At 33.9% G+C, this 144,179-nt stretch overlaps 7 protein-coding genes across 7 annotated transcripts; 4 read left to right on the forward strand and 3 right to left on the reverse strand.

The window, feature by feature from the left end:
* Positions 1–7,638: 7,638 nt before the first annotated feature.
* Positions 7,639–39,646, forward strand: LOC132732172 (mitogen-activated protein kinase 1-like). The gene is made up of 9 exons (XM_060718542.1): positions 7,639–7,798; positions 10,722–10,848; positions 19,331–19,386; positions 28,911–29,100; positions 31,420–31,624; positions 31,937–32,095; positions 32,904–33,013; positions 33,751–33,865; positions 34,796–39,646. Exons 1-9 carry the CDS (start codon positions 7,683–7,685, stop codon positions 34,807–34,809), a joined length of 1,092 nt encoding a protein of 363 aa, XP_060574525.1. The 5' UTR covers positions 7,639–7,682; the 3' UTR covers positions 34,810–39,646.
* Positions 39,647–50,924: 11,278 nt separating this feature from the next.
* Positions 50,925–71,726, forward strand: LOC132732166 (mediator of RNA polymerase II transcription subunit 24-like). The gene is made up of 21 exons (XM_060718534.1): positions 50,925–51,319; positions 53,961–54,043; positions 55,496–55,608; positions 56,023–56,243; positions 58,460–58,580; positions 59,087–59,246; positions 60,103–60,222; positions 62,445–62,572; positions 63,377–63,463; positions 63,775–63,868; positions 64,653–64,795; positions 65,042–65,162; positions 65,642–65,811; positions 66,225–66,324; positions 66,604–66,779; positions 67,364–67,595; positions 67,942–68,176; positions 68,544–68,687; positions 69,241–69,315; positions 70,440–70,582; positions 71,230–71,726. The coding sequence occupies exons 1-21, from the start codon at positions 51,148–51,150 to the stop codon at positions 71,365–71,367; spliced, it is 2,976 nt and encodes a 991-aa protein (XP_060574517.1). The 5' UTR covers positions 50,925–51,147; the 3' UTR covers positions 71,368–71,726.
* A 10,642-nt stretch (positions 71,727–82,368) lies between these two features.
* LOC132732165 (uncharacterized) lies at positions 82,369–94,072 on the forward strand. Its single transcript, XM_060718533.1, has 3 exons — positions 82,369–82,812; positions 85,348–85,545; positions 92,024–94,072. Exons 1-3 carry the CDS (start codon positions 82,422–82,424, stop codon positions 92,632–92,634), a joined length of 1,200 nt encoding a protein of 399 aa, XP_060574516.1. The 5' UTR covers positions 82,369–82,421; the 3' UTR covers positions 92,635–94,072.
* A 2,020-nt stretch (positions 94,073–96,092) lies between these two features.
* LOC132732171 (monocarboxylate transporter 9-like) lies at positions 96,093–106,808 on the reverse strand. The gene is made up of 5 exons (XM_060718541.1): positions 106,628–106,808; positions 99,559–99,688; positions 98,733–98,876; positions 97,736–98,461; positions 96,093–96,741 (listed from the first exon to the last, which is right to left on the reverse strand). Exons 1-5 carry the CDS (start codon positions 106,697–106,699, stop codon positions 96,572–96,574), a joined length of 1,242 nt encoding a protein of 413 aa, XP_060574524.1. The 5' UTR covers positions 106,700–106,808; the 3' UTR covers positions 96,093–96,571.
* A 4,931-nt stretch (positions 106,809–111,739) lies between these two features.
* LOC132732170 (uncharacterized) lies at positions 111,740–115,517 on the forward strand. The gene is made up of 2 exons (XM_060718540.1): positions 111,740–112,089; positions 112,519–115,517. Exon 2 carries the CDS (start codon positions 112,561–112,563, stop codon positions 114,619–114,621), a length of 2,061 nt encoding a protein of 686 aa, XP_060574523.1. The 5' UTR covers positions 111,740–112,089; positions 112,519–112,560; the 3' UTR covers positions 114,622–115,517.
* Positions 115,518–117,027: 1,510 nt separating this feature from the next.
* Positions 117,028–125,382, reverse strand: LOC132732167 (heat shock 70 kDa protein 12B-like). The gene is made up of 6 exons (XM_060718535.1): positions 125,291–125,382; positions 121,153–121,296; positions 120,768–121,013; positions 120,020–120,232; positions 119,059–119,203; positions 117,028–118,856 (listed from the first exon to the last, which is right to left on the reverse strand). Exons 1-6 carry the CDS (start codon positions 125,297–125,299, stop codon positions 117,757–117,759), a joined length of 1,857 nt encoding a protein of 618 aa, XP_060574518.1. The 5' UTR covers positions 125,300–125,382; the 3' UTR covers positions 117,028–117,756.
* Positions 125,383–134,069: 8,687 nt separating this feature from the next.
* LOC132732169 (heat shock 70 kDa protein 12B-like) lies at positions 134,070–137,176 on the reverse strand. The gene is made up of 3 exons (XM_060718539.1): positions 137,015–137,176; positions 136,074–136,218; positions 134,070–135,870 (listed from the first exon to the last, which is right to left on the reverse strand). Exons 1-3 carry the CDS (start codon positions 137,168–137,170, stop codon positions 134,798–134,800), a joined length of 1,374 nt encoding a protein of 457 aa, XP_060574522.1. The 5' UTR covers positions 137,171–137,176; the 3' UTR covers positions 134,070–134,797.
* Positions 137,177–144,179: the final 7,003 nt, after the last annotated feature.

A 144,179-nucleotide genomic window follows, 5' to 3' on the forward strand; every position in this document is an offset into this window, starting at 1 on the left:
GTTATAGATACGTGCAATGGTATCTATATATAGATAAGGATGTCTTTTCCTTTTCGAACTTCTCACTTCCCCTCGGAGCGTGCACGTCGTTGAGAAAGCACAGGACATCGGCAGATGATGGAAGATTCATGCGGCGTTTCGTTAAGTTAGCTGCCGGTGTCCTGACTAATGCCGAGGGGAGTGGCCCTACGAAGTAGGCTGAGACGACGAGGATGGTGTACTAGGGTGCGTGAGCCCCTAGTACAGATAGACGGCTTGTAAGGCAGGCCTATAGCTGGCACCAACAGCCCTTTTCAGGGCTAAACACCGTTCCTATTGTCACAGGTTACTGTACATTTAGGTTATCATTGACCGTTGTACAGTGACCTACTTTTGGCTCAAAATTCATATCTTTGGCTAAACTCCGTAGAAATTGCATGGAGGTAAATTATCACCATTTTGTGCTTCAAAATTAACTCTTTAAGGACATGACTGGTGACATGTCCGGGGTCCGTACTCGACAGCGCAAGCTGGATTTTGTGCCCGAAAGGGCGGATGGACCCTCATTAAGCTTTAACTACATACATACATTCCTTTTCGAACTTATTCAAACTGATAAACCCCACATGTAAGATTGAAGTTCTTGGCAGACTATACCATCTAACAACATCGAGAAAAAAAAGGAATGAAATATTTTTAATGGGAATTTCTTATTGCATACTAATTTGATAAAGTTGCAAAAGTCATAACATAAATTTTCATGGTGTAGTTTTTGCAGGAACCCGGGCAATATTTCCATAATCTCTTCAGTCATGGTCTCCAATGTGCTTTTATTAAACAATCTTTTGCGAAAGTTTGACTTCATATTCTTTTTTTAATGTGGTGCGTTAAGCATATCGTCCTGAAATACAGGGAGGCGCTGATCCATTGGCGTACTGCTGATATCAGAAGACTAAGTTGGGCGCTCTCCAGTTGCTGCAGTATCTTCTGGAAGTATATGCAGCTTTGCAAATTTCGCACGTTGCTTTGGCTTGTTCAGACATAGGTTTGAACGTCTTCTTTTTCTGAAAGCAAACATTAATATCAAAAGTAAACGGTGCTAAAAAAACAGAAAAATGCGGTGATTTTAAGGAGGAAGAATGCGGTGCCCTAATCTTATGATTGACAAAGTTGTGCGGTGCCTTAAAATACACACGTGGAAACATCAAAATCGTACCAAATATACAAAAAAACGGGTTATTTATGTATTGTAACTTGTTCATACGACAACAATGTACATATTTATATTGTATTTTGGCCAGTTATATGAACTGAACGGACTAGAAATACGTTATATTTCGTAATCAAAGCAAGATTTTTTTCAGTATGCCCTAAATGTTTTCACTATCCTGACTTAATTAATGAAGCATTTTGCATGTAGTAAGGATAAATAAGTTTCAAATTAAATGGCACATTCGATGAAAAAGAAAAAATGATGATTTTACCTTGTTTTGAGCAAATTATCTGCTGTTTTCGTCTCGGTTACAGACTTGCTGTCCATTTTGTACCACAGAAATATACGGTGTCTCGGACAGAAGTATGATATTTTGACGTTGCGCGGAAAAGTTGTGGTAATCGCCCTATCACCGTGAAATAGTGAAATATTAGCAAATTTCTTTTACAATGTTTACTTAACGAATTTCCAGGTTTTTATATACCATCCATGTATTTGAAGGGCTCCAATGTCCAAAAGCTTAGGAAAATCTTACATTGATCAACTGGGGCACGTAAAACGAAAACATTTGAGTCGCGTCATGACAAAACCAACGTAATGCGTTTGCGACCAGCATGGATCCAGACCAGCCTGCACATCCGCGCAGTCTGATCAGGATCCATGCTGTTAAAAAAACTGATAGCGAACAGATGGATCCTGATCAGACTGCGCGGATCCGGAGTCTGGGCTGGATCCATGCTGGTCGCAAACGCATTACGTTGGTTTTGTCATGACGCGGCTCATATGAAAAAGTTAAATAAAACGAAGAAATATATTCAATATTAAGTTGAAAATCGGTATTTAGCGCTATTCTTAGCCCAGTTTTAGTCGCTTTTACAATAATGTGAGGTTATTATACAGTACGGTTGAGTACAATACAGAATTCTATTGGACGAGTACACAGCTGTCTAACATAATTATATTGGACGAGTCACTAGCCGAATCTGATATGATTCTACAGCTGTGTACGAGTCCAATAGAATCAGTATTGTTCTTAACAATGTATATACCTCTTTATTTCACTTTTTTGGCAGAACTTTGTTTAATTACCTCTAGTACAATGAGTATTGATCTGATTGTTCACCCTGAAAATGAAAATGAGGCTGGAAGGAGTAGGATATGCATTTTTTATAGATAGTTTGGCTATGAAAACAAGGTTATATTGGATCGATATGTTTGATATAGATATTTTGGACTGGGATATATAAACAAGGCTATTTTTCACTCAAGAAACGAGCTAAATCCGACAATGATTTCTATTGGAACATCACTCGGGTCAAATGCTGAAAGTTTATTGGTTATAATGTGTAAGGTCTGAAATAAAACAACTTATTTAGTATGAATGCCTACACAATGTATGTTGTAAATAGGGATGTGTGGCGAAGACACCTATCAGGGTCTTAGACAATGCCCCTAACAAAATGGTATGTTTGTTACACAAGAAATATTTTATGTCTGTCAAGAGCTAATAAATCCGACTAACAGGGAAGTTTAGAGATAATTATATTTCCACGCGTTAAGTCTTTATTTTCTTCCTTTCCATTCCATTTGATATTCATGTTACACTGTTACTCGTGAATGAATAGACTGATAAGGGAGAAAACCAGTAATGGTAATTACTATTATACACTCTGGGGGTTATCTCGCTTCTCTTCGAATTCTTCTTATTCATCTACATATTCGGCCGTGGGTATCGACAAAGGGTATATATAAACATACATATAGATAATTCCGCCAATATTTTAGCTCCATGCCAGGACATAGACCTATTTGATGTTAACATGAGTCGATAAAATTAATTTATAATAGGCCATGTATGTTAATAACTATCGCCTCACAATGATGTCATCTAATAATACTCCAATATGGACATTCAAAGTTATGTGATAAACATCAAAATGCCGCTAATTAATGCTTTCAAAATAACTAAAGTTTGTTCTTATAGTATAGTATATACGACAATTGATTAACATGTAATCAAGATAAATGTTAATGTATACCATATGTTGGTCCAATGGATAACCTGTATAATTTCCCTGAAAAATGTATTTAACAACGTAAGTCAAAATTTAAAAAAAAAAAAACTCTTAATATATAAAGAAAATCTAAATTCGTTTTAAAAAGTCTTTACTACATGACCATCTTATGATATATTTAGCAGTATATACGTACAATGTTGCCCTGTCGTATATTGTGAAATTAGGCCTTTTTTAATTTTTATACCAAAACTTAATAGATTGATTATAATCTCGGGTGAGTAATTGAATACTCAATATCCTTCGTAATATACATGTTTCTTGTGTTTGTTTTGGTAAAGGTTTAGTATGTTCGTAGATTTATTTGTAAACACCCCTTTTAGGGGTCAACAGAGCTAAAAATAGAAAAACTTTTAAACATCTTCTACTACAGAACTAATTGGTGGATACTAGTAATCACCAAACTTTGTCTGTAGCATTCTTGGGTAGTCTTTTATCAAATTTGCTCATATTAATTTGATTGGCCCCTTTTAGGGGTCTCTAGGACTAAAAATAGAAAAACCTTTAGACATCTTCTTCTACAGAACTAATGGATGGATGATCACCAAACTTTGTCTGTAGCATTCTTGGGTAGTCTTTTATCAAATTTGCTCATATTAATTTGATTGGCCCCTTTTAGGGGTCTCTAGGACTAAAAATAGAAAAACCTTTAGACATCTTCTTCTACAGAACTAATGGATGGATGATCACCAAACTTTGTCTGTAGCATTCTTGAGTAGTCTTTTATCAAGTTTGCTCATATTAATTTGATTGGCCCCTTTTAGGGGCCGCTAAAGCTAAAAATAGAAATACCTTTAAACATCTATATGTAGAGAACTAATGGATGGATGATCACTAAACTTTGTCGGGTAGTCTTTTTATCAAATTTGCTCATATTAATTTGATTGGCCCAGGTCATGGCATTTCTTCAAATTATTGTTTAAACTTATTCAATGCTCAAATTAAATATCAGAAAATATTGACAATGGATAATTTCCAACTCTGAAAAGCAGTTGTTTCTGGTGAGCGACTCAGAGCCATCATGGCCCTCTTGTTTTGTTATCGTTAACTTTAACTTCACCTTCACGGGGGAGGAAGTGTTACACGAAGGATGGAGTTCTTATGATAACTTGTTTGGAGTTCTTATGATAACTGTCACGGAGTTCCTGGAAAACGTTACGGATTTCTGTGGAAAACTTTTCTATATACTTGGAGAACTCATGTAAAAAATGATCATTTTTACTTTTAAATGGGGAGTTTGAGGTGCTAAATTAAACTTTGATAATTAAGCTTGCTCTACATATTGTATAATATTTCAGAAAAACCTTTTAGTCCATTTTTCATCGCCTTTTTAAAAAAAAAATCTGGTAGTTTTGAGTAAAATGTCCAAATTACTTCTCATTCGTACATATTGACCTTTTCATTTGTGATCTTCTTCGTTGCTATACATAAATATACATAATTGTAAACATAAAGCCCAAGCTAATAAATTTATACCCGATTTTTCAAATGTCACGAAGTTCTTGTGATAACTCAAAATATGTCCTGGAGTTCTTATGATAACTTTTGTTACTGCCAGTGTGTTTCTTGTGCTTAATTAAGGCACATTTAAGCGTAGTTTATTAGTCAATAAGTGTGTAAGTCATTAGGAAGCATAGTACGCGTATCATTTGCACACACATTTGGTTATATAACGTTATTTTGAGCGTATTTCAGTTCAAGAGATATTTTTCTTACCACCGTTTCGTGTGGGTTTTTTGTGTTTCTTTGTTTTTTTTCTTCATTTTATTGGAATGACTGAAAACATACTTGATGAAGAGCATTTACTTACAGGATAAAATACGCTTTGCATTTAATATTTAAGCATGATTTCTTCATGTATACATTATTCCTGGCAGTTTTAGAGAACATTAAGTAATTATGCTATCGGTTTGCCGAAACAAATTACATGTAAATGGTTTGCAGCACAATAGGAAGTAGTACGTAGTCTACTACCTTTATCTAAATTTAAAGAGGGGGTGGCATCTTTAGGTATTCAATGGATATCTTAATTTCTAAAAGGTATCAATTTTGTCATAGAAACGTATAAAGTTCTATGAAAATGATATGACAATAGAAAGTAAGTTTTTTGTGTTTGTTTTGGGTTTTACGTCACATCGACACAGTATAGGTCATATCGCGACGTTCCAGCTTTACTGGCGGAGGAAGACCTCAGGTGCCCTTCCGTGCATTATTTCAGGCACGAACGGGTACCTGAGTAGAACCACCGACGTTCCGTAAGCTAGCTGGATAGCTTCCTCACATTAAAGAATCCAAAGTCCCTGTCGGGATTCGAACCCACAGCGGTAAGAAAGTAAGTCTTTAATAATATATGTGAGTCACCATAAGGTTCATGCCGTTTCTTTCTCTATTATATCCAATGAAGCATCATTTGACGTTCAGAAATCTCAATATTGCGAAAAATTATTGCATACATTTTTCTTATCAAAGTTGGGAGTCCTTCGGGCATTCCCCCTAAATAATCCTAGTTGTGGAAACTTTTTCTGTAATTGACAACAAAAATATATTGTCGAACTTCTTTCGCTCTCACCCGTAGGGCACGTGCAAATATGTTGAAGAGATCGATAGTAATCGGTTGATTTTTTATGTTTAAAAAGATCATACATTTCGGGTGCATGGGTGTGAAGGGTATCCCAGATATTTACTTGTTGTTTATGGTATAAATTGATACAAATTACTTAGCCGCTTCTTGAGGACAGCCCAACTATATATTGTCTGCTTAAGAAAGGCGATTGCTTAAACATGTAACTGAGAAAAAAGTTAAATTTTTTTAACATTTTTTGCCTGGAGGGTTAAGCCATGTTTCTGCTGAATACAGGTGACCGCTGGTTCAGGTTTTCCTGAAGATAGCCCATAATTCACATGTTTATCCTTTGTAGACTGTTTCATGTTCAATCTTTTCTTAAAAAATTTTGGGTTTTCTGACAGCCGAATCCTGAAAAAAATGACAGTTACCTAAAATTTACGTGCACACCAAGCTATATACATGTACCGCATATTAACTTTACTTTGTCATCATAATAACGATATGCATGTCTATTATGCGACTTATATATTTCTCTGTAGTTGCTGTAAAATTCAGCGTTAACATTTCAAAGGAAACTTATGACATAAAACTTTATATACTCGTACACAGAAACATTTAGTGCATTCGTTCGGTTTTATAATGTAAATATGAATTCGCACAAATTTTTATTAGAAAAATATCTTTTTAACTAAAACACGCTCAAAACCAACATTATATATTACCTATTTTGTGTTAGGCTGGGAGTATAAAGTTTCTTGATAATTTAAACACTTATTAAATAATAAAAATACGCGTAAACGGTACCGTAATTAAGCACAAGAAACACACTGGCAGTAACAAAAGTTATTCATAAGAACTCCAGGACATATTTTGGGTTATCACAAGAACTCCGTGACATTTGAAAAAGCGGGTATAAATTTATTAGCCTGGGCTTTATGTTTACAACTTTCCATTATCATTAGGTAATTAAGTATAGCAACGAAGGAGATCACAAATGAAAAGGTCAGTATGTACGAATGAGCAAATAATTTGGAAATTTTATTCAAAAACTACCAGATTTTTTTAAAAAGGCGATGAAAAATGGACTAAAAGGTTTTTCTGAAACATAATATAATACGTAGGGCAAGCTTAATTATCAAAGTTTAATTTAGCACCTCAAACTCCCCATTTAATGGTAAAAATGATCATTTTTTACGTGAGTTCTCAAAGTATATAGAAAAGTTTTCCACAGAAATCCGTAACGTTTTCCAGGAACTCCGTGACAGTTATCATAAGAACTCCAAACAAGTTATCATAAGAACTCCATCCTTCGTGTAACACTTCCTCCCCCGTGACCTTTAAAAGTAAAGAAACAACAGCTATAGTTAGTCAGTCAGTCGGTCGGTCGGTTGTTTCGCTAAGTCCTGGGGCTTAAAATACTAGTTATTAATTAGATCTAATTAATAGTCCGATCTTTCGATCGACCTGCGGCATCAATGATTTTGTTATAGAATTAAGCATTTTTCTTCTTTCTTGTTGTTTCATAACCATTTACCGTTTGTACATACATTTCATTTACCATTCCCATATCTAAAATAGCTAGAGTTTTTGGTACATGTATCGTGTAGATCTATAATTATATACAGATCTAAAGTTCATGAAATCAAAGCTTCATTATGAAATATAACAAAATATTTTATGGCGTATTAGTATATAATATTTCATTCTTTTTAATTCATAAACCATAATTTATGCAGATTCGTGAACATCGTTCGGATGCCGTATCAGAAAATCCGCTAATAATAGAATTTCTAGCTGACGTGACGTATGTCTGGAGTCACGTGACCAAACTTGACTATCAACAAGCAAGATGGCGGCTGAAGTTAGGAATCCTAACCAGGAGCTGGTGAAAGATAATATATTTGAAATAGGACCACGTTATACCAATTTACAGTATGTTGGAGAGGGTGCTTATGGAATGGTTGTGTAAGTGCTGTTTGTAATAAGTTTTGTTTTAGATGCATTTTCACGCAATTTACCTAAAAATCAAGTGCCATATTTTGTCAGGATTTTTTCGTGCAAAACATGTGAGATAACCTACTTATTTTGTCTTTGTAATTTGAATAAACATTACGAAGACATGCAAATAAACTACTAGCCTGATCAAATTATGTACATTTATAAATGACTGCTAAGTATTTACGGTCTTTGAAATCTTTATGCAGCTTGAATTTCAAACAGGTTTAAATGTGGTGGGTGGGGTAATTCACTAATTCAGTAATTGTACTTTAAAATTTGCATGTTGTGCACATTTATATAACAATACTTGATACCTTTGTTACTATAAAGATAATGTATTATTCATGATGTAAAAATGTTGACGGATATTCATCTGTGACTCTAAAATGTTAGGGAGAAGTGACTACTCCTTCAGGTTCAACAGTAGTCCAACAGGTTTTAGACGTTACAGGCTTGTTATAGATTTTGTCAGTCAAGCCTGCTTTGCCCAAAAGCAAAAATATCTCAAAGAGACGTCATATTGATAGGACTAGTTCATCAGTTTCTTACTCTAACTCTGTTTTCCTACTGGCCGATGTAATACTGTATTAAAATCTAAACATTTGAAAGAAAACAAAAAATTAGTTTCCATCAGTGTCCTGATGAACTTTACCTTTGTGCAAGTTGCTACAGCACAGGTAATGCTTAAATGCTCTAATCCTTGTCCTTATGTATCATATTGAATGACACTTTCACATGCCACTGACTGACTGAGGCAGCTAACTGAGATTTAATGTATTTTAAAGAAAATTTGTGTAATATAAATTTTAAATGCACAGCTGTCATGAACTACAGGTAAAAATGTATAGCAGGCTTCCCGAAAGTTTAAAAAAGTGTCAGACATTAGGTCTGACAAACCATGAAAATCTGTCAGACCGAATACAATTAATCAAAATCAAATGAAATCTTGTGTTTGTATTTCTAAGACACTTAACAGTTTATTTTTTCGCCATAAAAATCGGCACAGTCCATACAGCGCATTTTTACCTCTTTCCTGTCATACACCAATGATTCACGGTCCTTCCATTTTTCATTAAATTTTCTCTCAGGTCTATTGTTTTCATATTTTTACTGCTGTTCTGCGCGCTCCTCTGACATAGATTTTCGTTTTTCCCCAGGTTTGGCACCTTTAGTGACGCCATTTTGTATACATGTGACTTGGATAAAAGCCGGACAGTCGGACCGATCCAGAATAAAAAATGGTCTGACCTAATCAAAATTTATTGGACATGTCCATCGGACCGACATATTTCGGGAAGTCTGGTATAGCAGATCATTTGGTCATTATAACAGAGCTTTGATTGATCAGTCGTTCTGCAGTTACTATAATGTGCCTGCAGTCCAAAGAAAATTTAGTATTTCAGTTCTATATATTAAATATTAAATTTGTGCTTCTTGTGCCCAGCAATCTTTTGATTACTAGTTCAACATGTTAACCATCTAGACGATGCTGTCTTATACAGATGAAGAAAAACTTCCTCAGTTCCTGTTATTCAGGGGTCTTTGTAGATTATAATGTAAATGATCTAAATGTGGATGAACATTACATAGGTGGTGAAAAATTCTCTGTAATAGATCTTTGATGATAAGCATTATACAGTTGGTGGTCACACTTACAGAACATGGGGTGTGAAGAAAAACCATTTTGTCCACACAAACCCCAAGGGTGGGATTTGTTTGGCTAAGTTTTGTCCTATAAATATTTTTTCTACGAAAGACATGGAAGCAGTTAGCCTGGGGAAATGTGATTTACGATCGAAGGCCCACCTAGTATACACCCAGAAAATTAGGGGTGTTATTTAAAGAGCTATAACTCATGCAACGACAAACTAGTTTCTAAAAATAGAAAAGGAATTTCCACAAAGTGGTCCGAAGCTCAACAAACAGTTACGGAGCCTTGCTTTCAAAACACCATTACCAATTAAAAACTAACACTCGTTGACAAAGTTTATTGCATAATGAGTGAATTCGATAAACAGGTTTGATTAGTTAAATTAGATAAAGTTTGTGAGCATCAGAGAATTGTGCTGGAGGCAATTTATAATAGTAAATGGCGTCAAATTTTCAACATTCATCATCTTCGCCTCGATTTCGATTTAGTCATGTATTTGTTGGTCACGTGCTAATCGGTCTATTAATAGGATTATCATTAGTCGATAATTACATGGGAAACCCCGCAGGTTTCCCCAGGCGTTGATACTATCAAAACCAGGGATGTTGTGTTATCTATGACGATCGAGTATGAAATAGCGCGCATGTTATGAATAAGCAAAAAATATCGACACCTGAATCCCAGGCTACGAAGCAGTCATTGAAAATTGTTATTTTTCCCAAAATAATTATTCAGAATAGCCAAGTAATAAATTAATGTATATTTTTACTAGTTTGAAAATTTCCAAATTTAGCTGGCACAAACATGCTCCTAAAAGGATGAGAGAGTAACAAGTGAGAGATAAAATAATTCTATAGTCTTAGAGGCAATGTATTCAGTCATACTCATATTCCCAATTGAAAATAGTATATTATTTTCCCAATCCGCTGGACAAAAATTCCCAAATAAAATTATTGAATAACAAAATCTAAAATATTTGAAATTATGGGCTTCTTTACTGTTATCATGTTTAAATGTTTGAAGATGCCATCCTAGCATGTGATTCTTTGCATCCATTTAATCACTGCAAAATTTAACTAATGCATTTTTTCCCCTCTTTGTAACAAAACACCACTGAAATTCCCAATTCCATCGGTATGGGTCATGTTCCCAAAATCCTAGGAAAAAACCTGTTATAAATGATATTCATTAAAAATACTGCTGAACTGTTTTAATTATAAGATATTTCTAAATTTTCAGTTCGGCTATTGACAATGTAACAAAGCAAAAAGTTGCTGTGAAAAAGATATCACCATTTGAACATCAAACCTACTGCCAGCGAACACTGAGAGAGATTAAGATTCTCACAAGATTCAAACATGAAAATGTAAGTTTATATTGTTATATTTATTATATTATAATAAGACATGTTAAACATTTGAAACAACAGCTTGTTTATGCCACCCTTGTAACGGTGGTACTTCTATGTACTATACTACACCATGTATTCAATATGCCAAATGATGAGTTACTTTCTATTTTTAATACATCTACAGATAAATAATGTTCAGGGCTCATCAAGATTGAGTTTGTACATATTTTCTGCATCATATCCCCAGATCAAAGGAAAATCAACTTTACCAAAACTGTATTATGTCACAAGCAATTATTGCACGGTGATGCTGTATGGAGGGTTGTAAACACCCATTTTCCATTTTTGTTTTGGAATAAACCAATTAGAATTGATAAAATCCATGACTAGGCCTGTTCTGAAAAGTATGCAAAAGACACTCTGATAGTTGAGAACTTTAGATGTTGATTAGTGAAACATGTTTGTTTACTAAATTATCATGCTATATACTAAGTATAGAATATCACGATTGCTGTAATTAGCTAGTAATGTTACTATTGTACAGTATATTAAATATATTTTGTTAGTAATAAAGCTATTAAAAATGTATGGATATTAAATTTTCATATCATTTTATAGTTATATATAAATGCTTTAAGAGATGATACAAGATGATTCATAAGAATTGTAATCATACTAATGTCATCTTATAAACTAAGGTCATTGTCATTTAGACCCAAGTGTTCCCAGTAACAATATTTGTACCATCAGCATTTTCAGCTGTTACACACTTACAGCTTCTATAAATTGTACAATATTACATTGATCACAAAATTGTATTGACATATATTTTAAAAATACATGTATAAAGTATTGTACTACTTAACTACTTTAATATTCTTGGCTTAATAAAAGCTCATGAACAAAATATGTCCTTTTAAATGCTATAATATAAAATATATATAGACAGAAAAATCACAAGTCGCAGCCAGGTCTCCAGTATGCTATACAGGGTTCTCGGGGACGCTTATTTCGGCGTCCTGGTACGCATGTTTATTACAGCTGGACGCAAATATTTCAGAGCAAGGATTCCGTGTACGCTTAATTTTGCCTGGGGACGCATTAATATTACCGATTGTTTACAACCATAAATACACAAATACGTCAGCGCGTGTCAGTCTATAGGTAGGCGGTCCTATGCACATGGACCAGTGAAGCGATTAGTCAATCAGCGATAAGGCTTTCGATCATTATCATGCGATAGAGATCAGACTAATGCATTATAACACGCACTTTACATGTAATTACCAGATATAACAATAGGTGATAATTCTTTTATCTTTGATCAACAGTTGATTGGAAATTAGCAAATTTTACCAACAAAAGAATTAACTATTGACTATTTACGCCGCAAGTTTTAAAACTGTTTTCTCACATTACAAATGAGTGTAATTTTGAATTATTGTCGAATACAATTATGTACACCCATTACTACTTAGTACATATATATTTATATAGTATATAAATATATATGTACTAAGTAGTAATGGGTGTACATAATAAGTCATTGTATTCAGCAATAAACCTTGGTTTCACATGGTTTCAAATTAGAACAATCATTTATTTTTACTTTTTTAGATTAATTATAGTAATATGGCATATTTCTTACAATCCATTTATTGTATATTTGTTTAGATCACGATTTTGCTGTCTGTTGTAATATGGCTACCAGATCAATAAAAGCTCATTTACTTTGATTAATGAAGAGTTGACTTAATTATTGAATAATAAATATTATATTTAATAACCTTTACCACCAACACTAGCATTTCAGTGTAAGTTGTACTTTGTACAAATGTATTTGTTCTTTTCAAATATACAAATTTGAAAAATGATTGTTTTAACATTGGTTTTTTGTGGAATCATATAAAATCATAAGGAAAATTAGCATGTACAATATAGGTGGCAACGATGCCATTGGAAGTCTGGAAAAATTTAACGCTTGAAAAATTCCCGTGAGTTTGGTTGAGTGTTTTGTTATGGTAGACATTGACTGTTTAGATGGCAGTGATTTGTCCCATGTTGATACTTGCTATTGATTTATCTATCCCCCCCCACTCTCCTCCCTCCTTGCGTTATAAAGCTTGCTCTGTCTCACTGGCAGGAAATTGCCTGAGATCTTATACCTTTTTGATTGTATTGTAAGGTCAGTGTATGACACTTGAAATAAATGTACAATAAGGAAAATAAATGTCAGAAATATTTGTAGAACTGTTCCGAGTTGTTCTGCCTTGTTGGGTGTGTATAATGTTCGAATGTCACATGCAGACATTCTGTTGTAATATTATTAATTTACCGATGCTGTGTGCATGGTCCCCACCATCCCTTGAGCGTACAAGAAAGTTATTTCTGTAAATATGTGATAATCAAGTGAGTTTATTTTGTTAAGTTTGCAATATTTCATGTACTTTGTAGGATTGATCATCTAATATTATCAGTTGCTATATAAGGACATAATTACCATGCAGAAGCTACAGATTCAGGGCACCTTTATTCTAAATATTTATAATGATAGATATACATGAAAAACAGAGACCAGGGCTTGCAAACTATGATTTTCGCTTACTTTTGCCCATTTTAATCTGAAGCATTTCTTTACTTGTCCATAATATTATAATATTTATATAGTAAATTTTTTAACTTTTCCACATGTCCGTACAGGCTGTTGGATAACCTGATGGCCACTGACATTTGATTTTTTTTCTCTGCTTTTTTTAACAAGGACTAAAAATAGCTTAAATTGTGATTGTTATTATATATAGTAACATTATAAAACATGTGCTAATTTATTAATATCTAGTGCTGAACAATTTTCCATCCTTTAATTCACTATTTGGGAATTATTTTGAGTAATGCTTACATACTAGTTATCAGATATTGTATAGGGGAACGGTTGTTATTTAGTGAATGTGTGAGAAACATTGGAATAGAGGAAAGGTTTTCATCAATGTAAAATACACTTCTAGTTACTTCAATTATACTGGTAACCATGAGCTCCTGCATATTGCAGCCCTATCTATAATCTTATAAATATGAACATATTTATTATCTTTTGGAACAACTTGTAGACTTAATGCCAGAATTGGCAATCAGATACATTCAGTGCTTAGAAAAGAAAAAAAACTAAAGTAGGAAACAAATGTATTTGCTAATCCCTATAAATATTTTCCTGATATAATATTACAACAGAATAAAGCTGTAGGTAAATAAATCCCCCTCCCCCCTCCATTCCCCTGCGGCTGAGTGGTTGCCTTTAAGGGTTGAGGTATCAAAATTGCAGCTGCTTGTTCGTAAGAGAACTAAATGGGGTCAATTTACTGGAGTCTATGTATCTTTTAGCTCCTGGTGAGGTGGTTTTGACCCCTAGTGTTGCTTCAAGTTTGTAACACCTGAGGTCAGCCAAAATCTTTCATGGCTTGGCGCCATACAACCTAAATTGTGTTGGTGCACCATAAAACCAAACAAAAAAGTTGTTTTAAAATTTAGACCGTTATAATTAGTGATATTATTAATCATTGTAAATTAAAATATAGAGATTGCTTTGGAATGTCTATGAAACTTAATTTAATTAAGTCCAACCAAATTATTAGGTTTACCTTAAAAATTATTTTTTTTGGTTGGTTGAATGATACAGTGTCTTCTCCTATTATATGCAGCACTCATAAAAATGCAACAGTTGCATAGAATTTTAAAAAATATTGAATTTCTCAATTGACTGTTGAATCTTGGTTTTTTTTTCTTTGAACTACTAGAGTCTGTATTCTCTACAGTTTGATATTCAGTGCTCTCCCTAGTGGGTGGAGCAGGTTCACATAAATAATTGAGCCACGTCATGACAAAACCAACATAATGGCTTTGAGACCAGCATGGATCCAGATCAGCCTGCCCATCCACGCAGTCTGTTCAGGATCCATGCTGTTCGCTATCAGTTTCTCTACTTGTAATAGAGTTTGTAGGCGAACAGCATGGATCCTGATCAGACTGTGCGGATGTGCAGGCTGGTCTGGATCCATGCTGGTCTCAAACGCACTATGTTGGTTTTGTTGTGACGCGGCTCAATTTTAAATTAAAAAAGTGTGATACAAACTATGCAAGCAGTAAACTTATAGAATGAAAATAGAATATAGTCCTTCTTTTCATTTACATTATGTTTTTGACTGTAATTTCTAGTTATAAAGTTTTAGAAGAATTGTTTTGTTTAAGTGTAGATATTCAATGGAATGTCACTGAATATTTAAAGCATTGGTGTTTTATGTAAAGCACTTATCTATGTAAGATTATATGTGTATGAATGGATAATTATTATGTTTTTATCCTTGACCCAAATGTTGATTTTATAAACATTGGCCTAAAAGGACAGATGATGATGTTATGTTATTAATAAATTATTGATGTACTATTGTCAATACCAACATGAATGTCTGTAATTTATTTCTTGTTTATCAACCTGTTATTTCTAGGCATTTTTTTATTATGGTCAAATATTACTATAAACCTGATTGTTATTGTTAATGATGGAAATCGGATGAAATTTGTCCCAATCGATCATCGGTTCAGTCGGATGGGACATAATCGATAACTTTCGAATAAAGTCGCGTTAAAAGAAATAGGAAAGTAACATTTCTTACCAAGGCACTTGATTATATTTAGTAACACGAACTTCATTTAGCACTTTTCAACACAGTTTTAACCTTATATAGTCATAATTTTACGAAATAGATTTTATTTTTTCAATGGTTGTCAAATAATACCATTCATATCACATTATATTACTATTGTTTACATCATTTATTGATCCTGTTCAACTCTAAGATGTCTCTGAGTGATTTTTTTGCGATCGGCGAGATGTTCCTAAAAGAAAATAACCGTCAGAATTTATTCCCTTTGATACTTTAAACATTTTCGACGACGTCGCGGAACAAATTTTTGTGAAACGATTATTGTCGTTTTACATAACAGTAACTGATTATCAGGGACTTGCGACAATCGGAACATCACTAGTTATTGTAAACTCTTTTACCCTGGTATTGTCAAATCCCAACTTGTTTGCTTACATTTCTTAATGTTTTACCAATGAAGTCCTCAACAGAATGAATCTGACTGTTGAAATGTTTTAATACCATTGTCAAATCTGATCAACCTCTTCAACCAAGTATTAGTACACAACACAAGGTGCTTTGACTTTTAAATACATAATTATACATGTATCTTATACAATGTACCTAAATCCTGGAGGGGTGTCAGTGGCCTAGTGGTTAAGGTTGTTGACTTTTAACTACTAATGCCCCTTACTGCTATGGGTTCGAATCTCGACAGGAACTTTAGATTCTTTCATATGAGGAAGCTTTTCTTAGTGGTTCTACTCAAGTGTCTGTTCATGCCTGAAATATTGCATCCCTCATGAAAACATCTGTCTGAATCTGTCTGATTTTTTCTGAGTTTGTCTGAATTCATACTGAATATTTCTGAACGAAAATCTCTTAGAAGGGTATCTGAGGTTTTCCTCCACAAGTGAAGTTGGAAAGTCAATCTGAAACCATTATTGTGTTGGTCACATGCAACAAAAAAAGACTTAATTCTTGACGAAATTTTATTTATCTTTAATTGGGAAACGAGAAATTATTAAGAAAGAAGAAACTTGTATTATATATTGATCATACAGATGACTTGAGAAATGACAATAGACACTTGGCAGGCTGTAAGGCAACTTGTCCCCTGACAGATATTCACATTTGATTACATAAAACCCATTTCCATGCATAGTACGTGATGTGACAAACATTTTGTGAGTTGAAAGGATTTCAACATTTTCTGAGAGAGGTATTAGTGGAGAGTATTTACATGTCATTAGTTTGGTTTGGTTTGAGGAAAAGAAATAAGGCAAATGAGGTGGTGGAATAGGCATTTTGTGCCGTTTGTAATTTACTAGAATTTATTTCTCTTCAATTCTTGATGGGATTTTTTCTTATCTTGTTTTTGTCAGAATGAAGATCAATAAATTACTAAACCTAAAGCTGGATATACATGTACATTGATCAGTAAAGATATCATGAAGAAATATGAAATAAGATCCCATTACTATTGAGCCTTTTAAGTTTCTAAATGAATTAAAACTTTACAATATTTTTAAGCATAAGAACCGTTTTTTTTTACTTTTCATGAAGATTTATCTTATATTATATATATATAATATATTATTTTCCCAAACCTGGACATAATGCAGATATTGGGATAGTCTTTATTTGGCCAAGTGTTAATACATAAAATGAGGATATAAATACATGTACAAATTGCACTTTAAAGGCATGTTATAATTTGCTTTATAACTGTTTGAGATTGTAGTTTCACCTAATCTACTCTGATAAAACATGTAATACATCATGTTTGTCAATAAAGAACTAACTTAAGGAACTTAATTCCTTTCATATATTAATATCATTCCTGTAATAACAAATAAAAGTGATGTCTCAATCTTTGGTTGCCTTATATGCACTGAATTTACCTTTTCCATATTGAGCTTGAATAAAAATTAAATTAACCCTGCAGATTTTGTTTAATAGATTTAATTTTGCCCAAGCCCTATTTTAATTTGGAACAGTCCATACCTAGTTGAAGGGGTTTCAGTATCAGAACACAAAACCTTTGCAGACTGGCTAGTCTCTGCAAAGGCTTATATACAGTTATATATCAATTTTAGACTTCATATAGGATTGTCAATTGATTACCTTTTATGGAATTATAAAACTAAATTGCTGATATTTGTATCCTGCCAAGTTTATTAATTCTACTGCAGTATTCAAACTAGAGCTCCACTATATACAATGTCCTATCTCCTTCCTAGATTTCTATCCAGCTAGTCTACTGAAAGCTGTAGGGCCTTATTCAGGTACCCACTCATGCCTGAAATAATGTGAGCTTTAACCTTTACCATGCTAGAAATCTAAAATGGACAAGTAAAATGGGCTTGTCCGTATTTGTACAATCTAGATAAAACCACTGATGCAATATTACATAGAGGAGTCCGTGGCCGAGCGGTTAAGGTCGTTGACTTCAAACCACTTGCCCCTCACCGCTGTGGGTTCAAATCCCTACAGGGACTTTGGATTCTTTCATGTGAGGAAGCTATCCAGCTAGCTTAGTCGGAACGTCGGTGGTTCTACTTAGGTGCCCGTTCGTGCCTGAAATAATGCATGGAAGGGCACCTGAGGTCTTCCTCGGCACCAGTAAAGCTGGAACGTCGCGATATGACCTATACTATGTCGATGTGACGTAAAACCCAAAACAAACAAAACAAAAACAAAGCAATATTACATGAATCTAGGCACAATTTTAACATACTATCATGGCCTGCTTGCTCATAATATTTGAGCACGTAATTATGGGATCTCTTCTAGGATCGAAGGCAAGAAGATTCAATCCCTTATTAATAACATTTGTGACCCAACATTTGCTCTTGTCTAAGAATGGAATGCTATTCCAAATTATGTTAAGGTCGATGTGGTTGAGAATCATTGCTTTGAATCATAGGAAGAGGTGCACATAATCAGTTTTGAAGAAATTGAAACACATATTAATAGTAAAAAATATCAAGACATTTACAGAAAAATTGACAATTTAAAAAATGCAAATTTCAATTCTGATCCCTGTTGTGTTTATGAAAAAATAAACAGTGGTGTATATCATTGATTATGACAGGAAACTTTGCGTCTTGTTGGCGGATAAAAACCCCATATTTTTACAAGAAAAGCCATAAAAAATTAGTAAAACCCTAATGCATAGTTTCATTTTAGCGTCAGTATATAACTGATAATGATATCCAGTATGCTAGACATAGGAACCATATTGATAATACTGCATGTATATCGATGTGACAGTGATAATTTTACACAAAATATACAATGTGAATGAACATGGGTCAGTATGCATTTGGATATATCAGCTGTTTTAAATGGTTGATAGTATATAGGCTGGCTTTCTAATTTGTCTTCAGTGTTTAATATGAGAAATGATGAGAAAAAATTGTTTGCTGCTGGTTCAAAGCCTGCCAGAGACTATAGATTCTTTCATGTGAGAAATCTTATTATGCAGCCAGTTAATGCTGTACTGATGTGCTTGCTTATGTCTGAAATAATGCAGAGGTCTTCATCCATTAGTTAAATTCTGCCGGCTGTTAGCTCAATAGGGAGAGCTTCACTGGGTTCACTGGTTGGATCCTCAAGGGAGGTGAAATATTTCAGTGGTAATTGATCTTGGACATTATGTCTAAAGGTCGTTTGTCTGTGATTAGTAGTCTGTCACAAGTTGAAGAATTGGTAATTAACTGTAAGCTATCCTGGGAAGCTGAGTGTGCGACATAAATTGCAAAAATATTAAGCAATCATGTAATATAGATATAACTCTTTACAATAGAAAATGTACTGCATTATTTAATCATAATTGTATTTTTGTCTATTTTCAGATTATCAACATTCAAGATATTATTAAAGCCAATTCTTTAGAAGAAATGAAAGATGTGTATCCTTTTACAAATACATGCACAATTTATATTCTTTGTTAAATGATAACACTGTATTAATTGCTCAATCTGACAATTTTTTATTAACGCTGAGTTACATGATGTAATGCTCAATGGTTCTGACAATGTCAGCTTGTTCAAGTTGCAACATTTCACCAACAGCGTTACATTTCACTATTGGAGTTGCTACATTTTATGTAGTACATTTGCATTGAAGTTGCCATATTTTACCACCAGGGTTGCCACATTTCACTGAATCAGAATTGTTACATTTCACTGTCAGTGTTAACCACATTGAACTATGATATTGGATTTACTATATTACCACCAGATTTGTCACTTTTCATTATCACTGAAGCCACAATATTTTACCAGCATAATTACCACATTTCATTACTCCAGAGGCTATCTTTAACCGGCAGAGTTGGCAGATTTTACCATCAGAGTTGCCACATTTCATTATTATTCCAAGGCAACAATATTTCACCATCATATACTAAGTTGCTATATTTCATTATTTTAGAAGCTACATTTCACTATCAACTTTATAGCATTAAACTAGTGGAGTAAGAGTTGCCACATATCAACAATAGAGTTGTCACAGTTTTCACAATTGGTGTTACCAAATTTCATTATTCTGCTGAGAAAATACCTCACAATAAGGAATAATTTCACCAAATTATTAGTGCATAGAATTCCTTTATTTGAAGGTTTGTGTTCAGCTTGACTATTTAAAGAATAAAAAGAGCTATTGTACTTACCAAGGTGTCTGTGATGCTGATGGGTTTAAACGCTTTTCAATTTTCTGTCATTTTTCACAATTTGAATAATTATCCTGGATAAACCCCAAGAGCAAATGATCTAAAATTTTGCACACAAGTTACTTATCAAGACCTACATCAAACTGAGCAATAATCTCGAAAAATTATTTCCAATCTCGTCATGTCAAAAAAGGCAGTCCAGTCCCTTTAATTTAAGGACAACACTTATATAATAATGTTTTAAATGTGAATAATTTTCTATTTTGGGTAATTGAGTGGTTATGGTAAACTGACTGCTCACCAACCTGTTATGATTATTGGTGGTGGGTTGGAATCCTTCCAGTCATGCTGGAAGTTGTCTTATGGAATGAGAAGTCAGTGTGGTTTGAGACCCAACCAAATTAAATGTACAAATGAACAGCTTTGCTGAATAATATTAGTGAGCTGTATTAAAACTGTTTAATGTGTGGAGACAAATGGCAAAAGAAAATTTGCAATAACTGCAAATTTGTTTTGATGAAAGTACAAATTTTCTTTTCTTCGATGATAATTGTAAAAATACAGAAATCAGGAGGAACTGTAAATGTCATTCTGTCAAAGTTATACCATTGTTTTGTTACTTGTGATATTGATACTTATTAGGGCAGTAAAAGGGAAATTGCTGGAGAAATTGACTCCTACCATCAAATAAAGGAATATTTCTAGTTTAATAACCTCCCACTCGTATCATTTGTTAGTGATATGTACTCTATATATAGCAGGCTGTTTCAGAAATCAATGAGTTTATGTAATATACTCTTATATTTTGCAATATGAAAAAGAAAAAAAACACTTTGTTTTCCCTAGAAATTTGTTTTGACTCACTCTATTAATGTTACATTATAGACAGATTTTAATCACACTATGCATGTTTTATTCAGAGCAGCAGAATATCAAGGTCTTATTAGGTTGTCAAGCTTTGTTGGAAGCCAGGCATATTTGTTCATGTGAGGAAGCTATGTAAATAGCTAGGTCCTCAAATCTGTAAGGTGTCTGCCTTAATTGTATCTAAAATAATAAAAGGAAGGAGCATCTCAGGTCAACTTTAACCAGTAAACTGTTGTATGGTCTTTATATAAATATGACTGTAAAACTCATTGCAGTAATAAATCATATTTTGAACATAAAGTAAGATTTACATGTTAAAACTTGCATACATATCATGATGGCATAATGGTCAAACCGCTTGCCCCTCACTGCTGTGGGTTCGAATCCTGACAGGGACTTTGGATTCTTTCATGTGAGGAAGCTATCCAGCTAGCTTACAGAATGTGGGTGGTTCTACTCAGGTGCCCTTTTGTGCCTGAAATAATGCATGGAAGGGCACCTGAGGTATTCTTCCACCTGGCAGTAAAGCTGTTATGTACGTGGCCATATGACCTATACTGTGTCGGTGTGATATAAAACCCAAACAAACAAACATAATTGTCAATGGCAGATAAGTTATGTAACATGTAGACTTAAAGGGACTCAATTAAGGTGTTTTTTTTTTTTTACTAGATGGATCCGGAGATAATTTTTCAAGGTTAATATTTCATTTGATGTAGGTCTACACCAATAACTTGTGGGTAAAAATTCAGATCATTAGTTCACGAATGATTAATCTAATTGTGTAAAAATGACACAAAATTGTAATTCAAAGTTCAAATCGGCTAAGAATAGCACAAAGTACAATTTTTCAATATATTTTTGGGTTTATTGAACCTTTTGGATATCTTTCTGTTTTAGTGTTCCTGATTATCTCTGTATCATACAGTATGAATATAAAATTTTATGTTTTGAGGGTTTTGAACCTCAGTGGAGTTCCTTTAATGCTATAGAATAGTGTCAGATAATACAAGCTTGATCTAAGGATTCTTATGTAATAAAAAACACAATTATTATTACTTAACAAAATAGAGTTGCAATATTGTGCATGTTGCTCAGACAGCATCACAGTTACAAAAACTCTTTAAAGTTCTCTCCATTATTATCATTATGTACATTTTTGAAATCATTGCTGCATTAACTTTGAAAATTATTCTAAAATTTTCCTTTCGTTTAAACTGAAATAGTATAAGTTGATATGTCTGTTTAATGATAATTTACATAATGATATAATTATAATAGCGGCTAGGAGATTTTACTTGCCCTTGAACAGAATACTGTATTATACACAAACTTTGAGACTTTTATTTCCTGATAGCAATGATAAATATATTATAGAAATGAGCTAGAAGATCAGTCTGTAACATCAATTTGTTTTAAGTGTAACATAAGAGACAAGATTTGGAGGAATATTATTCAGACAGAATGTCTGCTAGCTATAGAATAGGATAAATTGAAAGTGCCTGTTGAATGTGTGTCTTCTACAAAATTGTCGTAACTCTATGAAGTCATTGAGTTATTGCAGTTTGTTTACTTTTTATATGCCCGAAAGAATTTCGGACATATTATGTTATACCCCCTGGCGTCCGTCCGTCCGTCTGTCTGTCCGTCCGTCCGTCCGTCTGTCTGTCCGTCCGTTAGCAATTTGGTTTCCGGAGCATAACTTAAGTTCCATTTGGCCCACAATATTCAAACTTCATAGGATGATTGTCCATATTGAGTAGAAGACCTCTATTGATTTTGGGGTCATAAGGTCAAAGGTCAAGGTCACTATGACCTTAAAACTGAAAACGTTAGCAATTTGGTTTCCGGAGCATAACTTAAGTTCCATTTGGCCCACAATATTCAAACTTCATAGGATGATTGTCCATATTGGGTAGAAGACCCCTATTGATTTTGGGGTCATAAGGTCAAAGGTCAAGGTCACTATGACCTTAAAACTGAAAACAGTTTCCGGAGCATAACTTAAGTTCCATTTGGCCCACAGTGTTCAAACATCATAGGATGAGTGTCCATATTTGGTAGAATACCCCTATTGATTTTGGGGTCACAAGGTCAAAGGTCAAGGTCACTATGACCTTAAAACTGAAAACAGTTTCCGGAGCATAACTTAACTTCCATTTGTCCTACAGTGTTCAAACTTCATAGGATGATTGTCCAGATTTGGTAGAAGACCCCTTTAGATTTTGGGGTCAAAGGTCAAGGTCACTATGACCTTAAAACTGAAAACAGTTTCGGGAGCATAACTTAAGTTCCATTTGGCACACAGTGTTCAAACTTCATAGGATGATTGTCGATATTGGGTAGAAGACCCCTATTGATTTTGGGTTCACAAGGTCAAAGGTCAAGGTCACTATTACCTTAGAACTGAAAACAGTTTCCGGAGCATAACTTAAGTTCTATTTGGCCCACAGTGTTCAAACTTCATAGGATTATTGTCCATATTGGGTAGAAAACCCCTATTGATTTTGGGGTCACAAGGTCAAAGGTCAAGGTCACTATTACTTAGAAATTGAAAACAGTTTCTTGAGCATAACTTTAGTTCCATTTAGCCCACAATATTCAAACTTCATAGGATGATTGTCCATATTGGGTAGAAGACCCCTATTGATTTTGGGGTCACAAGGTCAAGGCCACTATTACCTTAAAACTGAAAACAGTTTTCGGAATATAACTTAAGTATCATTTGGCCTACTGTGTTTAAACTTCATAGTATGATTGTCCATATTGGGTTAAAGACCCCTCATGATTTTGGGGTCACAAGGTCAAAGGTCAAGGTCACTTTTACCTTAGAATTGAAAACAGTTTCTGGGACATAACTTAAAAGTTCCATTTGGACCACAATATTGAAACTGTAAAGGAGGATTGTTATTTGAAGGAGGTAATACTTTATTTTAGTCCCATGTCTTACAAATGCTTCATCTTTACTAAAAAAAAAAACCACTTTAGGGCATATAATGCTCCGCCTAGCGGTGCTCTTGTTGGTCAATGTGTTACTTTGAGATCTTTAACTTATTGAGTAGAATGAGTTATTTTTTTGTGGTTATCGAGCGACTATTAAGCTCACCTGACCTAGCTCAGGGTGAGCTTTAAGTACTGTTGAATGTTTGTTGTCCATCGTCCTTCTATATTTGTTGGTTAACACTCTAGTGGTCACATTTTCGCCTCAATCATCATCAAACTTTGTCAGGATGCTTGTCTAGGTAATTGCTCGAATTAGTTCTAACATGGGTCATTTCGGATGAAAAACAGGAGCTGAAAATAGAAAAATCTTGTTAACACTAGTGGCTACTGTTTTGATCCAAATATCCTGGATTTTGGTCTGCAAGTTTGTTTTGATGATTTCTAGGTCATTTCGAATATGGGTCACCTGGGGTCAAAAACTAGGTCAAATATGGAAAAAACCTTGTTAACACTAGTGGTCACATTTTTGACTCAATTGTCAGGATGCATGTCTAAGTAATTGCTCAGATGAGTTTGATGGCTCAGGTGAGCGGTCTAGGGCCATCTTGTTATTTATTGTGTTGCTTTAAGGAGTAGATTATCAAGTTATTTTGTTTTCTAGAGCTACTTTTAGGCCATTGCGCTACTTTGAGGTCATTGAATCATGAGTAGATTATTGAATTATTTTGTTTTCATTGGGGTACTTTTTGGTTATTGCGTTTCTTTTAGGTCATTGAACCATTGAGTAGATTATTGAGTTATTTTGTGGTCATTGAGCTACTTTGAGGTCATTGTGCTAAAGTAATATAGCTAATAGTCATTGAGCAACCTGTGGTCAATAATTTTTAAGTCATTTACTTACTTTGGGGTTGTTATGTCTTGGAACCCTGATTTTTTTCATGTCATATTTGCTGCTGTAAATGAAAAATATAAAAATTTAATGTCTTTGCAAGAAACTGTAGGACTAAAAAATAATGTATTCTGTGTCTCAATTAATATAAATTGGTTCTTTATACTGCTTGGTGCTGTGGAAAATCCAATATAGTTTATTTTTAGACAAAAAAAAACTGTGAAGGAAATACAGTAAAAACCCGCTTTACGACCACCCCGTTTTCGAGACCAACCCGCTAATACGAACGATTTTTCAAAGACCCGATTTTTTTATTCTTTATTTTAATGGTCGCTAACCCCGATTTTGAGACCACCCCATTATTCCGTAATACGACCAGTAAATTCACTCCCATTTCGTTAATTCTGTACATTTGGAAACCCATAAATACGACCGCGGGCACTTTCTCACCTTGATATTGACATGCATGTATATTGCTGAAATCTTTTTGACACGTAGTGTAAACAACAGATGTCCTAGTTTTACGACATTTAACGACATCCAATTTACGGCAGAGGTCAAGGTTACTTTGTATCAAACCCGGAAATGATCAATAATATTGTCGATAAGTTCTTAATTTCACACCTTTAATGTCATAACTGGAGGATTAAAACAACAAAATATTGAATAAGTTTTTTAGAGGTGTTGCTGCTATCAATATCTCTTTCGTTTCATAATTTCAAACAAACATAAACATGATACGATTAGGTTTTTGAAGTTGTTATCGGCGATGAAAACTGTGAAAATAATTAAAGGTTAATTGGTCGATGTGCTTTGTAGTAAAATGGTGATTTAATTGAGTAAGTCATGTCATTCTTTTAACAAGAATGTAAAAATATGTTTGTGTTTAAAGACATTCATAATACATTTTGTACCTCTAAAGAAGTTAAAAAATTTTATAATGTTAAAAAGTAAAAGAAAATAAATGAAAATAAAAAAATAATAGTGTATGCTTAATATATTCTCATTTGAAATAGGTTAGCCCAGAATTAAACATGTGTACAGTACATGGTATCCCTTAATATATTGCCTGGTTTTCTGTTTGACCAAACTCATTAATGAGACCAACCCGCTATTAAGACCAGATTTGTAAAGTCCCTTCATTGGTCTCATTAGCGAGTTTTTACTGTATTTAAATATGGTAACATTACTGGGAAACATGATAGCATTTCTGACTGAAGCCTTGCTACCACAGGTGTGTTATTGCATATGTGTTTTATATGATTTCTACCTTACAAATATAGCTCTGTCATGCAACTAACTATAATCACCATGTTCTGTAACCAAAATAGCAAGCATTTAGAAAAATGAGTCTGCTTCCAAAATAATGTATGATTATTAACAAAAAAATTCTGAATTCAATAATTTGATGATATTCAAGCATATAATTGTCTCCTACAGTTATTTATGGAATTTACATCAATAGGTAAAAACAGGTCAAGGTCAATTTGAGAACAGAAAATTCTAGATTTTTCATTTAAGGAGATGAGTAAAAGATAGACATAGGTAAATGGCTAGGTTGAATTAAGTCATATACAGTAAACTGTTGTTAATTTTTAACCATTATTAACCAGGTTTTCCGAAGGAAAAAACTGGTTATTAGATTGAGGTATGTCGGCGGGCGGGCGGATGGGCGGACGGGCGGGCGTAAACAATTTCTTCTGTGCGCAACTCCTCCTACATTTTTCAACGGATTTGGACCAAACTTTCACAGAAGCTTTGTCATCAAGTGACCTGGCGCATATTGTCAGGGTTTTGTGATTGGATAATATTTGACCTAATTATGGCCCTTTGTTTTTTCCTTATATAGAATATAATTATAGTGAAAAATTTCTTCTGTGCCCAACTGTTCCTACATTTCTCAATGGATTTTGACCGAACTTTCACAGAGGCTTTGTACTCAAGTGCCCTGGCACATATTGTCGGGGTTTTGTGATTGGATAATATTTGACCTAATTATGGCCCTTTGTTTTTTTTCCCAATATAGGATATAATTATAGTGAACAATTTTCTGTGCGCAACTCCTCCTACATTTCTCAACGGAATTAAACCAAACTTTCACAGAGGCTTTGTCATCAAGTGCCTTGGGGCATATTGTCAGGGTTTTGTGATTGTATAATATTTGACCTAATTATGGCCCTTTGTTTTTTTTTCGTATACAGATCATATAGTGAACAATTTTTACCATGCGCAACTTCTCCTACATTTCTCAACAGATTTTAACCAAACTTTCACAGAAGCTTTTGTTATCAAGTGCCCTGGGGCACATTATCGGTGTTTTATGATTGGATAATATTTGACCTAATTATGGCCCTTTGTTTTTTTTCCTTATACAGAATATATAGTGAAAAAATTCTTCTGTGCTGAACTCCTACATTTCTCAACGGATTTTGTTCAAACTTTCACAGTAGCTTTGTCATCCAGTGCCCTGACGCATATTGTCGGGGTTTTGTGATTGAATAATTTTTTATTTAATTATGGCCCTTTGTTTTTTTTCCTTATACAGAATATAATTATAGTGAACACTTCCTCTGCAGTCTTCGAAATAAACGCCAGTCCGAGGCCCGAGGCCACTAAATTTAGCATCGGTCTGGTGATTATTGCAAGGCTGGTGGTCCGACGGGCCAGCAGATTTTTGGCCATGAAAAAATATTATAAGAAAAATTCATCAAAATAATTAAGTAGGGTTCTCTAAAAGATTGATCTTTTTGCCTTTTTTGCAAATGAAATCCATCAATTCTGTCCTAAATGTTCATAACACAGCGAAAGATGTCTGAATTGTATTGAGTAATGGAGGCCGCCATTTTTTTTCTTGGATATTTTCCGTACCGCACCGTACACTTAAGAAATTAAACCATTGTTTATTATTTAGCTATGATTTTGTGATTATTGAGTTAAGTAAATATTTTGTGTTAAAGTGATTTGTTTGAAGCAAAGTGCTTTGTTCATGTTCAATTCTAGTCAATTTTGTCTAAACATTTGGTCCTTTAAATTTTTCAAAGCTGTCAACATATGGCCCAGAATACAAGAAGTATTATGCTTCTTTCAAAATTATCAAGGGAAGCATGATAAAGTGTTTTCGTTTACCCATCAATTTATTACCTATATCTATGTATTTGGTCCGGCTAAAAATCAACAGGTCCAGTAAGATTTGAAATTTTACTGGCCCGAATGGCCTGTGCTTTTAAAAGTTTTTCGTGAAGACTGCCTCTGTGGCAATTCCTCCTACATTATACATGTTTTACATTGCACATAGTTACATTGTTTGTTGCTTGTATTTGTATTTCAAATACAACATATTTATCTACAATGGTGATAATTGAAAACCTGGTTTCATGGCATTGCCATGTTTCTTGTTATTGGTTATAAATGCTTTAAATATAATTATGTTGACATCTTAGTTATAATCTATAACTCCCTAGCAATGCAATTTGCTCCTCCTTTCCCTGTCAAGCTGCTTTAATGTCAACATAACTTTCAACATCATTACAGTCTCAATGATAATAACAACCCAGCAAAATCATTCCAAAAATACCAGCAAAGACCAACATTCTCCATGCATCTACAAATATTATACAAAATTCTTTATAGTACCAAGGATGCATCCTCCAATACATATATATAACAAAGCCAGCTCCTTGCATCCACAAAAAAACCTGTAACTGCAAGAACCAATATGCTAAATGCTTCGGCCAAAATTATACAAGAACAAGACTTAGTGTAACAGTTGGCAAGAATGAATATTCTCCATGATGCACACAAAATAATACAAAAACAAGACTTAGTTCTAGCATAATTATAACAGTATTATGTACACTTTCATCAAAAGTTTCAAATTTCCATCTCACCATTTGTTGTATCTGCAAAACTTGCATGCTCAATGACATGAGAAGAAAAAGGAAAAAGTAAAATATTCATGAAAAAACATTGATACAGTAATAGTGTTCTGTTGCCTTTGTATATTGTATAATTTTTACATTTTCAATTTTGACTATATATTACCACACCTTAACTCGTTATTTAGATATATTGTACAATGTTTGATGGAGACGGACATGTACAAACTGTTGAAGACACAAAAACTTAGTAATGACCATGTTTGCTATTTTCTGTACCAGATTCTTCGAGGGCTCAAATACATTCACTCTGCTAACGTTCTACACAGAGATCTCAAGCCCAGTAATTTACTTCTCAACACGACTTGCGATCTCAAGGTCAGTAACGCTCTTTTTCTCCTAATGGTCAGTTAGTCAAGATATTTAACATTTTCTCAGTGCTAGTTTGTAATATTTAACTCTTTTTTGTAATGTAAGGTTTTATGGGAAGAACGTGACATAGTGGTTAAGGTGTCTGCATCTCAACACAGGTTGTTTGGATGAGAGCCCTTCTCAGACCTCGATCATGTTTTCTCATATGAGACCACCACTGGAAAACTTAAGAGGCATTCAAATAAGCTGTGCATTAACTTTCATCAAGATTAAGCTAAAAATTATTTAATCCTTTGTGTTCTAATAGTGTCTGAACTTACCCATGCCACCAGTGCTGTCCAAAGTTCAGCCAGCACATCTGTGCCATTTGATCAGGTCTGCACTATCGGTTAATAAGTTAGTACATATGTTTTTAGTTTTACCTAAAACTGATGAATGGTTTTGTCCAGATTAAAAGAAACACAAGTCCATTTAAGATATTTAGTCTGGTGAGAGGGTTTTACTAATAAGTATGAAATTTCTATATCAGAATGTTGAAGATTAATACATTGCCAGGGGTTTATTTGTTGTATATCTTAAAAAAGTTCAAAATATTTCATTCCTAGTTAAATTTTTCCTGGTTAAGGTGTTTTTCATTACCAAAGTTGTATTTTGGAAATTGGAAAATTCAAACTGATCTGCACTGTTGATTATAGGTATTTACTGCTATAGTATCAATATCTAAAAATAAAACCCATGTATTTTATAGAAAGAAAGTTATGTAACTTCTGTTTGTAAACATCCAAAGTGCATTAATCAACATAGAAAATAACTTACTTAATGAAATATGTATGATTAAAGATTTATTGCTGTAAAGTGAAAAGTCAATTACATTTCACTGTTGTTGGTAATGAAAAAAAAATCTTTTTATTCTAACAAATGATTATAACGTCTGTTTATGAATCACAATAGTGCACTATCAGGGGAGTTAATCTCTAAAGTGCATAAGCAGGGGAGCTAATCTCTAAAGTGCATAAGCAGGGGAGCTAATCTCTAAAGAGCATAAGCAGGGGAGCTAATCTCTGAAGTGCATTATCAGGGGAGCTAATCTCAATATTAATTATCAGGGGAGTTAGGATGTGAAATAGTTATCATAATAAACAAATTGAAAATATGTGTATTTCTAAATTGTGATTAAGAAAGTCTAGCATGTTATCTTTTTTTGTTATATAAGATCCAATGATAACTTGAATGGAAATTTAGATTCTTTTGAAGATGAGAGGCAAATAGAATTGTGTTTATTTTATCAAATTTGTACTTGCATTAAACCACTACTTAGTTATCAAAGTTGTATTGGCATAAACAAAAGTTGTTTAATGAAACATGAGGTAATATCTAGGTGTGGAATATGAGGAATTTGTGGTTTTAGTCTTCATCTGATAACTTCTTTGTTTTTGAGATAAGCTTGTTGCCAGTTTGAAAGATTTTTTTTATATGAAGGAAGAATTTAATTGTACCAGGTATTTCTATACACTGTTATATAATTTATATTAAGTGTTACATTAGCAATGTTTGTGGTATTGGGAAAACAGAAGCTCTGCAACAGGTTTGAATGCAAGTGCATAATAATTAAATTGCAAGACTGTTTTGAGTTGATATTGCAGGAAGAAGTGATATTTTCATTATAAAATTTTGGTTTCAAAAGTAACAGTTTGTTCCCTTCTTGACAAAGTTCATTTGAAATCATTAGGTTATGAGATAATTTGTCAAGGTATAGAACTGTTCACTAATATAGGGCGAAATTGTGTTTATAAGGAGCCAGATAGCTTAGTTGATAGAGCTGTGAAACATTATTTCTAGGGTCTTGGGTTCAAGAAGTCAATTACATTAGTTTCTGTACCCACAAATTTCAATATAGTGGAATTAGTGGGGCAGTATTTGACCAGTATAGAACTGTTCTCTAATTAGGGGAGAAAATGTGTAAACAGCTGTGGCTCAGTATGCAGAGCCATGGGGTCCTAGAATCTTGTCTTGGTCAGGCTGCAAATTTTTCTCACCCTGTGACAATAATTTGATTGCACCATTGGCACCACTAATTTCTGAGAAGTTATGGTGAATATTCTTAGATATTCAATATTTATTTTTTCACATTTGAATTACAGAATCTTGACAATTTGTAAAGCATTATTATTCAAAGTTTACATACATACAAATTATATAAATTGGGCTCAGTGCTCTTTGTTTGAAATCTTCCATCAAATAACATGTACTTGAAAGTCATGAAAGTAATTTTTAGTGTTTAACAGGTGCAAAATTGACAAATGACAAAAATCATTATTGTTTTAGATTTGTGATTTTGGTTTGGCAAGAGTTGCAGACCCTGATCATGACCACACTGGTTTCCTGACAGAGTATGTAGCGACACGTTGGTACCGGGCACCAGAGATCATGCTGAACTCTAAGGGGTATACAAAGTCAATAGATGTGTGGTCTGTAGGCTGTATTCTAGCTGAGATGCTCTCTAACAGGCCTCTGTTCCCGGGCAAGCATTGTAAGTTATCTTACACCATCTCTGTAGTATTAGATACAAAACAATTGAAAAGTTTGAGGTGATAAACGCTTTATAGAAAAAGTTTGTTTTTTTAAAGTTTTAAGAAAAGCAACTAAATGGAATACATATTATTATATTATTTTATAACTGTTCACACTCGAACGTGGGAATTTTAACCAGGTTTTCCACAAATTTATCAGTTGTTCTTAAAAGTCCTGTATTTGGCCTCCATTTAAGGCCAAAAAAGGTCACTGTTAACTATGGTAATAATTCTATTGTATTGTATTTATGTATTTGTATGTTATTTTACAGATTTAGACCAACTGAACCATATATTAGGTGTGATAGGATCACCTAGTCAGGAAGATCTGAACTGTATAATTAATGAGAAGGCACGTGGTTACATCCAGTCTCTACCATATAAAGGAAAGACAGCATGGTCAAGATTGTTCCCTCAAGTTAAACCTGATGGTAACACATTGTTATTCTGTGTATAATTAATATAAATTTAAACATAATTAGCCTCAGTGTGAGTAACACTACTTTCTTCATTTCAAGACAGCTCGCAACTTAATTAGTTTGAAGATTATATCAAAATTCACTGATATATGATATATGTTATGAAATGTTTTCATAAACTATATAGCTATAATGCAATGGCTATATTGGTAAGGATAATCATAAAGAATATTAATGTAGACAAAATTAAAACAGGATATTAGGAATTATTCTAGGAGTTTACCCTATATTTGGCTCACTGTCACAAGATGTCTAGTATGATATGGAAAAGAGACATAGAGACTGATAATGTATTAATTAAAGCAACCACTGGTTTATATAAGGAATTTTAAGTATGATATTAAAGTTGCATGCATACAGATGAGCCAAAATATTTTGAGAAAATAAACCTTGAGAAAAAAATGTACAAAACTGTTTAAAAAAAAGTATTTACAACTCATTAATTAATTTACATATTATATGCAATAATTGACTGATTTTGCAGTATTTATCACCATGTTTGTTTGACTAACACAGTAAGGGTTATTTTGCATAGTCTGACCTGATTTTGGTAATTTTTGTAGATTTTAAGTGCTGTGTTGTAAGTGTAAATAATTTTTTTGTTGACTTGACAATATTTTACTTGGTAATAAATTTTAAAAATATTCATGAAAATTGGCATGAATCTGGAGGCATGCTGCTTTAAACCCAAGTTGTTGATGAAGAAATACTGATGATGTTATAATGATATCATATTTAAATGTATATTTCATTATTTCAGCTATAGATTTGCTGGATAAAATGTTGACATTCAACCCACATAAGAGAATTACGGTAGAGGAAGCCCTGGCCCACCCGTATCTCAATCAATACTATGACCCGGCTGATGAGGTAAATTATTCTGCCCTTTCTGATAGATATTGCACTGAGTCTTTCTTCTGGAAATGAGAGATTAATGTTTGTTATGTTGTTTGTTGGTCTATTTTATACAGTATCTTTGACACAAGAAATTATATACAAACTTATTAAAGAATTTAAATTTTTAATTACAGTGCATGTTTAGCTTGACTTTTCAAAGAAAAAAAAGTGTAGCTATGGAATGATTGTCATGACTCTCTTGTCAGCATTTAGTTTGAATGCAGGAGTTGTTTCCCTTGTTCTTTAATACATGTAATTATTGTTTTGTAGGACACCCAACAAGATTAATTTCAGTGTAAATTGCTTATTGTAGTGCTTCAATATTTGTACGGTGTCTTTAAAAAATAAAATGACAAGGCATCCTAAGATCATTTACAATTAATGACTGTAAGTGCGAACTTTGCTGGGGATATTGTACTCCAGTATATTTGAAGGCTGTTCTGCTAGGTGATGGGCAACTAGTGGTTCTTCTCAGTTGCTTGATGTGTAGTAAAAAAGCATGGGGCACCTTTTGAGGTTTTTCTCCACCTATTAATTTGCAAAAAAGCTTTCACGTTGTCAGTATAACTTACTAAAAAAAATTTAAAATTAAAACCAAAAAAAACCCCAGAAATCAAGTAAGATGAACTAGTGGTAATGTGTATGTTGTTGAAGAATGTCTCTGTAGTGTATATGAAATAATGGTTTTGAAAAATGATTTTGTATTACAGCCTGTGGCTGAACAGCCATTTACATTTGAGATGGAACTTGATGATTTACCAAAGGAACGTCTGAAGGAAATGATTTATGAAGAAATAGAAGCATTAACGGAGAGAAATAAACAAGGTATGCTATAGCATTTTATAGTCTCCTGTAAAAGATGAAGTATTTAGTTGTATAATTGTGGGTTAATTATTACAAAAAATATAAAGTTAAAGTGAATATCATACATTTAATTAATATTATGTAATTGTGGGATTAATATAAAAATAAAATTTAATATAAAATTAAAGTGAATACCATACATTTAATTGATATTAAGTAGAAATCAAGAGATATGTGAGTGAATAGAGTGCCTTAAATTTTGATTACTAAGCAAGAATGAATAATGAATGAAGAAACAATAAATAATGAATGAAGAAACAATAAATAATGAATGAAGACAATCATGACAATAAAATATGAACCTGTACTATTATCAATGTAAATATGACCAACAGCCATTCATTAATAAAGTATAACTGTAAATTATAGCAGCTATGCATTATCATACAGTTGAATTATTTTGATATATGAAAAGCAAAACATTGAATATAATATATTAAAAAAGCAAAATGTAAAATAAAACATAATAAAAACAGCATACATCCAGATTCATGCTAAGTTTCATGAAAATGTATTAAAAAGTAAAATATTGTATAGTGAAAAAAGAAAGTAATTTACAAATTGCAAACAAAACTTCAATCCACGTAAATTAAAAGAAATATATGTCAAAATATGCAAAAAAATAGCACTTACTGTGATAGTCAAGTGATAAATATTGCAAAATCAGTGTGTAACACATAACATGTAGATTATTACCTAAATCTTGAATCTTTTTTCTTTTCTTTAAGTCTTGGTACTTTTTTTCTCAAGTTTGAAATGATTTGGCTTACCTGGAGGCAAGCAGCTTTAACTCCTTATAATTTAATTTTTTACCGATACAGTCTCCATTGATGGGCATAATGCCACTGATATGATCATTTTATCTCTGACTGTTTTTTTGTTTATTTACAGCTTGCATATCGTAGACGGTGTCTTCATTGTATACCATCACAGCATGTGTAACGCAGTGTACGTCAACATCTCCCATTCTATACATATCTCTATCTCTTAGCCAACCACAGCCAGTGAAAAAATAACGCATATTTTATAGTGCTGAAAACACTTCTCTATACTTGCCTTCAACTGATTTTGGGGAACCAGAGATATGTTGTTGGCATCATTTCATTCAAGATAAAGACATTTCAACAGTTAAATCTGATTAGCAAGAGATCAACAGATCCTATGTTTGTTAGAAAGTTAGACAATTTTGTTTTTGCCCTCGACATTTTATACTTTGTATTATTATGTCATTTATGTGTGCATGTTAAGATGAGGTAAAATGCTATATTTATATAACGATGTTAATGAAAATCCTTGTGCTACAGTATCTAATAGTTTAAAAGGCGACATCTAAGAGTGTCACATTGATATAGATGTGTATGATAGATTGTTCAGCCATACTCTATTAGATAGTGAAGTATCATTACATCGGCACTGTGCTGTGTGAAATACTCTACATTCCATTTCACTGCACTATTACAAAATAAAGAGCACTGTAGCATACTATCCTCCAAAAAGAAGAAAAATGTAATTATTTTTATATGTGTTTGTGTACTAATGAAGTGCAATAATTTTTCCTGTTTTGAAGAACTTTAGGACAAAAAAAAATTGAAATAGGATAACATAATTGATAAGTATGTCAAATGATCATATTCGATATTGAAACATGGGCTTATAATATTGAGATAAAATCACTACTCTAAGGGTAGAAAATTCAAATTTTGCATTATTTATGATTTGCGTTACTTACACATCAAGAATTTATTTCCAGTGTTTATTATTGACAAACTGTCTACTGGTCTTATCAGTCCTTGCCAATGAAATTGTTAATTTTTAGTTTACTTTCTAAATAAAAACTTTTTTTTTTTTGCATAGACAGAAATCCTCTAAATGATTTGAGCCCATGTATTTGATAATTTTTGCACAGGAAAAAATATTATAACATTTGATTTTAGAAAAGATTTCATATCAGAGGCAAAATCTCAGAAAGAAAAATGTTAATAATACTTATCAGATTTCTTGTTTAAAGATAAATGAAATTAATATATACCCTTTGTCTTGTCTATATATCACAGAGATTTAGCGTATTTACTTGCAAATAAGACATATTTTTCCTCCTTCAATTTAGAGCATTGATATGGTACACCTCGCCTTATAAATGAATCTAAAAAATAGGAGAAATGAAAAAAATGCAAATATTTGTGTTTATCTTACGCTTTTTGGCAAGATAGAAAAGTATATCAGAAAGATAAGAAGTTATATTTCACTGCTTGAAACTGAGTGAAGTAATTTTCGTTCCCTGTCCATACATAGAAATATATAGCAAAGTAAAATGTACGCTGGATCAAGATTTTCTTGATTGTCTCTGTAACCATATTTCTTGAAATAAAAATTCTTTTGATAATTTCACTGTCACTTCGGACACTCTTTAAAAAATATTGTTAAAAATCTCACTTCATAGTGAGATATATTTTTCAAATTCACTTCATAACAAACAACTACCATCTATATCATGACGGACTTTGATGATGTACCGTCTTATGGGCAAGTAGATATGATATGTCATAGATTACATCTAGCTTAATGGAATAGAGGCTTGGAGCATTGCACATATAAGATTCACTTTAGTTTACTTGCATTAGAAGGCAATCTGCTCATACACTGTTGTTTATTTTTGTTCATTGATGCTTTCATTGTTTATAAAGCATGATATCTTTGTTAGTTTATATTATTTTTGTTGACTTTATATAGGTATCCATGAGGTACATGGACTATATACATGATATTTGACATTATTTTGTTATACCTAATATTTTGTATACATGCACTTTATACTAACTTACTGATTGACTCATTTTACATGTTTAATTGACTGTTATTAAGTATGTTGATAGCACTATTTTTAATATTTACACAAAATAACCAACTTAACTAGAGCACAATCAATTAAATGATAAATGATTGACAAGTAAGTAAACACGATAATTCTGACATTTCCTGTAAACATATTAGATACATTACAGTGATCACAACACTTAATTTTCTGTGGTCATATAAGATATATTAGTGATCATGATACTGATAAACACGTGGTTATGTAGATATGATCACTATACTAATATTTCAATGATCACAATACTTACATTTAAATGATCACATTGACTATATCATAGTGATCACAATACTTACATTTAAATGATCACTTTGACTATATCATAGTGATCACAATACTTACATTTAAATGATCACTTTGGCTATGTCACAGTGGTAAGAAATATGTACGTTCTTATCATCTCATTGTTTGGATAGGATTGATCACAATTCACTGATCACATTGGTTATGTCATAGTGATCACATTGGTTACAATTTAAGTGATCATTGCTGCAAGCTTGCTGGTCTTAATTTCAATTTCATTACTTCACAGAGATCACATTTGTTGAAAAACAGGCTAAAAGGTAATATATTGTTTGAATTGCCAGCACTTGAAATAATGATGCCATTCCTGTTCTGGTATTTTACCATATTACAAGTGATTGCAGGATAGTGATGTCATAGGTTGCGTCATAGTGACCACAATGTTAGATAACAGTAAGCACATTGTTTACATGACAATTGAATTCATAGGTGGTGACACCACATTTACTTTCCTAAGTTACCACATTCGGTATTGAACATTACAGTTACCACATTGGGTATAGTACATTACACTTACCACAAATGGTAAAATAGATTACAGTTACCATATTAGGTATAGTACATTATAGTTACCACATTGGATGTAATAAATTACAGTTACCACATATGGTAGAATACATTACAGCTACCATATTTGGTAAAGTATATTGTATTCACCACATTTGTTAAAGTACATTACAGTTACCACATAATTATTATCAATATTATTATTATTATACATGTTACTAATATTATACAGTAAATATCATACATTGTATATTTAGGATGCTGAACAAACCTTGATGTAACTGTCATTTTGAAAATATTTTTTATTTGATAATAAATTAGAAAAACATGTTTTTACCCGATGAATAGTGAGGTAAACAAAGGTATAGAGAGAACTTGATGGTTATTTTTTTGTAACCCTGTATAACTAACTATAAGAATGTCACACAAAGGTGATAACAGAATGACATGTGAAGTTATTATCAGTGTGCTATAATTAGCATGATAATGTTATTGTTAGAGATGTCTTGTAAATGTTTACTTATTTTAATATTATAAATACTCTCATCTTAACCTTTAACTTGTTGGAATTAAAAATGATTCACCTTTGTCACTAGTATAGAGCCAGGCTATCTGGCACATCCATGCAGTCTGGCCAGGCTCTATACTGTTGGTAGCTTAAGATTTAAACCTGGGCGAGTCCATTACACAAATTCAGCAGGTTAAGTGTTCAGTTACCAAACTTGAGCATGCCAAGATTTGTTATAGTTAAGCATTTAACTTTTTTTGTAGATTTTTAAATGATTTTTTTAATGTTTTGTACCATTTTTTTTCTCTAATTTAAAGATATCTACAGTGTATTGATGACGGGTCTCAATGCTGTTTTTATTTTTATTGATTTCCTTCTTCTAACTAAGCAGAAACTTTGGTATTAAAAATTGGTTGCCAAATTTTAGTGTTGACCTTTGACCTTACAATCAGCAGCTCAGTGATTTATTACTGTGTGCTTTATAGATCACTTTTCATATTGGGTGCCAAGGACTTGTTTGATGAAAGACCAAGTTTCATTTCTTTGTTTTCTTTCTATTTGCTGATGTTTATAAAACTATGTAATTAATATTAATTTTTTGGTACTAACATTGAATTCAACAAATAAAATGAACAAATTATATAAATCAGTATCAAATAAATGTCTTTGATAAAAATAAAATGATTGGAATATTTTTTTTCTTTTTAGCATAAACTTTTTGTACAGTTCTTATTTAGCAAATGTCATTTCACCTTTTGCTCTCAATGTTCAAAAGTTTTTCACATTTGTGAATACTTCAATTCTCCAGAATTTAATACTTACCAGGATAACTCCTTTTAAATTGTTATTATTTACAACTTCTGGTAGTTGGCATATTAACCCTTTCTTACTCCAGTGATTAACTTGGTCTTTCACTAAATAAGGTTTTTGCTAGCTTTGTTGCCTTAATTTATTGATCTCTTAAGTAATGACCTTCACCTCCTAATATTGACCTCATTTTTTATGCTCTCCAACATTTCTTGGTGTAGCATTTAGTTGCCAGCTCGTTCTTCCTTTTTGTCACAAGTCACAATTATATACCGTTTCTCATAACACTGTCATGAATTGACTAATTTCTTACATATTTGCTGTGTTTGTACCTTCCTTGAATTTCTACCCTTGAAATAGGGGACCAGTTCAAGGTGAAGGTCAATGAAGCTAGAAATAGATTTTTCTTCTACCCCTCATAGTAGGGCCATGTTTTAAACTTTGTCATAGCAACATTTGGGAACATCAGTCAGTGTTAATGATGTTCTTGTACTGGAATATCATTCTGCAAAAAGAAAAACAACATTGTTTTTATTGACTAAACTTTGTGTTTGTAACAATAGGGCATGATGATTTGTTTCATAGTTACTTTGAAAAGCATTAACTGAAGTAAGTGCTGGAATCATGAGAAAAAGTGCTGACTACATCGATTATCTGTTATCACCATGTTTCATTTAATTGTTACTTAATTGCATGTTTTCATTTAGATTATTCATGTATCAATTTATGTTTCACTGTTCCAAAATATATTAATGAAATTGAAGTAAAAATAGGGAAATTTTAGTAAATTGGTAAGATCTCCATTTAATCATTATGTTAGTGTGTTAATTTTTCCCCCTCAGCATTAAGTCTAAAAGCTTCATGATGATTCATGATTTAACCAAGGCCTAAAATTTCATATACATATAATCATACATTTGTTTAATCATGGAAATGAAGGAGAAAATCCATCATGCATGTTGGATAAGCATACCATGGACTTTTGTTCTTTATGATATACAAGTCAAGTGTGCTTAAAATGAGGCGTTCGAAAAACCACATCACCAGATGGTCCAGACAGCTGCAATGCGCAGTCTGATCAGGATCAGCTGTCGCTTTAGCTACAAAGGTTGGGAAGCGACAGATGGATCCTGATCGACTCAGAGCCAGGCTGGTCTGGTCCCTCTGTGCAAACGAACTGTTTTTCGTGAGCGTCAATCCATAGTGTATGTTTATTGCTTGTCATTTGTAGAAAGAGCTATTTTTACAGAAGCTTTACAAAATTTGTAGCTATATGGTGACATTATGATGTGATTGCTTGTTGATTCTATATACCTTGTTCATCTTTCACATGTCATTACCCCACCTCATTCATTGCCCCGCCCACTTCTATATTGTTAACATAGTATAAGCATTTTTCTCGACACCTGAATATCTGGTAGATTCTGAAGTTAGTGGTGAAGTTGGTTGCATTTATATCAGTTTTATAGTACTGTTTACCCCTCATTGAAGTTACATTTTCAATGCTGAATTTATTTTTAAGCTGTCTACAAATTACTGACGTGGGTATTCATGACTTTGTACTTAGTACAAAGCTTCATGTCTCTTGTTCAGTTTTTTGTAGGGACCGATCAGTTTGTAAGATATCAATGAAACTATGTATATAAGGTACAACATGATACTTGAGGTTTTTGACTACTAATTTACCTAAGATATATCAACGTATTCTATTTAATGAACTAAGACTCAGCATGGTATCAGAAATTTAGTGAAAATGTTTTAAAAAGAAGCAAAATATATAGGGCAGGTTCAATGGCAAGAAAGATAAGTTCAGTTTGAGAATGAATCTTTAATGTGATTGTTGAGAATCTATTAACATAGTGTTCAATCATTGTTTATTTAATGTTTTTCTCTATTATAACTTGCTTAAAAAAGTTTATTAATTGTTTTTTTATGTATATACATACAAGATACGGTGTTACATTTGCTTTTTTTTCATATGTGTATTTTCTATTATTACGAAACTTTGCTGTAGTGATATTGTGTAGACCATATCTAGTTGCTTTATATTGCTGCTTTTGTATAGTGTGATTAACATATCTAATTTTCTTTTCCCCGGATTATTAAGGTGATATGGGGAACTTCACGGTGGAACTTTGAGTCACTTGCCACTCAGTTCTGTAGGTCCCCATCAGGGGCTATAGATTTATTTTACCTACCTAGCTTACAGATGTGGATGGTTCAACAAGGATGCCTGCTCGTGCCTGAATTATTTCACAGACCTGGCAACCGAGGTTTTCCTCTACCAGTAAAGCTAGAAAGTTGTCATATTACTTTTGTAGTGTTAGTGTGGCTTATAACACAGTCATATACAAAATATCTGTCATTAAATATTGGAAATTGACTTTTTTGTCATTGAAAGTGTATTTTTAATATAAATTTTATGTCTGTTTAATATGAATAACTATGAGAAATACTTTGAGAGAAATGAATCGTCGTGTCTCTTGATTTCCAACTAAATACTAGTTTCGGGAAGTGATATGATGTTTTATAAAAGCTACGGTTTAATTAAATTTTATTTTGACATTTGAAATACTCATAAGAATATAAAATTAATGGAATCAAATGACAGTGATGTATTCTGATAGAATTCTATCTCAAGTTTATCAAGTTTATATCTATTTTGTTTACATTATATTGATAACTCATTGATTTTAAATTTTAAGCATACATGACTGTATATGACTTTCTATTCTTCAATAATCTTTGTATTTTCCAGGGGATTATTTTCCAGACATTGTTTTTTTTGGTAAATAAATCTTGTTGTACATGTTTGTGATCAAATAAACCATTCATTTAATGCTGGAATATTCTTTTCTGGGAACATTTATGTTTAATTTGCTGTAATAATATTCATTTATTTACTTAATATTTTTGGTGAAAAGAAATAGAATATAGTAGAAGTTCAGTACTAATACTTTTTAATCCTGTAAAATGAACGGAAGAAATAAACACACAAGTGATGTTTTAATTCTAATATGAACATGTTTTATTGTGTTTAAAGCATTCTGGACTTTAACCATTCCTTAATTAACTACACCAGTGATCTGTTCCTTCCTTTATTTTCCTATCTCTATACATATATCCACATTCTCTAAATTTTTCTATGTTTACCTATCATTGATTGTACATGTAGTTTAGAAAATACTTGCTTAAGAAACATTTAGAAAACTAACATTTTAATTTTTTAGTCAACATATATATACGTGTAATACTATGTTGGCATGGACATTGGATACTCAGAAAATTGTTCTCTTTAAAAAAATAGGATAATTTGCCAACATTTTATAGCATAAAAAAGTATTCAAGTGTTCAATTTGTTTGAGAATAGAAAAGGAAAGCAAAAAGTTTGAAATTGAGTTGTCCGGATTTAAGAGACATTTTTATATTACTACAGAATTATTCACCCATATTTTGTCACATCTTTATTTTTGTTAAAACAAGTATCTTTAACATGATATGCTGTATAAATATTTTAGTTGTAGTGTTAGACAATAACTGCAACAGGGTTTTTTTTCCTAAGGAAAAACCAAACATTTCCTTATACAATGGTAAACATTTTGTAGGTATTTTTTCTCTCTAAAATTGATGTTACGTAACTATAAATTTACATATATCCACTTGGTTTCTCTACTCATGACAGGTCATATTTTGGTGTATGTTTTTGAAAAAGTTAAAATGAATGTGTATTGTTTATTTAATACTGTTCATTGGATGCTGAAAGCAACAAGAAGTGCTAGTTTTCTTTTGTTTAATTTATACATATATACATGTATTCAAGTATACTATTTGTGTGCAGAGCACATTATATTCCTCCTCCATGTTAAATCAGTATATTATATTATTGACGTGATTTGTATCTGTTTTAATAAACTTTATCAACAAAATTATTGTTAGGAAAGACATAATTGATGTGTACAGAAAAAGTTGAATCACCCCAGTTAGACCAATTATAACTGTATTATAATAATGATCTTTTGATACTGATCATTTCCACTTTAATAAACTGTAACATTTAACTGCATTTAGGGGATTTTATAGGCCCTAATGATATGTATGTGAAACGCTATACACTGGTATAGGTAGTTTCTCAAATAATGATGCTAAAATAGAAACAACATTCATGCATGACAAAATTTCACTTAAAACATGAATTATGAAAAATGTCATAAAGGAGATTAGATTGGCTGTGGAATTATATGATGATATTTACTGATTCATTAGGGTACATAATATTTAAGTATGAGAACAATAATAAAAGGCATTGTACCTTTACAGATTGAATCTTAGTTAATAGTGAACAGAGAATAGGGCTGTTTTGATTGTACATGCTCAAGAGTTAGTTCCCTTTAACAAGTCATTGTTTTCTCTTGCTTTAATAGTTGAAACATCTACTTTTCATGCTTTAGTCGTGGTATGTGGGACATTAACAGTTTAAAAGTTAACTAATGAATAATAAAACGAACTTCTTGGGGTATTAGTTGTCTGCTTTACTTTGGGTGTTTTTTCCCTGCGTTGATTGTATATATTTAACAGTGTTGTGAACGTACTTTCAACTTGTTAATTTGATATTTGTACAATTTCTTTTTTTTAAACTAAATAATATTCCAATGAATTTTGAAAACTAAATGTGTCATAGACTCTTGAGCTAAAACTGGCATAGAATATACACTGTATTTAAGCTTATAGATCAATTTAATGGTCATATTGGGATGTTATGATAGTAAAAGTATATTAAAATGTTTAAATCACAAACTATATTCTACTATTGATGATACAACTTGTTATAAGAATCTGTAAGATCTTTAATGAAGGTTTATTTCCATTGGCTGCAATGTTGTTCTTGATGTAAGTGTAATAATTGTGCAGTATTGCCAAGCCTTCTATCTTCTCTTAACATTATTGTATAAATGTTTTATAACATATAAATGTCTTTGTGTTATTTTTACTCCCCTGAGTCTATTTCCAGTGCTCCTGGAACACAACCCATACCCATGCAATTCCTATAACATTTGAAAGACAAAATAAGTTTACATTTTACCATAATTCCTTCAGATTTTATAATTTACTTTGCATGAACAATAAATAACTCACTACTCTCAAGGGAATTTATGTAAAATTTTATATCAATAGGAATTAACCAGTAACAGTCAATTTATAGAAGAATGGGGCAGTCTTTATATTTTTAGCAGATTTATAGTTTATCATGAAGATTTTCCAACATCAACTATTGGTCAATCACCATTATTTCAGTCAATCTTTTGAAATATTTAGACTTGACAATGAAAAATGAGCATAATGTCTGTAATTTTGGTATCCCATTGTGTGCATAAAATTATGACTTCTGTGGAAATTCCAACCAGGTTGTTTTTCATAGTCGACCATCAAATAGCAAAACAAAAAATCAAGGTTTCTGTGTGATTCAGGTACAGATTATCAATTTTCTTGGAAACGTCTGCAAATAATTTATTGAATAATGTAAGCCTTTTAAATAACTTCAGATCCACAAAAATAAAATTCCTGATCTCCATAAGTCATTGAACAAACCAAGCCCAATATTATTTGATTTACTTGGACAGATAAAATCCCCTGACATGTTCAAGTAGTCCTATATATGATGTTGCTTTGAGATATTTTTGCTTCTAGGCTTGCCTAACTTAGACAAGCTGATACAGCTAGTATTTTGGACTTGTGATCAAGGTGAGTTATTGTCATCACTTGCCGTCTGATGTGCATCTGTCCACACTAAGTCTTGAAACAACATATCCTGAAACAGTGGTTCAGTAATATCAAAATTTTATACAAATGATACTGGGGTAATCAATCCAGGCAGTACAACAAATCCTCTTTCAAAATTGTTAAAAAGATAATTCCATGCAGGACTTGCAGGCCCATAGGTCAGCATCGGCCCTGCCATGGGGGAGTCATGCGTTAAATTTAGATGTATATACTGGTAGTGAAATCTTCAAAACATTTCTGAATAGATATTTCTGGATATTTGGAGTAAAACAATTTGCATAGTCTGGGACCACTGCTAAGTCAAAATTGGCCCTGCTTTAAATTCATGTAAAAGCATATGTGAAATATAGTGAAATCAGGGTCTTTCAAATAGAATTCTATTTGAAAGACCCTGGTGAAATCTATAAAAAAAATCAGCTCCTCTGAAATTGTAAAGGCTAGGGCATCAAATATCGTAATTGCATTTTTAATGATCAACATGTTAAGTTTTGTCTTTCTTTTCTGCGTCCGGTATTTAATTAGTCGGGCGTACTATAGGAATATAGAACTGTCGCGATTGATTATAAAGGGATTGACAATACAAACAATCGACTTACCTTCCACGTCTGGATCGTAGCCAAGCTAGGAATTGCCTAATTCTTCTGGTTATGTATTATACACAAATATGGCGCCTAACTGTCAGCCTAACACACTAGTTCCGGTTGGTCCGGAACCTTCCGTTAACTTCCGTCAACTCCCGTAACCAGTACCATACGGTACTACACTCCTCCCCGTCCTATTCTTTAGGAGGGGTCTGTGGCTCCAGGAAGTTAACAAAGCACTGACGCCTCTCTAGTCCTAGGGCAGACTAGAGCTTCCCGGTTCATACCGGTACTGGTACTTGACCATGATGCCAGAGGGCTGGACAACATGGCCTTCTTGACTAAACCGTACCGATTTCAGCCAAGCCTCAAACCCAGACACTCAATGGCTGTCAGACACTTTAGGAAAGCTAAGGAGTTGGGACTCCTCAGCTGACAAGCTGAACATGGCTTTCAGATTGTCTTCCTGGTGTCTTTCCAGCATGGATATCAATGACAGTAGACAGCGCCACTGCAACAAAACTGTCACAGCATTACCTTTTACCTTTGGGGTGAGATCTTTGGGCAAGGGTACCCTAAGAACCTCACAGAACTCCTTCGCTGCTTTCCTGTGATTACTGGTGCAAGTTTCCTGAGAAACCGGAACACCAGCACACTCCAGGTAAGTTACCAGGTCAAACAAAGTGCTATTAGACCCCAATAACCACCTGATCACCAGCTTCAAAGCACCAATCCTTCTGTTTGTAATGCTTTCACCTGTCAAACACATTTGGAATATGCCAGGGAGGTGGGCCTCCATAGCATGTCTCTGGGTAAGATCCTCAAAACATCCCGGCACTGGGCACCGAGATCCTTGCTGGCCACAGGGAATATCCTCTAAAATCTGTGCCAGTAACGGAACATCTACATTTTCAGGAATGGCCCTGATATCAGACGTTCGGTCTCTAACGCAACCTATACTTACCTTCTCTTCCCCTCCACTGAAGATTTGGCCTTCAGAGAGGGACTGTTGACCATGCTCACCGACCTCATTGGCAAGGACCGGCTGGCCATCTGCATCTGATTGGCTTTCAGGAAAATCAATCCCGTAGATGACAGAAACCCTGGTACCCTGCTGGTCACCTAAACCGGAATCCGAAGACTCCACTGGTTTGGTTACCAACGGTACCACCTCATCTACATCTGTGAAGAACTTGACCCAATTGGTATGGGCCTTTTTACAATCTTCACATCCAACACAAGGCAACTGATCAAGCCGCGCACCAGCAATTCCACCTCGGCATGTCCCACTTTGCAGTGGTATTTTTGACATTGCGTCAGCATTGGAATGCTCGCGACTCACACGATGTCTCAACACCATGTTAAACTGGGACAGCTCTTCCAGCCATCTCCCCAGTTGCCCTTGTGGCTCCCTGAAATTCATCAACCACCTCAGACTTGAATGGTCAGTCCTGACCACAAATGGTCTTCCTAGCAAGTAGTGTCGGAACTGTTTGGTGAACCGAACTACTGCTAGCAGCTCTTTCCTGGTCATACAATAACCCTGTTGCTCCTTGGTAAGAGCACAGCTACCAAATGCAACAACCTTCTCTTGGCCCTCTTGCACCTGCAAGAGCTCTGCTCCAATCGAATCATTGGAAGCGACCGTATCCAAGATAAATTCGTCATGTTGATTTGGCAACGCTAACACCGGAGGTTGCGTCAACAAGCACTTCAAAGTCCTGAATGACTCTGCTTGTTCTTCGCCCCAGACAAAGTTGGCTTTGCCTGTGACGGCGTACAATGGGGCTGCTACCCTAGAGAAGTCCTTAACAAACACTCTATGATAGTTAACCAACCCCATAAACCTCTCTACCTGCTTGGCACTGTTTGGAACAGGCCAATCCTTCACCACTGCTATGTCATGTTCTGTCATAGCAATGCTGTCTTTGCCGACTTTACGGCCTAAAAACTCTACTTCTTGTTGGAAGAAGATACATTCCTTCGGCTTAAGCTTTAGCTTATGCCTCCGAAATCTCGAAAGAGCCTCCCGCAAGTTTGAGAGATGGTCCTCAAAATTGCGTCCAAGCACGATGATATCATCGAGAAATGCCAGGACTGTCTTCCATGTCAAACCTCTCAGGACTAAGTCCATTGCTCTGGCAAATGTGGCTGGGGCACCACACAAACCAAAGCCTTCTCTGATGTTCAACTGGAAGAATGCGGAGTTGGCATCCAATTTTGAAAACCAAACACTGCCAGCAAATGTGTCCATGCAATCATCGACTAAAGGCAAAGGATACACGTCTTTGACTGTAACCTTATTCAACATCCTATAGTCTATGCAATAACGCACAGAGCCGTCATGTTTTCTTATCAAAACTGGAGCAGATGCCCATTTGGATGTGGCATCTTGTACACCCCCAGCCTTCGGCATTCCTGAGGCTGGGCCTCTTCTTCCCCTGCAAAGCATGTTGGCTTTCGCCTCATACCTTGCTTCACAAGCTTTGCCTCCTTGGTATCTATATCACGTTCCTTATCAGTGAAGTCACCAAGGTCAAGTTCACCATTGATGAAGACATCTTGGAACTCAATCAGCAATTGCGCTAATTGAATCCGTTGACCTTCATCAAGGCTGCCACAAGAGGTGTCATAGACCTCCTGCAGGTGTGGTGGTATTGGACCAACCGCACCTGATGTTTCAAACACTTTGCTGGGCAAAGATGTTTCAACATCACACTCATTCCTGACAACTTCACTGATGGCAAATGCCCTCCCTATCTCTGTTCCCCTCCTGACAAGGCGGTAGCTATCTGATGGATTAACAAGACACAACACAGGGGTGTTAGTGCCTTCATGTAACACTCGGGGAACCAGAAATTTCTTCTGGTTCACTGGTTCCACGATATAGCTATGCAGGGGAGAGTGTAACTTGCATTGGACTCTCGCCACAGAGTGTGGAGGGATAACCTGTCTCTTAGACACCGTGACCTTGGATACCAAGGGACTATCTGATGAATGGACATCTAGGGAGATTCGCATACCATCAAAGTAGAGCTCTGCTTTGCTCATGTCCAACACAGATTTGCCAGGGTTATGAAGCAATTCAAAACCTTAGAGCATTTGTTGCTCAATTAGGGCAACATACATGTTGACCTGATACCACTGGTAACCAACCTTTAACTTAACCGGACCGGCTACAAAAGCTGCCATAGATAATTCCTTGCCAGCCGTTTGCTGCTTGACATCCCTTATCTTGGGGATCTTTTGCTGCAGGGCATTGTAGACCTTATCAGAAAAGATGGTCACCTAGCCAGCACTTTCTACCACTGCTGTTACTTGGACGTCCCCTACTTGGACCCCCATGGTAAACTGGGAAGAGGAATTGACCTGACAGACAACAATAGGGTCTGGTTCGACTCCCCCCGCGCTTACTTGGCTGAAATTGGCAGCCAACCGGGATTTTTTAATTTTGCAGGTCTTGTCTGCAGACAGGGACGGGAAACGACCTACTTTTTCACCGTCCCTTTCTAGTTTAACGACTTATGGTTGTCGTTAAGCTTTTGGCAATTTCTTTTGAAATGCCCTATTTCGCCACAATTGTAGCATCCTGTTGATCTGCGGGGTTGGGACAATTCTGACAAAAAGGTTTTTGTCAGTCTTTGCTCCAGGTCATTTAAGGCTTCGCTTTAAATCATCAGTTGACATATCCTTTGCCTGCTGCTCCCGTGATGGCTGGGAGGCAACAGCAAAAACCTTTTCCGGTTTTTTCCGGTCACCATACATGGCTGCGTACACCTGCTGGTACTGGCGTACCATTTGTATGGCTGCATGAACAGACTTGGGTTGCTGCATGCAAACATGGAGACCGGCCTCTTTGTCAACCATACCCTGACAGAATCTGTTCACTGTTTGGACAGTGACAAACTCCTCTGGCAGCTTCTTAAAAGCTCTATAACCTAGAGTGAGCACTCGGTCAGCCCACTCATCTAGGGACTCGGTTGTCTCTTGTGCTGCATTCTGAAAACTTACCTGTGCAGCAGCTGGCAACTCATGTTGGCCAAATCGGGCAGCCAACTTGCTAACCAGCCTCTTGTAGGTAAGCTGACCTTCTTGTTCACAGACAAGCGCATAATACTCGAGCGCTTTACCATCTAAACAGCAGACAAGGCAGCTAACTTGTTCTTCATCAGTCCACTCGCCTTGTTGGACATAGCGAGTGAACTTTAAAAAGAACGGTTCCCAATTACTCTTACCATCATATTGATAAGTGTTCGGGAAAGGCAGATATCCGGTTACGAACCCTAGTACGCCTATGGGCAATTGGTGCCCTGGCGAACACAGAGTCATCACTGCAATCACTATCCACTACCTGGTCAAAACGTATGGTACGTTTAGGGGTGGTATAGTCTGGAAGTGGTAAGGTAGGGGGTGTGTGGATTTTGACTTTTTTGGCAGTAAAATCCGCAGGAGTCATCAACTTCAGATTTTTATGTGGAAAAACCTTGTCATCTGTTGCAAGGGTGCAAACAGATGACCGTTGTTGCTGCTTGTGAGCGGCCAGAACATTGGTTGCGCTTTCACCACCTTCACCATTTCCAACCAATCATGTGCACTTGGCTGAATATCTTCCTCCTCGTCCTCATCTGTGTCTACCTCCAAGCTAGATTGGCCTAGCTTGTCAGTATTCTCAGCTGGCAGAGACATATTCTGTCTAAAGTCTATCATAGCAAGTATCTCAGGGGAGAACTTGCGACGACAGACGGCCTCTAAAATCTCCTGGTTATAATACCAGAGCTCTCCCTCACTGCAATGAGCGCCTTGGCTAGGCTTGCACCCACATTAGGTATTGCCTGTAGCCTTTCCTCAGACGCAAAGTTAATGGCAACCAAGGGTGGTTGCACAACCTCTGCTTCCTGAGAAAATATCTCGAACTTTCCCTTTATATTGATGTTCTCCATAACAACGAAAGATACCGAGAAATATTCAAGTTAAAATGTGTTTTAACTAAATAAATCTCAGTATCTATCTTCTCCCCCTTTATATGGCAAAAGGGCTAAATGGAGTTTATCAAAATATAACAGTTACTGTACCAGTGGCAGCAGAACGAAAAGGAAATCCGAAAAATAAACAAATACCAAGGAATTTGGTCCTTCCAGGCAACGTCTAACCTAAGCGGAATTTGATGGCAAATTCCCGCTTAACTACGATTATTTACGTAGAAATTCTGGTTTAAATCGTTCAAGCAGATTGGCCCACTATGAACAAAACCAAGAATTCAGGTAGACTCCGTTCTATGAGTGCAGAATTTGAGGGCAAATTCGTACACAATCGGTAAAAATATGGACCTTTGGTAGCGTCTATCTTTCGGAACGGAATTCGTAAAAATTACCGCTGCCACCAATATAGAACTGTCGCGATTGATTATAAAGGGATTGACAATACAAACAATCGACTTACCTTCCACGTCTGGATCGTAGCCAAGCTAGGAATTGCCTAATTCTTCTGGTTATGTATTATACACAAATATGGCGCCTAACTGTCAGCCTAACACACTAGTTCCGGTTGGTCCGGAACCTTCCGTTAACTTCCGTCAACTCCCGTAACCAGTACCATACGGTACTACAGGAAATAAATCTGGTAGTGTTTAACCTGCTAGGTCAAGATTTATTGTTGTTCAATCGTATGCAAGCGTTTGGGGAACACAGATCACTTATTTTGCTAATTATTCTGATTTTCTCGCTTTTATTATTTGAATATTACATCGATACATATATTGAACACTCAATTTAATACATTGTACGGATACAATTAGTTTGACATAAGATAGCGAATAATAAATTTGTGGAGTGGCCCTTTTCCCGGTTTCTTAGTTCGTACTCGAACCTATTCGGGCCCAGAGTGAACAATGGATTCGGGAAGTGGACAGTCGGGCAGGCAAGATAACGTTTTAGTACAGAAAGTGAAGGGGTTGTTAATGAGAGCATGGCGCGAACGATGGAATGAAATACAATGGGGCATCCACCTAAAAAAGCTGATTGGTACAGCCCAACCTGGAGCTGATACTAAGGAAATTGCTGGTATGTCTGTATATATAAACTATTTATTTTGTTCTTTTTACCACATTTTCCCAACATGGTAAGATGTTAAGGATATGCATACATGGATCCACAAGGGAGGGGGCTTAAATAGCTGAAACCGCCTCATCCTCAGACGCCATGCCCTGTAACTGATATCCTTTTTTTATCAAATGAGGCACATTAACCCATTACGCGATATACACGCCTTTTAACGCCTTTTTTACCCCCCCCCCCCTCCCTTTTCGTAGTCTCAAATGGTGAAAAAATGCCTTATTTAGGCCCCAAACACTTGTTTTTGTTTGAAAAATGTTGTTAAAAAAAGTTACCACTTTTTCGGCGCGGCCCCCCCCCCCCCCCCCCCAACCAAAAGATACATCAGGGGTTGCCAGAAGGGTAGTGCCCCTTCTGTTTGGGGTGTTTGAAGGGGTGGGAGTCCCCTCATCGCCAAGAAAACTTTGGACCTATGAGAGGCTATAAATGACCCCAGATTGATCATAAGGTAACGCGTAAGCAACGCTGAAAAGCATTTGACTCTATCTCAATCCATTGAGAAGTTGCAGCACTTTCAAATCAATTTTGATGGAAAAAATCAACGCAAAATAGTGATTTTTGGCAATTTTTAGATGTCCCCTCGTTGCCATGGTAACAGAAAATTTAAGCTTGAGCATGTTGTTGCAAGGGCAATGGTCCAGTCAACATTTGTGCCAAGTTTGATTAGTGTTGAAGCAGTTTTTATAGTATTATAGCAATTTGAACTTGTAACAGGAGACTTTTCAATGAAAACAGCCATTTTTCACAAAATATTTATGAAGTAATGGGTTAAGGCACTAAAAAACTTCATGTCAAGAAATTATTTTAAAAGTCAAAACACAGCCTGCCTTTGAGGCAATTTGCCAATATTATTTATTAGATATATACTTGGATACTCGGGTGATGCATGCGCTTTCAGTAGAGTACTCTTGGTCACTTTTAGCTTTTTAGCTCACCTGTCACAAAGTGACAGGGTGAGCTTTTGTGATCACTTTTCGTCCGGCGTCCGGCCGTCGTCCGTAAACTTTTACTTTAAATGACATCTCCTCATAAACCACTAAGCCAATTTCATCCAAACTTCACAGGAATGTTCCTTTGGTGGTCACCTTTGAAAATTGTTCAAAGAATTTAATTCCATGCAGAACTCTGGTTGCCATGGCAACCAAAAGAAAAAACTTTAAATATCTTCTTCTAAAAAACCCAAAGAGCTAGAGCTTAGATATTTGGCATGAAACATCTTCTAGTGAGTGTCTACCAAGTTTGTTCAAATAAAAGCCCTGGGGTCAAAATTGGCCCCGCCCCAGGGGGTCATTGATTTTCCCTATATGCATAAAATAAAAAACTTAAAAAATCTTCTTTTAAGGAACCCAAAGACCTAGAGCTAAGATATTTAGCATGAAACATCCCCTAATGGGTGTCTACCAAGTTTGTTCAAATAAAAGCCCTGGGGTCAAAATTGGCCCCGCCCCAGGGGTCATTGATTTTCCCTATATGCATATAGTAAAAACTTTAAAAATCTTCTTTTAAAGAACCAAAAGACCTAGAGCTAAGATATTTAGCATGAAACATCCCCTAATGGGTGTCTACCAAGTTTGTTCAAATAAAAGCCCTGGGGTCAAAATTGGCCCCGCCCCAGGGGCATATAGTAAAAACTTAAAAAATCTTCTTTTTAAGAACCCAAAGAGCTAGAGCTAAGATATTTAGCATGAAACATGTTCTTATGGATGTCTACCAAGTTTGTTCAAATAAGAGCCCTGGGGTCAAAATTGGCCCCACCCCGGGGATCATTGATTTGCCTTATATGTGTATAGGAAAAACTTAAAAAATCTTCTTTGAAAAAAACCAAATAGCTAGAGTTTAGATACTAAGCATGAAACATCTTCTAGTGAGTGTCTACCAAGTTTATTGTAATAAAAGCCCTGGGGTCAAAATTGGCCCCACCCAGGGGTCATTCATTTTCCTTTTATGTGTATAACAAAAACTTTAAAAATCTTTGAAAAAACTCAAATAGCTAGAGTTAAGATATTAAGCACGAAGCATCTTCTAGTGAGTGTCTACAAAGTTTGTTCAAATAAAAGCCCTGGGGTCAAAATTGGACCCGCCCGGGGGACATTGATTTTCCTTATATGTGTATAGCAAAAACTTAAAAATCTTCTTTGAAAAAACCCGAATAGCTAGAGTTTAGATATTAAGCAGGAAACATTTTCTAGTAAGTGTCTACAAGGATTGTTCAAATAAAAGCCCTTGGGTCAAAACTGGCCCTGCCCCAGGTGTGTCATTGTTTTTAACTATATGTGTAAAGAAAAAACTTGACCAGCTAGACCTTAGATGTTTAGCATGAAACATTTTCTAATGGGTGTCTACCAAGTTTGTTCAAATAAAATCCCTGGGGTTTAAACTGGCCCCGCTCCAGGGGCCTATATACAGGTGAGCGACTTCAGGGCCATCATTTAATATCTCCCATTTTCAGTTATTGTCACTTGATGTCTCTATTACAAGAACTAGTGTTTGACTTAAGCCAATGAAATACAAGAGTTTGAGCTCATTGTACACACTTGTTAGCCTATTTTGATAATTTAATTCTTTTATTTTTATTTTTTTATCATTTTAGTGTTGCTTCTACAACAAGCATTGGTGGGAGCCCACCCAAATAGCCTGATATTGTCATATGTCAAGCATGCTGTTTTCACCAAGGTTTGTTAATTTAATAGTTCTTCATTTTTTTATCTTTCTAATTCACACATAGATGAGAGATCAATTAAGTCGCTAGAATCAAGTTTTGTGCATTGCTATGTGGTTGATTTTGATTAAGTTTTTATTAATGATTACAAGTAAGCAAGAATGCAAAATTTCTGTGAAATGACCTCTTTTGGCAGGTACATGTATATAAAGTATGAACAACCAAATGATACCAGTACTGGGGAGTGGTATGTCAAGAAAAAAACAAACTTTTCAGGTTATTCAAAAAGCAGCATTCTGTTATAAGTTAGAGCTGAAATAAAATAAAGGTGTTCTTTATCAGTGTTAATTTTTAACCAGGTTTTCCGAAGGAAAAAACTGGTTATTAGATTGAGGTATGTCGGCGGGCGGGCGTAAACAATTTCTTCTGTGCGCAACTCCTCCTACATTTCTCAACGTATTTTGACCAAACTTTCACAGAACCTTTGTCATCAAGTGCCCTGGCCCATATTGTTGGGGTTTTGTGATTGGATAATGTTTGACCTAATTATGGCCCTTTGTTTTTTTCCTTATATAGAATATATAGTGAACAATTTCTTCTGTGCGCAACTCCTACATTTCTTAACGATTTTTACCAAACTTTCACAGAAGCTTTGTCATCAAGTGCCCTGGGGCATATTGTCAGGGTTTTGTGATTGTATAATATTTGACCTAATTATGGCCCTTTGTTTTTTTTCCTTATACAGAATATATAGTGAACAATTTCATCTGTGCGCAACTCCTCCTACATTTCTCAAAGGATTTTGACCAAACTTTCACAGAAGCTTTGTTATCAAGTGCCCTGGCGCATATTGTCGGGGTTTTGTGATTAGATAATATTTGACCTAATTATGGCCCTTTGTTTTTTTTCCTTATACAGAATATATAGTGAACAATTTCTTCTGTACGCAACTCCTCCTACATTTCTCAACGGATTTTGTTCAAACTTTCACAGAAGCTTTGTCATCAAGTGCCCTGGCGCATATTGTCGGGGTTTTGTGATTGGATAATTTTTGACCTAATTATGGCCCTTTGTTTTTTTTCCTTATACAGAATATATAGTGAATTCTTCTTCTGTGTGCAATTCCTCCTACATTATTCATGATTTACATTGCACATAGTTACAATTTGTTGCTTGTATTTGTATTTCAACTACAACATATTTATCTACAATGGTGATAATTGAAAACCTGGTTTCATGGCATTGCCATGTTTCTTTTCTCTTTCTAGACTGTTAATTACTTTTGATGAAAAAGCTTGTAAATAGAAGCTTTAAATAGTTTAATATATTTATACTTTTTACATACAAAATCAACTATAAAAACTCCCATCCCAACCCCAAGACCAGATGATAAATGTATAAATTAAACCGTTGAAGATGTTTTATACAAATTTGATTTATATAAGTACTTTTTATATGTGTTGTAGTTGATACCAAGTGTTGCAGCATTCAAATATATCTACAGCTATGATGATTATAATAAGCCACACTGTTTACTGGCCCTGATTGAGATGGCCAAACACTTTTCTCTTCATATGAGGTAAGCATTGTAATAGTACATTATATTTTCATTATACTTTGAACACTGTAATTGATTTGCTGTCATTTCTACTTAAATTTATTTCATACAGAAATAATTTATTGATAAGTAGAATAGTAGTCTAAGAATAAGGCAAAAATAATCTAAGAAAAGAATAAAACTTGTGTACATTTTAAATACATATATTGTGTACATATTGAACTTGTTTTACTTTAGGGTATGCTGTAATGTTTATTGCAATTACTTTTACAACAAAGAAGGAACATTTTACAAGAATTGGGAAGAAAAGATTCTACATTCTGTTGTTAACATGACTCAATATCAATTAAAGATTAAGCTTAACATTGAAACCTTTTAGTTTTGGTATATAAAGTTGTGGTAAGTTTTAATGTACATATATGTTACTGTATATAGCTACAGTTCAGTGTCAGAAGGTGGCGTCACATTATGTCAGACTCTACAGGCATTAGTACACTGGCTACTGAAGGTCATGTTGAAGTGTGTACAACAGTATCAGGAATCTCGTCAGACTGAGTACCAGAATGTCCTCCATGCTGCAGCACTTGCAGCTGATGCCATTACAGACAGTTACACAGTCAATGGACTGCTTTATATAGCACAGAGTGAAGAAACAGGTTTGTCTTAGAATAATAATAGCCAGGGCCGGCAAAATCGTAGAAAATTGTACTTGTCCACGGACAAGTAACCTAAGAAATTTACTTGTCCGTACTCAATGTTCACTTGTCCGTATTTATATTTAATATTTACTGCAAATGTCAATAAAGAAGAGCAATATGATTATGAACTTTCTTTCAACTTTCTATGCCATATGTTTAATAATATAATATATTATGATTATAATATAATATATTTATAAAATGTTAACGGCAGTAGATTAAAGTAGGACGACAGTGATGGACAAATTGTGTATATTTTACTGGAAGGAGCATTGGTCTTTTGCCAGCACTTTTTCAGTTTTCCGTGCACCCAAATTGCTTTAAAATATTGTCTTCATTTTTTTGCACTCTGGTACCATTTCTTATTTATTCACTCCTTATTCTATTCATCTATATAATATTCATTTGAATCCTGTTAAAAAATAATATGTACTCTTGAGTTAGATTTGTCAAATTGATGACATCTGGCTCTTTTTAACGATATAATTATGATTGCCACAGAATGTTATATCAAATACGTATATACGCTTGGTTGCAGCAGATGAATTGTGAAAATTTTGACATCATTACCATCGGCGACGATGAAACTGACATGTATACATTAACACTAGAGGTGTAACGATTCATCGATGCATCGATACATCGCGATCAGCCCTGTCCTCGATGTATGCATCGTAATGAATTTATAAATTCCAATATATCAGGATGCAATACATATTTCACCACCTGATGCATCGATATAGCGGCAAAGTATCGCAATACACTAATAGTTATGGTATTATTAAAAATCCTTAAGAATAAAGTAAAAATCCTTAAGTAATAAGTAATATTGTTGAAAGATCAAAACTTGAAAATAAGTTATAATAACAAGTCGAAGAGTTTATTGTTTTGTTATTGTAATAGTTTTATTTTACATTCGTATTTATGCTGTGAACAAATGACCAAGTTTTTTATATAGATAAAGTCTGAAAGTCAGTATTGTGATACGTATTGCATCGCAACATAAGAATCGCAATATGCATCGCACATTATCAAAGTATGCAATATATATCGTGAATCGCATCGTTTGGAAATGCAAGTATCGTGATATGCATCGTGACAGAAAAAAATGGCAATGCACAGCCCTAATTAACACCAGTATTAGACATTCAAAAACAAAGGCATTTTCACAAGAAATCTTTACATTAAATAAATTATAAAATGACTTTGTCCACATAAATTCAAGCAGTCAAATTGCCGATATGAGCGTAAATATTCCCGAATGACCTGGAAAAGCTACATTTTCATAAATAACACAGCGGTATTTCAAAGACAATTGTTGCGGGATTGATGCTGTGTCTACTATCTAAACAATAAATGGGCTTGAAAAGACCACAGCTTCCAATTCAATTTTATGGCAGAACCCAGTTGCTACCGAAAATATTTGATTGCAGAGGCTAAGTCGGCAGACATAAACCAAAACAAACATGTACCCTCAATAATTAGTTAATTGCCGCGTGCATGCAGTAACTGCATGACGTAAGGAAAACCCCAAGCCTGCTTGGTCGCTATTTACGTAAACACTTAAAAAAGTAACACCCTAATATGCACGGAATGCCCTCATGAATGACACCACACTTCACACGCTAGTTTTCGTATTAAATGTGTGATTTTCCTTCTGATTTAGATCTATTATAAAAAGAACTAGATTTTTTTCTTCAGAATTCCTCTTTTAGCCGCCCAAATTTACTTGTCCACGGACAAGTAAACTGCAGAATTTTACTTGCCCGGACCTACAATTTTACGACTCGGGCAACTCGGACAATTGATTTTGCCGGCCCTGTAATAGCTATGCTAACATTCTTATTTCCATAGTGAAATGTATAGAAATAACATAATTAGATGATAGACACCAGACTTGTCTTTCATAGGTTTTTATATCTGATAGATGTTGCTAACCTTTATTCATGTTTATTATTTCCCAGTAAGTATAATGGGGTTTTCATTATTACCCAGAAGTCGGGTTAAATCCCTGTAACATGTTACGGGACAATCTGATACTAATACTGATATATCAACCCAGATTATTTCAAACAAAATTTGAGGGATAGGTTAAGGGCATGCATAAAATAATAATATTGGTTGACAGTATATTGATTGACAGTATATTTCTGTATGTATATTGTATGTTGTAGAGGTGTTCTGTGACATGGAACAGACAGAGTTAAATGTACGCGGAACATTGTCACAAATTCCCCAAGATGCCATATCAGAAGATGTACGACAAGATGTCTCCAACTTAAATTTCCTTAAAAAGTATGAAAGATAATGTTTTACTGTATTATTGTTTTATGTCGTTCTGAGGGGGCTTCCATGACTGAGTTGTCAAGGTCACTGTCTAAGAATCACTTGTCTGTCAATGCAGTAGGTTTGAATCCTACAAGAGACTTTCATGTGAGGAAACTATCCAGCTAGCATACTGATGATTTATGGTTTACCTCGGGTGCCGGCTCATGCCTTAGCTCTTCCCCAGTTATTTAAGGTGGAAAGTTGACATGTTATTGTTTTGAACACACAACTATAAAAAGATTGAAGTATTTTATATTGGTAGATTAATATATTGGCAAACATGACTGTGTTAAATACGTGATGGAAAGTTAATGAGAAATGTTTTGATAGTAATACAACATATATCATGGTCCTTGGCTTAAGTTAAAATGTGCTTAATTCAACATGTTGATATATACATTTTTGTACTTTTCTTGTTTAAAGTGATGCCATAAAAAAATAATTTGATAATAAAACAATGAAATATTTTTCAGTATAAAGAGTACAGTAATGCCACCAGACACACTATTAGATGTTGGACACCTGCCAATTTGTCCTACAATTGTTACCATGGTAGCATTAGAAGCTGTCCTAAATCCTACAAGTGACATGCAGCCATTTGTTGAACAACTATTTGTATTAGAAAAACTAATGGTATAGTTGACTTGTATTTTATATTTTATAGATTTTGTTATACAATAACTGCACTATAGCTTTTCATTACTTTCAGGCAAATAATTGTGTCAATTTTGTGGTTTTAATTAGCGTTTTTGCAAAAAGTGATTAACAATTGTCACCAGTATACAGGGCATTTTTTGTCAAAATTGTGAAGGGGCCTGGGCGTGTTCATTTTGTTTACTCGATTGAAATTATTTACATATTTGGAATTGACAAAAATTAAGTTTAACCTGAAGGCTGAAAATAAATTTTGGAGACCCCAAGGTCCCGATATTTTGTGAAATATCTTTTGAAATTGTGAATTTCTTTCAGCCGCTTTGTGAAAAAAAAGCGCAATTTTGAATTGTAAAGGGGCTGAACATCAACCCCTGTTATAGAAGGGGAAAAAAAACATGCCCTGGTATAGAACCAGGCCACTTTTTATATATATCCATGCAGTCTTACCAGGCTCTATACTGTTGGTGTATTTGGTCTATCTATATATTTTTATCTTGATATACCTAACTTGGTTATGGACAGTTCCAGAAATGCTAAAATAAGTCATTTGTCGTACAAAACATGTAAAATATTACTTGAATCTTGTATCATTTTACTTTTCTTTAAATGTAAGTACATTTTTCTCAAGTTTGATTTTCTTGAAATATTTTGGCTGATCTGGAGGTTTTCAGCAAAATGATGGTGGCTTGTATCGTATTTTATTTACAATAAGCATTATTCTGTTAAAACCTTTTTCTTGATCCTGAAACCTTTCAGGTCATCATCAACTTCATATGTTGTTTATTGTACATGTATATTTATATAAAACATGCTATTTTTTATTTTTCTTTATAAGAAACTTCAGCGGCCATATTTATTTTGTGAGCTGTTTCGTGCATGTTTCATGGGTTTAATAGATCTGAAGTCTGGGGAAAGTCAAGAACAGTACAGATGGTTAGCTTTCTCATTCCTCAAGGTAAGAGAAAATGTATATGGGCTAAAGTCTGTTGACTAACTTTAACAAAAATAGACAAAAAGAACATCAAATACAATTAATCAGACAAAAGCTGCTCAGTAAAACTTGTAAAATGACCACATGCCCCTTAGTGGATGGAAGATAAATTTGCACAACGACCTGAAACCCATCAGTACTGGAACAAGACTCTTTTAATGTCTTCACATTATGAATATAGGGGGGGGGGGGTAAAAGATTGATAAATTCGCGGAATTATCCTCTAAAAACCAAATTACTTTATTGAATTACATGAAAACTCGAATAGAGGTAAACCAAAATGTTTTTAATTGCATTTCCATATTGCCGAATATATATCAAATTTTTCCTATGAATACACCATGTCTATAGCAACCACTGTCCTGGGACTTTTGATTTTGCATGTAAACTTTATTGTTCAATATATCTCATTGATTTATTTGGCTTTTTGTCAGTCAAGAGTAAAGGTATCTCGTGGTGTTATTTATTTGTTAGTTTTTCTTTTAATGTTTCAGAAATAATACAATTCTGCGAATTTATCCATCAGCCTTGTATATGTATGTAAAAGCATTGTAATTTTTAAATTATTAATGACTTTACATTACATGTGCCACATGAGTAGAAAATTTTGCAGCCTGACCTTAACTCAATCCAAGGACCTTCAGAATACTGTGGCTCAACTGTGATCAATTGAAGTCATAGGCAATTTTGTAATTTAAATATAGTTAAAACTCAATAGAATAATGATAATGAGTCTTGCTTGTTTCTTATTGATTACATTATGAGTAGTAATATTTAAATATTAAATTTATATTTCATTGATTTACACAATTTAATTAATTTTTATTGTTGATATACTTGATATGAATTTTAGCCTTATTGATTTACATGATATAATGTTTATTTTCATACATTTACATTACATAAAGTTTATTTTCATAATTTTACATGATATAAAGTTTATTTTCATATATTTACATGATATAAAGTTTATTTTCATACATTTACATGATATAAAGTTTATTTTCGTATATTTACATGATATATTTACATGATACAGTGAAAGTTGAGAAAACCGGACGGCTTTCGGACCGAGGGTTTTGTCCGGTTTTCTCAGCGGTCCGGTTTTCTCAATGTCCCTTTGAATCCTGTGTACCGAGCACTGACTTACAACGGATGCTGTATATTTGCATTTTCATGATCATATGTACGTAAATTGCTAAAGAAATGATAAATTACAAAGTAACATGTTTTATTTATTTTTGTCACTTTATTGCATCTAATTACAATAAATTTTTGATTTAAAACGAACAGCAGTTACCTCATTAAGATACAGTCCTATTATATCCGCACTTGTTTACATTTGGGTACTGGATAATGATTTAACGAACATAGTTTACTTTGTTTATTTTTAATAATGCCCCCTTCCACTGTAAATATTGCCGATGCCTTATTTAAAGGTTTGGCAAAGTTTCTCTGTCTTTAATTAATTCAACTTAGTCACTTATAGAAAACTATCGGCGAATTCTTTTTGGCGATGGAATTGAACTTGGCGCCGATAAATGTCTTTTCCGTTGCATTTATATTTTGGGAAATGAAGATACAAAAGCAACGCAGTATAAAACTTAAAAGTACTCAATTTTTTATTCATACTGATTTTAACTTACCAATTCCTCGTACATTTTAGCATTAATATAAAACGGTAACATCTATGCCTTACAATAACTCAAACTGTGAAAACGGACATAATAAACAAATCAGACAATCAGTGTCCCATTACCGCTAAGTTAGCATTTTAGACACAACCAATTGACAAGTACACAAGGTTATTCACACCTCCGCCGTCCGGTATTGTCAAGGTAATTATCTATATAATTGACTTCATGGTCCCCTATCAACCGTCCGATATTCGGTTTTTACAGATTCCGGTATTGTCAATGTTTAATAGAATAGTTTATCGAAGGAAAAATTTGGGACTGAATTAATTGTCCGGTATTTAGAGAGTTCCGATTTTCTCAGCGTCCGGTTTTCTCAACTTTCACTGTATAAAGTTTATTTTCATATATTTACATGATATACAGTTTATTTTCATAATTTTACATGATATAAAGTTTATTTTCATATATTTACATGATATACAGTTTATTTTCATATATTTACATGATATAATGTTTATTTACATGATATAATGTTTATTTTTAAACTAGATGCCGCAGATATTACAGAAGATACAACAACAACAGCCAAGTCGAGATTTTAGCTCAGATTTAGAGGAAGGCTTTAACAAGTTACTCTACAGTTCCAACATGCTGGATCTAGCTGATATCAAACACAAGTAATTATATTACATAGAGAGAAAATTGAATGATTGTAGATGCAATACTAAATTTTTTTTTTTTGAATTTTTTTTTTTGGAACCACGTTTAAGGCCAGTTTATTTAAGAAAAAATAATACAATACAAGTAAACAAACCATGATAACTTTAGCATTTTCATTGACATGTTAATAATTAAAAAAAATGAAATATTTTGTTATGTTTTTAGTTAGAATATATAAGACATTTTAAAAAGTTAAGAGGTTCATTCAATACTAAATTTATTGTTGAATAAAATCATATTATGCGAGAATCTGTCTAACATATTATTATTTTATTCAACAAGTTCAATGAATTTAGTACATGTATTGAAGCTTCATGAATATAATATTCTATTTCTCATATGTCAAAAATAAAAATGGTTTACTGTAAAATAGAGTCGTTTTTTCATTGACATGTCTATAGTGTAATGCTATCATTAGTGTGCTTTACAGCATTTTGGTCATTTATCATTTGACCCTCTCCGTCTGTTATGGATTCTAAGGCTTTGAGGAAGCTTTTAAGCCAGTTTATAGTAGGCTGGCTTGTGCCTGAAATAAAAAAGGACTCGTAATTAATGTTATCCATTACAAATGAAGCTTGGAATTGCCATAGGACTTGTATGGTGGTGCAGTGACTTACATTCCAACCAAAAAATATATTACATGTTGTATTTCTTTAAGATTTACATAAATATTACATTAATATTTAGAGCATAATAGTGAAAACTATTGGAAATCTATTTAGGATATATTTTTATAAAATTGATTGTTTTATTCATTACAGTTGTGATTTATTGTTTTTCTTGCTTGGGGAATGTTCGAAGATCAATCTAATTTCTGAATCTCAGCAGAAGCATATACAAGTAAAAAGGTAAGATACCAGTGATAGACTTTTCTCAATATTAACATGTACTTTATCACACCCTGTGGTCTTGATGAAAAAATCAACACATAGAAGTTCAGAATATTTTATAAAAGGAAACACATGTTGATGAACTTTAAAAAAAAAAAAGAATGAAAGGAGTAAAAAAATCATTCTTGTGATTCTTTTATACAACAATAATTCAAGATTACTGAACACTTGAAATATGATAACGTGTTTTTACATTATACTAATTATATTACATTGTACATTATATATTATCATGCATAAAATCAATATGAACAGTTTTTCTTTTATAGAAATAGAGATTCCCAGAAGCCACGACCCAATGACCAGCAGACATGTGCTGCTTTAATTATTAGGGCAGAAACAACCTTCAATAGTATACTTAAGGTAATGTTTGTGCTTGATTTATACATTTACATTATTAACATATTACCTCCCTCTCTAAATATGTTGATCTGAAATGTGATATAATAATCAGACTAGGGGCTCCTCCAATCTTGGTTCAAGTCCAGATCTATTCAGTACCATATGAATCCTTTTTTCACTAAATCGGGCATATATCACTTTTGTTTGGGTAAATAATTTCATTCCTCCTCGTTCATCCTTACTCTGGTTAACTATGTCACAATATATATAATATGTATAAAGTATGTTATTTTGACTAATGATTTTGTTCATTCCGAACCATTTCATTGTTTTTTGTATGGAAATACTACAATTATACAAATATGCAATAAATGTTGCAAAATTTTTGTATATACATGTATATTTGTGCATACAAATTCTGGACTTTCTTTGTATGGTCACATGTGATAAAAATGTGGCAATTGTTTAGATGAAGTAGGTAAAATGTTAATTAAAAGTTGATATACATGTATTAATTCAGCTTGTATGGTTTTAAATATCATTATCAATAAAAAAGTTTTAATATTTAGCATATAGATTTTGTTTTATCAATAATTGTTTTGAGATATTAGCAACATAGCTCAGAAATAGGAATGTGTGAAAAAGATTTAAAGTCTTCATTATCATAGAGAAACGACATGTAATTTTGAAATAAAATATAGATTTCAAACTTTAAGACATTTGTCCAGACTCATATTTAATAATGATTCATGCATATAACATGTTAATACTGTATTACATAATAAATTATTTTTTCATCATTCAGACATTAGATGCAGACTATTCAAAGAACCAGGAATCCTTGTTTGGGGTGTTACATCACATGTTATCTGGCAAGAACTTTGGTTTGATCCTGGCGGCAGCCGCTGCTACTGGAAAACTTCAAATCTTCTGCTTCAAACTAATCAAGTATGTTCCTTTCTTTTATATGCTAAACTGCTATTTCTAGATAATTTGGGCATCTCGAACTTCAGCATGAAATTGATTTATTCTAGTAAATCTCCTGCAAAGTTGGGAACTCCTCTAATTTATCTACTTTATTAGGCAAGTATAGATGTATAAATTTTCTAGTACTCAATTTTGTTAATTGAAAACAGAGATATCATTCATTTCACTAGTGTTTTGTTAACTAACCTTGTAATCTTGTCTGTACAGGATCAGTGAGTTTGCCCGACAGAGTCCAGGTGAAGGGGGCAAGGCATCACAGTTTAGGGCGTGGCTGTTTGACATCTCATTTCTTATGTTATGTCATATAACACAGGTGTATGGTACAGAGGTAAGCTATTTTCAGATTTAACTATTTGTAAAGAATGCTTACAGTAGAAAGGTATTTCTAAGGTATTTTGTAGTGTTATCAAGTGCTTCTTTGTAAATATTTGTATAATTTTTGTGCAAATCTTCCTGGTAAAAAGTGTGCCTGTTTTTTTTTAAATTTCAAGATAGTTATTTTGTGTGAGAGATTTCTCAGATTGTAATTGTAAAAAGGATGGTCAGCTTTGGGTGAGCTGGGTGGGCTAATACTTTTGTATATTATTTACATATATTCCATCATCATTGTCCACTAGTTTCACTTGCTAACTATTGTAGGAAGTTCATATTCTAAAATGTTTACTTAATATTTGATATGTGAGAGCCCTCTGAACATCTTATCAGCATTTAGTACTTATTCTCAATGCCTGATTCAATAGCTGAATATGTTGATAAGGATTTGACATATTTCTGTGTTGCTCATCCTATATTTTCCTTATATTGTAGATGATTATGTCAAGTGCAGAGTGTATGGATACATTTTTTGTACAGTGGGCACTCAAATGTTTCCCAGAAGATGGCAAGTATAAATCTGTAGATAACAGTATGCCTGTTGATACAGCAAAAGTGGATTTCCTCCTCAATGCTCTTACACAGGGGACAGATCTCTCACAGGGGTAGGTAACTTGTTATATTCAACTATGTTTAAAATGTTTGAATTAAACACTCTCATTCGGCTCTTAAAAACTGTGGAATGGAAAGAAAATTTATTGATTTTTACTGTTGTTTTTTGACAAGAGTACTAGTTCAGTTTTCAGATGTTAAGAAAGTTGAACTAAAACTGGTGTTGTGGTTGTGATTTGTGTATGACTGAAAGCTACAATGACTTAGTTCATGTGTTCTATAGGGTTAACTACCCTGTTAGTAACAGTTTTATCATTAATCTTAATAAAAAAAGGCTGATATTTACAGAATTGCCATTTTAAAAAAGTGGCTCATTTAAGTGTTTCAAAGGTCTAATTCAGATATGCATAAAAAATGTTGACAAGGCAGGGTCCAGTGGCATCAGCAATGTTTAATTTTATTTCAGAGCACCAAAATGGCATGAGATTTGTACAAATATACCATGGGCGATACAAGAGGTTCTGTTTGCCTGGGAACATGGTTCTATAGCATCAGATAGTATAAAGGTAAGTTTGTGTGTGTGAATGCATTTTTGTAATTTCACTGTCTTTCTGATCTCATTCTTGACTTATATTTGCCAGTTTATCAAGACTTTGTCAAGATAATATTTTGTGATGTTAATTTACATTTCTTATATAAAAGTTACTTCATTTGGAAAAAAGGTTATTTGCACTTAAATAAAGGAGAAAATTATTTATGTTTTTTATAAATGATTTAAGGTACAAACAAATGGACATGATTTTGTTGGTTTATTCAACATGTACTAAGATATTTTTATATTACAGATGATATTGGGTTATGTAAAGAACCGCATGTTATGTTTACCAATCGTTGTGTCTGCCTGGTTGTGTAGTTATATTAACATGTTGAGTGATGATGCCCGCACTAAACCACTGTCAATGCTACAACAGTTGATACAACCTTTGACAGGGGAAAATACACCACAATACTATTCAGAAAGGTAGGGAAATACACCACAATACTACTTAAAAACTGGGAAAATACACCACAATACTGGAAATAAATCACAATACTACTTTGAATAGTAGGGAAGTAGTACACCACAATACTACTTGGAAAGGTAGCAAGTTACACCACAATACTACTTTGAAAGGTAGGAAAGTACATCTAAATACTTCTTTGAAAGGTAGGAAAATTCACCACAATTATTATTTGAAAGGTAGGGAAGTACACTGCAATACTTCCCAGAAAGGTAGGGAAATAGACCACAATATTGGAAATAAACCTCAATACTACTTTGAAAGGTAGGGAAATACACCACAATACTACTTTGAAAACACCACAATAATACTTTGGAAGGTAGGGAAATATGTAAGGATAATATTGTTTAAAAGCAGGGGAAATGAACTCTTTTAGTACTACCCTGAAGGATGTTCCTGCTGTAGATTTGAATCATTCTATTGAATTCTTTCATAAAATCATAATGAAGTGATTGTTAATCTAAAGTAAAATGAAGGTTCCTGTTTATATTATGGTACTAGATCGTAAAATTATTTCTAATATTATACCTTGTTTTTTAAACAGATCACATCTGATGCATTTAATAGTACAGAAGATGATACATGAGATTTTGCCACCATCAAAGCGTCCACCCACTCCTCAATATATCCCAGCAAACACTTTACCAGCAGAAGTTATGGCAAAGACTATGAAAGGACTGTTCTCAAAGGGCTGGATGGATATGGAATGTCTGAGAACACTAGAGGTTATCTTAAACCTGTGTGGGTCAGACTGGTTTGCTGATAGACTGGTTATGGTAAGAAAAGTTTTGACTGGTTTGCTGGTATTAAAGTTAACTTTAGACTGGTGTTTTTACTTGTTACGTTGAGTAAAGTTTACACTGGTTTGCTGATATACCAAGGAATTTTGTGAAACATGTAAAGTTGTAAAAGTTTGTAAATTTCATTACACATAATAGTAAATTGGACATCTTGTACATGATATGTTAGAAAGTTTTGTTTATCTGTCGCTTATTAACATTCTGAAACATGAGTCTAGATTTTTAATAAAGAAATAATCAGTTTTCATTGTTGTAGAAAGGAATTTTTTCCAGAACTGTTTTATGAAAATAATATGTACACTGTGATGTTTATATATTACAGCATATGCTGGACAGTTACAGAGTTGAGGATATGAGCTTGAATCTGAGCTTGGTGCTTGCCGTGTCACACATGGATCTCGAGCATATAACACTTAGTCTTCTTCTACACACTATTCCCGGTCTGCTTCTCTCAGCTGATAAACATGTCCAACTTACAGACCCTAAAGGCTACACTCTAGCCAAATATTGTGTACTGGCTGTCACATCAGCTCAGACAGCTAAATCATCACAAAAAGGTAAACTTTCATAATGTAGTATATGCTACAGTTATTTTGTTTAGGTATTTCTGTCTTACATGTATGTGTTTAGTTGCTTGTCAAATTTTGTCATGTATTTGTATAAACATATGAGAACATTTGTTTTTTTAGAAACTGTTAAGATTGAATAATTCATAATAGGATGATTGTTCTGACAACTATGTGCAAATCCTGCTAAAATTTGATGCATAGAGTGACATCTTGGGAATACCAGGAGCAGTAAAGCCAGGGTTGTCATATGTCCCCTGTAGGGATACCTGCAGTTTGTCATTGATTTAACTAAGAATAATTGATATATCTGGTGTGATATGTTAATTAAAGTTTTCTGTTCATATTTGTATTGTAGCAGAAACATCCACAATGTATAGCCGAGGCAGAAAGAGGTCACGTAAAGAATTTGACCTTGATGACCTGGATGATACACACCCACAGAAACGTAGTAAAACTATGGAGCCACAGATTACACTAGATTCAGAGGGGTTTAATTTTGGTATGTTTATTTAGTGCTGGGTTATTTGCTGATTTAATCATAAAATTCTTTTTATGTATATTTCAGTCTTATTTTAACCCTTTCTACTTTATTTATCTTTAATCAACTTGTCCATTTTTCAATTTGGACAAAACCATTCGTCCATCTTTGGTAAAATGTCAGAATATGTACAGACTGAATAGCTGGCATGCTGACTGATCTTGGTCTGCACTGATCACATGGGCAAATCCATTCGGCCAAGGGTTAATTTTAGAATCGTTTTCTTTACAGACTAAAACAAGCTGTTATAAAAACCTAACATGTCTAGCTCTTTACATTTTGCATTTCCATTCAAGTATTTCACCATAACACCTGGTAAATTGTTGATAGATTTCATATTTCAGGTTTGGTTTGAGAAATTTGTTGACAAAAATGCATAGTTGACTGCTGTTATTTCTAGGGATTACGTTTTGATCACTGAAAATTTGTTACTTATATTTTGTACAAGAAAAAAAGAAGAAAACTATGAAATATTTGTATAAATGTATATATTTATATATTGGATGGTTTTCAGATTTTCTCAATGTGAAGGAGGATGGTGATTCCAGTCCTATTATTGACACAAAAGATCCCCTCAATAAAGCTCTATGTAAGTTCATACTTGTACTTTAATAGCTGATATACAAACTTTAATGATTTATATATATGAATATACTTCTTCTCTTGATAGGACAGGAGTAGCAAGAAACCACATGTTTCTTGATAGGTAAACAAAAATCAAACACAATTTGGTTTATATGCACTATAAAATGTAAATATTCCCAATCCGTTAGATGTTTTCCATTCTCTCATTAACCAATAGGCTGCATTTGATTGAAACCAATTATGTTTGATTTATATCCATCTACATACTGAGTCTGATCTACACTAATTTACAAAGTCTGATATACAGTAAATAACAAACTGACTGAGTCTAATATACAGTAAATAACTAACTGGCTAAGTCTAATATACAGTAAATGACAAACTGACTAAGTCTGATATACAGTAAATAACAAACTGACTGAGTCTAATATACAGTAAATAACTAACTGGCTAAGTCTAATATACAGTAAATAACAAACTGATTAAGTCTGATATACATTAAATAACAAACTGACTAAGTCTGATATACAGTAAATAACAAACTGACTAAGTCTGATATACAGTAAATAACAAACTGATTAAGTCTGATATACAGTAAATAACAAACTGACTAAGTCTGATATACAGTAAATAACAAACTGACTAAGTCTGATATACAGTAAATAACAAACTGACTAAGTCTGATATACAGTGAAAGACAAACTGACAAAGTCTGATATACAGTAAATAACAAACTGATTAAGTCTGATATACAGTAAATAACAAACTGATTAAGTCTGATATACAGTAAATAACAAAGTGACTAAGTCTGATATACTGTAAATAACAAACTGACTAAGTCTCATATACAGTAAATAACAAGCTGACTTGTCTGATATACAATAAATAATAAACTTACTAAGTCTGATATACAGTGAATAACTAACTGACTAAGTCTGATATACAGTAAATAACAAACTGTCTAAGTCTGATATACAGTAAATAACAAACTGACTAAGTCTGATATACAGTAAATAACTAACTGACTAAGTCTGATATACAGTAAATAACAAACTAACCGAGTTTAATGTACACTTATTTACAAACTGTTAATATAAAACTCTAATTAGAAATGTATATATATTTTAGTGAACTTATTCCGACTGATGAATGCTATTGTACATGATGGAAATGTGAGTCCCAAGACAAGTTTTGTTATCAGTTTTATTGATGAAGCCATCAGATGTGGACAATATTCCAGATATATTCTACAGTTCATGCCTCCAAATATGGTAAGGAGTTATGATTGAAAATAAGTGTTTTGTCCCCCTTTATTTACATTTATCATATATGGGTGGATAAGCCCATTTTTCAGCACTGGTTCAAACACATGAAAATTCAGAAAATGTTTTCCTATGTTAGCAAGTATATTTTCTATTGAAACAGAGACAAATATCTCACAATTGTTTACATAATACATCAAATGTGAAATGAAGATAGCACTCCAGATATTTTTATGCTATCCCAGTTAAAGACTGTTATTTATAAAGCATGTTACAATTAACTTAACTCATATGTTGTGTTGTGTATGTATGAATATATTAACATGACCTTATCACATTCTAGTTTGCTGATAAGCTTAATACGGAGAGCACAGCGTTCACTGGTTTGGTAATCAGGCAAAGCAAAATTTCTCTTGATTAGTGAGTCTAATGGTCATGTGTCTCACACCTCTGATTTTAGAAGTCTCATAGGATTTGTAGTCAGTCACTATCACAGAAATTGGTTAATTACTGATTAATTATCTAAGAAAGCGTGTTAGGTGGACCTATCGCTGAGATATGACCAACTTAAGAGTTAAAACTAAGCAAATAAACTGACATTTTTATGTTATGTATATTTGTTTCAGTTGTGTTTATGTTTTGTTTATTTGTTTCAGCTATGTCAGATCTTGAAATGTATCCCTGGAGTGTTTGGTAACGAGAAGATATTACAGATTTGTGACCTCACAAACTCTACTGGCAGGAAAATTGCTGCTAAAGCTATATGTCAGAGTTCTAGATTTGAAAAAGATTGAAATGTTATACAGACATCAGGATCAATAATTGACATTCATTGGCCTAACTTCTTTTTGAAGAACTTTCTGCAAACAGTTACAATTAGAGGGTAGAGAAAATAAGAGAGTAGAGAAATACTTGATGAAGTACTTTCTTATAAGTTAATTTGATCAAGAGTTGGTAAATACTTATTGAATGGCTATAATTGTTTTATAGTTGTGTACCAAAGAATCATGTCTCTAAGTAGGTTTTAAGAAATTTGAGTATTGTCTTTTTTATATACCAAAACACAGTATCTTGTCAACATGTAAGAGATGGAATGTAAAATCTTGTATGATTAAGACTGCAAACTGGATTGTTAAATTCAGAATTTATAGTTTTTATAAAGTTTGTATGTATATAGGAACTTTGGGAACTAGTAATATCTAAGTTTACCAAACAATAACTTTTACTTCAATCTTGAGTGCAACAGTGCAATATTCACCTACAGTAGGTACCATTAAAAACGTAGCGGAAACGGACACCAGGCCATTATACATTTGCAAATTACACTCGCTTTCCGCTTGTTTACAGATCAAGGTCAAGCCAAAATGGCAATACAAGTAGAATTTTTGTATCTTTAAAATCTAAAATATTCCATGTATTGACCCTTTCTGTTTATATACGAGAACAAAATTAGCGGCAATGACATATGAGTGACGTTTAATGTCAACACCAGTTATGTAAGGTACAACGTAAGTCCCTGTACTTTTTACACACAGTTTTAAGGCCGTGGTATTACATGAATGTACCATTTAGCTGTCACTGTAGATGTAGTACAGCACAACCAGCTTTTCTATCTATCTTACCTGTATTCTCCATGACAAACATCCTTACAAAGAACACAACTAGCGCAAACGTTGTCATAAAAGTTTAGTCCGCTTGGTAGTTAGACCAAGTACATGTAGTTTAAATTATACTGGAATGGTCAAACTTGTCATAACCTTAAGTAATACATGTATAATATTTTGTATCCATACCTTTTACACAGCTAATTAAATCACGCCTGATAATTCATGTCATTCGCAAAAAGAATTAATCAAATTGTGTTGACCTGCTGGCTGCTGGTACTGACGAAACGTTAGATAACAGGGAGTTTACATGTCAAAAAATACGATAACTTGTACTTGAATGGGTGTAACGCCTGTTTTCAGTATTTCAACTTTCTTACGCAGGCAGTTTACCTAACCAAAAATTGATGTTGTTCCTTGGAAAACACAGCTCTATTCTAGACCTCATCCGTTATTACTACTACCGCTTGCAAAATTGATTAGCTTTACACTGTAGCGTGAAAAACGAAACCCGTCGATATGCCTGTCAAAACCCGATAAACGTACCACCAAAGCCCCGCCTTTAAAATCGCTGTTTCGAGACTTTCCAAATAAGGAGAGGTTGTGTCAGCTACACTTTACATGTATATATGTGGGCCCACGCACTTCAATAAAACCGAGTCCGCTATCGAGAGATCTATAAATATTTTTATTTTTGAAATTTCTTTACAGTAGCGTTCAATCATTGTGGACAGGAAAAAAAAAATGAATCGAATTTCTGTTAAGAACGAACAAGTGAAGATAAAACTAGAGCTCTCAATAGTCAGTAGAATTATATACTGGGGTCCTACCCAGAGCTGCATTACTGGTACTGGTACTGGTACTGCAGTACGTACTGCAGTGATTTTGCAAGTACTGGTACTGATACTGAATTACTCTTACAAAATTTTGCTACTACTGGTACTGGTACTGCATTACTGTCTTAAAAAGTGGTACTGCTACTGCATTACCCAGTACTTTTGGTTTTGATAAAAAATTAAAAATAGCATCAATTTTTTCTCATAAAATAAAGCTGTAAATTACATTAACTATATTTTATTTTTGTGAAAAAGTAAGTTATCAAATCTAAAGATAATTTGCTGCAATATTCATTCAAATGTTAACATAGTATTCATCATAAAAAGCACCAAAGACTTTAAGTAAAAATTAAATTAAGATAAACAGACTAAATAACTCTTTACCCTAAAATATCCTTATTGAAATCTTTTATTACTTTGTATTTACTAGTAAAAGAGCAAAATAAACACTTATTAATTTCTTCTATTCTAAATAAACCCATTTCAAGTGAAAAAAGTGATATTGTTAGCACCATAAAAAGTTGTTATTTACTTTGGTATAAATTGAACAGAGGTGTGAAGGTGTGAAAGGCAACAAAAAACTGTTGTGTTTTAAATGAAAGATGTTTGCATTGTATTTATACAGTTGACTGGTTACTAAACAATTAGATATGACATGAATATATGTTGTAAATATTGTTTGTAAAAAGTATGTTAAAACTATAAAGTTGTAAATATGTTATGTTAACTTTAAAGTGATTTTATTTCTTTGCTGAATAATACTTGCAATTATTTGTTTGACACTGTGTTTATTCAAACTTTGATGAATATATAAAAGTAATGGTACTGATACTTAATTACTTCACCAAAAAAAGTACTGGTACTGCAGTACCGAGCTAAAGTCTAGTACTGGTACTGGTAATGGTACTGCATAATTTGCCAGGTACTGGTACTGGTACTTAATTACTACACCCTTAGTACTGATGCAGCTCTGGTCCTACCAAGAAAAGGTCATATATTTTCGATTTCTGGTATCATCAGCTAAAATGCATTGCGAGTTGTGGAACTTTTTATAAATTAAAATATTCGAATTAGTTTTTTTGTGATATATTTTTAGCTTTTGTTTATCCAATGAATTACAACAGATTTATTTTGTTTACCGTAATTATCGAAAATTACAGCTAATTTTATGACTTCCCGCAATAACTAGAAATGAAAATTTATAAGTTATCTATGAAGTCAGATAGCATCGTCGTGCAAAAGTATCCCGAAACTGTGAACACACATTTTTTGCAAATAAAACCAGAAGTGTATGTAAAAGTGTACATGTCCCATAATCTTGCCGTTTGGCACTTTAATGCAAAATAAGTGCAATTGTATATATAGGTAAGTACGTGTAGTCCCGGCTTCCAAAACTAAATATGCCGCTATTTTAACACATATTGACGCGGCATTTATACTACAACATAAATACTGGTATGTCGACAGTTTTGATATAGAGACAACCATTCTGCTTTAAGTCTTAGTTTTACAAACGTTTCCCTTTTTGTATTTTTTCGTTCCCCGGTTACGCTTTGGTAAAAATAACAATGTGGTGTTGGTTCAAATTTTTGCGTAACTTTTAGGCATTTTTTTTCTTTTTTTTCGTAAAGAAAGGTGTATAAAGCAAAATTCAAGCCCATGCCCTTTTAATCGGCAAATCCCTAAATTTTTTTAACAAAATAAAAAATGTTTAAATACACTAGATCTTTCGAATTTTTAAAATAATATTATTTACTAGTATTTAATAACAAAACAATACAGTATTTTTGAGACTCTGCGAAAAGGCGTTCAGGCAGCCTGGGATCTGGTCAGGCGACGAGGTTCTCGAACTTTGGTCTGGTTCCAAGCTGTTTGAAATGGTTGCATGTTATATTCACCCTAAGCATACCAAAAGTTAACATGAATTATGATTGATTTGTTGGGTTTTACGGCACCGCAACACAGTTTAGGTTATATGGCGCCGGACAGGAAAGATAATTTTGGCAAACCTCGGGTGTTACGAATTTAAAAGCAGCACCGGGGGGTCAAAACCACCCCACCGGCTGGAGCTGCGTGTTAAATAGACTCCACACATTTCAACCCATTTGATCACGCAAGGTTTGATAGTTATGTTCGTTTTATTTCAGTAATTAATTTAAACACATAAAATCCTCACTAAATGTGACTTATTTGGAAACCGTGTCTTTACAACCGGCAGTCCCTGTAAATTGATTAGTCCGTTACACTATAATATTATTATGTACATATATGCTGCGTATTGAATTAAATCTAAAAATAGCACTCTCTATAACTGAAACATGTTTACATTATATGAGTAGAAATAATTAACATTTTAAGATATCAAATGAACCAGATGCATCTTTTCACATTTATGTTCCCTAATAAAAAAAAATAAAAAGATATAAATTTCATAAAATGCCCAGATAGTGGTATAGGGTCATAGACAAGTCTATGAAATTTGCGTCTATTTTTAAATAGTGTGTTTCGTTCGTTACAAACTGCAACTTTATACTACGCTGCTATCAAAGAGAACCGCCGTACTTGGTGACATGAAACAAACATTGTTGTAAGTGCGGGCAATGGGCGAATTTATTGATTTTTGACAAGCGCTTCGGTGAGTTGCATTTGTTTCGTCAAATCGTAAACGTCTAATGAATTTTGCAATCGACATCTCTAAGGCTTGTGAACTTGAGATGCTGATGAATATCTCCCATTCAATTTTCTTTGCTTTATTTCCACAAACTGTACACGTAATTTCAGGTAGGATGGGGATGAATTTGTACATGTGTATGTTTCTGTTTATACGTTACTTTCATGAAAAGAAACTAATTTGCTCATCCGTCAAATTTACTCCCCTCTGTAGATTACCCGAAATTTCACGGGATAATCTTTGCAAAATTATCTTTCAATAATCCGGAAGGCATTCTATTATATAGAACAATGGTATTTGACTTTTAATGACGCATAGTATTATGTTCAAAATCATGATCCCTTGACGAAATTGACCTGGCCCAGATGTCTAGCTGAGCGATAATTAAAGACCCTATTGTTGATATGATGTACACGTTTAACGCTGTAAAGTTTCCCAAGAAATTGTGCACTTCGGAAAGCGTCTACACTTGGAATTAAGTCACTCAGTTAATGTTTACATCATACATGTGTTAAATTACTGGTAACGTGTTAGTGATTAAAATTTTGGATTACAAAAGCGTAAGCGGAAGAACATGTATTAGTTGACCACGATATCAGTCCTCTTGTACTAAGAGCATTGTCCAGATTGTTTAAAGGAATAGGAATGGATGGATTGATGTCTGTCTAATATAAATATTCATCATTTAAAAAGAGGAACCATGACAGTTTTACTATTGACATCAACCCTATAAGAGAGAAATTCATGTTTTAAGACACTATTTTTTACTTGAGAAATAAGTTCATGGGCGCCGCCATTTTGGCGTTCTGTCATTCTCGCGAGACAGACGAGACCGAGATTGTGACGTGTTATACCCACTTCCGGTATAGGTGTACACGCTGGAACAACTGAAATATATCTTGATGAAGAACTTATTAATTTTATTGCGTACATTATATATTATTTATGAAAACATCATATGGAACTGAATTGCTTTAATTAATTAATTGAAGACGCCGCGACATTAATTATTATTTCTCCGATATTCAAGCTTGCTGATGATCCCACCACATGATTTAAGCAATGACTGCTTAATTTTCAACGATAGACCATAAATTTAATTTGGGTACTATGAGAAATTTCTTCAAATTGACGATATATCCTTTTATTTTGTACTTAATTTTCGCTAGACAAGCTGTCCAAATAGGGTACATCGCCGGTCATGTATCTTTTTTCAGGTAAAATATCAACTAAATCCAATATATATCTACTTACCAAATTCCTTTCCCCCGACAGATACGCATTTCTACTACCGTAAATTTAATCCAATAAAACAAAAAAATCATAAATCTACTTAATATTTAAAATGATTATTGGTAACTGAAAAAAAATGTGTTGCTATTTTATGACGTGCTGTAATTTTCTACAGTATAATTTGACAGGTGTGGAACCTAATTCCCCCTCAGGTCATTCAGTTCACTGATGAAGCGTAAAAAAAACAGATGTCTATTTCGTCATTAGAATATTTGACAAGGGTGATTAACCAATCAGGGCAACATTGTGCATGATCAAACGGTCTGTCGGCACCGAGGCATACAAGGAGCAATAAAAATCGTCAGTACACAGCGTGACAGAAGCATTTGGTGCAAATTAGGAGCAATTAAAATGGACAATGCGCAGTATTAGACATAAGTAGTAAGAACCAGCAATTGTGTGAATAAATTATGCAAATTAGACTTTTGAGCAGCCAATAAAAATGATTTGCCTGCAGTTCATATTAGGCTACGATTACGATGCGCAGCATCATACGTTGACAGACATGTTAACAATTTACTTTTCAAAAGAGTTGCTTATATTTTTGAAATGTGTACATCAATTATAACATATGTTCACACCTTTAAATTTTAAAGCCAGAATCAAACTGCAAAAATTTAATTATATGTACTATTAAGAACACGTACGTTTTAGTAGGGTTTTTATAATGGAAGTGGCTAGCGTACGGGCCCGTACGGCTAGCCAAAAGTTTTAGCCGTACGTGAGTCACGTACGACTAGCAAGGACACGCTGTATTGGCTAGCCGTACGGCACTTTTCAAAATTTTATGGAAGTCGAAAATGCATATGCTATTTTATGACTTTAAGCGAGGATTTTAACCAAGAAACAGCATTAATTGTCTTTGGATGTTAACTTTTTAGAGATTAATCGCCTCGATCGCTATATATATCGATCTTTGTCATCGCAAGATGTCGAGAAAAAATAGCTTTTGCTTGCATTTACACCAATTGAAATAGTTCACAAAATCTTGATAATAATCCTTTTTTGTTTCATTAAGTTTAATTTTCGACACCTTTTATATGAAAAAAAAAAACAACAAACACTGAAAATGATTGTTGTTAGGCTCTTGATAATTGCGACAATTACCGACGGTACTGTATAGAAGTTTGTCCATCAAGGAAAGTTTGCATGTTCCGTGAAAGGCATTCTAAAATTCTATTGTCAGTCCCTGGATAGGTTTTAATTAAGGCTAATGAATTGATTGACTGTGCTTTTATGTTTTTATGTTTTATGTTTTTTTTTATTCCATGTTCTTTTTATTTATTTATTCCACTTCGATCATTTTTTATTTGATCCATGTGCTTAGAATTAACAAAAATGATTTAATAATTCATACAAATAAAACAACAAATGATAAGCATGAAAATCAACAATTTTATAACGTTCGACTTCCATATAATTTTGAAAAGTGCAGTACGGCTAGACAATACGTACATACAGTGCGTCCTGGCTAGTCGTTCGTGACTCACGTACGGCTAGAACTTTTGGCTAGCCGTGCGTTTCTTTATTTTTTATTTATTTATTTTTTTTGATATTTCCTCTACACCTCCTGTGAAAATTAAATTGTCTGGTCATTAATATTTCCTTACGATTCAACTAGATTTATCATGAATCTAAAGATGTGGGGAAATGACATCACGCGCACCTGTTTTTATACGGCCAATACACAAACATGGCCGCGCTTACTGATTTGTAGAAATCGCTGATTTAGCGATTTAAATTTTGTTATCATTCGTTTAATATTATTATTTGGCGGCAGAAAATTTGCAGACATATTATTTATAGTATTCTTTTTCTGAAATCAAGTTTTTATTCTAACCTTGTCTTTCCCTTTAAAGGTATATATTTGAGATTTGTGACATGAAACAGTATTACCAGTTTGTAAATTTTTAATTACCTCCCCTTATCTATCCTGATTGCACAACCAAGAAATATTAATTTGACAAACTTGTTATATATCATGAATTCCTGCTTTTAATGTTAAAGTCAATGTAAATCTTAAATGAATATAATACAATCATTATACTTTTCATATGATTTCCTAGGATTAATATGTTAATTAAATAAATACTTATGATAGAATAATTCTGCAACTGTTGTGCAACTTGGATGAGAAAATTACATATTGAGTCAGAATCTTACATACATTAAGCGCTCAATGAACTTATATGTTAATAATCAACTGCTAACATATCAAATAAATCTGTTTCATGTCTAAAATCTCAAATAGATACCTTTAAACATTAATCAGATAACATTGATTTCTGAAAGTACTGTATCCAGCAGAGTAGCAAATTATGCAAACAGTTGCATTTCAGTGATGAGTTTCTGATCAATGTCGGAATAAGTAACTGAGTGACAGGTAAACTGACGTATAAAGATGCTAAATATTTTTAATGAAATTGGACTTTCTTTCACAGTTACTCCAGAGTTTCTTCGTATTGCTCCATATTAATTGTACATCTATTTTTAGACTTGTCCGACAACATTACGTGTATTTGCAGCAAACTCCTACAAAACGCCAGGAAGTTTGTTTTATTACAAGATATGTATATGTATTTACGGGAAAGCACGTGGTTCATAGAGGTTCTTGTCGTATTCTCAGTCAGGACTGAACGATGGGTTGTGGTTTTAGATATCCTTCAACACGTTTGCAAGTTTTTAGTATACAAAAGGGGATATAGCCTACCACCATAGGTGAAAGGCATAAAATAAGTCTCGTGTTATTTATTTTATATGCTAAATCAGCTACTGAATAATAAAATCAAAAATACTCATTGATATAGCTACAGGACATACATTGAGTTCCAAAAAATACATTAAACACACCCTACAATTTCTCCATTTTTGTACATAGACAGGGAAGGCATTTGTTTTTAGATTAATGAACAGATTTGAAATAAAAAAAACAACTTTACATGATTTTAGAGTCATAATTGAAGCCTTTTCTATGTAGAAAAGGAGAAACGTTAGGGTGTTCCTTTATTTTAGATAAATCTAAACATAGCATTATGAATCTATTATGAAAGCGGCCAGGTGCAGAAATAAGGATCACAAATAAAACACCTTGCATAATACTAAAACGTTGTAACATTATTTTTTATCATTATATACAAGTACATCTAATCCTGAAAGTTCATGAACACATTCTGGTATCTCAATAAAGTCCATATATAAATGTAAAAAAATCAAAACTGCATGTAAATCCGAACATTAAATTAAAAAATAATGTTATTGTTGTTTCAAATACATATACTTTTATGATAAAACTACATGTAGTCTGCATTCTTTTTACTCTTGATTCGTGGCAGGTTTATTTGACATTCATTAGAAAACTTAAATATTTTTAAACCTTAAAATAGAAATATAAGAAAATTTACTATGGAAACATACAATGCATAATAAAATATATATGTACTCGAGTATGGCTTTGAATAGGTTAAAAAAAAGTTTGGCAGGACCATGAAAGTTTTTGTGTCAAAAATGCCAATTACATATACGTGTAGAGTGAAACATTCCGTTTAGGTTAAGTCTTATTTAACCTATAGCTCTTCAGCGCTTCTTTATATGTAAAATTCTCTAGTATTTAAAAAGATATTGGTGAAAATAAACGTCAACTTACCAGATGCGCGTGACATCACAGGTCACGTGTTTACATACCCTGTTTGAAATGACCTTCAAGAAGAAATAAAAGGAAACAGAAAAATTACAAATAGCACACAAGCAATTATACATTTACACTCATGAATTACTAGTATTAAAATCTCACATGAAACACAACGTTCAGATGCATCATTATTAAGACTTATTTAAGCGCATACATAATTCAACAGACACATAACCTTTTTTGAAATAACTAAATCGAATGTACAAGGTTAGTAATAACTAAACTGAATGTTTCAAGTTGATATATTAAAGTTGAATACTTTTGGAGTTATATTCTAAACAAAGTTTTCAAACAAAGGGAGGTTATTCAAATATTGGACCAACCAGAGTTATTATTCTTTATTAGTGCACCTTTACTAAATGAGGTCTATAATCCTATAACATTTCAACTTGATATCTTGAATACTTTCAGAGTTATTTTCTTAACAAAGTCAGAAACAAACGGAGATAATTCAACAATTGGACCACCTAGTATTATCATTCTTTGTCTCTGCAATTTTTCTCAACAGCTATAATCATATAAAATTTCAAGTTGATATCTTAAATACTTAAGAATTTTAGTCCTATCTATAATGTAAACATAATGGAAAAATTAAGTTTTTTATTCAAGGGCCATAACTCGGTCAAAAATCATATAACCAAGAAATCCGTTAAATATGTGTAAGTGCTTGACCTATCGATCACTCCTGCAAAATTTCATTTACATTGCACAAATAGTTACAGAGGAGTAGTCCGGACAAACTTTAAAAACTAAAAATCATTAAAGGGCCATAACGTACTCTTTAAAAAATCATCGAACCATTAAATGCCATCAATATGCACGACTAGACTTGGTACTGATCATTCCTGTAAAGTTTGGTTGAAATTGCACCAGTAGTTTCTGAGGAGTAGTCCGGACAAACTTTTGTGACGGACAGACAGACAGACGGACAAACGCCGAAGAGGGGATCCCTATATGTCGCCGCTACATTGTATAGTAGGCGACACAAAAATGAACACCCCGAAATGGTTATGCGTCTTCTGTTATAATCCAAAAACAAAAACAAATTAAATAGTTCACTTTCGCTGATCTGTCAGAGTAGTCCACATACACACTGCATGGGCAAGTCCTTGAGACAGTGATACCAAATACCTGGCTTCAGATTTAAGTTGGAATAAACACATTAATCAGGTCACCACAACAGCAAGTTAAACTCTTAATTTCATCAAGCGCAACATCATCACCAAACATCAAAATATCAGGGAATTTGCTGGAGTATTGTATATAAAGCTCAGTACGTGTAGAGTCCCCATACACAGCAAAATATCCAAAGATCGAGATAGTCCAGCGCAGGGCCGCTCGATGTGTTACTAGTGTCTACTCAAGCTATAGTAGTGTCACAAGCATGCTAGAACAGTTAGGGTGGCGTTCCCTTGGAAACAGAAGGTGTGATACCAGGCTACTGATGTTCTATAAAATTGTCCACGGGCTGGTTGCTGTACCAATGCCTTCTTACAATCTACGTAGGACGTCAACCAGTATATCTATTCTCAAAATAAGGTCCACCACGGAATGAGAATCTATATCATACAGTAATCTGATCCTGAAATTATTGAATTTTAAATGAAAAAAATATAACAAATCTTATTTGATTTACCGCTATTGACACAAAGTGTACGGTATGATGTACGGCTAGTACGGAATTATATTCCGGATCCCGTAACATTTGGGTCTGTCTAAAGCGTCTCTCAACAGAACGATCGGTAACATTTAGGACATGGCGGAAGGGGAGCCGGTCAAGAAGAAGATAAAAGTTGCATTGCCGGATGTTTTTGAGAACTTTCTTTCAGATTCTTATGCAAAACGTCGCCTTAAATTTGGGTTAGATATTGTAAAATGTGGAGCACAACATTGCATTTTCAGAAGTTGCAAAATAAAACGGACGAACCTGGAAGATGCGTGTTCATTTACGAAGGCTTATTTTAGAGAGTCTGATGAAATGCCTGATGTCGACCGAATGTTTACATTCGGTCAATTATTTCGTAAAGGAGTGGATAAACTTAGTGCATTTATAGACTCAGAACCAAATAATCCTCAGATACCTGAAAACGAGGAGATCCAAGCTGCTTTCAAGCGACTGTTCTTGTATTTCAAGAACATGGAAAATGGTTAGTCTAGACATGTATTTATTTTATATGCAAAAAGATATTATTTGCTTATAAGAAATTTCAACACAGCATTTTCCTGACATATGTAGCTCACAGACACATGGGTGTTAGCTTAATTAATTCGGCGTGAACGGTTTGAACCATTTTACAGACTTTTTTTTCTTACTGTCAAACGTTGGAAAAAAGACAGCGCCCGTCCAAAATTATCTCGGTGTCTCTTTGACAAGTCTAATTAGTTGGACTACATGGGTGTTGGCATAGTGGCACAGATGGATTACCAAGCAGGGGTTCAATTGAAACAAGTAAAAGTTTTGATGCTAAAGCATCAAATCAACAGAGAATAAGTTTGATATGCAATCAGACTAATTTTAATCAATGAATTATAAAATCCATGTATTTTTAGGTTTTTGTTTAATGTAACATTTTGACCAACATGTAGAATTCATATAAATTCCAGGGTATCTTATAACTGTCAGTACTTGTCCCAGAAGATCATACATCTGTTTCATACATACATGTAACAAAATTGCGTGTCACAACAATGAACAGCAGTAAATAGTAGGAACAAAAGTAGTTAAAGTGACCCTGTGTAATGTTTTCAAATCCACCACGTTAAAATCCTTTTTTAAAGAATTCCACCAATACATTTATTATTTATTTATATCTTATCCTTTCTCAGCTAGAATTAAATTGAGACTGGCCTAACTTTCCCAGCAAACCTATATACCCTAAACAAAGTCAAATGTGCTTTTTGACCAGCTTCTATTTTCCAGATCAAAGGATTTCACACCTATGTGATTTTCTATGCAAGTTGCAGGAAGCAGACCAAAACTAATTATCAGTTTAACCCCCTCCCGAAGTTTGACAGGAAAGGCAGAGAATATGCGAATTACTGTCACATGATTCCTACAAATCAACAGGGAGAATCCATTAATGATTAAATAGAAATAGTAAAATGAATAGTCTTCATAGACTAGTATAACTGGAACAAACATTTATTCTAGCATAAAAGAGCTAATTTTTTTGGGTGTTTTAACAGGACAAAAATGGTGTGTTAACAGAGAGATTCTCGCGCTCACGTGCTGTTATCGCACCTATTTAGATATTAGCGTTCCAGATGTATTGCGGCCCTGCAACTGCAGGCTTAAAACGGAAATTACATCAATGTCATAAACAAAGCTGATGTTCCTACGTAATGATTGGACAATCAGTGACGTTGATTTGCAATGCATTAGAAATGTCAGTTTTCCGCATATTTTTATGCTAGAATAGCGTTAACACATGTTTGTTTCGTGTGAAAACAACTGCAGAAACCCTTGGGATACGTTGGTCCCTCATCCTACTGGCTATGGCACCAACCAATCCCTTGGGTTTCTGCAGATGCTATAATATGAAAAAGCCTGCATTATCCTTATAGAATTGTGTGAATTGTTTGGTATTGAAAGCACAACACTAATTTTTGCATCTTAATAAGTATAATATATTTATATAATAAATAATTGCAATATGCCATATCACTATAACTGACCTTTTGGCAAAGGAAAGATATTTATGAACAGACATAATTTTGGAAGTAATTAGAGTGAATACTGACAGATGTTATGTATAGAATGTAATAGTTTTTAATGTTTAAATGGAATTTGTTGGTTAATAACGTAATTGCAGCAGAACATTTAAAAATATCTTATAACCATTTATCTGATTTAAATTTAATTCAGTTTATTAAGTCATTACAAATATAAATTAAGAACTAAATTTTTAAAGAAGTGATTATGGTTATTTTTCACACCCAATATCTGGTACTGTGTAGCAGGCTTGATTTACTGGGTACATCTTCACTATTCCAATGGGTACATTTATTAAATATTATAATACAAAAATGCTGTGTATCTCAAATTATTTATTGCCTAAAAATATAATTAATTTAATATGAAATGTATTAATTTTTCTTAATTAGAAACATTTTTATACATGGTTAAATCTTGACTAAAGCACAGTTTTACTGGGTACATCTCAACTACTCATATTTGGAGACATTAATTAAATATACAAAGAATCCTATATACATCACAAATTATTCACTATACTTAAAAGTTCATTTAATACTATTAAAAAATTATTAGAAACATTTGTATGTGGGTACATCTTGACTTTTACCATTTAGGTACATTGGTGTTTCAAACTAATAATAAGGAAGCAGCGCGGATCCTATATTTGCAGACATATAGAGATCTTGAATTGCGCTCATGGCAAATTGCACAATGTTTGTTTTTACATATTGTGGTTCACAAATAACCCATGTACTCATAATTTTGTAATCATGTGATAATAACAATCTGGTATTAATTGAATTGAATTGGTAAGATGGCCGCTAAGTGCCATTATTTACATATATAACAAATAAATACTAATATCATGTAATATATATATCATTCCAAAAGTAAGATAGTATAATTTTTATGTGTCCTTGTGATTCCATATCTTGTCTAGTACATCAGACTTCTTTCCCATTGTTGTAATGTGCTTTTTTTTCAGAATACAAAGCCCTTGAAGAAATTTCAAAAACCTCTAAAGAATGGCCATGGACTTTGGTTCTTGCACAACATATATTCAGCAAACTAGCTCCGTCATCTTCCTACCTCTATGATATTGGTGGAGCATATGATACTTCAGAGGAATGTCCTTGTGTAGGTCATGACAAGTTGTGTGGTCAGCAAGGAGACACAAGCTTTGGTAAGCTAGTTAAGCTCAACTGTTGTGATATAGTCTGGTGTCCTATAGTAGTTAACTTCACCTGGTTTGCCACCTCTCTAAGGCTTGAAAAACACATATGGTTTTCTTTGTAATACTGTTTGTGAGCAGTGGACCTTTCTACTTTTTGCATGTAAATATTCAAGCCCCCTCTTTTTATACCCCCACCACAAAATGTGGGGGGGGGGCTATAATGGATTCGCTTTGTCGCGTCGGTCGGTCGGTCGGTCCGTCTCCATTTTCGTGTCCGCTCTATAAATTCTATACCAATTGAAGGATTTTCTTCAAACTTGGCTCGAATGTTCACCTCAACAAGGGGATGTGCAGAACCCATGTTGCCCATGTGTCAGCTCAAGGTCAAGGTCACACTTGAAGGTCAAATATCAAACAATGAAATATTAGACAGTATGTCGTGTCCGCTCTGTAACTCCTACACTTATAGAAAGATTTTCTTCAAACTTGGCTCAAATGTTCACCTTAACAAGGGGATGTGCAGAACCCATGTTGCCTATGCGTCAGCTCAAGGTCAAGGTCACCATTGAAGGTCAAATTTCAAACAATGAAATATTAGACAGTATGTCGTGTCTGCTCTGTAACTCCTACACTTATTGAAAGATTTTCTTCAAACTTGGCTCAAATGTTCACCTTAACAAGGGGATGTGCAGAACCCATGTTGCCTATGCGTCAGCTCAAGGTCAAGGTCACCATTGAAGGTCAAATTTCAAACAATGAAATATTAGACAGTATGTCGTGTCTGCTCTGTAACTCCTACACTTATTGAAAGATTTTCTTCAACCTTGGCTGAAATGTTTACCTAACCAAGGGGATGTGCAGAACCCATGTTGCCCATGTGTCAGCTCAAGGTCAAGGTCACACTTGAAGGTCAAATATCAAACAATGAAATATTAGACATTATGTCGTGTCCGCTCTGTAAGTCCTCCACTAATTGAAAGATTTTCTTCAACATTTGCTCAAATGTTCACCTCAACAAGGGGATGTGCAGAACCCATGTTGCCCATGTGTCAGCTCAAGGTCAAGGTCACAACTGAAGGTCAAATATCAAACAATGTAATATTAGACAGTATGTCGTGTCCGCTCTGTAAGTCCTACACTAATTGAAAGATTTTCTTCAATTTTGGCTCAAATGTTCATCTCAACAAGGGGATGTGCAGAACCCATGTCAACCTTTTGCCGTCTTAAAGTCAAGGTCACACTTGAAGATCAAAAATTAACTTAGAAAATATTCTTAAATTTTAACATTTAATTGAATATTTCTGAATTTAGAAAAGGTATTTGCTTGAAACTTGAAATATATATGAAGTGTCTCAATTAAGATATGCTGGTCAAGTTTCATAACTCTGTATTGCATTTTAACAAAGTTATGCCCCTTTTTAAGTCTTCAAATTAACATACAATCAAATATTAGACAGCATGTCATGTCCGCTCTATAAATCCTATACTAATGGAACCTTTACTCAAATGTTCACCTCAACAAGGTTATGTGCAGAATCCATGTCACCTTTGTGCCGGCTAAAGGTCAAGGTCACACTTGAAGGTCAAAAATTGACTTAGAAAATGTTCTTAAATTTTAACATGTACTTGAATATTTCTGAAACTAGCACAGGTATTTGCTTAAAACTTAAAAGATGTATGAGATGTCACATATAAGATATTCAGGTCAAGTTTCATAACTCTGTTTTGCATTATGACAAAGTTATGCCCCTTTTTAAGTCTTAAAATTTACATACAATCAATGCAAGACAATATGTTGTGTCTGCTCTATAAATTCTATAACAATGGAAGGATTTTCTTCAAACTTTACTCAAATGTTCACCCCAACGGTGCGATGTGCAGAACCCATCTTACCCTTGTGCCAGCTTAAGGTCAAGGCCACACTTGAAGGTCAAAAATTGACTTATAAAATGTTTGGTACATTGGGAAAATGAAAGGTTATTTGTAACTGTTTCAAACATGATTTGATAATACCATATAACATTTATACCATTACCTGTATAATTAGTCATTCTTTCACCAGAGATAATTTCTTTTTATGTATTTGTGCCACTTAAGTTATTCCCTTAACCACCTTTCCAAGATGTCTTTTGTCAAGGACATTGAATCGCATTCAGTGATAGTTCTAGTCTATTCAGGGCTACTGCTCACAAACAGTATCACAAACAAAAGCACTTGTTCTTTTATGTAAACCAGGTCAACCATTTCCTCAGTATAGCAATTGGATGGCCAGTCAGTCAATTTGCATGTAACTGTTTAAAATACTGGAAAAGTCTGTTGACCTAGCCATGAATAGAAAAGGTGGGGCTAAAATTTTCACAGTTAAAAAGTGGAATGGTGCATTATATTAATAATTTAATTAATCATTAATTAATAGAGTTTTTGATAACAATTAACATTAATGCTTAATTGAAAGATTTGAATTAAAAATAATTAAATTGATTAATTAATTTTTAAAAAAGGCACATAATTTTTAAATAATTTTTCAGTTACTTTCAATTAACAGAATCTTGGAACACTTAATTTTTAGCTCGACTATTCAAAGAATAGTAGAGCTTACCTACTCACCCTGGCGTCGGCTTTGGCATTGCGTTATGCAATATTTAGTAAATGCGTTCAAGTTCATATCTCCACAACCACTGTAGGTATTCACTTAAAACTTCACACATGTATTTTGGGTGAAAATGTAAGCTCACTTGCCAAGACCCATAACTCTGTTCTTTTTTGTATTTGAATTATGCCCCTTTTTGGACTTCTAAAATCTGCATTTAATAAATGCATGCAAGTTCATATCTCAACAATCACGGACGGTATTCACTTGAAATATATATTAAGATTGAAAATGTCAGCTCACTTGCCAAGACTCATAACTCTGTCATGCACATTGGCTGAATTATGCCCCTTTTTGGACTTATACAATCTGCGTTTAGTTTTTGCGTGCAAGTCTATATCTCCACAACCAGTGAAGGTATTCACTTGAAACTTTACACTTTTGTTCTGGGTGAAAATGTAAGCTCACTGTTTTACATTTTGACTGAATTATGTCCCTTTTGCACTTAGAAAATCTGTGTTTAGTTTTTGGGTGCAAGTTCATATCTCCACAACCACGGAAGGTATTCTCTTGAAACTTCTTGCATGTATTTGAGGTAAAAATGTAAGCTCTCTTGCCAAGACCCATAACTCTGCCTTGCATTTTGACTGAATTATGACCCTTTTTGGACTTGGAAGATATGTGTTTAGTTTTTGCATGCAAGTTCATATCTCCACAACCACAAAAGGTATTTACTTGAAACTTCACACATGTGTTAGGGTTATCACAGAATAATACCCCTTTACTATCCAGTACTGAGAATAGTAGAGCGTGTGTTACTTCTGACCACTCTTGTTCTGTCAGCTACTGATACAATATTTATGATTAAGTGATCATATACTTGTAAAATGATGATTAGGTGCTAATTGATCTACAAATGTGGGGAAACTATAACCATTGCAGGTGCAAACATAATTACCCTAAATATTTCAAGCATAGTAAAAATTTGAGAATTTTTCAAACTACAATATACACTTAACAAAACTTATAAGTACCCCAGTTATAGTTTTCAGCATAAATTATGATAAGATTAACGCAAATATTTAAAACTTATGCTGTCTTAAGTTAAATCATATTTTTTAACATTTCATAACAAAAAATTCATTTATATACAACTCAAACTTAACTAAAAAGATCATAAAACGAAATCAATACCAGTTCACAAATTCGCATCAGAGTCTTATGAAGTCAATATCGAGTATGTCCACCGTTTGCGTTAATTACTGCTAAGCACCGTGATCGCATTGACTTAATGAAATTTCTAAAATAAGCCATTGGGATAAGTTAGCCCATTCTTGCATTAGTCGGTTGTGTAGTTCTCTTTGGTTGGTGGGTGCATTCGGGCCTCTGTAGACACGCCGGCCATATGTTCTAAATCGGGTTGAGATCGGGCGACTTTGACGGCCCGGGCAGTACGTTGACATTCTGCTGTTGCAAGAGTGCCCGTGTAGTGCGTGCAGTGTGGCTTGTTAACCCATCTTGCATTAGTGTCATGCCCCTGTTCTGTTGAATAATGGGAATGGCAACGGGGCTAAGAATTTCGTGCTGGTAACAAGCTGCATTTAAGTTCCCTTGAATTGCAACAAGTGGTGTTTTCACGTGGAGTGATATTCCAGCCCATTACATTACAGAGCTGCCGCCGAACTGATCTCTTTCTACGACGCACGCATCAGCATAACGCTCACCACGTCGGCGGTACACATGGGTTCTCCCATCATTTCCCTGAACATTGAAACGGGACTCGTCGGTAAAGAAGACTTGTGCCAAGTACCGCACATGTAAATCTCAGATGAGCCCAGCAGACACTCGCTTAACGGTGGTGTCCACGCAGTACAATTCCCCGATACCGCCGTCTGGCACGAATACCAACGGATCTGAGGCGCGATCGGACTGTGTTGCTGCTGATTGGCTGTCTGTGAGTCCCAATTGTCCCCCTTGCTGTTTCTACTGCTGTGCGCTTCGGCTGACAGAGGTGCTATAAACCATAAAGCGGTCTTGTCTGCGTGCTGTCTCTCTACCACGTGGTCTCCTCGGAAGATTGGTGACACTTCCGGTACGTTTGTACTTTGAGGCCAGTCTAGTAATAGACTTCTTTGTAAGTTAACAAACATTCTTCGGGCAACCTAGAAAAAAAACAAAGAATTACAAGGTACATAATACTGAAATGCAACGGGCTTGTCGTAGAATGCATGCACTGAAATGCAATAAAACGAACAATGGGTTTTGAACCACATACCTGCTCATGAGACGCTCCGGCTTTTAAAAGTCCAATAGCGATTGCACCTTCTTGCAAAGACATACGAGCCATGTTTTGTGTTTTTAGCTCACCTGAGCACAACATGCTCAATGTTAGGTATTGTGATGGCCCACCGTCCGTTGTCGTGCGTCGTCCGTCGTCAACAATTTGTTAAAACAAAATCTCCTCCTAAAACACATGGCCAATTGTAACCAAACTTTACAGAAATGATTCTTAGGTGATCCCCTTTCAAAGTTGTTCAAAAAATTAAATTCTATTGAAAATTCTGCAATAGGAAAAACTTTAAAAATCTTCTTGTCAGAAACTATTTGACCTAGAGCTTAGATATTTGGTGTGTAGCCTCCTCTAGTGGACCTCTACCATGATTGTTCAAATTATGATCCCAGGGTCAAAATTGGCCTCGCCCAGGGATCACTTGATTTTACATAGACTTATACAGGAAAAACTTTAAAAACCTTCTTGTCAGAAACTGTTTGGCCTAGAGCTTAGATATTTGGTGTGTAGCATCCTCTAGTGGATCAGGGTCAATATTGGCCCCGCTGGGGGTCACTTGATTTTACATAGACTTTTATAGAAAAAAACTTTAAAAATCTTATTATTGGAAACTATTTGGCCTAGAGTTAAGATCTACGTTTTGGCCTGGTTTTGTTTTATCATAATTCTGTATTCAGGTGAGTGACCTGGGACCAATGGCCCCCTTGTTATGTTAGGCACATCTACACTCTATTGATACATGTTTATATTGGTCATTATGGTCAGTTGCACGAAGTGCACATGCTCGTTTTTGATTTTCAACGACCACTCTCAAAGTATGGTTTCGCATGGTTAATTTTGCATAAATTCATTTTGAGCAGACGACAAATTGGGGCATTACATATATAATCATTATCTAATGTGCATATTTTTAAAATAACACGTGTTTAATGCAAGTTTGTTTTTGGGGTACTTATAAGTTTCGTTAAGTGTACCTTTTAAACCATTAAAGGTCAGTACCTGTTCTGTTTTGAAGGAAGAAATGTGTGTGTGTGTTATTGCCTTTATTATACTCGCCACTGGACAATCTATATGGGCGAGTCCTCCTGAAGAGATTTTGGAGGGGGTATTGCATTTGAAATCTAAAATTACTAATCTACTGCAAGATACAGAAAAACATCCCAATTCCAGAAACTTCTCCTGGTTCTTTTGCATGCCAGGTGTAATTTTAAGCACTCATACAGTGAACCTTGGTTTAAAGTCTCATCCGATAGATTGTAGTAACTTTAGTTGTCCAGCCCTGGGAATCTAACCCACAGAAACAACATGACAAGTCTCGCACTCTAACCGTTTCATCTATCCAGGCTGTCTATGAAGAAACATAATTTGGTGCATCTTCTAAACAGTTAGCATCATGTTACAGTGTTTTAAGTGTAATGAAAAACTGTGACAGTTGTCAAGTTAGACTTACAGAATATATATATACAATGTATTTACAGTAAAGCAACTTAAAGACTTAATGTATGTTTAAAATTTCTACAAAAAAAACAAACAATGCAAGTTGGTAAGTGGCATTATGATCTTATGTATTTTCATTGAATGAAAAAGAAAATTTTAAACTCTTTCAGGTTGGGAAAGTGGCTGGCATGGTAGAACAGACATCATAATGGCTGATTTACCAGTTATAAATGTCTGCGAGATTCGTAGAGAGAAAGGGGGAGATTTACCACGTGTATCATCATCATTGTCTGTAGCTTCATCCATCTCATCATTGTCTGAAAAGGAATCCTTGTTTGCAATTGAAGGGGAAAAAAATGATGTGTTTACAGAGAATGAACTTTGTCAGATTTTCGCAGAAACAATCACGTTCTCATTTCTTAAAAATAAGGAAAATCCTGATGTTACACTAATACCTTCAATAGCTGTTGGAAAGAAAACATTTACTGTCACAATGTATGATTCAAAAGAAGATGTTTTCCTACAGGGAGGCGATGTGAGTCTGTTCGATATGGATGCTACATGTATAACTTCAGAGGCAATTGTTGCTATTTGGTTGACCCTAAATTACCAACTGTTTGGAACAGGTGTGCTAGATAGCATGGATAGGTCGGGTCTGCACAACCAGATTGATGTGAAATCACTTCAAACGGCAGTGAAGGCGCCATGTAAAAAAAATGATCCAGGTTGGATAGGTATAAGATCCTGGCAACAGACATTGATTTCAGCTTGCAAAAAGTGAATGATAGGGTCACATACTAAGGGTCAAAAACTACAAATGTAGGTAATCCGGTTATATCTTGGAAGAATTTTGTTATGACTCTAGTGATCACAATTTTAGCTCACTAATCACAAAGTGACATGGTGACATTTTGGGACCTCACAATGTCCGTCGTCGATGCACACATCTGTACCATTGCTTCAAATGATATCTCCTCCCAAGCCATCAGTCAGAATTTGATCAAACTTGGTCAGAGCCTTCCTGGCTTTCACCTGCAAAAGTTGATCAATTTTGATTTGTCCCAAAATTAGATCAGTAGGTCATATTAAAGGCTATCCTTTAAGTGACTTCTCCCATACTATTGCCTGGAATGTTACCAAACTTCATCAGAAGCATCTTTAGGTTGATGTCTACTAAAGTTGTGCAAAGAAATTTGATTGGTCAAAAATCTAGGTCAGTTTGTCAAGCTAAAGGAAATCATTTTAACAACATCTCTTTCCATAATAGGAGCTGGAATGTTACGAAACTTCATCTCAAGCATCCTTGGGTCTGTGTCTACCAAATTTGTTCAAAGAAATTTGATCAAACAACTAGGTCAGTTGTCAATGATAGAAAATGCTTTAAACAACATCTCCTGCCATAGGAGTTGGTGGAATGTTGCCAAACTTCACTAGAAGCATTGTACCCAAAATTTTTCAATGAAATTGGTTTAGCCCTAAAACTAGGTCACAAGATCAAATTAAATAAAAATGTTTAAACAGCATCTCAGACTAGCAGAGTTGTTTATAAAAATTTTATTGGTCCAAACCTACATATAGGTCAAATGAAAGGAATATCTTTAAACGACATTTTTCCTTAGTAACATTTGGAATGCTCCCAAACTACAACAGAAGCATCCATTGTTAAATGTTTACCACAAAAAAATTTGATTGGTCTAAAAATTAGGTAACTGGGACAAATAAGAGAAAAAATCTTGTCATAACTCTAGAGGCCACATTTTAGGCCTAATCTTAATGAATATTGGTGACAATTTTCATATTGATGACCTCCAGGTCAAGTATGAAACTTGGTCACATGAGTCAGAAATAGTTCACTGGGTCAAGTAATAGAAAAAGCTTGTCAGCATTCTAGAAATCACATTTTATCATAATTTTCACAATGTTTGTGAGAATTTTTATCTGGTTTGTATGTTGAGCTACAGTCTTGAAACTTTGATCACATGTACAGTTTTGAATGCAAAATGGAATGATGACCTAGATTTTGACATGGTGAACTACTTTTTACATATGTTGAGCTACATGTAGATGTATTCATAATTCCATTTATTAATCATAAGCCAGAAGTGTTATTTGAGGCTACAGTTAAGGTATAATTTGTTTTGAAAATAAATGCAAGTCTTTGATTGTAAAATAAAGTATTTTTAAGTAGAAAGTGCTATAATAAATGTATATGACAGTGACATCTTTGTATATTTTTATACCCCCAAAAACGAAGTTTGGGGGGGTATATAGGAGTCACCCGGTGGTCGGTGGTCGGTCGGTCGGTCCAGACGTCCGTTGCATTTTCCTTGTCCGGAGCATAACTTGAAGACTAATGGTTGGAATTCAATATAACTACATACAATGGTCAAGCACATTGAGAGGAAGTCCAGTGCACGAGAACCATAACTCTATCTTGACTAATTACAGAGTTATTGCCCTTTGTTACTTTTCCTTGTCCGGGGCATAACTTGAAAACTACTGGTTGGAATTCAAAACAACTTCATACAATTGTCAAGCACAATAAGGGGAAGTGCAGTGCACAAGAGCCATAACTCTACCTAAGTAATTACAGAGTTATTGCCCTTTGTTACTTTTCCATTGCTTTCTTTTGTCCGGACCATAACTTGAAGACAAATTGTTGGAATTCATTATAACTTCATACAATGGTCAAGCACATTGAGAGGAAGTGCAGTGCACAAGAACCATAACTCAATCTTGACTAATTACAGAGTTATTGCCCTTTGTTACTTTTCCTTGTCAGGGGCATAACTTGAAAACTACTGGTTGGAATTAAAAACAACTTCATACAATTGTCAAACACAATAAGGGGAAGTGCAGTGCACAAGAACCATAACTCTATCTAAAGTAATTACAGAGTTATTGCCCTTTGTTACTTTTCCATTGCATTCTTTTGTCCGGACTATAACTTGAAGACTAATTGTTGGAATTCATTATTCATTCATACAATGGTCAAGCACATTGAGAGGAAGTGCAATGCTCAAGAACCATTACTCCATCTTGACTTATTACAGAGTTACTGCCCTTTGTTACTTTTCCTCGTCCAGAGCATGACATTAAAAACGACTGGTTGGAATTCAAAACAACTTCATACAATGGTCAAGCACAATAAGGGGAAGTGCAGTGCACAAGAACCATAACTCCATCTTGACTTTTTACAGAGTTATTGCCCTTTGTTACTTTTCCATTGCTTTTTTTGTCCGGAGCATAACTTGAAGACTTACGGTTGGAATTCAATATAACTTCATACAATGGTCAAGCACATTGAGAGGAAGTGCAGTGCACAAGAACCATAACTCCATCTTCAGTATTTACAGAGTTATTGCCCTTTGTTACTTTTCCTTGTCCAGAGCATAACTTAAAAACTACTGTTTGGAATTCAATACAACTTCATACAGTTGTCAAGGACATTAAAAGGAAGTGCAGTGCACAAGAGCCATAACTCCATTTTGACAAAATACAGAGTTACTGCCCTTTGATACTTTTCCTTGTCCGGAGCATAACTTAAAAGGTACTGGTTGGAATTCAAAACAACTTCATATAATGGTCAAGCACAATAAGAGGAAGTGCAGTGCACAAGAACTATAACTCCATCTTCAGTATTTATAGAGTTATTGCCCTTTGTTCCTATTCCTTGTCTTTCTGGACTTACTACAGAGTAATCCAATAAAACTTCATTAATGGCCAACACATTGAAAGAAAATGCAACATACAAGAACCACAACTATCTTTAATTGCCCACAACCATAACTCTATATTTCAATTCTTTTACAAAGTATTCTGTTACTAGTAACATCCTCATTTCTGAAGCAGTCTTGTGGGGGTATTAATCACATTTAGTGATAGTTCTAGTTTAATTTTAAGGTAGTACTATAATTGACTTGGTTTTATCATCATTATTTTCACATACTCATTTTTGTTAATCAGATGGGCTGTTTCTTCAATAAGCTTTTACAAATGTCCCAATTTTATCTAAGACACAAAGAAAAGTCTAAAATTTTGACCTCTGTGGTTAAGGGAAAAAAAAAGTATGCGGTCTTTTATCTGCTCCCAGCTGAAATTAAATTACTACAAAACTGACGAAATTTACCGTATGCGAAACGAAAGTGTAACAGGATATACGGTATTGTTATTATGATAACCTTTGGCATTATATACCTAGCTTTTCCCATTCTTTATTTTAGTGAAACAATAACGATGTCATGTTTATATTGTAATATTTAAACAATCTAATTAGCGTACACACATCTCATGGAAATATGCAAAATTTATATTGCATGTCACTCGTAGATCAATTGTTATTTTTAATATTTTATCGCCTGCAAACAATATCAAAATCTCAAGCTTCAATCTTAGAATGCCCTTCTAAACATAATCACAGACTAAAATCCAGAAAAATGGCAACCGTGCTATATTTCAAGGTGTGTCTAAAATTGTTTCATGACTGCTCTGTTTCAGTGTTGATTGTAATAGAAATGGTTGGTTTTGGTTCTCTCCTCCGTCCTTAAGTTAATATTACAGGGATGAGAAACTCTGGTTTCAACTTTCAAAATGACTTCATACACTAGTTGTTATTTTGGTTTTCTGGCCTCCGTCTTAAACTATTAATACAGTTATGCTTCATCTTTAAGATTACTTATTCGATTCGTTTTCTTCTACGTAGTAAGGGAAAGCATGCTCTAAGTTTCTGGTTTTAAAACGACTTCAGTGTATACACTTAATTTTTGGTTGTTTCTCCTCCGTCGTAATATGACTATCACAGGGATCATTAACATACAACCAGAGATCATCACACTACCACCAATATAAAATGAGGTTTTGTAACTACTACTCCATTGGTACAGTAAACCTGAAGAAAAATAAGTAATTTATTATCTACAAGAACCCTCAGCACTCGCGCTCCGAATTAAAACGCACAAGTATATTTAGCATCGACTTCTAAGACGCCGATTTCCCAGCTCTGCTGGTGAAGGGAGACCTCGGGAGGCTTTTAGGCAATCACGGACATCTGAGTAGAACTACTAACATTCAGTTAACCAACTATGTAGTTAGCTTACCTCTGTATTTATAGAATGACTCTAAATTTCCGTGCGAGGATTCGCTCCTATAATGGGTAGAGGCAAATAGTTCAAAGTCTACTACCTTTAACCACTTCCCCACTATATCAAAGGCAAAGGTTATGCCGCAGGTTCCTCTTGATAATTGAAATAAATAATGAAAATGGTATGAAAAAAGATGGCAGTAGAGAATAAATAGTTTCCATATTAAGTCAAAACATTCAGCAAACATCAATGAGCGTCAAAAAATTGTAAAGTAAAAATAAATACTTTACAGTTAGGCCTAGTTTGATGTTAAATGCACATGCCAAAGAAATTAATAAATTCTTACTTTTGGAATGGCTAACACGAATTTTATAACATTTAAAGTATGGTGTTAGAGCATGTTAGATGCTTGTTACCTGAAGGAATTAGCACTAAATGTGAAATAATTTAGTCATAAATGTAGCGAAATGTAAACAAAGTAGTATTTTGACTTCTATACAAAAACTAAGTTAATTGACTAATGAGTAACGTTTTGGAAATTATAAAATTACACAAAAATAAATAAGTCTCGAGGAATGAAATTAAAAGCATGTCAGCGGCATAATGTGCTTTGAAAATGATACGTTATTTGATCACTTATTCTTTATAGTTAGTTTGATTAGGCCTTCTGGCCAAGTTTTTGTAAAGCAATTTTCACATTGTATTTCTGCTGCCATCCGTTATATGAAAGAGGTCATAAACATTCTGAATGAAGAACTCAAACTCATGTGTAATTTACAATACATGTAGACAAAGACCTACCAGCAAGCGGACCTGCGACCGTACTTCCTGTAGCCTTAGCAACTTGTCCAAAACCAAGTCCATCCGAAATGTTTTCAGTTCCTACAAGGTTCATTATAACTTCCGGTGTATAGCCACCGGTGACACAGTAAGTACTTCCCAACAAGGCAGCCATGAAAAGTATCCATATTTTATGTTGCATCAATGGAAAAAGAATCATTACTGTACCACAAACAAGTAAAGAAAATGTGTATGTGACACACGTGTCCGGTTTCCGGAAGATACCAAGAACGCTATGGCAAATTTTACCAAAACAGTTTGCAAGACCACATACAGTCAAAGCTAAGGAGGTTACAGTCATGCTGAGATCAAAGGACAAAATCAGTGCAGGTAAATGAAGGAATATGATAGAACTTGATAAATTACAGAATACACAATGAGCGGCAAACAGCATAAAGTATGTGTCCTGTAACAACCATAGCTCTATAGCACGTTTTGAAGATTGTTTAGGTTCTGTCGGATATAGAGAACAAGCAAGAGCACATAAGTTAAATGAAATTCCTCCTATTATAAGTAAACAGCCTCTCCATCCAAACGTTTCTGTTAAAGATGGAATAAATGCCGCATACACGGCCATTCCCGTTGTAACACCTATTGACGATATCAGATTAGCTATAAGTCTATATTTCAAGAAGTACTTATTGATAACTGTGATAAAAGCAACGTAGTGAACACCATTTCCAATACCTGAAATAAGACAGAAATAAATTATAATAGGTGTTTGGGTAAATGTAATGTTTACTGTAGATAAATTGAAAGAAACATCTTTTATATTTGTCTTGATTGCTATTATTTTGCTATCTAGAACACAATAGGACGATCAGATGATTTACGTTACATGCGATCCCGATTCGTAAAAGACAATGATAACCAAAATAGCTGTATGATTAAGCGTTGACTAGAAATAGACTTGTGTAAATATGAGAATCCTCATTATAATTCGGATCAATTTTCAAACCTGCAACGATTCCGTACAAAACAAACACCATGTAGAAATTTGTCGACAGAAAGCACAATGCTAAACCTGCTGATGAGCACAGTCCACCTATCACAGCACACAATCTACACCCAAACTTGTTAGTAAGTACACTTCCCAGTGGACCTGAAACATACAGATAATTAATGATTTTATTCGGATATTTGGGGGTCTACGTGGTGTTTTAGTGAACGTCCCTAGCTTCGAAATCTAGGACTGTGGATTCTTACGTTGACGAGGTTAAAAAGGTCGTTGGATCTACTCGGGTGCCTTAATTACCGGTAATGCAAGAAACGTCTTAAACAATCAGTCCAGGTGAGAAGCCACCATAATGAGGTTTACATTGACAGCTTGTCACAAAACCAAATCATTAAGAAAATGATAGTATACACAAGTGCTAGCTAACACATGGCTGTTGGCTTACGTTCGAAATGTGAGCCGCGTCACGACAAAACCAACATAGTGCGTTTGCGACTAGCATGGATCCAGACCAGCCTGCGCATCCGCGCAGTCTGATCAGGATCCATTCTGTTCGCTATCAGTTTCTTTACTTGTTATAGGGTCTGTAAGCGAACAGCGTTGATCCTGATCAGACTGCGCGGATGCACAGGCTGGTCTGGATCCATGCTGGTCGCAAACCTATTATGTTGGTTTTGTCGTGACTTGGCTCAAATATATTTTACATGTAATCCGATCATGAAGCTGTATCTATACTTATTAACTATGGACTTCCAACTTCCGCATCGGAAACTTCGCACAGGGAAAAAAATGAAAATATTGAAATATAGAGTATATGTTATCCACCTACCAGTTAGAAACCAAAGTGTAAGAGGTAAGTTACACAGCCATGATACAACCACCTCGTTTTTATCAGGAAACTGCTCCTTGAATATAGTGTAGAAAATTCCAGCTGTAAACACGTACCCACCAAGAATCATCTGAAGTCATATGAATGGATGATAATAGTTAAAGGGTATAAAGCTAATCTAATAAAATATTTTTATAAAATTTGTTGACAGTAAAACTACATGTATATTGTTTTCATAATCTTATTTTTTCGTAAGAGTTGCAAGTACGAGTTTTTCTTCAAGTGTCTTCAAACAAACGTAAGTAGACAGTTTGCTAGGATAAACAACAAATTGTCCGAGACGAAGCCGACAATAACTTGTTGCTTGTCCTGACAAAGAAGACATTTTGAAGAAAATACGAGTACCTGTATCTGACGTATGTACGACAATGAAATATAAAGAACACATATATAAATAAACGCAATTAATAAAAACTAGATCTAATTGAAAATAATGATCTTGTTGAACATATAAAACTACAGAAACTATTAACATGCCTATAATATTGGTAGTTGAAGGTGTGGACAAATTATATTCGCAAGGAATTTTCGTGCACTTATTTCAATCGGACAATCATTCACTTTCATTCTTTAACAAACAATGTAAAAACGAATCTCTTCAATAAGGCAAAAATGGCCTAGTGACCTATTTTGTTCTTAAATAAGTGTGTGAAGTTTAAACCCATTCCCCTCATTAGTGAACACATTATTGAAGCGCGAATGAAGATGATGAAATAGAATATATTCTAAGAGAAATTGAAGGAAATAATTATTTTTAGCATGACTTATGTTAGGTAACTCGGAATTTGAGTACATTTCTAAGAATTGCAATTTTGAAATGTTTAAAATCAAATCTTTATGCGAACTAATCTGCAGCATAGAAAACAATAGGTTTTTGTAGATATGCGTCATTACTCATTACTTCTCTATATCCCCTTTCCTCGCACTCTTCGCGACATGTCAGGTCAAATCGTTCTAAGTACCAGGGGTGATTGGTTAACTCGGGAGCCGGATGTTTTGTTAGAAAAATGTCTTAAAGGAAGCTGGCACATCTGGCCTTAAAGGAAGCTGGCACATCTGAACAACGAGATGGTATAGAAAGGCAGTAAGTCAAGTTGCCGTAGATGAGTGTATAAACACCGGACCAGCAAGTTTGCAGATTTTCTGGTCCATATATGGTATAAACCGATAATTGAAAAATCAGCAGTGTTTTTATAGTAACATTTATGTATATAACCGGCAATGATTGAAAGTAAAAGTGCAGACCTTTTTTAAACATAATTATGCTTATACATACACACGAATATGATTATGAGTGCAAACATTTTGTTTAGCTGGCATTACGCACATCCTTGGGTATATATTGAGAGATAGGTTAAGTCAAAATAAGTTAACATTTTACCATAATTCCTTTCAATTATACAATTTACTTCGCTTCAATGATAAATCTGAGGAAATTTCTATAATATCAATTTGAAATTACCTGTTACTTTCCATTATAAAAATAGTGTGTCAATCTTTTTATATGGATCTTTAATCCTTGATATTTAAAAAAAAATCAACTGTTGGTCAATCCATATTTTAACAGTCTATCTTTTGAAATATTTGGTCAAAATTAAGTTGAACTTGACAATGAAAAAAAAAACAACAAACAAAAAACAAAAAAAACAACGACCATACGTTCACTTTCAGGGAAAGTAAGGGCTGAACTAGTTTCTCCCCCAATATATACATATATAATACTTGAATACTAGTACACGTATATTCGAGATTGATTTAATGTCATAGTGCACTCAGTTCTTATACGTGCATATACTTATGTAAATTGAGATTTCTCATGCATATCTACTCTGAAATGATATCTGATGTAAGTTAAGAGTGCAAGCTGATTTTATACTGTATTTTAATGTATGCACTCAAGTAAGCTGTCAATGTCGGGGGTACATTAAGGGGTTTAACCGTTTAGCAATGGGCTTTTTTGCATGTGTCATTCGCTTTTAAGGTAAAATACTAACAAATTTCTTTTATAGTGGCATTTTGAAAGTATTCGTTTTCAAATCTCAATTAATTTTTGTAGCAGATATATAATATTATATCATAGAGATCAAGCTTTATTTACGGTTATGTCATTGTAAATATACTGTACAATACCATGGATTTACATTACATGGTAATATAATTCCGTGACAGTACTTGTAACTGTAAAAAAGCAGCCCCTTTATCGAACTGAAAATAAATTTGACCAAAACAAAAAGAAAACTTTCAGATTAACAACATTTATAAGACAAAAGTAGGCCTATATGTTTGCAAAATAATGCCGCACTGACAAGTGCTGACTAGCGCATCGATGGCTCTCTTTTATTATATATATACCTTATAAGATGATTGGTCATGCCAAATCTAGATTCTGAGATATTTTCGTTCTGGGTCAGGATCTCGCTTGTAGAGGCGAGATATTGCTCAAAATAGCATAATATCTCGTCGCGCTGTACAATTAGTCAATGCAATATCAAGATTTCAAGATTTTATTCAAAACCAAGGCATATAATATGCATAAGGTTATGATATATCAACAATATAATAAACAGTTATTCAAAAGTGATTAACAAAACATATATACATAAAATTATATAATAATTAAATCAATTTGACTAATTCATATCGGTATTTGACTAAACTTTATTCTTTGGACATGATTTGTCTTACACAGATGTTATCTAAATTGTTTATATGCTAATACACTCATACAGGTTGAGAAAATCATGCCTTACAGGAGAATTTGAAATAATAATTTTGCAGAATAATGCAAGTTTTAATAAAGTTGAATGGTCAGAGCAATTCATTAAAGATTCTTAATTATAAATATTAGGATGATTTGAGAATTTTGAATCAATAAACTTTTTACGAAGAGACTTTTAAAAGTGACATTCAAATAAGTACATGTAATGAAATTCATCAAGAGATTGTTTTGGACATAAATGACATATTCTTTGATTTTTTTTTTCAAATTGTAAATGTCTATCTTTCTCTATAGGTAATAGGTGATTCATAGTTCTGAATTTACAAAGTATTCTACAGAGATTGAAAGGTAATATATCTAAGTATTTCTCGATACAAAAATCGTTCTTATACACACGATAAATTAAACATTTAGGGGACTCATTTATGGTTCCTTTTCAATTCTCTAAGAACTGGTCTTTCAATCTCTGTTTCACAATAGTTCTAAAACTATTTAAGTTACCAATATATTGATTATAAAAATAGTTATAAAGTATTTTAACAAATGAGAATCAAGGAGAGATCATGACATTATTAAAATGTAAAGAAAGAACTGTATTATACAATATTTTACATATTTTATCATATTTTGAGGTTATTAACTTACTCCAGTAACACAATATTCTTGTTTTAACCTGCAGTTTTAGAAGACAAAGTACTGTTTCTCCATATATCATACAATTGGGTGTCGACCTTTTCAAATTAAGTATGAATTTACAAAAACGTAACTGTAGTTGCTCGATAATTTGTACATTTTCTATACCCCCACACCTCACAACCATATAATAAAATAGGTACAACTATCTGTGACTCAAATGCATTTGAACAGATATGGGTAAAAACAGCTTTCTAGCATTTTTAATAACAGAAAACATAGCTCTTCTAGCCTGATCAACAAGTTTTTTCTTGGCTTTACCAAATTTGCCATTGCAATTAAATAGTACACCTAAGTATGTGAAACTTTCTACAGTTTCCAGCTGTGCACAAGTATGAAGGCATATTCTATTGACAGTTTTATGTTTTATTATATGTAATGATTATAATATTTGAAAATGCTAAAATTATAAGCGCCCTAACCTTCCTTTGGGCAATACACGATAGTAATAATTTGATTATAACATGTTCTACTTACAAACGCTAACATCAACATCATGGGGGTGGAACCCCATATGTATCTCAAAAATGAGCATCGGTAAAAATTATATGTGAATTTCCGCTGCATCAGATGTGAAACATAACACCAGATGTGACTGTAAAAATAGGTCAATCGCAGGGTAAGTTTTCATCTTTTTAAACATTTATTTAAAATTCAATCCTTTTTTTAAGAAAATCGAAATGTGATTCTACCCTCCTGACTCTCCTCTATATTACCCATTTTTGTTTTGGATTTCTATGCAGTCTTCATCGAGATATTCTTTCCGTCGTGGGTTCTGGTGTGTCCAAAACATGCAATGTGAATGAAGAAAATGTCACTAAACGGACTAAAAAAAAAAACAGAGATTTTACGAAATCTCACTACAGACCGATGCTTAACATTCAGACAAATCCTGATTTAAACATTTATTGAGATTTGGCTACAAACGAAGGAATCGCTGCTCAAAATTGCATTTGAGCTCCATATGTGCTGAAGAGATCCATAAGTGATGTAGAAAACCATCTACAAAACTACGGACCACTTCCATATAATCATTAAATAGCCAATGTATAGAAACAATTAAGGTTTCGTAGCTTTGGCTGAAAGTTCAATTGTAACATTAGTGTGTTTGATCATCACAATGACAGGGCTCACTAACATTAGAAATACTAAAAGGCCCGAGTACATGAAAATGTTAACGCAGAGCGGATAGTACTCGTATGATAAACAATTCACTTATAAAGGATATGTAACTTGAACAAACCGAACTGAAAGTATTGAACTTTGTATATTTCTATAGTAATGCTTACATTCATAAAAATATCTATCACTTTAAGATTCCACAAGATATAATTATAGCGACAGACTGTTATGTGGAAATATCATGGCCTGGTGCGACATCGAAGGTTTTTCTTTACAGGATATGGGCCGAGAACATTGTCTGTAAGGAAAAACCCGAGATGCCAACCCAGGTCATGATATTTCTACATAATAGTCGAGTTCGATATATTATAACTGTTTGATCGCATGATAAACAGAAATGAGAATTTTAATAAACACAAAATTTCAATTTATAATGGCTTCTCTTCATAAATTAAATTCCCCACTCGGAACCTCGGTTACTTTTTATGTAAAGCGTCAATGACCAATATTGTAAACCCCACACCATAAAAGCCATTCAGAAGTATGCTGGGTGTTCCTGGTTGGTTGGATGACCAAAGGCACAGAAAAGCATTGCTGTAAATAATTAGGACACGCCAGTATTACGCTAACCGCCGTTTCATCAACATTTTTAATGACATACCGAAAGATGGATTTTTAAATTCATATCAATAAGTCGAGTATTAACGATTATTGTTATTTTCTCGGGGACTTGAAATGGATAATATTGCAAGTAATGCAACTCATGAAAAGATTCATAGAGGTAGTGCCTCTTAGCGCAAAATAACACGAAGAGAAAAAAAAGGTTTATAAACAAGTACGTCCATGCACCAGACAAAACTTTATACAAACCCATAACCACATAACCTATCCCCAATCTGAATAAGTTAATAAATTCGTCTTTTGCTTTTTTTTTTTTTTTTTTTTTTGGGGGGGGGGGGGGGGGTTGGTTCAGCCTAAATTTTAGTACAGTCCAATGACCCATGTGTACTGTGCGTTATTGTCAACAGAGCATGCTACTGGCGTATAACAGTTGAGGAGTATCAAAGAAAAATCAACGCACCATGTGAGAACTGTATTTAATAGATGTTCACTCACAAACACAAATATTTGCTTACTGGTTACCATGCAGTGATATACAAGTAAACATCATCAAAAGAACTGTCCTATAAGAATTATTCTACTCTAGTTCGCGTAAACAACGCAAAATCAAATGAATATTTTAAATGAAAATGGTACCAATTCAAACACGCTTCACATTACTCCCTTATTAAGCAGACAGTGCAGTCGAGTGAATAATTAGTTAATTAATTAATGCATGACGGCATAAAAAGGGAATGATTGCAGTACACATGACGTCAATAAATCAAAATAAGCAAGGCCTTCCCACCATATCTACGTATTTTCAAAACCTTTCGTCTTTTATCTCTTTCTATATGGATACTATGTTAATCAAAATTCTCGTGAAAATGTGTCCATTTCGGGTAATAGTTTTTTTTATTACAGAATGATACACGTCAAAAGAATAAATTATAGATTGCTTTATGAAAGTGATACGTAATTATGTTGATATTTTTATATTATGCACATATGGATCTCTTCAGCACATATGGAGCTCAAGTGCATTTTGAGCAGCGATTCCCTTCGTTTGTAGCCAAATCTCAATAAATGTTTAAATCAGGATTTGTCTGAATGTTAAGCATCGGTCTGTAGTAAGATTTCGTAAAATCTCTGTTTTGACATTTTCTTCGTTTTGGACACACCAGAACCCACGCCGGAAAGAATATCTCAATGAAGACTGTATAGAAATCCAAAACAAAAATGGGTAATATAGAGGAGAGTCAGGAGGGTAGAATCACATTTCGATTTTCTTAAAAAAAAAGATTGTATTTTATATAAATGTTTAAAAAGATGAAAACTTACCCTGCGATTAACCTATATTTTTTTAGAGTCACATCTGGTGTTATGCTTCACATCTGGTGCAGCGAAAATTCAAGATGCTCATTTTTGAGATACATATGGGGTTCCACCCCCGTGTAACATATGTGACTGTGATACTTGATTTGTTTAATCAATACATGTAACTGACATCATGGGTATTGATCGATGTGCATGGCATATGTATCGAGAGATAAAGAAATCTTATAAATTAAGTTATCAATGCATCCTTGAAAAAACAAGCATACCGTTTAAAATATATAACACATATTACAACAACGAATTTTCGGATGAAATATATGATATATGATTTAAATTTTGTTCTTAATTATATAAATTTATGTACCTAAGTACATGCATGCATGTCTGCATCTGTGACACACATTTAAAAATAAGGCCAACGAGATGCATTATTTCAGGCACGAACGGGCACCTGAGTAGAACCACTGACGTTCCGTAAGCTAGCTGGATAGCTTACTTGTTACTGGGTATGAAAAAAGAAATGTATCATATAAATACCTGAGCTAGGAAAGAAGAAATTCCGACCACCAAACTCCAGTGACTATCAACATATCTAGGTTTATAAGCCATCGTAATTTTAACACATAGTAAATTCCTATGAGCCCCCACTGACCTCCAAAATTATCACTTTACGTAGGCTATTTATAATAAGTGAATGTAATCATTGGTTGAACATTGAAATGTTTCTGTCCTACACGACATATATAGATCTAGATCTAATACCGCGATTTTTTTTTAATTTTAAAGTTGTCCTGTAGTGTAGTAATATCAGCTGTTAAGTTTAGATATACATTTTATGCATTCTTAGTTACATTATGTCTAACCAGCGTCTCGATGTTAGGGATTTAATTTTAGGACCTTGTAGAGAATGTAGACACGTGTTTGTTTTTTATCGCTATTTTGTGAAACCTACAGCACCAACACAGTATAGTTTATCACAGGAGCTTGAAATTCTATCAATAATCGTTCTAAAGTCCGATTAAAAAAATTCACAGCACTTATACAATGGACATTATACTGACGGATCACTATACATGTAGAGTGAACATTACTTAAAGCTCAATGTTATATAAATTACAACGATTATTACTACTTATACAGTGAACATTACTCACGAATCACTTCTTATACATATGTACATTGAACATAACTCACGAATCACTACATTTAACAATGAACATTACTCACGAACACTTTTTATACAGTGAACATTACTTTCGGATTAATACTTATACAAAGAACATTACTTACGGATTATTACATATGCAGAGAGCATAACTTTCAAATTACTACATATACAGTGAAAATAACTTACGGGTCACTACAGATACAGTAAAAATTACTCAAGGATCACTACTTTTACAATGAACATTACTTACGAATCACTTCTTATACTGTGAACATTACTATAGAATCACTACTTATATAGTGAACATCACTCACGAATCATTACTTATACAGTGAACATTATTCATATATCACTATTTATACAGTGAACATACTCACGGATCACTACATTAACAGTGGTGATTACTCACGAATCACTACATATACAGTGAACATTACTCTCGGATCACTTCATATACAGTGAACATTACACACGGATCACTTCTTTATACAATGAACATTACTCACGAATCATTATAAAGACAGTGAACATTGCTCACGGATCACTACTTTTATATGAAAATTACTCACAGATTGCTACAAATACAGTGAACATTACTCACGGATCACTACATATACAGTGAACATTGCTCACCGATCACTACGTATATATGAAAATTACTCACGAACAACTACATATACAGTGAATTTTGCTCACGGATCACTACATATACAGTGTACATTACTCACGGATAACTACTTATACAGTGTACATTACTCACGGATCACTACATAAACAGTGTACATTACTCACGGATCACTACATATACAGTGTACATTACTCACGGATCACTACATATACAGTGTACATTACTCACGGATAACTACTTATACAGTGTACATTACTCACGGATCACTACATAAACAGTGTACATATAACTCACTCGTCACTGTTATGATGTTAGCATTGTTATATAAATTACAACGATAAAAGTTATAAAGCATTCTAGCTGTTGAAGCATAAATCATGTAACAAACTATTACGTTTATAATTACAAAATGTTATCTTTCTATATAGCATTTCAGAATCCATTAAAAAAACACTCACAAAATGAAACTCATCTTCGATATCAGAAAAGTAATATGCAATGTTTTTTTTTCTTTCTTTTTTTCAGCTTATTGAAAGTTTATTTTGTACATTTTGTTGTATGATTATGAAATAATTTAGATTAATGGCATGCATGTACATAGCTCTCATGTTCTAAATTGACATTACGCATCCTGTCAATCAAGCTGGCAGGGGTCTTATAGATAAGCCAGTCGGCGCTGAAAAATCCGCCATTTTCCTTAGACAAGCTATTTGTATAAGACAATGGTGCAGCTGTATCTATATTGAAATTATTTTGATTTTTTGTCAATTTAAAGCTATTTTATCGGTATATCAAAGTTACCAACTATCCTGACATATTGACAGATGGAGTCAGTTAGTTCATTTTACAAAAAAAAAATATTAGTAACTTTGTATATATGAAGATAAAAAGTAATATAGCAGGTACAAAAGCAGAGACATAAATATTATCTAGATGTTGTCTACATCTCTGACGAAAGTTAAAATAGAGAGAAATAAAGAATCCCTAAAGAAAGCCCAACACCACACAACTGAAAATGTTGCAGGCTCGGTTTGATTGAGCCTGTTCATGGACGGTAATGGAATGTGCAAGTAAATTTGTTCCGTCTACGACCCCTAGCACCGATTTAAGCAGTATTCAACATTTAACATGACCTGGTGAATTTAGAATTTTGAAACATCCGCATATGTGTTCATATGGTGGTTATCATGGAACCTTCAATGTGACATGTAAGTGCCATTCCATGAAAAGCGGCATAAGGTTCCCAAATAAAAACAATGCGTTTGCCCTAAATGGCGGGATTTTGAAGGGGATCAGAGCTTATGAAGCCTGGCTATACCACAATGTATTAAACAAGGAAAAAGCTTAACAAATACTCTATTCCTGCCTTTATTACAATTATGTCTATTCATAATCACATACTATAATATAAGGTCTGATATAACATTTTTTGTTCGTTCTTAACATAGTGCCAATAAAATGCTGCAGTAGAAAAAAGTACGTGCAAATAAAATGAGAGAATATGCAATGAAGATTTTAAATATGTGAAATTATCCTATCTAAATATTTCTATGAAAGCTCAATGAATTAAGATTAAATATTTAGATACATCTGCTTCAATAACATCATACCTGATCACGGTTTTAATTTAAAACCGAGGTCTCACCGTCTGGTGTATGCAAAACTTATTTTGAAGTGAATAATATTGCGTTTTATCACGAAACATTTCTAATGTAAATTTTCATATAATCATATATCATACTACAAAGTTACGCAAGGGCAATTTTCTCATTCAATTTATGCACAAATGCATTATAATTATATAAGTGATTCCGCGCATAAAACCCTCAAAACATTTGTAAATGTTACTGTGTTATTGATATTATTTTACTATTTATATGTTCCGCTACTTCAGTTTTAACTATCTTTTAATTTGTAAACTAAAATGATATTTTATCAGAAACATCTTCCTTGAAGTCAACGAGAAAAAGAACAAGATCTTTGCCAAACGTTTTATTCATAATTAATGCATGAATGCAGTTATTTATTACTTTTTCAAATACCATAATACATTGAACTATCCAAGAAAAGCATTTTATTTTATGTATACCAATTTATATAAGGTAAATTCATTAGTCTCTAAATAGCATAATACTTTCCTGTAAACGTCGGTACCGTGTTTCGTCAAAGGTTCTAAATGACCGGGTCACGTAAATCAGTGGGCGGAGCAATCTCTTCTCTGGCGTAATGTCAATTGTGTTTAAGATGTTAAGATATTGTTTAACATTCTGTTTTTAAAAGGCTCTTATGGTCACTCCATTTCTTTTCCGCAACATGTCATGAACCTGACTCGAATAAAGATGATGATTAATGACAGGAATGATTATTTCATAGGAGTCAAAATTCTACTCATTTGTCATTTTTGTTTCTGTGAGAATGTCATTATGCTTTGACAGGGGGTCATGCTATTATGTCCGGGGAGTCACTATGTTTCAAAAGGAAATAATGATCAGAGATATATTGTTCTATGCGTACACCAGTGTTACACTGGCTATAGATGCTTTCATACTATCAGAACGTTTTGCTCATGGTCACACCACTACTAAAGTAGGCCTGCTAATTGCAAAAGATACCGTTAAATACGACCATTGCATCCCATGCATATATTAATAATGTACAGACCGGTATGAGGTCAAACAAAGTGATAGTTTAGCATCATCTAAACATTGTATATGTTCAGGTATGGTACGAGTTGGAGTATTGAGTTTATAAGTTTACTATAATTCTGTTGTGAACAATCTAAAATATTTTGAACTGTGACCTCCGTCTGGGCTTTTACAATATCAATGGACCAAAATATAAATCAACACATAAATACACTGAAAATGTTGCGAGCTCAGCTTGATTGAACCTTTTGGTGGTAAATGCAAACTACCCTCCACGCCCCTCACCACCGCACCGGTATATTCAGAATTTAAAATTGAGAAAATCATCTTTGATAAGGTAACATTCGTGTGAAAAACCCCTATACAACCCGCATAATTATCATGGAATAAATTGTCGTGAACCATTCATGAACAGCAAATTTATCTATCCATCAAAACTTGATTTTTAATGTTAAATACTTAAAATATGATAAACAATTAAGATCAACAAGGAAAGGCGGCGTTCAATGAACGCAACCCCACACGACCCAGCAACAAGAACCAGTGGCAAGGAGCCCAGGCGGACCCAACAAAAACAGGACAGGGCACGGACAGGTTAATCACTGAAATGATTAATGATTTGTAACTAATAAGGAATTCAAAGAAAACAAATAAATTTAATGATTGAATAATAGGAAATAATTTGTAACTGATAAGGGAAACAAATAAAAGATTGAATAACAGGCCCACAAAGGGCACAGGGGGACAGGAGACCGGGGAAAGGGGGGTAAATCAAAGAAATAAAAACTAGGGGCAAACTTAAAACTTGTTTATACAAATGAATCTCAATTGGTAAATGAGAAAATAAAAAACAAAAAAGAGAAAAAAAGAAAAGAAAATGAATAATCCTTATTGACGTAAATTATTCTTTAAATATGATAAAAGATAAAAGTTGTTATAGCATCAGTTCTTTATATATATATAAAAGTTTTTGTAAATTTATTTGTAAATGTAAATTTATGGCAAAGCGTACATAAGATATATTAGAAATCTAAATTCGTAGCTTATCTTATTTTTGCCAACAAATTCGTCGGTCCTTTTCATAATTGCTTTCAAGCGTCGCGCACAACAAACATTCACATAAAAGATATGTAGATAAAAGTACCATTTCTTTGATTTGTATTGAAATGTGGGTACAAATTATTTATAAACTAGATGTTTGCTTTAAGTATAAAACTTCCTTTTCATCCGCCTTTAAAAAATCAAGATTTTAGTTTCAGGAAGTACAATTAAAACAAGTTGTTTTTACATTATATTTTAAACATTATGATAATTTATAGCACTATAAAATCGCTTAAACCTTATCTTACAGCTTAAAAAATATTCACACTTTTTTGGATTATATTATACCGAAAGGAAGTAGCTGATTCATCTTATCTTCTTTTGCGTTGTAATATTTATCTTATTGTATATAAATGTTATAATATGCATTTACATATATATGAAACTGTTTTGGGAATTAACCTAGTAACTACTTTCATACAGAAGGAAAACACGTCAACGTCAATACGGTTGAAAGGTAAGATAAACATGTATATGATGATAATTTTGTAACTTTTCCGATGTAACGAGCATGCGTACCCAGTAATGAAACACTTTTGCTCTGGATTATGTTATTGATAGATAAATTATTTTAAATAATTGACAATATGATGTCATCTATTGTAAAAAAATTTCATGTAAAATTATTAAAGCATGCATTGCTATTCAATTTGATATTATAATGAAGTGCACTATTAGATTAATGTCGGGATCAACTCATTACTGTTACCTTTATTGAAAGCGTCTTTAAATTCACTATCCATTTACATATCATCTTATCCAATAATTTTCTTGAAACTTAGTACATCTTAATCATATTTGAGTCTGGAAATTACGAATTAACTTACATATCAAATTCAAACAAGCTGTATTTAGTTTGGATTTGAACTATTTTATTATATTTCAGTCATTGCTGTACAACCTTGATTGAGACCGGACTGGTAATGACATGGCGATGATGACCTCAAATTACACGACTGTAATCGAAGAGACGGAAAGTTTCATTATAGACGTAGGTAATCTACTCCGAGAGAGAAAAACAGACCTATCACGCGTGAGAAAAGAGAAACAAATAGCAGATAAAATAATCGTTGACTGCTGTACAAGGATCAGAGATATTCTAAACAACCTTGAGGAGAGAAGTATAGATGAACTAAATGAAAATGCAAGTACGAAAATTAAAAAAATTGAATCACATATTGAGTATCTTGAAACTACTAGAGAAAAAGCGGGTGATATTTTAAAGCGGATGAAAATATTTGATGGGAAGAATGAAAGCGATCTATTTCATCATGCAGATGAAAGCAGACAATTAGCTAATGATGTTAAAGATAAAATGCACGAGATTAAAAGAATGTTACATCGAGAGTTCATACATTTCGTGATCAATGCCGATATAGAAAATGTCTTCAAATGTTTAGTCTCTCTGGGCTCAGTGATAGATAATCAAATAACAACAACAACTGAATGTCCAGATATAAACATAGCAACAGTTGAAACAACGAATTGTCACACGGCAACAATTAAATGCTCCGATATTGACATAGTGACATCTGAATCATCGACTGGTCACATTGCAACAACTGAATGCTCTGATATTAAAATAGCAACAGTTAAATCACCGGATAGTCATAAAGCAGTAAATAAATGCTCTGATTCGAATGAAGCAATTAATGAAATCACCGAGCATTTGGTTACGAGCACTGAGCATTCACAATTGGATTATAGCGTGTTTTGTTCGTCACCTTTGCAATCTGAAGTTTCAACAATGTCGTCTTTAGCTGATTACGAGAACGTTACTTATAAAATGAACTCGAATCCGACTACAAGGAATGACGGTTCAGATATATATGACAGTTTACCTTGCCATAAAAACACATTCCAAAATGTTGATCAGCTATCATTGGAAACTAAACCAACTAGTTCTATTAGCGATGAATTTGTCTCAGATATATATGAAACCGTTCCAGTCTTAAGTAATGAAAGATTTAAACCATGCAGTTCTGGCACATCAAACACCAAAAACTCTTTTGGAAATGAGGATTGGAATATAAATGATTCGTACACAAAGCTTGGTATCAACCACCAGACCGTTGACTGTGAATTAGCAAATACTGATACAGAAACATCTCTGTCAGTCCCAATGTCAACATCACTGTCTTCAAGTACATCGAAATCTTGCGATAACAACAAATGGTATAAACCTGTCCCCATGATGAGATTTAATGTCAAAGAAAAATACGACAATCATGAATGCAACATATTTGACTTGTGTTTATGTCCGGATGGCAAACTTCTTCTCATAGATGACAGAAATCACAAGTTAAAGAGATTTGATCAGTCCTATAAGTTACGAGACTCCCTGGACATGTCCAGTGATCCTTATTGTGTATGTACAGCTGGACCAAAGATGGTTGCAGTGTCACTTCGTACAAGTAGAAACATACAATTCGTTCATGTTGGAAAGAAAATGTCATTCGCAAAGTCATTTGCTACTAGACATTTTTGCCGGGGAATTGCTTATATAGATGGCTATTTGAATGTTTGTACTGGGAATATAAATGACCCATATTCAGGACGAATAGAGGTATACAATAACAGCGGCAAACTTCTAAAATGTATTCCTAGCGAGTATACACGTTTGCCATCTGTCATAAAATATATCGCTGTTAATGAAGTTGGTCAACATCGTTTTGTAACAATGTTTAGTAATGACAGTGTGACATCACTGAGTGTAACAGGGACATCTGAAATGAGTTTCAGGCACGAAAATCTTAAACAACCTGAAGGTATATGTACAAATGGGAAAGGCGATCTATTTGTTTGCGGTTTCCATAGTAACAATATATTCCGTATTTCACCTCATAATAAGAAAATTGAAGAAATATTAAATGAAGCGGATGGAATTAAGAAGCCAGCAGCAATCCAGTATGACTGCATACAATCACGACTAATCGTGTCTTGTTATCATTTAAACGAAGTTTTGATTTTTACAGTGAAAGAAAAGTAAATTAAAATGATCTCATTTAAAGAATACAGAATGTCATGTTGTTGGACTAAATTTTTAAAATTCTAACAAACGTTTGAATGATTTATTGTTGCAAAATTGACCGAATTAAGCGTAATGTTTTGCTTTCGAGTTTCAACATACAATTGTGTATTTTCATTCTTGTTATTTGTTAAGATGAGATTAACTTCCTTAGTGTCATATGCTTTGTGAAGATAAAAAACATTTTCTAATTCATTTGTAAAGATTTACATTTTGTCCTTAAGTCATATGGTTTATTTGTTTATTTTCATTACATATTTGAAATTGTCGGATGTCTTAATCATAAAAATCTAACGGTTGAATTGTTATAGTTATAAAATAGATTTGACAAATTGTTTTAATTGAGTTTATTAACATAAACGTCGGTCATTATTCCCAATCTCCTTACAAACAACAGAGCCCAATTTTTTGAAATTACAAAAGACAAGTCTGACCGCAGGAAGTGTGACCTAGTGTTGATAGCTATGATACAGAACTAAGTGCACATACTTTTATCTTTTATCACGCAATGGCGAATTACTTTTTTTAACTTCAGTTAATCATTACATTTCATGAAATAATTAAAAATTGAATTTTGCCCACCAAACTTAAACAAGTAAACCAGTATAGGGCACACCGCAGTCTGTAATATTTAAAGTCGATATACTCTCATTAACTGCTTGTAAAACCTTTCTAGTTATAACTTCCCTATCTTTGAATTCGTCAGAAAAATAGTGAACATATACGTTTCTTGCAAAGTTATTTTCCTGAAGTAAAAATCATTGCACTACAGTTTATGAATCGTTAATTTGTAAAATTTATATATTTTAACTGTTTTATATTATTTTGCAAATTGTTTTATCAAATAAACATTTTCTGTTAAAACTTAAAATATCATTTATATTTACAATATACAAATGTATTCATAAATTATGGGAGTGGCATAGCAGTCTTTCGAAAAGATATGTACCGTCTTTTGTCTGAGGTTTGACAGGGTCACGTGAATTAGCAACTTCTCATTTGACGTGATGTCAATTACATTGCATTGCTCGTTTATTGCTTTAAAACATATGTTTACTTCGTAACACGCTTCAGAAAAAAGGATATCACTCCAGGTGCTGGGCCTGTCCAGGTATTAAGGAACACCTTCAAAGTTTTGTAAAGGGCTATTTTATTACGAGGAGCCAGTTTTCTAGCGTTTTACACGATTTACTACGGCATTTTACGTATGTCATCTGCACAGTGACAGTATTGGCTTAGTTAAATAATCAATACTTAACGGTAATGTAATCTGTTCCCTAACATTTGCAACACAAATTTTGAAAAATGCTAAAAATTCATCTACATATCGTAGTTATTGAAGCTAGATGAGTGCATATTTTCACGGGTCAATGAGCGGCCTATACATGCATTTTGTTTTACGGATGACCAGAAAGCTAAATTTTGTACCGATCTGTGATATTTTATGATAATTATTATGATTTAAATGATTTTTGGGGTGGGGAAATTGTAAAGACAACTAAGATGGGGGTACTAGTTCTTGACCTGGCTACGCGCTGTACACCTGCTGTTAAAGTGATTCAGCATTGACAGCCATTTTTGTTTTCGGTAAGTGGGTCCGAAGTGGAAGTAGGCTAAAATTCATATAACGACAAAGCTCACAATGTAAAACGATGAACCATTTATATTACACTTCCAGCTCCGTGCTTTAAGGACTAATATAAACAAATGCACATTTCATGAATGACCCACTTAGTGAAATGACTGCTGAATCACCTTAAATTGTATATGTATATATCTGTAACAGTCATTTGCATAAAAACACCGTATTTTTGCAGTATTTTTGTGTATATACAGGTCTAGTTACTGAATGAATACCGTTTAGACTAGTATCATTGTAACCTATATCGGTCAAGAGAGACATTTAAAAAGTTGTTTGATTTTTTTGATTTTTTGGGGGGTAATTTACGCGGATTTTAAGTGCAATTTGTAAATTACTTTCTTTATTCACTACACAATATTTTGCTTTTAAATACTTTATTTACAAATAAGCATGAATCTGGAGGCATGCTTATTTCAATTAAAATAATGGCAATTTAAAAACAAATCGTATTTTAAATACGTTTTGTACTTTTTTTTTGCACTTTGAAAGTTGTTTTATTTAAATCTATTTTTATGATAACTTTATTGTTACAGACGTGCTGTAAAATGTTTGTCGTATTCTTATTGTTGTTCTTTTAATGCAACACTAGGCTGAAGGGTTTTTTTGTAATAAATGTAAGTAAAAAACGTTTGTCCTACATCTACGCCCAAACATGCGGATTCCCAAAGACGAGCTATATAATATTCTAACTCAAATAATGTCTGACTAAATAAGGTGCTCTTCAATAACAATTTATTTCCCCTTTATTATTTCTCGATGGTATAGTGTCATGTTATTTAACAGAAACATCGTATATACCACTTTTATTACTTTTTGTAAATAAACGAATTAACAAATGATTCTTTAATCAATACGGTTTATCTTTGAAAAGAATAATACATTGCATTAAAAAACTTTTAATATTCTTTAATAATTTTAGAATTTTTTACACTGGTACTGACCTGTCAATTCAAATTAGGTCTATGACACCATACAATATGGGAAAAGCATAACTCCTGCTGACTAGGCCAAATTGCAATACAAGCCTGAGATATTAAATATTTCCGTATGATCTCCGTGATATTCATTTTTTTCAGGCCTTAATGGATTGGAATAAAATCAATGATGAATTGCTACAAAGTCCAAATAATTTACGAAAGATACTCATTAAGGCATATCAATTTACAATCTTAACTTTAGACAAACTTAGCATAAATAAACAGTTTATTGTATTCAAATACAAATTATAACATATAAAAGTTTTATTTTTCTTCTTGCAGTATCAAATATGTCGAGCAAATATATAATTTATCCATCTCATGTTTATCTCTCTCATGAGTTCAGAGTGAAAAAAACTTGAACTTTTTAACAACGATATAAATAAACGTTTGAAAACCTCAACAAGGCCAATAACATGTCAAAATGTTAATGATAAAGTATTATTTTACCACTATAAATAAACTATAGTGATTTAATCATCTGACGTATATTAGATACTCTTCTTTCTCAACTTTATTGAATGTTATGTCAGCTTTGTACTCCTTCCCCGAAACGTTGTCTTTAGCAATGACGGATAATTCTGTCCCTCCGTATATCATTGTCACATCTACACATTTCTCTGTATCTTCTGTTGTATTTTCAAAGTTAACAATGATCTCTCCCAACTTTTCACATCCAACTTCGTCTGTGTACTTTGGATTTATTGATGACGACTTGTAAATAAGAAGACGTAACTTTGTTTGATGCTCGTACATAGGTTTGTATTTTTGAACTGGTTGTGAACTGCCCAAAACAACAGATTGTCCTTTGCGAACATGTATATGGAATATATCTTGGCAATAATCTTCTCCGGTTATCTTACGCTTCTGTTTTTTTTGCTCGTCATGTACATTTGGATCAAACTTAACGTTTATTCTTATTCCATATGTTTCCCTGCTGATTCTGCTTCTGATTACCATAGGATCATGACCAAAAAGTACTGCCCCATTCAAGACAGCTTTGAAAGGCGATGATGGTACAACAACTTTTGTTCCTTGAAAATCATTGGCAATCATTTTCCGGATATTTTCGACGACAATTGGCGATTCAGCAAAGCCTCCAACAAGTACGACTGTTCTCAATCCGTTTGCTTCCGGTTTATCAAGTACTTTCTTTATAGTTCCATAAACAATTTTGCATGTTTCCTGAAAAAGATTTTTCCGTATCAGCTCCGAGTTAAACATAAACTCGCTATCCTGAAGGGCAATATATCTTGTATCCTTCAGCTTGACTGACTGATTTTGCAAGCTATCACGTAGTGATGCAGGAACTATCAGATCAATCATTTCACCATCTTGATCGTCTGACCCAATTGCAACCTTCTTTTTCTCAAAATCAGCTTCCATTTTCCACATTTCAACTGGAGTGGCTTTACCAAAAGTCTTATGCCAGTCATCTCCTTTAAATGAATCATAACAAACTTGCAGGAATGCCCTATTTATATTTTGACCGCCGACCGGATCACCTAGTGGTGGACAGATTTCCCTAATAAAACCTGATTCTTCGACTTCCACTGCAAATAAATCAGCTGTTCCACCTGCCAAAATATATATTTTTAAATTATATCAAAATGATTTTCAGCATAAATATTTTAGTATAAAAAAGTCATATTACTAATGTACATAACCGAAAACTGCCAAATTTGAAACTAATCTATATTCATTAATAAATTGTACACAAGTTGTGTTGGGAATGCCATATTATCTTTACATTGAATTCAAACCCATCATTATAAATACCTCCCAAGTCTGCAACTAGAAACTTCTGTCCTTTCATACCAAGATCATTCATGTCTTGTCTTTCATCCTCAGGGAGATTTAAACAATAAATAGCTGCAACTTCTGGTTCCAACGCCAATAACAAGTTCTTTTTACCAATACCAGCCTATTTGTGTAAAAAATATAGGTTTGTTGTGGATATCATACAAATATGAATATGGATTTTTAGCTGGTGAATATGATGTAAAATGTACTAAAAATTAAAAATTTATCAAAGAATGTATTTCCGTCAGTAGCGAAAATCGATTTTTGTAACACGTTTAATTTGGCGATACGATACGCTATATTCTGCAACAGGTAGATCCCATGAAGGCAATTAAAGCAGTAAAATAAATATAAACAAAGACTTGGTTTGGTTGAGCCTGTTAATGAACTACAGTGGAAAATACAGCTAAGACAACTAACCCCCTAGCCCTTCGTAACCTGGTACTACAAGCTCTTTTCAAATCAAATTTTAGTCTTCAAAATAAATAATAGACAGATATGGAATTGTTATTAGAATAAAGCAACAAGATGGACATCAAATTCTAGGCGCAGTTTTAGTATAGCATACAGACAACAACTTTTATCCAAACAATCATGAATTCAGATAATGTTAAAACTACGCGATGAAGTAAAGGGCACCAATGAAATTAGAAATAAGCCAGTGACCAACAAAGACTTGGTTTGATCAAGTCTGTTTCAGAGAGACATAAAAAAACAAAATAAAGCATCTCCAATGCCACATCAACGACTCAATGTGTGCGTATGTGCACACGCGCGCGTGTGTGTGCATGTGTGTGTGCGCGTGTGTTTCCCCAATTCTTTAACGCTGTACAGGTTTTAAAATCATTGGAATAGAGTGAAAAGCATATGCAGTTAAGAAGCTGATTTTTACAGCTGCAACATTGGATTGTTTGCAAATGAAAAAATGCTTTGATACCGCTATCGATGCATCTCTCATGAACTTCTTTGCTTCATCCGTCCATATTGCAGGAACAGTAACGACAAAAAGAGTTTTGTTTATCTCAACTGTCATTCCTTGAGTCTGTAGTTTCTTCAAACAATGATCCTTTAATGCTTTGATGAACAATGACATTACATCAAACAAGAGAAATGGCTGATCTATCTGGTCTTCTATCATACGGTTAAAATTCTTCAATGTAAAAGTACGTACAATCAAAACAGTAAAGAGGAAATTGTACTAGTATGTGAAAAATAACATAAGTCAACTCTAATTTGTTTTAGTAAAATAACTATAAATGATAAAAACGCAAAGTGGATGTCTATGCGTGTCTATCACTCTTATAGGAAGTGCAAACAAACGACTCCTCTCCGCCGTCAGAGCAGTGCGAGGGAAATACAGTCAATCACCAACAACCTGAGCACTGAGCATTACAATGATCTCTGTAAGGACATCGTTACACCTTAAACCTCAATCCTTTCCTTGCTTTTATTAATTTTAATAATGCAATGTTGTGATTATGAAAAAGAAGTAAAGTATAGTATAGTCTAGTCAAGCATAGTATGTAATATAGTATAGGACAGGTAATATGTAAAGCAAATGGGTGCTGATTAGTTACTTGTCTTCGTTCCGAAATATTAAACAAATGAGCTGAATATCTTTGTTAATATAAAATATTGATGCACTCCTAATGATTTTAAATATGTATAGTATAATATAAACTTACCTTATTATACAGAGCTATTTTGAAACTTTTAAAAAAGTAGTATTGGCCACAGATCTCATGAGTTTTATACTTCTTGGCAATGCCGCTATATGCCCTCTCTGCCTCCTGTCCTATTTTTGTTTCTACATCTTCCGTGATACTGAATTTATTTTCATTAATTAGACCTTTGACATCTGGTGTTTTGTTTACCGCTTTCCCTGTTCCTTTCTTGATTTCGATGAGAATACACGTGGATGTTTTGTGGAGCTGTACATGTAAAAAAACAAAAACATATAAAATATCACAACGCTTAAGACAACTTCGTTTTTGGTGTTTATTATCTTTTTCAAAGTTCTTTTGACTCACTAAAATGATTGTAATTGAATGAAAAACATACTGTCCATACCTGTAAAGCACCTGCACCCCAGCTTGTGTTAAAATGAACATTGTTTCTATTGGTCTCGAACTCAGATCTGCGTTGCCAGGCGTATCCAGAGTAAGTACTTCCTATGTCTAAAGCGATTACCAGTTGTGGTCCTTTTATAATGCTCTATTAAAAGTAAATTGAATTTCCATGCATATTAAAGTTGATTGGTCTACAATCGACCGTTTTCCAGAAGAATTTTAGATATTGAAAAAAAAAACAACAGAAATTGGACACTAGTCCTGAAAAAAATGGTAGGATTCTGAGACATACGTACATTCATGAACATTTTTTTGATGAATATTTGCTCTGGAACATTTTAACTGTCAGTATTATATAGGTAAACAATATCGGATCATATATCGCACTCTTAACCAACAGCAACGTCCGTAGTTAGTTGTTGATGTATAATGCTAAATTTTATCAACATTTTTAACCTTTAAGAGGGGGTCAAATAGTTGGAGTAGGGGGTCGTGTAAATGTACAACAGACACATCACTATCAAACATTAGAAGTAAAGAGATCGCACGGATAGGCTTAGAGATCATACAGGTTTTCAGGAATATATTATCAAACATATTAGTGGTGATCAAATGGATACACTAGGGGATCATATTGGTGAACAGTTAAAATAAATTAAGCTTCAAATACGATATAGTAGATCGAATGCATTTTTTATGGGATCATACAGATGTACAATTGCATATACTTGATGTGATGTCAACCTGATACCCATATTTATGTTTGAAAGTCTTATATATAGGTATATAACAGGTGATAGTGTATTGCGATATTACCTTTTCCTGTCACCATGTGATCCCCCTAGTCGATCTATTATATCTCTTTGTTTGAAAGTATTCAACATATTCAACTTACTTTATATCAAGCGTGTTATGGTTTGGCGTTGTCTGTCTTTCTGTCTGATCTTATGGGAAAAACGGTTTGTGTACACCTTAACATGGTTTGTTTCATACCATACAAACTGTATTTCTGGGGGCTTTAAATGTCGCATGTGAGGTTGAACATGTCGTATGTGAAATTGAAAAAGATTAAGAAAAGCTGAAAGGAACAACTCCATAATGCCTATCCCCTAAGGACACCCGTAGATTATCGATGTCCACGTGATAAGATTTTAAGGATACCAATGATTTCGTTAGGAAACGGCTTTTATTTGTATAGTGCAATGGACTTTCGTCTTAAAGAGATGGCTGATCATATTTCTCATAGCAGTTATTGTGTTAAATGATGCAAAAAAATTGCTTTTAAAATACATGATGATTATTTATAAATGTTATTTTATTACGGGAATAAATATTTTCATAGGTATCAACAGATCTGATTTTTTATTTCTAATATTCAATTAGATGTAAGAGTAACGAATCCCAACTAATGGAAATACTAGTATTCAGCTTCTAACCTTTACAGATAACTATATTGAAACCCCTGGGTGTTCAAGTCTATTTAAGAGACATGGAGTTCGTATCCCGGCCTAACAACCGTGCTTATTTTCTATATTCCTTTTCATTTGCAAAGTAACAGTATGGTTGTGTTTTTTTTAATAAAAACGAAAGAAAAAAGTATAAACACTATTTTAAAACAAGTGAGAAACTTTAGCTAAGTAAAATTCCACAACTGTTACAGCCGAAATTACGGTGGAACAAAGGTGACATTTATTTATCTCGTGGCCACGAGATACTATGTCGTGGCCACGTGTTACTAAGTCGTGGCCACGAGATAGCTAAGTCGTGGCCACGAGATACTATGTCGTGGCCACGAGTAAGTAAGTCGTGGCCACGAGATAGCTAAGTCGTGGCCACGAGATACTATGTCGTGGCCACGAGTTAGTAAGTCGTGGCCACGAGATGGCTAAGTCGTGGCCACGAGATACTATGTCGTGGCCACGAGTTAGTAAGTCGTGGCCACGAGATACTATGTCGTGGCCACGAGTTAGTAAGTCGTGGCCACGAGATGGCTAAGTCGTGGCCACGAGATACTATGTCGTGGCCACGAGTTAGTAAGTCGTGGCCACGAGATGGCTAAGTCGTGGCCACGAGATACTATGTCGTGGCCACGAGTTACTAAGTGGCACTATCACTTCGATAAATCCAAACGTGACAGTCGGCTATGAACGAAGCCATCCGATTATTTGGTTCCCAAACTTAAAAGCGCTGCGCATTTTGCACACGGCAAAGCTGCGGCCACGTTTGAATTTATCGAAATATTTTGTCAATGGAGAAAAACGGCGACAATCTTGATGTTTATTTCGGCTGTTGCATTGTTTATATTACCGTTGAAGTTTAAAATTGACCATCATCGCGAAGAATTATATCTTCTGTGTCGATGGGCCAATGGATTATGTGAAAATATTGGAAATGGAATAAAGTACATGGTGATTATGACGGTAGGGGTGTGGATTTTTTTTCCGGCGAACATTTTTATCTTGTGTATTATTATCTATAGATGTTGAAATATGATTTTTTTTCAAAACGGCTTATATTAAATTCTTTTGATATATATGATCAGTACATGTGCTGGGATTGACAAATATGCAATTTATTTGGATTTTAAAGGCGTTTTGAGCTCCAAACCCCCAAGTGTCTGTGTACCAGATCAGATAGTTTCGAGTAATTCCATCGTACATTTAAAGGAATAAAACTAGTTTATATGGTTTACGCCTTTCGGCCTGAGTATCCTACTTGAGGTCATTAAGTAGTTTACTTATATTGCATAATTTTGTTGCGCCTGTTACTATTCTTGCTGCCTCGTTTTGAACTGCTTCAATTTCATTTTTAACATGTTCATGGAGTTATACTATGATACATCGCAAACAGGACGTTTCGGCCCCAAACCAAATCGGCCCCTGTGCAAAAATCGGCCCCTAGACGTTTCGGCCCTTTTCCGCGAGACGTTTCGGCCCTTTTTAATTACATCTAAAAAGGAATTTTTATACTAAAAATCGTTAAAAAATGCTTTGGTAGTTTAGCACGGAGGAAGGTAGTCTAGTACTGGTGTAACTCTCCAGGAACGATGTTTAGGAAACTACCCGCCTATATGACTGAAATACTGTTGGGAAAAGGCGTAAAATGTAACAAACAAACAAACAATAGATATATGAGTATCCCAAAATGTGTGTGATTTTGTACACGTTTGATTGGAATTTCATTTATTTGACTTTAGAGATGGTTAACTTGTTTATTTTTTTTTGAAAATATCATTAATTCTGTTTTGGATGGATTAAAAACCAGCCAAGCCTTTGACCAATTTGTACAATTTTCCTTTACACTATTTGGAAAGAAATTCATTAGTGTCAGGTATCTATCTTTATTCATGCTACCTTCTTATTGTTTATTTGACACCGAGCGTATATTGCCTCGTCTCAGCGGAGCCCTTGTTTATTAAGCTGTCCATTGTTCATTTGTATTATTACCATCATTCAATATATATACATCTATATCAGCCCCGGCTAGCTCCTTGTCCGATGTAGTTTCGACAGGTCAATAGTTATTAGTAAAATTCAATAGTAATCTGAATATTGTATAATTACCTCATATTATCAAAATTGTTTTAAAATAATACACTTTTCAATGTTCTATTCAGGTGTTCAAGTCAATAAAGGTTTGTATCCTCTATGTAAAAAGGAAATTATCATATGCACTTAACAGTTCAATATGGAAAAAATATAATGCATGCTTCAGCGTGTACATAAAGGTCACTTGGTACATTTCAGCGTTTGGTTAAAAATAATTCATAAAGAATAAAATTTCAGACAAAAGAAGCTACTGAAATTTCATAGCACAAGCCTGAAACGAGCTAAATATCATGTCGCAAATGAGTTAATTGTAAGTATATGTATGAAAGAAATTATACCAAACAGCAAAAACATTTTATCTTGTGATACTTTGAATAAAAGCCGCCGAAAAAGGAGAAAATTATCCTGTCTCTCCCCTTTTGCAAAACTATACCACTGTTCTCACCCATATAACTTTACATTAGGTTAATGACATGTATAATGATTAAATCAGCATATCAAGCATATTTGTGTAAAAATAATATTACAGCTTTAACAATATTTGTTTTAGTTTTATATATAATTAATTAGATATTTAGAAAGTTTACTCACAAGTTCCATATTGAACGGTAAAATTAACCTTACAGTACGCCCATATTATACAGAGAGAAAATAGGCTAACAAATGATCTTTGTATTTCACCATGTTTCATTGATAGATAAAGGGCAACTTATGAGATAAAATTAAAATAATTTAGGTTAGATGAAAACGGATATATGCTCGATATGGTTCATATTTTGATGACTCTTTTTTTGCATTGTCTGAAGTGTGTTTTCGAGCTAACTATCGTAACAGGAACGCATGGCAATCGAGCTTTTTGTCGTCGACTATGAAATATATGTTGACATGCAAACATATGATTTTCAATTCAAGCTTCTCTACTTTTAGATAAATAAACTCTGATTAGGTAACTACATTAGTATTTACGTTTGGAAACAACACAGAGAACAATAAAACAAATGTTGTAACTGTCTTTTTGTCAAGGCTGTATTATATATGAGTTTAAATTTTGGAGAATCTGTACAATTCTTGAGAATATGTACAATTCTAGGAAATCATTCAATTACAAAAACATAAACACATTGCAAACTCTAATTAAGTCTATTTATAAAAGGTAATGGAAAGTCTTTAATACCCTCTAGCATCGGTTAAATTAAAAAAATTAAAAATGTCACAAAACAACCATTTTCACCAAAATTAGGTGAAAGGCCACGTGTTTACATGGAAAAACTAGATTTTGGGTAATTCCAAGGTTTTTCATCATTTTTTGTTAACCTTTTACCTCATACAGACGTGTTTTGACGGCTTTTCGACACCCCTTTTGAGGCCTCAAACAGTGAAAAAATGCCCTATTTAGGCCCCAAACACGTTTTTCGTTTGTGAAATATTGATAAAAAAGTGAACACGTTTTCGGCGCCGCTCCCTATCAAACAGGTACATCAAAGGGTTGCCAGAAGGGGGATGTGCCCCCTTCTGTTCGGGGATTTGATGGGGGAGGTAACCCCCCTCATCGCCAAGAAAATTTAGGACATGTGACAGGCTAAAAATGGCCTCAGGTCGATTGTAAGGTAACGTGTAACCAATGCCGAAAAGCCTTTTACTTTATCTCAATCCATTGAGAAGTTGCAGCACTTTGAAATCAGTTTTGATGGAAAAACCTTGCAAAATAGTGATTTTTGGCAATTTTGAGACGTTCCTACGTTGCCATGGTAACAGGAAATTTAAAAAGATCAAACATGCCGTTGCAGAGGCTAGAGTCACCATTTGTGACAAGTTTCATCAGTATTGAAGCATTTTTCATAGTTTTAACTTGTAACACTCGGTCGACTTGGATTGTAAATATTTTCATGGCGAATGCAAATTGCGAAAGGTAGATAACTCTGATAAAATAAATGAAAATGATGCAGCAAATGTTTGTAAATGATTGATATTAATTGATTTTAATACATAACAATTTTCAACATATAAAGATGTAATAATTTAATTCTTGAGATGTCTGGGCTAAAAAAAATCATACGGGTCTGAAATAAAGGTATCGATCCTTGTTGCCCTTTTCAGCTTTATAACAGAATGGTTTGTTATTAATATTTATTCATTTATTATAGTCAAATCTGTGCACCATTACATACATTTCAACATAAAAGATAAACATTACATTGTTCTTTGAGTAGAATTACAAGAGACTCAAGATATATTACATATTTTACAATTAAAACTATAGTCTGTTTTATTTCGGGCATATAAATATATGCAAACACATGGCACAATAAAAAAATGCAATATTAAAACATCACATGATATCAACAACATCAACACCTTTAATAAAATATCACTGTTAAAAGGTAAAAGATAAAGATTTTCAAAAAATGTGCATCTTTATAGTAATATTTGTCAAGAGGCTGTATTTTGATTAGGAGTTGACTAAATAGCAGAATTTACCTTGTTAATATAGAATGCAAAATAGGTTAAAACATGGTAGGTCATATTTAAACTGATATGAGATACAGTCCAATTTTGTTAAGAGATAAATTAACAGGTCAATTTGTAAAGATAACTATTACATATCAGACACTAGATTTTTACAATGAGGAGATAGTTGTATATATGATGCTTAATCTTATCCTTTACACAAATGTCCGATTTTAACACCTATTACTACCTTTAGACAAGTACGAGTACAAATGTTGCTGCAATGCAGCAATTGAGAAGCTCCGAGCAAAAAAATGCGCTCATTACAGATACGTTACCAAATCATTTCTGCGCACAAGTCATTTTCTATTTAGATTAAGAACTAGTCATTATTCCGGATGTTTTGTAAATCATTTAAATTTGCATAATTATACTTATCGTATGCACTGTCCATGACAGAGGGGCCAGATATTAAATTTAAAAACAAATGCTTTCACTGATGCTTACCTGGTAAGGAAAGAAATTCCAATACAAACAAGACTTACAAGACTTGTAAATGTAATGTGACATGACAGTAGTGCAACATTGTTCTGTTTGTGTCATTACTTTAGTCAGTAATATTAGATGATAAAAATATCAAAACATGTACATTTTCTTTTTCACCTATAATGCTATTCACTTTCTACAAATATCAACAACTAATCATTGTAGGAAATATTAAAATCCACATGTAAATAAGCCAAATCGACTATATTTTCAAAATGTCAGTACCATGTTTCGCGCCAAATGGTATATCATGTTAAACAAGAAGGGCATTGATGCAAAGCATAAAAAATTGCGTCCAAGCAAGAAATGCAGCAAGTGACGATGAACTAGTAGACATCTGATGACCAGATATTTTTTTTAATTTTTCAATGGTTAATTGTATTTTACCAGAATTGTACATGTATATCATAGATGAATGGGCGGACAAAAACATATTGTTCATCATGAACTTTGGTCGGCTTGCTAAGAATAAACAAGAGGGCCATGATGGCCCTGAGGTCGCTCACCTGTATATAGGCCCCCCCACCCCCCCCCCCCAACGTTGCAGGGCCAATTTAACCCAAGGGCTTTTATTTGCACAAACTTGGTAGACACCCATAAGAAGATGTTTCATGCTAAACATCTAAGCTTTAGCTCGTTGGGCTTTTTAAAAGAAGATTTTTTTTAAGTTTTTACTATAAACATATAGTTAAAAACAATGACACCCCTGGGGCCAACCCAGTTTTGACCCCAGGGCTTTTATTTGAACAAACTTTGTAGACACTTACTAGAAGATGTTTCATGCTTAATATCTAAACTCTAGCTATTTGGGTTTTTTCAAAGAAGATTTTATGTTTTTGCTATACATATATAAAGAAAATCAATGACCCCCGGGGCGGGGCCAATTTTGACCCCAGGTCTTTTATTTGAACAAACTTTGTAGACACTCACTAAAAGATGTTTCATGCTTAATATCTTAACTCTAGCTATTTGGGTTTTTTCAAAGAAGATTTTTTAAGTTTTTGCTATACACATATAAGGAAAATCAATGACCCCAGGGCTTTTATTTGAACAAACTTGGTAGACACCTATTAGAACATGTTTGATGCTAAATATCTTAGCCATAGCTCTTTGTGTTCTTTAAAAGAAGATTTTTTTAGTTTTTACTAAATGCATATAGGGAAAATCATTGACCCCCCGGGGCGGGGCCAATTTTGACCCCAGGGCTTTTATTTGAACAAACTTGGTAGACACTTATTAGAAGATGTTTCATGCTAAATATCTTAGCTCTAACTCTTTTGGTTCTTTAAAAGAAGATTTTTTAAGTTTTTTACTATATACATAGAGGGAAAATCAATGACCCCCTGGGGCGGGGCCAATTTTGACCCCAGGGCTTTTATTTGAACAAACTTGGTAGACACCCATTAGAACATGTTTGATGCTCAATATCTTAGCCATAGCTCTTTGAGTTCTTTAAAAGAAGATTTTTTAAGTTTTTACTATATGCATATAGAGAAAATAATTGACCCCCCGGGGCGGGGCCAATTTTGACCCCAGGGCTTTTATTTGAACAAACTTGGTAGACACCCATTAGAGCATGTTTCATGCTAAATATCTTAGCTCTAGCTCTTTGGGTTCTTTAAAAGAAGATTTTTTAAGTTTTTACTATATGCATATAGGGAAAATCAATGACCCCCTGGGGCGGGGCCAATTTTGACCCCAGGGCTTTTATTTGAACAAACTTGGTAGACACTCACTAGAAGATGTTTCATGCCAAATATCTAAGCTCTAGCTCTTTGGGTTTTTTAAAAGAAGATATTTAAAGTTTTTTCTTTCGGTTGCCATGGCAACCAGAGTTCTGCATGGAATTAAATTCTTTGAACAATTTTTATAGGTGACCACCAAAGGAACATTCCTGTGAAGTTTGGATGAAATTGGCTTAGTGGTTTATGAGGAGATGTCATTTAAAGTAAAAGTTTACGGACGGACGACGGACGGACGACGGACGGACGGACGCCGGACGGACGGACGCCGGACGAAAAGCGATCACAAAAGCTCACTCTGTCACTTTGTGACAGGTGAGCTAAAAAATTAAATGTATTTTCTTTGGAACATACAAAACAGTAGTCAAACTGAACAAAGTCTGTTTTTTATTATAATTGTAACAAATATACAAACAGCATATAAAATAAAAACAAAAGAGACTAATATTGTAATATAACAGGCATTTTTTCTACCAAATTAAGAGAAATTGTTTTTTTTTTATACCTTGGACTTATGCCTCATGCCTTAGATACAGTAGCTATATTTTAAGTCTCAGATAAATACTGAAAGAAGAACACGCACTGGAATGGAAAATTTGGGATGAATTTCTAAAAGACCAAATTCTGGATTTGTTTGTTATACGCGTGAACAAAAATAATGGTACTTTTAAAATCATGAATAAATTTGCATGGCGTGTTGATATATTGAAACAATATTTATCAAGTCGCGGATCTGTTTCCTCGACATTTTATGCCGGGCAATGTATCTGCGCAAATAAATCGCGGCTGAAAATTTCAAATAATCGCCGAAACCGTTGTTGGGGAACAAAATGTCGCGGCCTATAATTTTACCCTTCGACATTTTGTAGAATTTCGCGGGTATCTTTCTGTTCCTCGTCTTTTTATAGACAAACGAGGGATATAATGTAGAGTCAAACCATGGACGCTACCGGCCACTGGAATCAAAATGTTCCTTGCTGTTTTCAACAACTGTTAAAATTTCGAGGTTTATACGTACATTCTCTGCTGCGACATTTTGTACGATTTCGGCAGAAAATCTTGCTTGTTTATAAGTTGTATGATAAAACGATAAAATTTCTCGCGGGTTTGAAATGGCCGCAACCGGTCACCATGATAACGTAATAAAATAGGGTGCTGGTGAATAAATATGATTCCTGGCCTGGCAGTACCGGCCCCTCCAATATTTGTAACTGGCTATTACGAGGTGCCAGCTTTCTAGCGGTTTCCCCGCTTTACTACGACTATAACGTATGTCATTTGCCAACTGACAGCCGTGGTAATAAGTTTTTATAGTTAAATATTCAATATTTGACTGTAAACTACGGAGAAGCATTAGTGCCAGGTGTATGTTTTTTATTAGCTCGAAATTTCGAGTTATTAACTCGAAATTTCGACATACTAACTCGAAATTTCGAGTTACTTATCTCGAAATTTCGACTTACTAACTCGAAATTTCGACTTATTAGCATTAATAGAAAAATGGCCAAATTTATGAGTTACCAAGAGTTTAGATAATATAAGATATAGTAGGGAGTGCGGTTGAACGATGGAGATGGAGAAACGGGTGCCTGGACAAACTATTAAAGTTAAAATTAAACTTAGTAATGGCATGTACACGCCCGACCTAAAAAAACACAAGGCTTCATTTAATTTGAACGTTCAGGCGTTATTCAGACGTTGTATTGTATCTTCTCATCCATGTGAATAAAAGATCCTATACTTCACGTGTGGGACATCTGAGGAAAGTATCGCAGAGTGGCCAAAATAGGGGTACTGGGGCCTTTGTCAAATTTGTTGGACTGACTATATTTCTTGTAAAATCGGCTGCTTTTATATTATTCCCAACATGTATATAACAACAAGTTCCACTTTTATCAACTTTTATCAACACAATATGAATCAAAATCTTAGTAAATAATGAATAATGTTACAAAAACATCATAAGTATAATATAAAGAAACGTGCAGACTAACTGGCGTATACAAGCCATTTAAAACTTATTTAACACATGAATGTTGCACAGTTTACAATAGGGTGGGTTTTGGACTTGTTGTATCTTCACATGATGGTTGTATGTGTGCTTTAGAAAAAGAAACATCCGGTTAACACGGAAATGTGGAAAGTGTGATTTTACACCCCCCTCCACAAAAAGCGAAGGACGTGTTCAGTATGTGTGGATAATTTGACCCTATTTAATTGTTCTGTTAAATACATAGGTGCTCTGTCAATGTGCAACAGCTACACACGAAAGAAAGTATCTTGAATTTCACCGATAACCAATGAAAGTCGTGCAATATAAGTCGAAATTTCGAGTAAATAAGTCGAAATTTCGAGTTACTAAGTCGAAATTTCGAGTTACTAAGTCGAAATTTCAAGTTACTAACTCGAAATTTCGAGTTAATAAAAAACATACACCTGGCTCTAATGCTCTTCCGTAGTAATCTACCTTCCCTAATATTTGCAACAATTGTTTTAAATTGATAAAAAATATGTAGCCATCCCTAACGAAGCTAAAGAGGGCATATTTTCACTTTACAATGATCGGACATTTTGATACCTTGTTATAAGATATGGTATGTTTTACGGAGGCCCAGAAAGCTCAATTTTCTTAATGATTTGTGCTATTTAAATGACAGTAATTATGTTTCAAATGATTTTATCCTTATAAATATTTTTGGGGGTTGTAGAGAGGTCTAGGATGGGGATACTAGTTCCTTACATGGCTACGCGCTATAAACACCTATTGTTTAATATAGTCATTTGCATAACACCAAAAAAAAAATTGTTGCAGTATTTAAGAACTTTGCTACAGGCTCAAATTAAAATAAGAAGAACAGAGGGCTGGATCCCTATGTGTGTTTAAATGTCTTAATCATCTAGTTAATTATCATTGTTACCTTTATCGGTTTTAAAACTGCCTGGTTTTTAATTCTTTCTTCCTTGTTTAATACACTAAGCCGACCTTACGAAAACGAAAGAACACTCCCGAAAATAGTATTTCTGGAACAATTATTAAATATTGTAATAAAATATAGTACGTGTTGCGCTAATAATGATATAAAAGATATTCTAAAATTAAAAGATGCATAAAACTGTTTTCATATTTGAAAAAGATGCAGGCTCCTAGGTGTTTGATGGTAAGTGCAAGTTCTACATTCAATTAGACGTCAACATTTTAACATACTGTAAAACACTTATTTTTCGCGAGAACCTTATTTCGCGAATTTGAGGCAAAATGTCCAAAATAATTATTTCGCGTCAACATGAATTCGCGTCTTCCCGAAAAAAATGTGAAACCGGAAACCCGATGGCATTCGGATATTTTCTGTCCTGTCCGTTTACAAACTTTGCGTCGTTTATTTTTATTGTGCGACGAATGCATTTATATCCGTATCGATTTTTCTGATAGCTTGCTAATCTTCTTGTTAAGTGAAACCGTCTGTCTAAAAATATGTCAATAAAGTTTGATAATTATTTGATATGTGTTCACTGTGTTTGTCATGTATTGTCCATGATCATACTCCGTGCCTCTAGCATTGTTACTAGTAATGCAAAGTGTTAAAGTTTCACCTATTAGCCATTCAAAGGCAAGCAGACGAAAATCAATTAAACAGTACTGTAATTTGCCTAACCTGTAGAAAACAATTATGTTTACCCTCCGGATTGAACTGTAGTAAAATACAATAGGATACAATAAATAGAAATGTTACAAACAACTCGCAGGTGCTAAAGCATTTGTACCAAATACCAAAACAGTTATTTTGAAACACTTGAATAGCAACATGATGTAACTAGAACTGGCTTCGATACTTTTCCGCAGATATATATCCATGTGTACGCATTTTCGGATAGTGTTCATTTTCGGACAAGTGTATAGACAAAGTGAAATATTCGCGAGAAATATGAATTCGCGTCTTAGAAAACTCGCGAATATTAGCGAAAATAAATTTCTCGCGAATAATAAGTGTTTTACAGTAGTGTATTTTTAATAGTGGCACTCGCAGATGCAAGAGTCAAGTTATATTCATTTCGGCGGTTTGGCTTTTATCTGAATTTCTTGTTCTTTATTAGAGAAGTATTATTTTACAGAAATGTATGATTCCTCGGGAAAGAGAAGCTGCCACAGAGTTTACTTCTAACGCAAGAAGAAGAATCTTTGCCAACTCTGATAGTTAACTATGTTAAAGCTGCATGCCTCCAGATAAGCCAAACTATTTTAAACGATTCAAATTTTACATGCTGTTTGCGATTAATAACTGATTTTGCAGTGGTTATTACCATATTTATAATGCTTGACTAACGCAGTAAGGGATATATTTTGCATATTTTGACCCCATTTTTGTTTTTGGTAATTTACGCGGATGTTATGTGCAATTTGTAAATAACTTTCTTTATTCACTTAAAAATATTTTGCTTTTAAATACTCTTTTCAAATTATCATGAATGCTAATTCATGAATCCAGAGGCGTGCTGATTTAAATAACAATAATGGCGATTTGAAAACAAATTGTATTTTTTAATTACACGTGCTTTATTGAGTTTTGCATTTTGAAGGTAGTTTCATTTGAATTATTTTTTATGATAACTTTATTGTTACAGAAATGTTTGTCGTATCCTTACTGCTGTTCTTTTAAGGGTTTTTATAACAAATGTTAGTCAAAAACGACCCCAAAATTTATTTTATTACTTTTGTAAAACAAAATAACTAATGATTCTTCAATCAATATGTGTTATCTTTGAAAAATAATTACATAGCACTACAGACATCTTAATATTCTTTAATAATTTCTTAAGGTACTGCCCTGCCAATCAAATTCAGGTCTATGACACCATACAATATGGTAAAAGCATCACTCCTGCTGACTAGGCCATATTGCAGTACAAGTCAGGGATATTAAATGATCTCCATGATATTCATCTTTTCCAGACTTTTATGGATTGTAATAAAATCAATGATGAATCGCTACAAAGTCCAAATTATAATTATTTACAACAGATACTCATAAAGGCTTATCGATTGGTGGTCTTATTTTAGAGAAACGGAACATAAATAAACAGTTTATAGTATCATAATACAAGTTAAAACATATAAAAACTCATTTTTCTTCTCGCATATGTCGAGCAAATATATGATTTATCCATAGCATGTTTTATCTATCTCATGAGTCCAAAGTGGAAAAAACTTTACCTTTTCATCCGAATCGCATTTACCACCATAGAAATAAACGTTTACAAAGCTCATTAAGGTCAATAACATGTCAAAATATTTATGATAATGTATTTTTACCATTATTAATAAACCAAAGTGATTTAATCATTTGAGCTATATCATATACTCTTCTTATTCAACGTTATTGAATGTCATGTCAGCTTTGTACTCCTTCCCCGAAGCGTTGTCTTTAGCAATGACGGATAATTCTGTCCCTCCATAAATCATTGTCACATCTACACTTTTCTCAGTATCTTCTGTTGTATTTTCAAAGTCAACAATGATCTCTCCTAACTTTTCACATTCAACTTCGTCTGTGTACTTTGGATTTATTGATGACGACTTGTAAATAGGAAGACGTAACCTTGTTTGATGTTCGTACATAGGGTTGTATTTTTGAACTGGTTGTGAGCTGCCCAGAACAACAGATTGTCCTTTGCGAACATGTAGATCGAATACATCTTTGCAATAATCTTCTCCGGTGGACTCCAGGTTCCATTTTTTTTGCTCGTCATGTATATTTGGATCAAACTTAACGTTTGTTTCTATTCCATATGTTTCCCTGCTGATTCTGCTTTTGATTATCATAGGATCATGGCCAAAGAGTACTGCCCCATTCAATACAGCTTTGAAAGGCGATGATGGTATAAAAACCTTTGTTCCTTGAAAATCATTGGCAATCATTTTCCGGATATTTTCGACGACAATTGGCGATTCAGCAAAACCTCCAACAAGTACGACTGTTTTCAATCCATTTGCTTCAGGTTCATCAAGTACTTTCTTAATAGTTCCATAAATAATTTTACATGTTTCCTGAAAAAGATTTTTTCGTATCAGCTCTGAGTTAAACATAAACTCTCTATCCTGAAGGGCAATATATCTTGTATCCTTCAGTTTGACTGACTGCTTATGCAAGCTTTCACGTATTGATGAAGGAATTTCCAGATCAATCATTTCACCATCTGGATCGTCTGACCCAATTGCAACCTTCTTTTTCTCAAAATCGGCTTCCATTTTCCACATTTCAACTGGAGTGGCTTTACCAAAAGTCTTCGCCCAATCATCTCCTTCAAATGAATCATAACAAATTTGCAGGAATGCCCTATTTATATTTTGACCGCCGACCGGATCACCTAGTGGTGGACATATTTCCCTAACAAAACCTGATTCTTCGACTTCCACTGCAAATAAATCAGCTGTTCCACCTGCCAAAATGTATATTTTTAAATTATATCAAAATGATTTTCAGCATAAATATTTCAGTATAATAAAAGTCATATTACTAATGTACATAACCGAAAACTGCCAAATTTGAAACTTATCTATATTCATTAATGAATTGTACACAAGTTGTGTTGGGAATGCCAAATTATCTTTACATTGAATTCAAACCCATCATTATAAATACCTCCCAAGTCTGCAACTAGAAACTTCTGTCCTTTCATACCAAGATCATTCATGTCTTGTCTTTCACCCTCAGGGAGATTTAAACAATATATAGCAGCAGCGTCTGGTTCCAACGCCAATAACAAGTTCTTGTTACCAATACCAGCCTATTTGTGTAAAAAATATAGGTTTGTTGTGGATATCATACAACTATGGATTTTTAGCTGGTGAATATGATGTAAAATATACTAAAAATTAAATATTTATCAAAGAATGTATTTCCGTCAGTAGCGAAAATCGATTTTTGTAACACGTTTGATTTGGCGATACGATATGATATATTCTGCAACAGGTAGATCCCATGAAGGCAATTAAAGCAGTAAAATAAATATAAACAAAAACTTGGTTTGGTTGAGCCTGTTAAGAGTGGAAAATACAGCTAAGACAACTAGCCCCCTAACCCTTCGTACAAGTTCTTTTTAAATCAAATTTTAGTCTTCAAAATAAATAATAGACAGATATGGATCTGTTATTAGAATAAAGCAACAAGATGGACATCAAATTCTAGGCGCAGTTTTAGTAAAGCATACAGACAACAACTTCGATCCAAACAATCATGAATTCAGATAATGTTAAAACTACGCGATGTAGTAAAGGGCACCAATGAAATTAGAAATAAGCCAGTGACCAAATAAGACTTGGTTTCATCAAGTCTGTTTCAGAGAGGCATAAAAACCAACAAAATAAAGCATCTCCAATGCCGCATCAACGACTCAATGTGTGCGTATGTGCACACGCGCGCGTGTGTGTGTGCATGTGTGTGCGCGCGTGTGTTTCCCCAATTCTTTAACGCTGTACAGGTTTTAAAATCATTGCAATAGAGTGAAAAGCATATGCAGGTAAGAAGCAGATTTTTACAGCTGCAACATTGGATTGTTTGCAAATGAAAAAATGCTTTGATACCGCTATCGATGCATCTCTCATGAACTTCTTTGCTTCATCCGTCCATATTGCAGGAACAGTAACGACAAAAAGAGTTTTGTTCATCTCAACTGTCATTCCTTGAGTCTGTAGTTTCTTCAAACAATGATCCTTTAATGCTTTGATGAACAATGACATTATATCGAACAAGAGAAATGGCTGATCTATCTGGTCTTCTATCATACGGTTAAAATTCTTCAATGTAAAAGTACGTACAATCAAAACAGTAAAGAGGAAATTGTACTAGTATGTGAAAAATAACATTAGTCAACTGTAATTTGTTTTAGTAAAATAACTATAAATGATAAAAACGCAAAGTGGATGTCTATGCGTCTCTATCACTCTTATAGGAAGTGCAAACGAACGACTCCTCTCCGACGTCAGAGCAGTGCGAGGGAAATACACGCAGTGAATTCGCCGCGATAGCGCAGTCTATCACCAACAACCTGAGCACTGTAGAACACTTCGAAGCATTACAATGATATCTGTAAGGACATCGTTACACCTTAAACCTCAATCCTTTCATTGTTTTTATTAATTTTAACAATGCAATGTTGTGATTATGGAAAAGAAGTAAAGTATAGTATAGTCTAGTCAAGCATAGTATAATGTAATATAGTATAGGACAAATAATATGTAAAGCAAATGGGTGCTGATTAGTTATTTGTTTTCGTTCCGAAATATTAATCGGATATTTTGTAATATAAATGTTACAAATGAGCTGAATATCTTTGTTAATATAAAATATTGATGCACTCCTAATGATAGTATAATATAAACTTACCTTATCACACAGGGCTATTTTGAAACTTTTAAAAAAAGTAGTATTGGCCATAGATCTCATGAGTTTTATACTTCTTGGCAATACCGCTATATGCCCTCTCTGCCTCCTGTCCTATTTTTGTTTCTACATCTTCCGTGATACTGAATTTATTTTCATTAATTAGACCTTTGACATCTGGTATTTTGTTTACCACTTTTCCTGTTCCTTTCTTGATTTCGATGAGAATACACGTGGATGTTTTGTGGAGCTGTACATGTAAAAAACAAAAACATTTAAAATATCACAACGCTTAAGACAACTTCGTTTTTGGTGTTTATCATCTTTTTCAAAGTTCTTTTGACTTACTAAAATGATTGTAATTGAATGAAAAACATACTTTACATACATGTAAAGCACCTGCACCCCAGCTTGTGTTAAAATGAACATTGTTCCTATTGGTCTCGAACTCAGATCTGCGTTGCCAGGCGTATCCAGAGTAAATACTTCCTATGTCTAAAGCGATTACCAGTTGTGGTTCTTTTATAATACTCTATTAAAAGAAAATTGAATTTCCATGCATATTAAAGTTGATTGGTCTACAATCGACCGTTTTCCAGAAGAATTTTAGATATTGAAAAAAAAACAACAGAAATTGGACACTAGTCCTGAAAAAAATGGTAGGATTCTGAGACATTAGTACATTCATGAACATTTTTATGATGAATATTTGCTCTGGAACATTTTACTGTCAGTATTATATAGGTAAACAATATCGACTCATATATCGCACTCTTAACCAACAACAACGTTCGTAGTTAGTTGTTGATGTACAATGCTAAATTTTATCAACAATTTTAACCTTTAAGAGGGGGTCAAATAGTTGGAGAAGGGGGTCGTGTAAATGTACAACAGACACATCACTATCAAACATTAGAAGTAAAGAGATCGCACGGATAGGCTTAGAGATCATACAGGTTTTCAGGAATATATTATCGAACATATTAGTGGTGATCAAATGGATACACTAGGGGATCATATTGGTGAACAGTTAAAATAAATTAAGCTTCAAATACGATATAGTAGATCGAATGCATTTTTTATGGGATCATACAGATGTACAATTGCATATACTTGATGTGATGTCAACCTGATACCCATATTTATGTCTGAAAGTCTTATATATAGGTATATAACAGGTGATAGTGTATTGCGATATTACCTTTTCCTGTCACCATGTGATCCCCCTAGTCGATCTATTATATCTCTTCATATGTTTGAAAGTATTCAACATATTCAACTTTTATATCAAGCGTGTTATGGTTTGGCGTTGTCTGTCTTTCTGTCTGATCTTATGGGAAAAACGGTTTGTGTACACCTTAACATGGTTTGTTCCATACCATACAAACTGTATTTCTGGGGGCTTTAAATGTCGCATGTGAGGTTGAACATGTCGTATGTGAAATTTAAAAAGATTAAGAAAAGCTGAAAGGAACAACTCCATAATGTCTATCCCCTTAGGACACCCGTAGATTATCGATGTCCACGTGATAAGATTTTAAGGATACCAATGATTTCGTTAGGAAACTGCTTTTATTTGTATAGTGCAATGGACTTTCGTCTTAAAGAGATGGCTGATCATATTTCTCAGAGCAGTTATTGTGTTAAATGATGCAAAAAACTGCTTTTAAAATACATGATGATTATTTATAAATGTTATTTTATTACGGGAATAAATACTTTCATAGGTATCAACAGATCTGAATCTTTTTTATTTCTAATATTCAATTAGATCTAAGAGTAACGAATCCCATCTAATTGAAATACTAGTATTCAGCTTCTAACCTTTACAGAAAACTATATTGAAACCCAATGGGTGTTCAAGTCTATTTAAAAGACCTGGAGTTCGTATCCCGGCCCAAAAACCGTGCTTATTTTCTATATTCCTTTTCATTTGCAAAGTAAAAGTATGGTTGTGTTTTTCTTAAAAAAATGAAAGAAAAAAGTATAAACACTATTTTAATACAAGTGAGAAACTTTAGCTAAGTAAAATTCCACAACTGTTACAGCCGAAATTACGGTGGCACAAAGGTGACATGTGTATGTTTTTATTTATCTCGTGGCCACGAGATACTATGTCGTGGCCACGAGTTACTAAGTCGTGGCCACGAGATACTATGTCGTGGCCACGAGTTACTTAGTCGTGGCCACGAGTTACTAAGTCGTGGCCACGAGCTACTAAGTCGTGGCCACGAGATAGCTAAGTCGTGGCCACGAGTTACTACGTCGTGGCCACGAGATACTATGTCGTGGCCACGAGTGATAAAGTCGTTGCCACGAGATAGGTAAGTCGTGGCCACGAGATACTATGTCGTGGCCACGAGTTACTAAGTCGTGGCAACGAGATAGCTAAGTCGTTGCAACGAGTTACTAAATCGTAGGAACGAGATAACTAAGTCGTGGCCACGAGATAATTAACAAATCAGAATACACTACATATATTATGATTTTTTTAAACTTAACAACTTACTTTTACATGCAACATTAATCTTTGAAAATAGTGAAGATATTCACTTTGAACTTGTCTTTAAGAAAAAACTTAGTAACTCGTGGCCACGACATAGCTATCTCGTGGCCACGACTAAGTAACTCGTGGCCACGACATAGTATCTCGTGGCCTCGACTTAGCCATCTCGTGGCCACGACTTACTAACTCGTGGCCACGACATAATTATCTCGTGGCCACGACTTAGCTATCTCGTGGCCACTACTTAGAAACTCATGGCCACGACATAGTATCTCGTGGCCACGAGATATATAAAAACACACACATGTCACCTTTGTGCCACCGTAGATAAATAATTAAGATGAATATTTGTTAAAACATTTTTGTCTAGAGTAGAAAAAAAGAAAACTTCTGTTTCAAGATTATTTCATAATATTGGGAAATTTCTCCAAACAATTTCTATTTCAAAGTAAAATATTGTTTTTAGCTAGTATTCAATTTAAGTTAATTTTTCACATGGTTTTACATGAAATGTTTTGAAGAAAAAGAGACAAAATTGTTTAAATAAAGTTTTGAATTAAGATAAAGAATAGAAATTATAAGTCTGCACACATTATCGGGAAATGATGGACAGAAAAAAAGGTATAAACTGATAAAACGTTTGGAAGCTAGGATAAACTGTTGAAATTTAAGAATGATTTTTTTTCGTTCATGTTAAAACGCAGGCGCCCGTCTCGTTAAGTGTCAGGGGACATTGAAGGGGACGTAAATACATGCTTCTGAGGATATCATAACGTGGGCATGAAAAGGAAAAGTGATGCACAGTCTCTATTTCGCCACATGAACATAACGGAGACTGGATAATAGACTTTCTACAAGCTGCACATCAAAGACGCCGCCAAATGATGTGAACAGTCAATCAGCATTGAAAATCGTTCTCTATTACAGTTGAATTTTCGAAGCACACAAACCAATTTTTTTCTCCATGTTCTTGGTATGTGCTCGTTGTTTGATAATAAAGTTGCATATTTTTGTCTAATGCATAAATTCACAAAATAATGCCAGGTCTGAAATTCTTAAATTTTTGTCTGTTGCGACAAAGACTGAAACGTCTGGTCGGATCAAAATAAATTGGATAACAAATAAAATTGAAATGATTGGTAAACTTAAAATAAATTCAAGACTATATGTGCCGAGAATATACCCATTTAAATATTGGTACGAATTGCATAATGTTCGAATGATATTGAGGACAAACTGTTCTGCAGTGATCTCCCCTTACACCTCTCTGATAGTGGGCGTGGTTTAGGCTTTGTAACTTGTAATTTAATGATTCGACAAGTGAAATTGATCAAAGTTGTCCTGGTTCCCTTCTACCCCGTCAACGAAGACTAAATGCTAGCATATGGAGCATAATATCAAATTTAATATGACAATTTAAGGCGGAGCCGAACTTCAACAGAGGCGAAGAAAATGAAGTATGTGACACTGCCTCAGTTGTCATCTTTCTCAACGGTCAAGCTTTAAAACAATCGAGTATAGACTGGCTCATTGGCACGTTATTTATTATGTAGATAAAATTAGATAATGATAAAAAGAATATGATTTTCAAACATGGCACTGTCACTTCAGTTAAACGTTTATTCTAATCCCTTAAAGCTCTGTGACATGTTGTACATCATAAAAGCTATTTTTATTAGAAAATTTAAAAACAGTGTGATTTTGTTAAAACAAAAAAAAAAAAACCCACAAAATCAAGTCCCCATTGCTGTATGGACAAATGCATATTTACTAGACGCCGCTTGCAAGCGGCGTCTAATGAAGGTCAAAGTTCAAGGAGCTACGTACAATCTAAACGAAGATGTGCGTGCAATATTTGGCCTGTACGAGGTCCTACATTAAATAAAGGGAGGCTTTTGTTTTGTATTTATTAAGGCACAGTTTGAAGGCAGCAACATAAGGTGAATTTCTTGTATCTACAGGTAGTAAATTCCATTCTCTTATTGCATAGGGAAGAAAGGATGAGCTATATAGTTATGTTCGTGATCGAGTTAACTTGTCTGAGATTTCTGAGGTGGTAGAACTCGTTGTGTTGGGGTATCAGATCAGAGAGATAGTTTCGAGTAATTGCATTGTAAATTTTAAGGAATAAAACTAGTTTATATTGTTTACGCCTTTCGGCCTGGGTATCCTACTTGAGGTCATTTAGTAGTTTACTTATATTGCATAATTTGTTGCACCTGTTACTATTCTTGCTGCCTCGTTTTGAACTGCTTCAATTTCATTTTTAACATGTTCATGGAGTTATCCCATGATACATCGCAAACAGGACGTTCCGGCCCCAAACCAAATCGGCCCCTGTGCAAAAATCGGCCCCTAGACGTTTCGGCCCTTTTCCGCTAGACGTTTCGGCCCTTTTTTAATTACATTTAAAGGGGGATTTTTATACTTTAAATCGTTAAAAAATGCTTTGGTAGTTTAGCACGGAGGAAGGTAGTCTAGTACTGGTGTAACTCTCCATGAACGATGTTTAGGAAACTACCCACCTATATGACTGAAATACTGTTGGGAAAAGGCGTAAAATGAAACAAACAAACAAACAAACAATAGATATATGAGTATCCCAAGATGTGTGTGATTTTGTACACGTTTGATTGGAATTCCTTTTATTTGAATTTAGGGATGGTTAACTTGTTTATTTCTTTTGAAAATATCATGGATTCTGTTTTGGATGGATTAAAAACCAGCCAAGCCTTTGACCAATTTGTACAATTTTCCTTTACACTATTCGGAAAGATTTTCATCAGTGTCAGGTATCTATCTTTATTCATGTTACCTTCTTATTGTTTATTTGACACCGAGCGTATATTGCCTCATCTCAGCGGAGCCCTTGTTTATTATGCTGTCCCATAATTCTAGCTATTGTTCATTTATATTATTACCATCATTCAATATATAACCATCTACAAAGTCTATATCAGCCTCGGCTAGCTCCTTATCCGATGTAGTTTCGACAGGTCAATAGTCAGTAGTAAAATTCAATAGTAATCTGAATAATGTATGATTACCTCATATTATCAATTTTTAAAAAAAATAATACACTTTTCAATGTTCTATTCAGGTGTTCAAGTCAATAAAGGTTTGTATCCTCTATGTAAAAAGGAAAATATCATATGCACTTTTCAATATGGGGAAAAATAATGAATGCCTCAGCGTCCAATATGGGAATGTACAGAAAGGTCACTTGGTAAATTTCAGCGTTTGGTTAAAAATAATTGATGAAGAATAAAAAATCTCACACAAAAGAAGCTAGGGAAATTTCATAGAGCAAGCCTGAAACGAGCTAAATATCATGTCGAAAATGAGTTAATTGTAAGTATATGTATGAAAGAAATGATACCAAACAGCAGAAACATTTTATCTTGTGATACTTTGAATAAAAGTCGCCGAAAAAGGAGAAAATTATCCTGTCTCTCCCCTTTTGCAAAACTATACCACTGTTCTCACCCATATAACTTTACATTAGGTTAATGACATATATAATGATTAAATCAGCATATCAAGCATATTTGTGTAAAAATAATATCACAGCTTTAACAATATTTCTTTTAGTTTTATATATAATTAATTAGATATTTAGAAAGTTTACTCACAAGTTCCATATTGAACGGTAAAATTAACCTTACATTACGCCCATATCATACAGGGAGAAAATAGGCTAACAAATGATCTTTGTATTTTCCCATGTTTCATTGATAGATAAAGGGCAACTTATGAGATAAAATTAAAATTATTTAGGTTAGATGAAAACGGATATATCCTCTATATGGTTTATATTTTGGTGACTCTTTTTTTGCATTGTCGTTGAAGTGTGTTTTCAA

Source organism: Ruditapes philippinarum, unplaced genomic scaffold (assembly GCF_026571515.1).
Source record: "Ruditapes philippinarum isolate M1 unplaced genomic scaffold, ASM2657151v2 ctg543_1_1_1_1, whole genome shotgun sequence".
Taxonomy (NCBI): domain Eukaryota; kingdom Metazoa; phylum Mollusca; class Bivalvia; order Venerida; family Veneridae; genus Ruditapes; species Ruditapes philippinarum.

Coding starts and splice junctions, on each gene's coding strand:
- LOC132732172 (XM_060718542.1), top strand. CDS start 7,683: ATGGCGGCTGAAGTTAGGAATCCTAACCAGGAGCTGGTGAAAGATAAT. Junction 32,096..32,903: donor CCCTCAAGTTAAACCTGATG/GTAACACATTGT, acceptor TCATTATTTCAG/CTATAGATTTGCTGGATAAA. Junction 33,014..33,750: donor ACTATGACCCGGCTGATGAG/GTAAATTATTCT, acceptor TTTGTATTACAG/CCTGTGGCTGAACAGCCATT.
- LOC132732166 (XM_060718534.1), top strand. CDS start 51,148: ATGGATTCGGGAAGTGGACAGTCGGGCAGGCAAGATAACGTTTTAGTA. Junction 54,044..55,495: donor AGCATGCTGTTTTCACCAAG/GTTTGTTAATTT, acceptor TATGTGTTGTAG/TTGATACCAAGTGTTGCAGC. Junction 56,244..58,459: donor AGCACAGAGTGAAGAAACAG/GTTTGTCTTAGA, acceptor TGTATGTTGTAG/AGGTGTTCTGTGACATGGAA.
- LOC132732165 (XM_060718533.1), top strand. CDS start 82,422: ATGGCGGAAGGGGAGCCGGTCAAGAAGAAGATAAAAGTTGCATTGCCG. Junction 82,813..85,347: donor TTTCAAGAACATGGAAAATG/GTTAGTCTAGAC, acceptor CTTTTTTTTCAG/AATACAAAGCCCTTGAAGAA. Junction 85,546..92,023: donor GCAAGGAGACACAAGCTTTG/GTAAGCTAGTTA, acceptor AAACTCTTTCAG/GTTGGGAAAGTGGCTGGCAT.
- LOC132732171 (XM_060718541.1), bottom strand. CDS start 106,699: ATGGCTTATAAACCTAGATATGTTGATAGTCACTGGAGTTTGGTGGTC. Junction 98,462..98,732: donor TTTGTACGGAATCGTTGCAG/GTTTGAAAATTG, acceptor GTCTTATTTCAG/GTATTGGAAATGGTGTTCAC. Junction 96,742..97,735: donor GGTCGCAGGTCCGCTTGCTG/GTAGGTCTTTGT, acceptor ATTTTTCTTCAG/GTTTACTGTACCAATGGAGT.
- LOC132732170 (XM_060718540.1), top strand. CDS start 112,561: ATGGCGATGATGACCTCAAATTACACGACTGTAATCGAAGAGACGGAA.
- LOC132732167 (XM_060718535.1), bottom strand. Junction 120,233..120,767: donor AAATAGCTCTGTATAATAAG/GTAAGTTTATAT, acceptor TTTACATTGAAG/AATTTTAACCGTATGATAGA. Junction 119,204..120,019: donor TGAGAGATGCATCGATAGCG/GTATCAAAGCAT, acceptor TTACACAAATAG/GCTGGTATTGGTAAAAAGAA.
- LOC132732169 (XM_060718539.1), bottom strand. CDS start 137,170: ATGTCATTGTTCATCAAAGCATTAAAGGATCATTGTTTGAAGAAACTA. Junction 136,219..137,014: donor TGAGAGATGCATCGATAGCG/GTATCAAAGCAT, acceptor TTACACAAATAG/GCTGGTATTGGTAACAAGAA. Junction 135,871..136,073: donor TCTAGTTGCAGACTTGGGAG/GTATTTATAATG, acceptor ACATTTTGGCAG/GTGGAACAGCTGATTTATTT.